General features: G+C 37.4%; 1 protein-coding gene across 1 annotated transcript; it reads left to right on the top strand.

Annotated features, from left to right (window-relative positions):
• Positions 1-7,463: 7,463 nt before the first annotated feature.
• FAM171B (family with sequence similarity 171 member B) lies at positions 7,464-71,607 on the top strand (the record flags this gene model as incomplete). The annotated part of the gene is made up of 8 exons (XM_079709785.1): positions 7,464-7,701; positions 43,952-44,185; positions 49,291-49,383; positions 52,356-52,514; positions 60,857-61,027; positions 64,203-64,319; positions 69,901-70,024; positions 70,263-71,607. 8 exons carry the CDS (start codon positions 7,464-7,466, stop codon positions 71,605-71,607), a joined length of 2,481 nt encoding a protein of 826 aa, XP_079565911.1.
• Between the last annotated feature and the right edge of the window lie 50,289 nt (positions 71,608-121,896).

The following is a 121,896-nucleotide window of genomic DNA, read 5'->3' as shown; positions in this document are numbered from 1 at the left end:
TTATATAGTTAGATTCCCTTTTACACTCAGGTTCACCTTCCTTGTCAACCTCACTTCCTGAAGCATAGCAAATACATAAATTGGTGGTGTTTTAATAGGAGGACTTAGATTTTGAACTTCACACAGTAACTTACCTTCATGTTATTAACCTAATTTTTTTCAAAGTAATTCTCAAAGTTCTTCTACATCATTTCTCAGATATTAGAGTGTTGAAATGGAATCTTTAGGGTTACTTTTTAGTCAATCTTGTAGTCAGAATATTAATTACTCGTTACAAAGTTATTCACAAAAAAGCACTAAGTAATGTACAAATGTAGCAGTATTTAATGTGGAGAATTAGGCTCTCCACTTGAGTAATAGAAGTGATTCTTGATTTTGGATAGGGTCACGGGAAGTTTACCATAGAAAGCAAGAAAGTTCTAGTGGCTTATAAATTTTCTCATCTTTCAACAGTGCAGTTAAAGTTCTTTTTTGAGATTATAAGTGACATAAACCCCTTTAAAATTCAGAAATATCATCACTTGATTGGCAGACAAGTGAATGATTTTGAATTTTTCAGTACACCTTAGTGAGGAAATGAAAGGGAAGAGTTTATTAAAGAATAAGCAAATTTCCTACTTCTTAGTAATGCCAGTTTTGACTTTCTGACCTGAACCTTTACTACTAAACCAGAGCGAAGCACTTCACTATCATGTGGTACTAAATTACTAGCAAAAATTGAACCTGAAGTTTCTTTTCTCAATCACTCCACAGGTATTTAGTGATTACCAAGTAATAGAGATGACAGAACAGAAACTACTTTTACCATATTCCCACTGAACAGCCCTAGCCTCTCAAGGGGACCCTAAAACAGCAGCAGTATAGGAGTGATTTAATGACAGAGCTGAGAATCTGGTTTACACACTGTACAGAAATAGTCCCCTCTTCTCACCTCTAATTCTCCAAATCCAGTTCTTAACATTATCTACTCCATAGCCTTTCCTAGATCCATGCAGGCTTGGTCATTGCATGAGGCTAGTGACCTCATGCCTTGGATAGTGAATTCGTTTTAAATTATTGCAGCCTTTTTGTCGTGATAGGTAACATATTCACAGAATCCGGCATTAGATCATGAACATCTTTTGGAGGGCATTATTACGTCTACCACAGTCCATGGTCTGGCCCTCAAAGATTCACATCAATCCCACACACAAAATACATTCAACCCATTCCTAAAGTCCCCCAAAGTCAAACCACTGCAACATCAACTCAGAGTCCAAAACGACTTCTTAATCTCAGCAGCTTGAATGTCCCAAATCTCATCATCTAAATTATGGGCAAGGCTTGGGTATGATCCCTCCAGGGGTCCAATTTGTCTCTATATGTGAACATGTGAAACTAAAGAAACAAGTTTTCTGCTCCCAACATATCACAGTAAGACAAGCACATGATAACAATTATAGACATTCTGGTTTTAAAAAAGGGAAGAAATAGAAGGAAAATGAAAGAAGTCACTGGTCCCAAGCAATTCCAGAATCCAGCTGAGCAATCTATATTTGATTTCAAAGTCTATGAATTTCTGTGGTTTCAAACTCTGTGGTTCTCAAACTCTGTGGCTCATGGCTTCACCTTATGAGTCATCATTTCTCCCCCCATGAAATGTAGCAAATGTTTACAGCTGTTTACAGCTTATCTTCCTACTGATAAGACTGTGTGGGTTCAGTATGCTTTTTCATTTTGTACACTATCCCTTTAGACTGAGCTGGCAGTGTTTCTGCTGATACAAAATTCGCAGGAACCTTACAGATCGCCTGTGTATGTCAAGGATATTTCACTCCATTAGACTAGAGGCTACTCCACAGAGCTTTCCTAAATAATCTCATCTCTATTTTTGTCTTCTGTTGGGTTGTGTGAGGAGAATCTATGAGTCACACACTTAATCTCTTCAAAGAAAAATTTCTGAGATTTTAGCAAATGTTTGTACAGTCTCTGTGTTCTTTATAGAGCAAACTCTCTTTAAAGTAAATCTCTAAATCTCTTAATTTTAGCATCTTCTGCAATCTGGATATGTTGAAAATTTCCCAAATCATAAAGTCCTGGCTTCCTGGGTTCTCTTTTTTAAGATTCATATCTATTTAATGAATTTAGATAGTTAAGGTCAAGACACACAAGAGTGGGGTCAGAGGGCTTGGCACATCGGCCCTCAACAGTCTTGTCCCTAAAATAATCCAAGCTTTTGAAAATCTAGATCTGGTCTTGGAGTAAACTTTGGCTTGAGCCTTTTAATCTGGATTGAGCTGGCTCCATCACTTCCCACTACACATTGGGCCGTCCTAGCTGGAGTGCCTAATGAACTCTTTTCTACAGAGCCACCATATTTGGAGCAAACTTGTTGGGGGTGAAGGTGGAAGGTACCTGAAATGCCATGGATAAAATTGCACAGCAGGTAATCCATGCATGCTGACCCCAGAGAGTCTTAATGATTTACATGCCTGTACCTGAGAAGGACCTCTAAACCCAGAGTTTAGTGACTATTTGAACCATATGACCCACTTTGGTTAATAATCCCAAACTGTCCCTATCTGTATGGATAACCCTACCTGGATAAATGATTCTTAGTCAAAGAAATACAAATTTGAACTTGTTCAACCCTCTTTAACAGTTAGTCCTTTGGTTTTCAAACTCAAATTAAATGGCTTACTATCAAATGAAGGCAGCAGTGTTGGAGGAAGAGTCATAATTTAAGGAAACGGTCAATTACTAAACCTTGCAAATCATATTTCCAAAAAGGTAAACGTTCTTACCCCTTACATAAATATATATCTAATATATTTAATATGTTATTAAATCTAACTCACTCTGTTCCTCTAGGAACAATGGTTCAGTATTTGCTAATTGAGTGTTTGCAGTGACTATATAAAATATAACAAGAAAAATAAGAATTGATTACATATAAAATAAAATTTTATATACATTGTAAAAATACACAAATGAAGGGACAATACTACATAACATTAACAAAAGAAGTAATGGCTGACATTTTCTGAACAGTTCCTATAGCAAGAAGCTCTAAGTATTTATATCTTATTTTGTTATCTCCTTTAGGCTCTGTTATTTCTCCCACTATACAGCTGAGAAAACTGAGGCCAAGAATCTTCTGTAAATCACGTAGCTGTGAGGGGTGGATTCCAGAGCCATCTGACTCTGGGGTCTTTTCCATTAACTAACAGTTCTGCCTCTTAAAATCGATTTGTTGATTTAATCAACCAAGTAATCAGACAGCCACTGTTGGGCGTTGTGGCAGGAGCTGGAGATACAGCTGTGAACGTGATGGCCCTGACCCTTGTGGAGCCTACACTGGTGAGGATACAAGCAAGAAACTATCCATTTTAAGTAACAGAGTCCTAAGGGGAAATACAAGGGTCATGAAAGTTCATAGCAAGGGCTCCTAATCAAAGCCAAGGGTGTCAGGGAAAGTACCCTAGAGGAAGTAATACCTAAGCTAACCTTGAGGCTCTGTGGGAGCCTGTCAGTTAGAGATGAGGGAGTAGTTCCAGGAGAGGAAATCAGTATGTGCAACCTGAATAAGTCTAGTTCAAGGGAATAAAAGAAATCCTTCCTTTCCCTTCCCTTCCCTCCCCCCACCAACCCCCGTCTCTGTGTTTATGTAGGAAATATTAAAAGATGAGCCTGCATAGTCAGAGGATATATTGTAAAGGGCTTTGTAAATCTGTTGGAGATTTTGGATGTTATGCTAAGAGCAATGAGGAGGTACCAGTAGATCTTAAGCAGGGAAGAATTATTATATATGTATGGTATTACAACCTGCTTTCCGATGGCTCTTGCAGTATATTTATAAAAATGAAGACATTCTAACATTAATGATTACATTATATTAAGCAAGAACAGTATCATGGATTAGGAACCTGAAAATAACTTCCTAGATCAACCGGCATCTTCCATTCCTTTGTAAAACACACTGGCTGACATGTAAAGTACATGAAATTAGCACGATACCCTTTCCTGAACATCTGCTTTGTTTTGCCCCCACCAGTTGGTCTGTGTCTGTGCCGAAAGTCAGTTATGTTTGTTTACACAGTTGTTTTTGGCAGTTCTTTGTGTTATAAGGTATGGAAGAAATATAAATTTAAATGAAGTATATTTTTCTATGAAAACTAAGTTTAATACTAAGTGGGTGAGAAAATGGTAAAATTGGGGAAAAATTGAAAATAGAAGCATTTGGCATTCGAATTGTTTGTCAAGAGTTTTTAAGAACTCCTTCCACTTAATCGAAAACTGCAAATAATAGGGATGCATTGTAATTGTGGTTTACTACTTCAAACCCTAGGATGTGGTTAGATTTAAAAAAAATTATTGGCCCTATGTCAAAAGATTGGTAAATGAATATATATTTGCCTATTTTAAGATAAAATAAGCAGCATAAAATATATTTAAAATATATTGATTTTTTTTGTCTTGACCTACTTTTTTGATTCACCAAATACTAGCCCTGATTGCATCCAATAATATGGCTTTTGTATATTGCACAGAAATTAAGCATAAACTATATGAGTAACGGAGCATTTAAAAACCATCTAAAACCCATCTTGATTAGCAAAGCTTATTTCTTTAAACAGTCTGTAGTTTTGAAGGATTTCACATCTACCCTCCACTGAGGGCTGTGAAATCAGCAACTTTGCCTCTGGAAGGTCAGCTTCTAATATATTAAAGATGACTTGGCCACCATAAGGCAGGATGACAGAAATCCTGGCAGCATTCCTTTCCTTCTGATCTGCCAGTCAGGATTCTGGAGCCATTTCCATTTTCTCCTTTCTTCTCTCCAGGAGCAGAGGTAAATTGGAGGAAAATGCAACAAAAACAGCTTGATGAAACTAATGAAGACTCTCTGCATTCAGCCTCCCCCCAATAATTCCTGCTCACACAGGCGAGGCAAAGCCATGATGGAATAGTGGTGTTTAGTGTGAGGGACCTCACTTTGGCATCTCTCTTCAAAAAATTATGTAACCCACATTATGTAGTTTATTTTCATCTAAAAATCACTAAAAAACAACGCAAGCTCATGGCGAAAGTTTCAAACAGTGCTGAAAGGTAAAGTCACTTCTCATTAGTGTAGCCTTGGGCAAGACAGTTGCCTCTCTGATCTTCAGTGTTTCCATTTGCTAAACAGAATAATGAGAGCTAATTTGTAGGACTGCTTTGAGGATACGAGATAATGTATGTAAAATGCCTATTATTATTATTAGTTATGGTTATATAGGCACTAGTTTCACATCCTTGACCAAAGAATAACTTTCCACTAGTGAGAAATTTGTTCTTTTCCAGCATGTTGGAAACATTGGGACGAACACACAAAAGAGTGGTGAGTGTGGAAAGGGACTGTCCAATCAGCCAAATCCATCTGAATCAACTATGATGGTAAAGGATGTGATGTCACAGATCACATTTACATTATATTATGAGATGTCCCACAGACATTCCAAATACAAAGAGACTACAACGGAACAAGCCATGGCTTATCACCTACTCTGTAGTCAGTAGTACCAGCTAATCTTGATAATGTCATGAGCAGCCACCCAAGATCTCAATCTAGCAATTTGAGTGTCATACTAGACATACCCATCTTTCTCCTTCTCTCTTCCTCACCCAAGCAATCAACCATTTTTGCTGATTCTAGCCCTACCTACCGAACCTCCCACTCCTTTCTTCTCCTTTCTGGTCTCACAAGCCTTTGGTATCTCCTCACTGGCTTTTGCAAACACCACTACACTGGCCTCCTCTCCGCCAATCTATCCCTCTTCCTCTTCCATACCGATAGCAAAGTGATTCTTTGAAAACGCAGACTGGTAGCAAGTCCCTTCCCTGATTAATTTCTTTCACTATTTCATAATCACTTGCAATGTAAATTTCAGTTTCCTTATATAGCATCCAAGGTTATTACAGGAGTTAATGTATATAAAGTGCTTGAACAGTGCCTGGACACAGTAAGTACTATAGAAGTGTCTGCCATTATTTATTTTTTTAAAATTTATTTATTTTTGGCTGCGTTGGGTCTTCGTTGCTGTGCACGGGCTTTCTCTAGTTGCAGAGAGTGGGGGCTTCTCTTGTTGCGGAGCACCGGCTCCAGGTGCGCAGGCTTTAGTAGTTGTGGCCTGCTGGCTCAGTAGTTGTGGCACACGGGCTTATTTGCTCTGCGGCATATGGGATCTTCCCGGACCAGGGCCCGAACCCGTGTCCCCTGCATTGGCAGGGAGATTCTTAACCACTGCAGCACCAGGAAAGTCCCTGCTATTATTTTTTTAATGACCTGATCTCCACTCTCCTTTTCAATCTAAAACACTGTCACTCTGTCACAATCATTGCTAACAATTTTCCAAGCACACTGTGCTGTTACACACCTCTAGGCGCGTGTGCACGGGCATACACACACACATACACACACAGCTACACTTTTTAGATGACCTGGTTACACCCACCTATGTGTGGAACTCTTAGTCTTCTTTAAACCCCACCTTTCCTAGTGTTTCATAGCCCCCTTCCATATACCACATGGTTAACTTCTTCCAATTCAGTGCAATCTCTGCATGCTGTAATGTTTCTCCAGTGGCAGGCACCACCCTGGATTATAATTTGTTTATATGTTCCTCTGTCCTAACAGGTAATGAGCTCCTAGAACGCAGGGATTGTATGTTGCTTATTCCAAGCACCTGACTAAATACTGGCAGGTGGTAAGCATTTAGAAAAATATTTTTTGAGCAAATGAAAAGTATAGACTATAATTAGACAAAACGTAATTAAGAATATCTTACGATATAGAAAGAAATTCCAATTTGGGCAGAAAGAGGAATTTAATCAAAATCTGGAGAGCCGCAGTTTAATTTCTAGCTAACCAGTGATGGCCGTGATGCCCCAAAGCCCACATGGTTAAGAGATCCTGGCTTTTTGATCCGCCGATGCTGCGTTAAGTGCTGTGGGAGCGTAATCAATACACCACCTTCTCTTCTACTTTGCGGACAGGTGGAGGGAATTTTATTCCACTTTCTGCAAAATTTCCCGGTGTCTAGGTAGGGGCTAGAGGATCTGAAGGTCTACCAGCCCCCAGAAAGGCTCTCCTTTTCCGTTTACCCTAGGAAGCCACCACCAGCACTGCGCCCCAGCACCCCGCCGAGCGCGCGCGTCCGGAGCAGCTGAGCCCGGGGTGGTAGCGTAGACGCGGCGCCGGGCGCGGAGCTCGCCCCACCCCGCCCCGCGCGTCACGTGCGCGAGGATGCTAACTTCCCCCTCCTCCTCCCCCGGCGTCTCCTCCGCCGCCCCAGCCTCCTCCTCCTGGTGAGGGTGTGCGAGGCAGACCGAGCGAGGGGGACCGAGCGGGCGGGCGCTGCCAGAGCCCGCAGCCCTGGCGCCCGCCGCCGCCGCCGCCCGGACCTCCGCCGCAATATGCCGCCGCGGCCCTCTGGCTCTCGGCCATGGCGAGGCTCAGCCGGCGCGTCCCTTGCACCCTGCTCCTCGGCCTGGCCGCGGTGCTGCTGAAGGCGAGGCTGGTCCCTGCGGCCGCCAGAGCTGAGCTCAGCCGCTCCGACCTCAGCCTCATCCAGCAGCAGCAGCAGGAGCAGCAGCAGCAACGGCAGCAGCAACGGCAGCGGGAAGAAGCTGAGGAGGAGAGGCCAGAGGTGCCCGGGGCATCCTCTACCGTCACTGCTCCCGGTAGGTCCCGGCAGCCCGGCCCTGCCTTTCCTGCTCTGGTCTTCCTGGCCTCCTCGCCGCTTCCCTAGCCAGATGGTTTCCCATCGCCTGTCTCTACCCCCCCCTACCCCCCAAATGCCTGCCTGCGTGACCAGGATTCGGGCTCTGCTTTGGTTTTGGGAATCTGCCCTTTCGGTGGTGAGCTTTCTGGGAAGCGCAGAGCACTGCAGTGAGGTGGGGAGGGGTCGGGAGGGATGGGAGTGACTGCCTGGATTGATCTTTTTCTTCTCCCTCCCTTCCTGAATTTTCCCCTCCACCCTGGGAATGATTGCACGCACACACACGCACACACTCTTCTCAAATCCTTTTAGCCTTCTGTTCTTTATCCTTTTCTCTCCTAGAGACTGAAACATCTTGCAGTAGACACCCACACACCCCCTTTCACCATCTCGCTCCGTCTATATATTTAAATTTAGCTCTGGAGAAAAGAAATCTTGATTTATTTGATTATTTATTTCTGTCTCTTCTTATCCCGGGAATGGTTGAAGGCGGTTTGCAAGAATGTCTTCAGTATAATAAGATGAAACAAACCAAAAAACGAAATAGGAGTTTGTGGCTGAAGGAAAGGGAAAAGGAGAGGGGGCTGGATGAGGTGAAGGCTGTAGCGGATGTTAGCACAGCAAAGCCTGCCCCCAGAAAGGGGAATCTCTTTACTTGTTAGTAGAAGGTAATGAGGCAGATTCTCCACACTATTCAGCTGAGGGTGAGGAAAGCCCTTTCGGTATACGTGGCTGTAACAGTCCCTCGGTTCCTGCCTGGTTCCCCTCCATTAAAGCTACACCGGTAAGCAAAAAGCTGGATTATCCATTTTAATAGCTTCTCCCTACCCACCAACCCCAGTCCCCTTCCCTACTGTAGAAGCTGCCTGCTCTTTGGAAAGAAAAAAAAGCCATCAGTTTTTTTTTTTTTTTTGGCAAGTGGGCTTAGGTTTCTGCAAAACCAAAGCGAATTATAACATTTGTTTTCGCTTTAGAATCCTGCCTAGAAACGTTATACGAGATGCCGAAAATGAGATTTTAAAGAGTAGGATTCGGAATCTTATTTTGTACTGCTTGCTCCTCATCAAAGAGCCATACATACTCAGGTACACCAGCTGCGATTCCTGACACAGCCAGAATGATTTAATTTATCAGAGTGCTCTGAGCACAGGATGAAATCACCAAAGTGTGCAGGAAAGCATGTGCTTCTGACACCCTCTCAAACCATTTAATAACACGTGAGCGTGGCTGAAAGTCCTGAAAGAGGTGCTGTGTGTGGTGGTTTTCCTACCTGGCTTTTTATAACTGAAAGTGCTAACCACAGGGTACGGGCGAGGCAGCGATTAGATATACTGTTGGGTAAACTGAAGGAGATGAGAGATAGGAGAGTGATGGAGAGCCTGTCTTCGTTATGAGAGGGGTTTCATAAATGATGAAACGGAAGTCAGAGTGGTGATGGATTTTATGATTTGCAGTATATTTTTATTTCGATTTACCGTCTTTCAGGAATATTAGTGAAATGGGTTTTGACTACTACCATATAGATAGGTTGTGATGAAGGTTACGAATAACGGAAATAATATGAGAAACTTCTGTATCCAGCGTACGGGTGAAAATATTTGTTTTCTGATATGTGTGATGTAATATTTTTGAAAAGGGTTATTTTTGGGGAAGCTAGCAGTTTTTGTCTTACTTACCTATTAGATTAATGAAGATAAAGGAACCACTAGCCAACAGATCAAACTAGAGCCTGAAAAGTAACATAAGATGACTCTTGCATTTCCCTCAAAAACTCTAACCCTCCAAGCCAGTGGCAAACAAGGGAGCAATTCAATTGACCGCTGTTGTAGTTACAGGAGTATTTGGGTTGTATAATGAAACATAACCTATAAACAAATGAACTTAAAATGTTCCTCTGAGCACATTGTGATCTCTAGGTTGAACTGGTCTACCTGCTTCAACCTTTGTTCCTCTACTGTCTATTCTCCTCACACAGTTAGTGATTTTTTATTTTTTTATTTTTTTGTGGTACGCGGGCCTCTCACTGTTGTGGTCTCTCCCATTGCGGAGCACAGGCTCCGGACGCGCAGGCTCAGCGGCCATGGCTCACGGGCCCAGCGCTCCACGGGATGTGGGATATGGGATCTTCCCGGACCAGGGCACGAACCCGTGTCCCCTGCATCGGCAGGCAGACTCTCAACCACTGCGTCACGAGGGAAGCCCGTGAGGGTTTTTTTTGTTTTTTTTTTTTTGGTGGTGTTGTTTTTTTGCGGTACGTGGGCCTCTCACTTTTTTTTTTTTTTTTTGCGGTACGTGGGCCTCTCACTGCTGTGGCCTCTCCCGTTGTGGAGCACAGGCTCCGGACGCGCAGGCTCAGCGGCCATGGCTCACGGGCCCAGCCGCTCCGCAGCATGTGGGATCTTCCCGGACCGGGGCACGAACCTGCGTCCCCTGCATCGGCAGGCGGACTCTCAACCACTGCGCCACCAGGGAAGCCCTAGTGATCTTTTTAAAAACATTAAATAGGATCATTTCTGCTCACAGCCCTCCAATGGCTTCCCATCTCCCTCACACTAGATGCCCAGACCCTGAAAATGGCCCACAAAGGCTGAGATCCTCTGCGGCCCTCTCACTCCCATCTCCCTCAGCTCTGAGAGTAACTCAGCGCTGGGGCCACACTGGCTCTTTGTTTCTTCAGTTTGCAAGTGGGCTCTGGTATGGGGCCTTTGCACTTGTCATTTTCTCTGCCTGGAATTCTGGACCTTCGGTTCTTCAGGTTTGCTCCAATCACGCTAACAGAAGCCTTTCCTGACAGCTCTGTTAAATAGCCATCTGCATGCCCTTTCCTACTGATTCTCCTCCATGGCACTTACTAGCCTCAGCCCTTCTTGTAAGCCTGTCTCCCCTTACTAGAATGTAAACTCTCTGAGGGCATGAACTTTGCTTTGGTCATTATTACATTGAATTATTACATATATTTCTAGCACCTAGAAGAGCACTTGCTATTCATAGGCACACATTTTTTTGAATGAATGAATGAACAAAAATGCTGGCACCAAGGATCTCCTTTACTTTATGAGTATTTGTTATTTCACATCTTGTGAAATTCTTCATTGGAATTTAGCAGAGCCATATAAGCATAAAGAAATCTTCGGTAGAAATATTTGTAAGTGGAGGTTATAAAGTATATATATTTTGGACTTTTAATTTTAGCTAATTTCAGTGTTTATGTTCACTACAGAGAACTGCTAGATACAATACTTAAGTCCACTTTTTAGGTTCTGTCAAGAAGATTCTTTACCCAGGTGCACTTATAATCCTCTTATGGGTATTAACATACCTTTAAATAGCTCTAGGAGGGTATTAACATACCTTTAAATAGCTCTGAAGGAGCTTTAATTCATTCTTTGCCTCTGTATGGTGCTTCTGATTCTTTGGACATGTTTTGTGAAAAGCTATAGGACTTTTCTCAGGCAATATTTAGAAAACTAATAAGACTTGTTTAGTGACTGTTACATGATTGAGCCTCCTAAGTCCATAGTAGAGAAACTGACTGCGGACTCTGCTGACTCTGGATTTTATTATTTTGAAAATTTATGTCTCTTCATATTGCTGAGAAATGAGAAAGTAAGGTTCAAAGAAGTTGAATATGAGATTTTAAAAATCCAGGATATAAAAAAAGTAAATTTTCATTTTCACATTAACTTCTAAAACACCATCCTTAGAGAGTACCGAGAATAAAGACTAAGGCTGAGATCTGTTTTCTCCGGTGTCTGCAGCAGCTCTGATGTCTCCATCTGCACCAGTATTTGTTAGAAATAAATATTCGAGGGACGAGGGAAGAATTAATTTGGGGGTTGGTGGTAGCTGAGACAACCATATCATATTCAGTCTGATGGCCCATTAGATGGGAGTCATGCTGGGGATGGGGGCAATGGGAGCTGGAGAAGATAACGAGCTCCATTTCAGATTCTCCATGCGAAGCACAGACACTGGGGATCTCCGTGGATTTTTATAAAAGTCTTCTGCATACAGAGAAAGCCTCTTGAGGGATATATTTTCACAGTATAAACATTTTTGATTGTACGTTTCACTGATCTATATTTTTAAACCTTTTACCTTGGAAAATGTCAAATATATAGAAAGTAAACAGGATAGTATTAAAAAAAAGTCCATACCCATTACCCAGTTTTAACAATGATCAAATTCTGCTGTGACTGTTTCACTCACACCTCCATCCATTTCCATTATGTGGGATTTTTGGGGGGAGCAGGGAGGTAAAAGGTACATACATTAAAATGTACTAAAATGTACATACCTAAACTGTACTCTTTTTTTTTTTTTTTAACAATAAACTATAGTTTATTGGGTGGGGAAAGTGGTGTTTGATTTACAGTGTTGCCACATTATATATATATTTTTTAAATATTAAAAAATATATATATATTTTTAATGTTAAAATTTTATTATCACTCTAGGTTTGCCTTAGAAAAATATTCAAAAGTCATTTTCAATGACTTTTTATGATTATATACATTTTGTAAGTATTGGTTTAAAAATATCAAAACTCATAAAATGAAAGAAAAGCTGTAAAAGCTACTTAATGGATGTCCATACTTCAGATTCTGGTATTAATATAAACTGTATTCTCTTGACAAATGGATATACCTGTGTAACCATTACCCATATCAAGATATAGAACATTTATATCACCTTAGAAAGTTCCCTCATGCCCCCAGGCAATCTTTGCCCCGACCCATTGACAACTGTTCTGATTGTTTTCATCACTGATTAATTTTGTGTTTTCTAGACCTTCATAAAATAGAACCATATAGCATGTACTTTTTTGTGTCTAGCTTCTTCAGCTCAGTCTAATTTCCATAGGTTTCATCCATGTTGTTGCATGGATGTTCAGTAGTTTGTTCCTTTTTACTGCTGAGCAGCTGAGCAGTATTCCATTGTATCAATTACTGCAGTTTGGTTTATCACTTCTGATGGATATTTGGGTTATTTCCAGTTTTAGCTATTGTAAATGAAGCTGCTACATTCTTGTACTTTTTTATTTTATTTTATTTTTTTTTTGCGGTACGCGGGCCTCTCACTGTTGTGGCCTCTCCCGTTGCGGAGCACAGGCTCTGGACGCGCAGGCTCAACGGCCATGGCTCACGGGCCCAGCCGCTCCGCGGCATGTGGGATCTTCCTGGACGGGGGCACGAACCCGTGTCCCCTACATCGGCAGGCGGACTCTCAACCACTGCGCCACCAGGGAAGCCCTCTTGTACTTTTAAAGTTAAAGATTTTTTTCATATTCTATGTAGCTGGGACCTACTTAACAAAATTTAAAAATACTGAAATTCAGTATAGAATATTACTGTATACTTTTTATTAAATTCAAATAACTTGATTTAAACTTTTATTTAAGCTAACCTGATTGAAAACCTCCTATCCATGAAAGCATTTGTTTACTTTTTTTCCGTTCAAGGAATTTGAAAATCAATAGAAGTGGGACTAGACATTGGCTGTTTTATCTAAAGTACTCATGCTTTGAAGGCCATATTCCCAGATGGGGTAATTATGATTTCTTTCCAGGATTTTAATAACCAAAGGGAGCTATTTCTTGGTGTTGATTACAGGTTGAAAAACAAATGCCGTTGTGTTGAATTTCAGTCCAGTTTGTTTTAGTGGTGTTTTTTCAGTGTTCTTAATGTGCCTGAACAGAAACAACCAAATATTTTTCTGAAACAAAACTCTTCCCCCTAAGTATATAAATATTGAACTTAATTTTCTTTCAACGGTTCTGTCTGACTAGGTACTAGCTGCAGTATTGTTGTCATTCATTGACTTAGCTTAGTGTGATGTGTCTTAATTTCCTTTCCTCCAAGTTGCCTTAGCTAGGAAATGGACATAATATTTTCCATCTGCTATTGATAAAAAGTATGCTTTGGAATAGTTACCTGGAAAATTCTAAAACTATGAAAGCTATGCATTGTAGTGAAATACATCATAGGCGTAAGAAAACAGCTTCTGTTTGCTTTGAAGATTCTGTTTGGAGAGGTCTCTTTAATTACCCTTTTGTGTAAGCACAACCCATATGTCCAAGACATATCAGATTCTGTGCCTCTTAAATTTTTTTTTTTTATGACTGTCTATGTTATGAGGACTAGGCAGTATTCTTGACTACTTGTTGATAATGTCTTGGAGTATAATTAGGCCACTTCACTTGGGCCTGAAATGAGGAATGATTTCTGGGTGCCCTTTCATGTCGGGTAGAGGGTGTCAAGGAAATGGCAATTGCTTTCCACGTTAATAACATGTCAAATCTGTGACCTAGTGAGCCTAGACTGTAAAATGTCTCAGCAGTGTCTTGGGCTTCTCTGAAGCCTTGAGTTGGTAATGCCTGTTAATTTCTCCATGTTAAGTTTCTGTGTCTTGCACAAAAACCAAGATTTAAAATTAATTTTATTTATATGTGACAGAGATTTCAATTGTTATTTAATGTTTTTTTTTTCTCAAGTAGGTTTCTATATCATGACATGAGGGTCTAATTTAAAATTAAACATTTGCCAGTATTATCAGTTATTGTACTTAGTTTTGTTCCTATTCACTAGAGAAACAGCACTTAGAAACTATATAGTTTTAGTTCACTTGTTAGCTCTGCTAAAATTTGGAACACATATAGAGCTAAGCCATTAGCAGTTCATATCTGTGGACCTAAATACTAGTTGGGCTTTCAGTGACCACTTGATCAGTTGGAAGCTCGTAGAAATGTCCAGCCTCACCTGGGGCTCATGCTGTAAGACCTTTGGCTTACCTCAGGGGTAAGTGCTCCAGGGCTGTTGTAGAATTCCATATTCATTGTTCTTTCTAAAATAAAATAAGACCAGTGTCCATGGTTTTATTCACACCTACCTGTTCCGCCACTTTTTTGTAATAGGAATGTGACACAAACAGAAACAGGATGGGTAGATGGATTATTTGTTTTTTCTAATGGGTTAGCTATAACCAGGAGTTGAATAGAAGCTGCAAATGTCCTGGATTTTGACCCATTCCACCCTTGCCTGTTTCCCACCCCTGCCCCCGACTGCCAGTGTTTTTGAAAATGATAGAAATTGAGCTGTCAAAATATGGCTCTATATAGTTAAATGGATTATGTTTCTTCAAAACTTTAAACATGCTGCTAATGTTTTCATATTTGTATGAGTAGGATTTGTTTATAAATGTCTGGGTGACTGAGACAGGATTACCAAAAGAATATCCATTTACTGTAAAAATGAAGTAGAGGGAGGCCACACTTTTTGCGTAAGGGGAAAAATGTCACCAAGGATTATGGGTATAGTAGGATTTATTTAACTATTTTACTAAGTAAAATGAACCATGCATGGATCAATAAGTGTGTCATGAAACACAGATTATGATTCAGTTTGTGTACCTGAAGTTAAAAAAAAAAAAATCTGTCTGGTCACTTTTAAATTAATTGGTGTATTCCAAATATTTGCATTTAAAAACAAATAACTTCTCCTCATAAAATAAGTACTTTCCAAAACATATTTTACAATATTTTTGTGCTGTTAGATTCTGGACTTTTAGCAGAAAAGCTATGATTTAATAATTCCCCAAATTCCAGTGTTTCTTTAAAGTAATCAGAATTTGTCTCATTCATAATCATATGCAAGAAAAGTATCTCTGTACTAATGTATGAAACAACTAATCTGATCTCCTAATGCTATTTATAATGAAATGATGTCTAATATCAATTAAAATATGCAGTAATTTAAAAAAACCAAAAGTTTTCACTTCATAGATTAAAATAAGACTTGGAATCATAAGCTCTTGGAATTGGGATAAGGTAGAAATGACCTTCTCCTAAGTGCTTTGCTCTGGCAGTGTTTTAAAAGTATATAACATAAGTTGGAACACATCCACATCATTTTTTTTTTAATCTGGTAATTTGTAAATTTTTTAAGACAGTTATTTTATTTTTTATTGAAGTATCATTGCTTTACAATGTTATATTAATTTCAGGTGTACAACATAATGATTCACAATTCTTAAAGGTTATTATACTCCATTTATAATAATTATTAAGTATTGGCTATCTTCTCTGTGCTGTACAATATATCCTTGAGCTTATTTATCTCATATATAGTAGTTTTTACCTCTTAATCCCCTACCCCTGTCTTCCCCCCACCCCTGTAAACACTAGTTTGTTCTCTATATCTGGAGTACTATTTGTTTTATTTTTATTTAAAAATTTTTATTGAACTATAGTTGCTTTACGATGTTGTGTTTCTCATGTACAGCAAAGTGATTCATTTATACATACATATATATTGAATATATATATATTTTGTTTTTCAGATTTTTTTCCATTATAGTTTCTTAACAAGATATTGAATATAGTTCCAGTGCTATGCAGTAGGTCCTTGTTGTTTATGTGCTACTCCTAAATTTCTATGTATGTTATTCCCAAATTTCTAATTTATCCCTCCCCCCGCCTTTCCCCTTTCGTAACCATGTTTGTTTTCTATGTCTGTGAGTCTATTTCTGTTCTGTAAATAAGTTCATTGTATCATTTTTTTAGATTCCACATATAAGTGATATACGATATTTGTCTTTCTGACTTACTTCACTTAGTATGATAAACTCCAGGTGCCACATTCACATCTTAAAATAAGTTGTGGCACCACCTGGCAGTTACAAATTCTGATAAAACTGTTACTTAAGGATAATTTGATGATTTTCTTCATAGCAAATATAACTAAGATAAGTGAGCTTTTTAATAGTTTTTCCCTACCCATGGATTCAATTTTGTGAATCAGAATAGTCAAAAGAATGTGTCTTTTTAAATTGCTTCTGTGCCATAGTATTTCAAATAGGAAAGAAGTCTTGTGAATCCGTAAAGCTTGGTGAATATAGGGTGTCAAGATGTAGAAGGTGAAGACTTCGGAGGCTCATAAGAAAAGAAGAGAGAGGTAATATAATTCACTGTGACAAGTTTGAGGGGAGGTCAAGTAAGTTCATAGGGAGAGAAAGTACTCACAAATGGTGAATCTTCTTCTCCCCTGTTTGTGTAAGGGACTCACTGTCCCTTATACCCTATATGGCAGAGGTTCTAGGGAACCAGTGGAAGGGTGTAGAGGGTTTATGAGCACCCTGAAATTAATTATACAGTCTCAGTTATCTAGTGTTGAGATCATCTGTAAGATTTTCAAAGGAATCCTTGACCCCCCGAAAGGTTAAGAAAACCTGCCATGGTTGATTAGGCCTTTGTAAGTGGACTCAATAAGAAAAGAACAAAGGTAACGTTCAGACTCAAATAACATTTTTGTGTTTTCCTAACATGTGAGGTTTCTGTTGTTGTGTACATGTGATGGGTAAAATTAGTAAGCGTGACAGCAGCATAACCAGTCCTGCCAGAAGGCCTAACCCTTGAAGAAACTGACTGTGTGGGATGCACGTACTTTGGTCGATTCTTTCAACCTTTGGCTTTTCCTTCAGCCTTTGGCTTTTCCATTCTGTTTGTAGAATGTCTACCAAAATGCAATACTTATCTTTTGATAAACCACATGACTCTGAATTGTTTTATATCCAGGTTTCATTATATAATAACCTAGTGGGATATCTTATACCTGAAAAAACCCTCTGTTCAGAATTTTTTGGCAGTCAACCCAGAAACTCTCTGCATCTTGGCTCCTGGCTCTTGCCCTGAAGGATAGGGTCACTAAGATTAAGTTAATAATCTTAATAAGGGCTCTGATTACTTTGTGAGTCATCCAGTCCCTCAGGCCTGATTATAAACTTCAATGCATTTTAGCAGATGAGGGCTTGCCCTTGTTGTTATTAGCCTTCAGAGAAGGCATTTATAAAAACTTAAGCCATTTCCCACCTGCTGAAACAAGTATTAATCTTTGGTTTTTTAACAGTTTTGGGGTCAAAATAGTAATTTCAGGCCACTGTGATTCACGTCTGTGATCGAACTTGCTCTTTTCAACACCAGCGCTCTTCTCGGCTTTCAGAATTAATATCATCTCTAAACTCATTGAAACTCATGTTTTCCTTATTTACTTTTTTTGATTCACACCTCTCCTGGTTTCACTAATAACTGACTACATTGGAAAAGCTAGATGCTAGGAAGAGTGAATAGCAGAGCGATTCCTTGTTTTGAGGAATGGCTTTATATTGCAAAATGTTTCCTTCATTTGAAAGTCCAAATGGAAAAATTTGTATTTCAACACATTCTGATGTTCCAAAGATAAATAATAGCATGTGTTGAGACTTGGAAAGCTAGAGCTTCAGAGAATGGTATGGGGGCACAGACAGGGAGGTAAAAAAAGACACAAGCTCCCCCTGACAAATCCGTCTTACTGTGGCCTTTGTGTCTCCTGTATGTAAGGACTGGCTCACAGACTGGAACTGTATGCAGGGACTGTATATGGGGCCCTTCATGGATCCAGCAGCTTAGAGATAGATCTGACAAAGGAAGATGAAAATATGGTGACCCAATTTACTCCCCTTTCTTCCCTATCAATATCCTTTGTCAGTAATACAGTCTAAAGTCTGTAACTCTTAAATAATTTGCATGCAATAATTACATTATATTGTAAAATTATACTTAAGTATTATAGGCATAAAATATTTGATACTGTAATAGGTAGGTAATTAAAATATCTTTATATTCTAAAAGTAGAAAAAAAATTTTTCCATTTAATTTTACATTCTCTCTTCTCATTCTCCTCTCTCACAAGGTGATCTCATCCACTCCAGTTGCTTTAAATACCACCTATATGCTAAGACTTCCCAGAGTGCACTCCTGAATATATCCACCGATTATTTTGACATCTTTATGTGGATAGATCACAGGTATTTCAGTTTAAGCATGTCTAAGTCTGGACTCATCATTTCTCACCAGACTATCCAGGATAAAAAAAAAATCCCCTTCTTATTTTTTTTAAACTAGGGTCACCATGCTGTACATTACCTTCCAGAACTTACAGCTGGCAGTTTTCAGCTTTCTACCACCTTCACCATTCACCCTTCCTTATTGTTACTAAAAACCCCACTGTTATTAAAGTGCCCCTCTGGCCAATGAGGAGAGTGGAGGGTGCTGTCCTTGCCGCTTCCTCTACCTCCTCTCCTAGTCCATCACCAAACCCACCAAGTCTGTCTCCTAAATATTCCTCATCTGTTAACTTCTCTTCATCTTCACTGCCTCTGCTCTAGCCCAGGTCACTCTTAACACTCTAGTTCAGGTTAGCATATTAACCTCCTCGTTCCATTCTTGGTGCTCTAAAAATCCACACTCCAGGTATGGGAATCCTCCCCCAACACCCTACACATAGTGTTTATTTTTAAGAACAAATTTTATCAGGCTTCCCATGACATTGAGAACCAGTGACCTATAAGGGCCTGCATGCTTTCCCACCCCAGTCTCAGCTCCAGTTCTCTGTGCCTTGAGTGTGACAGGTTTTGTACCTCAGGGCCTTTGTATAGGTTGTTCCTCTGTATCTCTGCTTGCAGTACTTCCCTGATCCAACACACACACACACACACACACATACACACACACACACACACACATGCACACTCACTCTCTCTCTCTGGCCTGGCTAAATTCATTTAAACTTCAGGTATTAGCTTAAGTGCCACTTTGTTTAAACAGATTTTCTTTAGCTTTCCAGTCTGAGCTAGGTTCCTCTGTTAATGTGCTCTTGTAAGCACCTCCTGATTACTCATGGTCTGTAGTTGATCTGTAGCTAGGCATCTATTCCATAATTCCATATTTGTCTTCACCTCTAGATTGGGAGCAAGATGAAGCCAGGTGCGATAACTGTTTTGGTTGGGACTGTACTCCTGTATAAATAGTTGTTGAGTGAATAAATGAATGACTGCATATAGATAGATATTTGTGCAGTTGATTATCTTCTTTCATCCCCAAGCTTGAGCAGGCTTCTCTAGAGAGTATATATATGAAAAGAATATTATATAGGGAAACGACTGTAAGACATGCAGAATGAAGTGGCCAAAGTATGCAGGTTTTATATCAAGAGCAATTCCATGATTTGAAAAAAAATATACTGAAAGAGGAACTGGTATTTATTTGGATTTAACACATTATATGTTGGTTTATATATGGGGCTACAGATAACATAAAGATTCCTACAGTAAATGATTTCATTCATTAAAAAAAAATTTTTTTTAAACAAATCTCACTAATTGCAGAGAACACTTGGTGGGGACATAGAGAGACCACAAATAAGAGTGTGATAAGTGCTTTATTCGAGGAGTATATAGGAGACTGTGAGAACACAGGTTTGAGGGGAAATAATTTGGCCTGTTTCCTGGAAGAATGCACATTTAAAGTGTGTCCCAAAGTGATATAGAAAAGCAAAAGGAAATCATTTATTATTTTTGATTTAGATCTATTTTTTCCATTTCTTTTGCGATTAACAGTATAATAATTCTGTTCCTTTTATCTTTAGTATCCTCTAGAATTCTTTTTTCTTTAATTTCTCTTTATTTCATACTTTTACTGCTCATCATTCCATGCTGTTAGAAAAAAATAACATAGTTCTTCCACCGTTTCCTCATTTCTTTTTTTTTTTTTTTTTTTTTTTTTGTGGTATGCGGGCCTCTCACTGTTGTGGCCTCTCCCGTTGCGGAGCACAGGCTCCGGATGCGCAGGCTCAGCAGCCATGGCTCACGGGCCCAGCCGCTCCGCGGCATATGGGATCCTCCCAGACCGGGGCACGAACCCGTATCCCCTGCATCGGCAGGCGGACTCTCAACCACTGCGCCACCAGGGAGGCCCCTCATTTCTTGAAGACACCAGATGTGCCCACTCCTTTCTAAACAAAGGAATTGAATTCAGGATTCAAACATAAGCCCCATTTCTATCAATTTAGGTCTGCTTTGAATTAGCAGTGACTGTGTCTTGCCTTTACATTGATATATAGCAGAAATACCTCTCCCCTGCCTTAACAGTGGGGTATCACCACCTTGACCGAATTGTGCTGTTTTCTTACATCTCAGTTCTCGACATGAGCACAGCACAGAAAGCTGTGTCTTGAGGTCCCTGTAACCTCTCTCTCCCATCTGGGCCAGCCTGTTGGCCACTTCCCCGCCCTATCATGGGAACAACTTGGCTTCTCTTCTTTCCTCCTCAGTGACCCCAAATTTCATTTCCACACCCCACCACAAGGCAGTGAGTGACTTAAGATTTATTTTGTTAATGATTGTGTTTGCACCATCCGAATTGAGACTTTAAAAAAATGTAATTGCACATAGCGGTTGCCTGGTTTTCTGCTAAATCAGAAAGTGTATGAAAAATAATAGGAATTTTATATATTCATGAACTTTTTCTCCATTAAGGTTAATCTAGAGGTGTACTCATAGCAAGAGGCCATTTAGCTGAAATTACCAATGCATGAGAAAAGTTCTCACATTTACTTGAAGCTTTATACATTGAGGTATTCTTATGGATACAGTCGAAGTTTTCTCTTACCAGTTTAAAGCACCCTATCATGCAGTTTTTGCATTTTTTAAAAATCCCTGAAATTCTGTAAATCTTCCAGGCTAGGGGAACTGAGACACTGAAACAGGTGGCTTAACAGGGGGAGCATATGGGCTGACTCTGGCTGTTTTCCCCCAGGCTCTAGCCCAGTGTGTCTGCCTCTCGTTCTTAGGGTGCTTGTGTGGTACGTTGTCTTTGGGTTTTCACAGACTATAGGAGGAGATTATACCACATAGTCAGCATATGAACTGTATTTACATGGAGGAGGCAATATATTAACGTATTTAATGAAAGACGTTTTCTTAACCCAACAAATCTGTTCCCTGCTTTAGACCTTATCTATTTCTATCCCTTCCCTAATCATTTGACCTGAGGAACCAGAGACCATCACTGATTCTGTCTTCTCTCTCTCCCACACTCACCTGTCACTCACTGGGTTCTTTTAAGTATTCATCACAGTCTTTAGTATCCATTCCTTCTGTTTCATTTTCACAGCCACTTTCTCAGTCCAGCCCATTGCTGCCCCACCCCCCATCTGTTTGGATTTATACAGTAATCTCTTAGGTCTCTCTATTTTTTACTACCTCTAATTCAAACCATACCCTTTCTACATGTATCATCCTGAAACACTACTTTCATTTTTTATGCTTTCATTATATTGTCATTTAAAATTTGAAGTCTTCTGTCAGGCTTCTACTTCCCTCCAAATTTTTATAATGAATACTTTGAAATACTGTATACTGAAAAATTCAATTAGTGTAATGGGTATCCATATATCCTCCAAGATGCAACAGTTGTTAAAATTAGTCATTTTTGCTTTATCTCTATTATTATGTCTTTACACACACACACACACACACACACACACACACACACACACACACGGTACTGCAGAACCAATTGAAACTTAAATTTATACATCTTGACTTTTCATCCCTAAAAGCTTTAGCATGCTTCTCTTAAGATCTGGGGAACAGTCAGTGGGCAATAACACTTTTTTTGAAATGGTAAAACAATTATTAAAAACTTTTAATTGAACTGTGTAAAAATCAATGAAGAAAAGGTATAGAGCTTCAAGTAAAGAATGAATGAGTAAATGAATCTTATAGATTGCATGTGGAATTTTTAAGAAGGTTTCAGTTTGGCTTGTTATATTTGTGCAAATAACATATTACACATCCACCAGGGTGTGATAAGACTGAGTTTTGTATAAAGGTAGCAATTTAGCTACATTATGCTCCAAAATGGGAGGTTCTGCCAGGCTTTCAAGTTACTTTGTTTTTTGGTCATTTCCCACCAATCTAGGATCAATTCCCATTAATCAAATTTTTACTTGTAACTTTTATGGTGGACGTATATAGGATTGTCTGTCTGGTACCTCTCTTCCCCTTTCTTCTGCTTATGCCGCCCTTATCCATCCACATTTGATGTTGGAAATGGTAAGGCGTAAAACCTGAGAGTTGTCATCAGCCATGCTGCCCACCATGTGGAGAAAGCCTATGAATGGAAATGATGAAGCCAGTATTCAGAAATGGAGTTCCTGGTCCCAGTCATTCTCCAGATCAGCTGGATAGTTGCCATCCCTGTGGTTTTCTTGTACAACCCTTTCTTGTATCCATCAGTTGATAAATTTCCATTTTGCCTCAGGAAACTCTGGTTGGATTTCTGTAACTTTAATCGAAAAAGTCATAACTAGCTTTTTTTTTTTTTTTTTTGCTGTACGCGGGCCTCTCACCGCTGTGGCCTCTCCCGTTGCGGAGCACAGGCCCCGGACGCGCAGGCTCAGCGGCCACGGCTCACGGGCCCAGCCGCTCCGTGGCATGTGGGATTTTCCCGGACCGGGGCACGAACCCGTGTCCCCTGCATCAGCAGGCGGGCTCTCAACCACTGTGCCAACAGGGAAGCCCATAACTAGCTTATTAATATGTTATTTCCCGAGCTAAGTACTAGCTCCAAGGAAATTTTAAATCCTTTGACTCTTTTCCCTCCCCATTGGCACTGCCCTACCTCTTTTTTTTATCTCTAACTCCACCAGAAACCAACTTAGCTCTACTTTTTTCATGAAGCTTTTTCAGTCCACAATTATTTTCTCTTACTACATCAGTCAGTCTCTATTTGGTGATTCAGTACTTGATAATATGGTGTTTAGAATTAGTCCCTAATTGTTTCTGGTGTGTTTATTTTGTCTTTCTTGCGCTTCTGAATTCCTTTAGAGCATAGATATATTCCTTCATTCGTTTTTACATTCCAGAATACCTACCACTCAGTAAGTGCTCAATAAAAGCATGGCATGTTGATGCATAACATGCTATGATAGTATATATTAAGAGAACTATCTAAGAACCAAGGATCTTTTGTTATTCATACTATTCATTTACTCCTCATGCCTATCACGGTGCTAGACACAGGGTAGGTGCTTTAAAATTCATGATAATTAAAAAATATGTGTTTTTAGATTTATGAGTTTGGGGTAAATGCTGATGATATTAAAATGAATTTGAAGATGATTCAAATAATACTTTATGATGCTTTAAGATTGTGAACTGGCAGTCAACCATGTACAGTTCTTAAACCCAGAGTACTTTGTCAGAGCCATTTTCTTTCCCTTTTCTATATTTTTGTTTCCTTTTACTTCTACCTTTATTTTTTATCTCTCATTAGCACTTAGTTTTGTCACTTTCTGGTCCATGATGAAAAAACCTCATGCCTCTCACTCCTGCTTCCCATTTTTTCTCACTTACATTTCCCCCTCACTTCACAGTACTAATTTAGATGTCCTTAGGTTTCCATAAAGGGATCTTTTTTTCTCCGAATATTGCCCTCAGGCCTCTGACTCACAGAAGCAAATTTCTAAATCTACATTGCAAACAAGTACATTTAATTAATCTAGTCCTCAATAATTATCAAATAAAAGGTCTGTGTCACAAAAAGCATAATAAATGAGGGCAGACATTAAAGATTTATTTTTTTGGCACTTTAAAAAACTGGGCGACTAGTTGAATTGCAGTTCATGATTGTAATTTTGGAGGGGAAAGGCCTTGCTGAGTTTGAGCCGTGGACGAAGGCCTGTGTGGCTGCCCTGGGGAGAGTGAGATGAGAGGGTGGGGGGATGGGGTGGTAAAGGGATGCAGGGCTCAGGTATGGTTGGTTATGGCAGCACATCGGCTTCCGTGCACTCCTACTTGCTTCTGTGGTTGATGTCTTTACCAGAAGAGGAATCCTTCTAGGGCGCGTGGTTTGGTGGCTAGACCATGGCCTTTGGAGTTTGAGCATCTGGAGTTCAAAATCTGCTCTGCCTCTTCTTAGGTATGCTCTTGGGCAAACTAATTAAACTTTCTCTGAGACAGAGATAATGATACTTACCTTGCAGCATTGTTAAGTATTAGAGTTGATGTATGTGAAATATCTAGAACTTAACAGATACCTATCAATTACTGCTAATATTAGAGATGATTTTTAGTAAATTAAATATTTCAGAAATATGAATATTCTGTCTTGATTTATATTCTATGGTGGTAAGGATTGAATAAGTAGACAGAAAAGGTAACGTGTCAGTTTTACCACTTTCTAGTAAATGAGGCTGGATTTCTTTTCATTGCTTTATTGCGTTTCCTATAAATTGACTCCAAGAGAATATGTTTATATAGTAAGAAGTATTAAAACATATCGTGGAATAAAATTTCTGTTTTTCCTTTAAAACAACCTAGAAACAACATTGTCTTTGGAACATTACCTCAAGCAAGCAAGCAAAATATATTTGAAAGCCAAAAATCAGAGGGAGGGTATTCATCTGTGAGCTTCATGTTTTCACTACTAGATTGATTCCTTTTGTTTTGCTGAGAAGACAAATTGGCTCTTAAGAAAGGCTGAATTCAAACAGTAGTTTTTATTATTCTTTCTTCTGTCCAGAAAATCTTAACATGAGCTGGAATATTCTCAGCATACAAATAAGCCAACGGATACTGGCTGTGGTCCTTTGGAAAACTTTGTATGGAAAAGATAGTGTTTCTTCTTTATGGAACAAACAGGAATGTTTTGCAGCTCGCCTCCTTTCTCTTTTTGCTAGCCTTGGCATTGTGCTGGGGAGTCACATCTGTCCATTAAAATGGTGTGTCTTGAAACATTCTCTTTAGAAAAGAATTCTGCAAAGCAGATGAAATCTTAATTTATTTTTGAATACGTGTCTCAGAGGAGTAGTATATTATGTTTCTTTGTAGTATTGCGGTTACTACCCCACAGCAGAGAAGGGCATTGACATCCTAGTGGAGCCAGCTGATTGATTAACATATTGATTAGATCTGGAAGATTGTGTTCTGTAAAATTCAAGGCTGACTGAATTCTCGATTGGTATGGCAGTTGCATCTAACCAGTTTAAAATTTTCTAATGTTAACAATGTTCACAAGTAAAACAACATTTTAAGGAGTTTTCATTAAAAGATGGGATGAAAGAATGAAATAGAATTATTATAAACTACACACTAAGAGAAAAGGATTCAGAAATTATTTGCCATTCTTCTCTCTATAAGTAGGAAGCAGGAGACAGTCATGAATTGTAAAGGCCAAATAGGATTCATCAGGAGTTTACTGAAAATTCCTAGTCATGATGATACAGTTGTGTTCAAATTTAAGTAGTAAACCAGATGGAGGTTTACAAAGTTCGTAGGACAAAAATAAATCAGAGCAAGTAGTTTAGGAATTATTTTTAGTCCACTTTGAATGTACATGGAAACAAAGGATTCAGCTATGTCAGACTGATTTTTTTTTTTTTTTCTCTCTGTACTTTCAGAGCCTGGCAAGTGGCAGGAAGGCATTATCAACCCTGGCCTTGTGTTGGGTTCACAGTAATAGCTTCCTGAATGGTTGGATCAGTGGATAAATGTATGCTTCTTGATGGGTTAGGTGGAATTGATTGACCGGTGTGGCAAAGGCTAATAAGGCAGCTGTGTCTAAAGTGATGGCTGGCTAAATATAAGATTTGATCTCTACTGCTCAGTTCTTAACCTAAAGCAGCTTATGCTATCTTCTCAGGCATTGTTATAAGAGAAAGAATTAGAAGCACTTAGTTTAGAAGTGGTAGTTTCTTAATCTATTAAGTCCAACAGTTCAAAATTAAATATGATATACTGACGTTCTAAGATGGAAAATTATTCAAACAGTCAAATAGAGAGATGGGCATATAGTATAACACACAAAGTCAATATAGCAACTGCAGGTGAACATTTACTATGCAGAGTCTCTTTGACTTTTTGAAGGAACTTTGAAAAGTAAGGTTTTTGCTCTCAAGATACTTAACATTTAATCGATAGAGAGGGCATAAACATATGTAAATATAATTTAAAGTAAGATGCCATAATATGCCCCATTAAGAGTTTCAAAGTGCTGTGGGAACCTAAGGGAAGGAGAGACAAACTTTCAATCATTAAAGGACTGATTTCCCAACTGCTTATGGTTTAATTACCTGCTTTTTCATCACCAGTTTTAGAGCCTACATTACAGGGGGTGGCTGGAAAGCAATAAGGAGAATGTTTTTTGTGCTGATTGTCTCTCAGTAGAAGGCCAGATGGTAGAAGGAGGAAATAGAAACTAAGATTTTGGTTTGTGTTTTTATATTTACTCACTTATTCACTGTAGGAATACATTTTCCCACTTCTATTCTGTTTTTATTTTTTAAAATTTCATCTTAATTATAAAAGATTTCAAACATATAGAAATATAGTCTATATAGTTTCATTACTGAAATTAATCAAATATTAGCCTTTTGCTCTGTTTCAGATTTCTCTCTCCATCTTTTTTTAGGAAATAAAAATTAAAGATCAAATCAAGCCCCACTTTCATCCCCTTTCCCTCATTATCCAGAATTCATCACTATCCTGAAACTGGTGTTAATCTTTCTGTTTCAAAAACTGTAACCGATGTGCATACATATTATACATATCCTTTAGCAGTTTGATTGTTTTTACTCAATATCATGTTCATTGTTGATACGTTAACATCTCATTAATTCAGCTTAATTGCTACATAATATTCCATTGTATAAAAAAGCCACACTGATGGGCAGTTAGATTTTTTTTTTTTTTTTTTTTCGGTACGCGGGCCTCTCACTGTTGTGGCCTCTCCCGTTGCGGAGCACAGGCTCCGGACGCGCAGGCTCAGCGGCCATGGCTCACGGGCCCAGCCGCTCCGCGGCACGTGGGATCCTCCCGGGCCGGGGCACGAACCCGCGTCCCCTGAATCGGCAGGCGGACTCCCAACCACTGCGCCACCAGGGAAGCCCGGCAGTTAGATTTTATCTAGTGTTTTTTCAGTTTTCAATAAGCTTCAAGAAATATGAGAAAATTTAAAAAGCACCTATACTTTTTATTCAATATGTACAGTTATTTGTATTTGGTGCATAATAATTATTTAAATATGTATTCTGTTCTCTTTATTTATGAAGTAATACTGCTTTCAAAGCATTCAAAATGAAAGCAATTCATAAGGAAAACGATTCATGTCATACCTAGTAAGGATGCGGTGCTAGGCTTGGAAGGGTGTTAGCAAAATTATTTTTTAATGTGGTAAATATTACTTTCGATGTTTGCTTAGGCCTGACACAGCATGCTTTGTGTCGAAGGATGAGACCACCATTCGATATCTGAGACAAAAGCAAAATGCTGAATTTGTTGCGTGCTTGACAGGGAGAGCTCTGTTGGTCGGGCACAGTTTTTCTCAGTAGAGCAGGAAACTGACCTTACATGGAGGTTTTTGAGGAAGTGTTGAGTTCTGGGATTGGCGGACTTTCAGAGGTGTTGTGGGATGACGTTGGCAGTGGAATCTGGCTTCTCCGGTGAGGCTTTTGCTGTTTGGGTGGCAGGGCAGAGGCACAGTTGTTGGAGTGAGTCTGCTCCCGATTGGCTGATGCTCAGGAGTGTTGGTCACTGAGTGGTTGCCTTACAGAGGCGCGTTCACTGAGGCAACTTGTCAATGTTTGATTGGTTAAAGGAGTTGCAAACCAATTCTGTGAAACTGAAGGCCCCTAGCTTTGGTGCCCTTTCTCATGCTAGTCCTTCTTCCTGATGTGTCCTTGCGTCAAGTCTATTTTAAAATTTAGCTACTCTTTCGAGTTTCTTTCGAGTTTAGCCTCAGTTAATTTCTACTTGAAAATACCTCCATCCTCTCACTTAGAATTTATATTTCCCTTTTCTGCATACCTATAATACTTTGTTCATATCATTTTTTTTTTTTTTTTTTTTTTTTTTTTTTTGCGGTACGTGGGCCTCTCACTGTTGTGGCCTCTCCCGTTGCGGAGCACAGGCTCCGGACGCGCAGGCTCAGCGGCCATGGCTCACGGGCCCAGCCGCTCCGTGGCATGTGGGATTCTCCCGGACCGGGGCACGAACCCGCGTCCCCTGCATCGGCAGGCGGACTCTCAACCACTGCGCCACCAGAGAAGCCCTGTTCATATCATTTTTGTATGCCTTTCCTGCTAGATTTTGAACTGTTTCAGACCTGAAACTAGGTACTATTAAATAGAATAACATAAAAATTTAGCAGAGCATAGTTTCTGATACAAAGATGGTGTTGAATAAATAAAAGTTATGATATGTGCTCCACTGGATCTGGCATTTAACCTGATGCCTGGTCAATATTCAATAACTGTTTACTCAAGTGAATTTCATCTAGAGTTTTGAAAATATTGTGATGCTACCTATGGACCTTTCTTTCATACAAAATGCATACTGCTTTACCTTTTAAGATCTTTTGATTTCATGTTATTTTTTTTCACTGAAAAAAGAAATTAATGAATGATTTGTTTTGCTTGAAATTTCCAGGCCAATACATTGCCTCTCTGCTAATACTGTAAACTGCATCCCATTCAGGCTATAGTAGTCATGCTATGGTCATGCTTTAGGCACTCGTTCTTCAAACACCAGAATTTCTGTTTACTGGTCAGTATTCCTTTCAGATGTCTAATTAAAGGGAAATTGCTACATTTTACTAAGTTGTCAGAGGAGCATTGGAGAAAATTCTGGTATTCATTCTGTTTAAATCTAACCACTCTCCCCACAGGGTGGGTCTCATCTGCTTAAACGAAATGCTGACAGTAAGTTTAAGACCCTTTTAAAAAAGCCATGCTGAAGCATGTATCTGGCAGGTTCTAAATAAGTTTTATTTTTTTCTGTACTGATTTAGACATATTTTGCATGTAGAAAGAACAAGGAGAGAACAAGGGGAATGTCTTCAGAAAAAGGGAAAATGGATGTTTTATTAAGTCCTTTCCACTTTATTTTACTGTGAATAAAGTCTATAAATTCACCAATGCCATCCCAAAACAACAAAATAGGTAGTATATGTTGGGCTCTTTGTCAGGCTGTTTGTCTATTTAGTTTTGTTCATAAGAAAGCTCCCTCAACCTATCAAGAGGGTGTGAAGAAAAAAAACAACAACTAACAATATTAGGAATGAAATTTAAAGTAAAAGGAAAATAGAATAAATGATTTCAAAACTTTACTGAATATTTTTCATGGTAACTCCCTGGGGAGACAGGAGCAGTCATATTGATATATTGACTACAGTGAAATAAAATATGAATACTCTTCTGTTTACACTATAAATTGGTATCATATTCTGGAAAGCAGTTTAATAATACATATCAAGAAGCTTTAAACAGTTTATACATTTTGGCCTATTATTTTTCCTCCCAAGGAAATAATTGAAAATTCAGATGGAGATACATGTACATGGATTTTAATTAAAGCATTGTTTGCATATGCGAAAAATTATAAATGACTAAACATACACTAATGGGAGAATAGGTAAATGAATAACAACCCATAGAATATTCTTCACTAATGAATATGGTAATTTTGAAAAATATTTAATAGCATGGATACATGTTCACAACACAATCTTAACTGGAAAACACAGCATATAACATTCTTTATCTATTTTCTTTTTTCTTCTTACTATAATGCATGCTCACTGTAGTAAGTCACATCACATGTTGTAGTAAGTCAGATAGTATCACCCCATGGCCCAATTAATATAGTCAGTGTTAACAATTTGGTCAGTTTCTTTCACACCTTACTTCATGCTTATATAAACGTATACACAATTATATACATATATACAGTATGTTTTTAATTTTATAAATCTATTTATAGATTTTAAAAGTACTGGGTGGAATCCAGTACTGTATGGAATCCAGTACTTTAAAAATCTATAAGTAACTTGGATGGAATCCAAGTTATTTCTGAGAAATTGGATTAGGAAATTTTTTTTTATTTTTCTGTATTTTCCAAATTATCTATATAGAACATTAAAAAAACACTGAGTGAAGCCATACCTGAGTTAACCAGGTATTTTGAATGTGAGAAGGACACAGAGATAAATGATTAAAAAATAGCAGATATCAGTGAGTGAAAAAATACCCAAAACAACCAACAATAACTATTAGTAGATATAGCCACCAAGGTCAGCTTTCTTTCTTGTCAGTATCCCACGTCTCTGATTCTCTGGGGTGCTCGTGCAAGCCATGGAATAAATGTGCATGCCCGTTTCAAAGACAAGAAGTTTAAATTCTTTTATAGTAAAAGAAACAGAATACTTGAAGAGGATGGCTTTAGGTCATGACCCTATCCCCTTGGGATATACTTATTGTTTAGGTCAGTGGTTCTCAACCTTGGCTGTACATTAGAACCATCTGGGACCTTATGAAAATTTGATTCCCTGGACTGCATCTGCAATGATTCTGACTTAATTGGACTGGGGTGGGGCCTGGGAATATACTAAAGGTTCCCCGGGTAATTTTGATGTCTACACAGGGTTGAGAACCACTGTCCTAGGCCAAGAGAGTTGCACATGCTGGAAAAGGTAACAATAGTAACACATCATGCAAATTGATAATTTTGAGGTTTTGTTAGATTTTCATTTAATATTTCATGTATTTGTTTATTCAAGCAATCAGTCGCACATTCAGAAAATAATTGAGTAGACACATGCGTGTTTACAATCCTAAATGTGTTTTTTTCCAAAGAACAATTGTTTTCTGGAATGTTCTTACTAAGACAAAGTGAACAGGCACTTTTAGAAAGATGGATGCTAAGAGTTCACACGCAACTCATTTCTTGCCTAACATTGTTAACCAGAATAATTTAATCATACAATTCTCTTAACTCAAACATCTTATGTGTACTTTTTTTTGGTACTATCACTCTTTTCATTTGATTCTCTCAGTTACATATTTGAAGGCAACTAATTTCTTTGTATCTCTCACAGTGACTAGTACAGATCATGCATATTGTAGGTGCATGTGTGTGTAGCATAAAATGACTGCTCAAACCCAGACTCTGGAACTTTCTTGGTTCACAGTCCTTTTAGTGCCTCAGTAATTTTTTTTTTGTGGCCGGACAGCAACTTCTAACAACTTAGTAGTCATTTGAAAGAAATAATACATATTTGCTAATTCCTTAATCGGATGTACTTGTCTGTTAGACACTGCACAACTTCTCTGACCCTGGAGTGAGACGGAACACTGCCATCCTCATTTCTGTTCAACGTTGGTTTTCATGCAGTGTTTACTTTTTAGCAGAACAATCACTGAGCACTGAACTTCACAAAGATCTCATGTCATTGATTTGAGTATAGAATGTTGAATTATGGACTCTCAAATTAGTTTGCTTTCATGAAAATTTAAAATATCTTCTGACACCTCTGAGTTTGTTGTGTCACCTTTGGTGGCTTCGAGCATAGTTTAGGTTATTGTGGCCCCAAATCTGGGGCTTTTGATGTTTTTCTGTTATAGGCACGACAGAGAATTTGTCTACTAAGTTTTTGTTGATTATGTTGTTTGCTTTAGATATCCAATTGCTAAGCCTATGCATACATTCTAACAGAAGACTAATCATAGTCTTTCTTTATAGCATTAAGATGTGGAACCACTAAAAATAGATACTTAAAAAAAGCACTTGGATTCAAGGCACTGTACTAATAAGTACTTTATAGTATCATATTCTTTGATTCTATCATGTTTTTGAAATTGAACGATCTCACAAACAATGGTAAAGAAAACTTCCCTGTTGCAGGACAGAAAGGAATAGGCTGTCTGTCCTGTTGCGTCGGGCTTAGAGATGGTGGTCTTTGGGCAGTAGTGCTTGACTGTTCTCTTGGCAGGAGGTGGAGGGTGCTGGCCATTCCAGTTGGGATGGACCGTGATCCTACCTTAAAGCCCGTTCTGGAGAAACGTGCTAACATGGGCTCCAGGAATGAGTTCTCTCTTACGCCAGGTACCCTGGCTTGGAGTTGTGCAGCCCAAAATAATAATCACACTTTACAATTATTTGCTCTTTGGAGTATTACATCCTTTCTGGGAACTTGGTGGGGAATATTCTGGGGGGATAATTTGAGGGAGACATTTTTAGTTTGGTAAGCTAAATCTTTTTCAGGATATTAATTATATAAATAGCAATAGCTTGATTCTCCTTTTGGCCTGGATGACATAGTCCTTTCCAGACTTCATCCATCAATTTTACTAAATTAGGGATACTTAAGGAAATTGAGTCATTAAGTTGCAAAGGAGGCTAGAGTACTCTGTGTTCAGTTCAAAGAGTTCATACTTAATTCATCCCCAAGTGGGTATTGTACACCAGCTAACACATCTAACCCGATTTCCATCATTACATTCATGAGAGGGAGCATTCATTGATTGTTGGTTCTCTAAAGGTCTTCTCTCCTATATACTATCATTAATATATTTGAAATACCTAAGGGAAAAACATTTACCACTCACAGATTCCTAATGGACTGCTCCTTTTAAATAGCGTTTTATTAAGAAACCTAAGTCTGTGTGAAATAGATTTTGTAGCAACTTTATATTTTTAAATTCTTTAATTATTTTCCCAAATGGGTTTTTTTCCCCTTATAGAAGTCTCTTGTTTTCACCCATATTGTTTCCATTTTTATTGTCAACTTCAGTTTTGGCTCCCTGATGATCTGCTACAGAGATTTTTCCAATTAATTATTTAGAATTGGGTAATAATTGGTAGAACTTAATCTTCATTTAATTGCTCTTCTAAGGAAAAGCCACAATGGTTGCCCTAATCTTGTTTTTTTTTTTTTGTTTTTTTTTTTGCGATATGCTGGCCTCTCACTGTTGTGGCCTCTCCCATTGCGGAGCACAGGCTCCGGACACGCAGGCTCAGTGGCCATGGCTCACGGGCCTAGCCGCTCCATGGCATGTGGGATCTTCCCGGACCGGGGCATGAACCCGTGTCCCCTGCATCGGCAGGCGGACTCTCAACCACTGTGCCACCAGGGAAGCCCCCTAATCTTGTTTTTTAAAGTTCTTTCTCAACATCACAAGAGTGAACATATCTGTTGAAGAAGTTATTGAAAGAAGAACTGGTAAAGAATCAAAGAATCTGTACTTTGCTTAAAGTACATAACTTGTGAATGTTCTCTGCACAGAAATGGTTGCTTACACATTATCTCCTTGCCCCTCCCTCCACTGCAAGACTTATCTACCTCATATCACACATTTGCACCCTCCCTTGCAGTTATTAAGTGGACCTCTCTGGGCTTGGCTGATGCGTTTATTTTTCATGTTGTTTTTTACTCTTTATCCTTTTGCTGTTACAAATCTGAGTCGTGAGTATGACCTGCCAGTAAGTGGTACCTTTTGCCTTCTGCCGAATCACTGAATGTGAAAGTGGTCTTGGGACCCCTGAGACATAGAGCAAGAAGGACTGGGAGGGTAGGGCTCATGAGAAGTATAATTTTGACACAGAATTTAAGGAGGTGAGAGTAAGCTGTTTGGATATGTGGGAGGGGGCAGGGGGTGGGACAGAGAACTGTAGGCAGAAGGAACAGCCTATGCAAAGACCCAAAGGTGGGTACTTGCCTGGCTCAAGGAAGTGCAAGGGGCCGATGTGGATCAGAGGAGTGAGGATGGAGTGGGGGGGATTAAGCTCACAGACTCAGTGGGACACGTCATCTCAGGCAAGGACCTTCTTGAGGGAAGGGGATGATGTCAGGCAGCATACGCTTGCTGGGTAAGTCACTAAGTTCCCATCTTTCCTCTAAGGAGGAATGTCTGCCTCTCACGTTTTCTTGGCTCAATCATTTCTGTTTTTGGTGGAGACTTCACATACTCTGTTTAACCTCATTGTTCTTTCCTCAGTCTTTAAAATGTTTTTTGCTGATTTTTCTCAGGAAAAGAAATCTCACTTTTTTTCTCTCAGTCTCTTCATCTGTGATGCCAATGGGCTGTCAGTTCTTCTGTCACTCCATACTTAGCACCTTCGTATATAGTGTACGTAATTAATGCATGTTGGGTGAAATTTGTGAGTGAATGAATAATTGTGATTATTCATGATAATGATGAAAAATTGAGAAGACAAGATGAAAGTTAGGATGAGAAATGCCTGTGGAGTGAGCTTGGGCAATATGTTTTAGGATTTTGATTTGTTTACTTATCAGACTGATTTATTTCTACTGAGGGAAGGGGCCCTTTGGGTAGGCAAGAAGGAACTGAGTCCAAGTACTAATGGTTCACTTCCTCATTTGTTCCCTATTCAGTCATCTGCAATGTGCTTGTTCTTAAGTTATAAGGACTCTTTTTTTTTATGTCATTCATTTCATTAGTTTTGGTGAATCACATTCATTTAAGATTCTGATCCTAATGGAGAAAATGTGCATTTTACTTGGTCTATAACATTTTTCACCTTTGGAGATCCTGTCCTTATTCTATCTCTGTAATTTCTTCTTAGATTGGACATTTTCTCTGTAGTGAATATTAGTGCAATAAATTTGTTTTTGCTTCAAACAGGCACAGATTTTTTTTCTCTTAAACTCCACAGCCAGTAAGAATTTTGGATCCAATCTGATGCTTAAGCAATGAAAAGGAGGCTTTTCTAATTTATTGAACTTTTTCTTTAATTCAGCTCCCTTTTGTTCCTTTAAAAGAAGGAGGCTGTGTGTCCATATTTGAAATTCTGTAAAGATTAAACTGTTGAAGCCCTTTCCGCCCTGCTTTACAGAATGTGGAATAATATGTTCCTTTCTTTAAGCCCCTTTGTCGTCCTCACTCTTTCCTAAACTTTCGGCCCTCCTTCCAATTAAATAGGGAAATTGTGCTGGTACCCGGGAGAAAGAATTTTAAAACTACTTTGTTGGTATTGTTTTGTAATAGTGAAAGTAAAGGTAATCTTTGATGTAATACAATTGCATTATATTTATTTAGCAAGTTTTGCTAATTATGTGTTCTCTAGTCAAAATTTCCAAGTTAAATATTCTTAGAAAGAAGGAAAAGTCGTATTAATTTCCAAAAGGAAAAGGAATCTTAATATTTGTTTTTGTGATTATTGTAATAATGTAAAATATTTCTCGTTGGCAACTGTGGGATTAAGCTCAAAATTTCACCAAATACTGGGGCTGGAAAGCTGGCTGTAATTTCAAGTGGCTTCTGTAGAAATCCTACAGTTATCATTCTTTCCCCGGTTCGTGGTCACTTCTGATCCTCTCTTCCTCTCTTCTTTCATTTCTTCTCTTTTTCCTGCTCCTCTCATCTTCCCTCCCTTCCTCCCCACCCCTGTTGCATTCATCTAGAATCTACATGCTAAACTCTGGCAAAACACAAGGCTGAGTTTGAAACAGTATTGGCTGTCAAGGAGATGGTTCTCACAGAGAAGACAAATGCACAGAAAATAAAACATACACCATAATATACTATGTGCTATCAGACGAGTCAGTACAGAGGAAAAGAGCCCATCTAACTGGGATAAGGCCACATTTATTTGAAGAGTATCGTTTGACCTAAACTTTGAAGGATAGATTAGGATTTTTGATGGGTAGAGATTAAAATTAAGATTTTTTTTCAGATAGAGTAAAGGAATGATATAGCAGGAGAGTGGGTTGGTCTTGGATAGTGACTAGTGACCCATTCATGTGATGATATAGAGCAGATTTCTGCAAACTTTTTCTGTAAAGTGCCAGAGAGCAAATAATTTCTTCGTCGACCATATGGCCTGTGCTGTTGAAGCAAAAGCAGCCATAGGTAATCCATAAATGAGTATATTGGCAGTGTTCCAATAAAACTTTATTTACAAAAACAGGCTGCAGGTCAGAGTTGGCCTGCAGGCTGTAGTTTGCTAATCCCCATAAAAGAGTGGTGAGTGGGAAATAAGGCTGGAATGGAAGGTGGTGGCCAGATGTCAGCTTTTGAATGCTAGGCTAAAGACTTGGGAATTAATTGAAGCTCTCTTTAGTGAAACCATGATGATGTCTCTACTAAAGGCTTTAAATACCTTAACATTTAAATGTGGAACCAGATTTTTTCTATTTACATCCGAAGATATCTGTATAGCTAGCTCATACCAAGATTTCTCTGACTGAATATTTTGTATGAAAATGTGGGTGGAGAACAAACTCTAGGCCTCTGAATGCCCCCAGTTAAGTTTGATTTGAGTCATAACATCTTTTGGGTTCTCACCATAAAGTCTCCACTGGAATGGACCAAAAAGTCAGATCATGGAAAACAGGAGAGAATGAATGGGCAGGCCCTTTGGAGATCTGAGCTCAAAATGTCCACAGTTTTCCTGTTCAAAAAATGATAATGTGAACTGATTCCAAAATAGATAATGAGATCCACATTTTTTAAAAACCATTTTATTGAGGCATGATTGACATGTAAAGGCTGTAGATATTTAATGTATGTAACTTAATGAGTTTGGGGATAACTATACACCTGTGAAAACATATCTACCATCAAAACCATAGACATATCCATCACCTCCCAAAGTTTCTTCCCGCCCCTATTATTATTATTATTTTGTGGTAAGAACACTTAAAGTAAGATCAATCCTCTTAGGAAATGTTAAATATATAGTACAGTACTGTTAGCAATAGGCACTGTGCTGTATACTAAATCTCTAGTATTATTTATCTTGCATAACTGAGACTTCACACCCTTTGACCATCACCTCCCCATTTCCCTCTCCTCTCAGCCCCTGGCAATTATGAGTTTGACTATTTAGTTTCCACATATAAGTGAGATCATACATTATCTTCTTCCTGTGTCTGGCTTATTCCACTTAGCATAATGTCCTCCAGCTCCATCCATGTGGTTGCAAGTGGTAGGATTTCCTTAAAGGCTGAATAATATCTCATTGCATGTATATACCAGTTTTCTTTATCTGTTCATCTGCTGATGGACATTTAGGTTGTTTCCATATCTTGGCTGTTGGGAATAATGCTGCAGTGAACATGGGAGTGCAGGCATTTCTCTTTGAGACTGATACTTATAGGAATAGTTACACATGTTGATTCTGAATTTCTACATAATTTCATAGAAGATTGTATTAGGTACTGTAGAAAGTTGTTCTTGGTTTCAATATTGCCTTTTTAAAACTTCCTCTATAGTAATATCAGATAATTCTGCAGTACTGTTTTTTCACGTTTCCTTAGAATCTTCCTCAAGGTAAGAATGGATCCTATTAATGTTTGCAGCCCCATTACCTAGCTAGTGCTGATCTGGCCAAAGTCAGGCAGTCAATAAATATTTGTTGAATGAATCAATGTAGGTAAACATTTCTAATTGTTCCCAACCAATTATTTAATTTCACTATATACTTTTGTGTTCTTTATTTTTTATAGCTCTCATTTAGAATGCATAAACCTCAAAGTTTTAAAATTTTCATTGTTAAAATATTTTATTAAATTTTATCTGTGATCTGTTTATAAAAACTTTATCTACCTAGTATATTTTTAGCACTATATTCCTAGAGAGGAAGAAAGTTTTATATTAAATTATTATAGACGCTTGAAACATAATTGAAAAGTAGGCTAGTTTTTGTACTGGAGAAATCTGAAAAAGTTTCTCCATGGGTATAGTTGTAGCCTACATAATAGTGACACATAATAAGATGATGTCAGATTCTCTTGAAAAGAAGTGGGATTGTAATTTCTCAGCCCACCCCACTCCAGATGTCGTCAAATAAATAGCTATTCTGGACTTTGATTTACCTATCTATATCCTGTAGCAAAGCCGTAATACAGTGTGGATTCTAATATGCTTTTTCAAGAACATTTCTTTATACCTATTCGGTTGTCTTTTGACTTTAGTGATTCTCATTACTTAATGCTTCTAATCATGTGCTAAATAGTTAAATCTTTGCCAGCAACCTCAGACCTTGCTCATGGGTGTGTATTTTATTTTTCCTTGTTTCTCTCAACATTTAGATTATGTGTTTTCTTAGGGTGCAGTTGAAATCATTTGATATTGAACCATTTTTAAACCAATGGTGACATACTGAAAAGAAAATTATGTGGGCAAGACATAATGATTATAATTATATGACAGAGAAAATAATATGGGCATGGAAAGCTGAAAAATACAATGGAGAAGAGTAGGTAGATTATGGAGACGAAAGCACCTCCCCCAACCTGTGGTTGAAAATCATATATTTAATCACACAATCTGCCCAGTCTAAATGCCAGAGTATTTTTGTTGGAGAAGAGAGCTAGTGAGGGGGATTATTATGGATATATATTATTTCTGGCTGCCAGTGCTGTTTGCCTGGTCAAACTTGACATCACAGAAGTCAGAGGCATCCTGTTTAAGTCAATGGCAGGTAATTTTTATAACTTTTTATTTGAAGGAAAAAGAGTTGTTTGTGCCTCTTTAATTGCTGTACCAGGCTTTCAGCCAAGATTTTGTTTTTCGGGTTTTTTTTTTTTTTTTTTTTTTAATGCTATTTTTGCTGCTGCTTATGTCGAGGCCAGAAAAACCAGGCTGAGAGAGGGGATGAGCAGCTCAGAGAATCAGCAAATGAGCACTTCCTTCTCTGCATTGGTTGGGAGGAAATAAGTGAGCTAGTGAATATGATGGAAACCAAATTCCTAAGGCTTTTCAATGAGAAAGAATGTGGAGTAAAACACATGGAACTTGGAGTAAAATGAACCTGTTAATCCTGCCTGTAATTTATTAGCTGCTCAACTTTAACCTCGATTTCCTTGCCTTAAAAGGGGGAAATCTTGCAGGTTTGTATTAGGATGTAATTGGACAACATGTGTAAAGTTTCTAGAACTGGGCCTGAGGGAGCAGGGTGTGTGTGTGAATGTGTGTGTATTAAATAAATAACTAGTTTTTCCCATTAGAGCTAGAGAGGACAGTGCTGGTCAGGCCTACAGTATGTCTTAAGTCTGTTAGGCAATCTAAGGTACAGATATAGGGGATCTCCACAGAGAGGCTATGAGTTTGATAGCCAAGATTTGACCTTTGCAAATTGTTTTTTCTGAATTTGATACTCATTTTCTCATCAAATTTATTACATTAACATTATTAGTACATGTGGAAAAAAATGGTCCATTCTGGATTAGAAAACATTTTATGAATCAAACTCAGCTTCAGAATGCCAGGAGGTTTTAGGGTGTTTTATTTTGGCAACTGTACTTTTACAAAGATGAAACATATGGAATATGCAGGGGGTTTTGGGGTTTTTTTTTTTTTTTTAAATTATTTTTCTGATACGCGGGCCTCTCACTGTTGTGGCCTCTCCCGTTGCGGAGCACAGGCTCCGGACGCGCAGGCTCAGCGGCCATGGCTCACGGGCCCAGCCGCTCCGTGGCATGTGGGATCCTCCCGGACCGGGGCATGAACCCGTGTCCCCTGCATCAGCAGGCGGACTCTCAACCACTGCGCCACCAGGGAAGCCCTGCAGTTCTTTTTTTAAATGAGTTTAGCTTAAGATCTTACTACACATTGGACTTTGTCTATAAATCCAAAGGCTCTGAGAATTTCTGAAATCTTTGGAGCAAACAAATTAATAAAAATTCCCTGTTGAGTCCCATTCCTGAAAATGCTGTTGAAGGAACCATTGTAGGTACACTTGATTTGAATAAGACCCATTACCAAATTTTAATAGGGAATGTTAATTCTCTTATCTTCTAGTTATGTGCAGCCTCCCTCTTATGTGGTTTCTCATATTTTTGGTACATTAGCCTTCCCTCCTTTGCCTTCTCTTATAAAAGATAGGGTAGCCTATTAAATAAAATATCATGTATTTACAGTTGTATCCCGTGTCATTTAAGGTACTTGCTTTGGAAGCAAGCAACAGAACCCAACTCTGGCTACAAGATTCGGGGGAGGGATTTTGATATAGCTCACAGATCAGCAAGAGGGACAGTACAACCCAGTTTCTGGAAGGAGAGGGACATGAAAACACTGGAAATCACAGAGAGTAGGAGTTCATAGACTCTCTCAGATGATTCAGCTCCAGCAACTGTCAGCCTCTGTGTATCTTTATTCACATTTTGAGGGCCTGACAGACTGTCTGGCCTGCATTAGTTCGATGCTTTATGCCAGTGGCTCAATACATTTTGTCTAGGGGATTAAGGGGCAAGTGACTGGGGGAATTATTTTGAATTGAGCAGCAGCTACTTGTCCTTTACACATAACTAGTGTTTTGTACTAGGTGGATCTATTCAAGGACATTGGTTTAGAAGCCCATCATGCTCTATTTACATATGGCAACCTTTTACTTTTTTGCCTAAGAGTTGTATTTCCCATTTGAATTTGAAGCCATGGTTTGGCATCAGCATGTATGTATGATTACTTTTTTTTCTTTCTAATTGATGTTGTATAAGAATTTAAGTTCTCAGTGATGATTGCAATCATACATTTCTTGAATTAACTTGAGTAATGTGACCCCAGGACTCACTATAACATGATGTAAAGATGGCTTTGGAGTCATTCATGTGGGGGACACTTGAAGGCTGACACAGCTTCTTTTTATTTTTTTCTTTTAACATCTTTATTGGAGTATAATTGCTTTACAATATTGTGTTAGTTTCTGCTGTATTGACACAGCTTCTTAATGACTGTGAGATTTGGGGCAGTTAGCATAGCTGCCTGAATGTCTGAAATCTCACTTCATCAGTAAAATGAACTTGATGTTATATTTTACAAAGGTATATTGAGATTTTTTTGATAATATACACACAAGGCTTGGCAACAGGAACATGTATTTATTCCTATCCCTTTTTCATATTTTGATTTTAAATTGTTAGCAACATGATTTATCTTAATGTGAATTTATATGATGGGGAGGTAGTTAAATAATTTGAGGAAAGCTTGGAGTTACGGCCCAAGGCTTAGTTGACCTTTTAGTACCAGATGCTCCTGAATTTTTCTATTAAAAGTAATGATAGTAATGACTGCTCACAAATAATTTAACCCCCCACAAAGGCTTTTTATTATTAAAAATGCCGAGAAAGTAGAGGTGTGGATGAACATCAGTTATCTATATTTTGCCTATTCATCTATTCTCCATATTTACATTTGAATATATACAAAGTTGTTTTGGAAATTAACCATTTTTCAGATATACTAATGGAACCTCATTTTAAGGTGTGACTCTACAGGAGTCATTTTTCCCCCCAGTTCTTCCCATTTCCATGCTCTAAAGTGGGACTACAGTAGCTTTTAAGGGTATAATCAGGCAGTTGTAATGCAATAAGAGCACAAGCTTTGAGGAGAGACTGTGGCAAGTTTGTGTCTGGTTTCCTCCATGGCCGACTTACAAACCGTGCTAACCTGCAGTTACCAATATATGAAATGAAGACAATCGTATCTATCTAATGGGGGTGTTTTGAAGAGAAAATGGAATGATGAACTTAAAAATTAACACAATGCCTGGTTCATTAACCGCCAACACATTTTAGTTCTTATTAGAGTTAATTATTATCATGTATGAGGAAATATACAAAAAATATGTTTGTGTCTGAATATGTAAAGAATTGTGTTTGGATAACATTTAACCTCATTTTTAGATTCTTAAAAGGATCAGGACTATTTTATAACTTGCTGAATGGTACCTTTCCTAGGACTAGGCAGTTACAGTGGTTCTATTTGTATTTAAAATGTCTTTGGGGCTTCCCTGGTGGCGCAGTGGTTGGGAGTCTGCCTGCCGATGCGGGGGACGCGGGTTCGTGCCCCGGTCCGGGAGGATCCCACATGCTGCGGAGTGGCTGGGCCCGTGAGCCGTGGCCGCTGGGCCTGCGCGTCCGGAGCCTGTGCTCCGCAACGGGAGAGGCCACAACAGTGAGAGGCCCGCGTACCGAAAAAATAAAAAAAATAAAATGTCTTTGTATGGTCAAAAGCAATTTAAAGTCCTGCTTATCTTAACAAAAAATAGATAAGGTGTGACAACAGTTTTGTAGCAATATTGCAACTCAATCATAGTTGACTAGGATTTTTTACCTGACGTGATGTTCTTGCTAAAAATTCTTTTAAAAAAATGGGTTTGTTTACACAAATGCATAACAGCATAATTAATCCTTATGAGATGTTTCTTATTGATGTACTCATGTTTATGAAGTGGTCTCCAGTTGTGAAGTAATAATTTTTGTTATAAATAACGATACTAACATTAGATTTGACAACCAAACACTGTACTGAGCACATTATTTGCATTACTTTATTTTATTAGCTCAAAATAGTTGCTATCTCCTGATTTTACAGATGAGCAAATGGACCGAGAGGTAAGTAACTCACCCAAAGTCACATGTCTAGGGAATGGCAGAGATGGACCTTGACTGGCTGCAGAGCGCATTTATGGTAGAAGAGAAGACATCTTTAGCAAAAGTGTTATGATACAGGCTTTGCAAAGGCATTTCCATGATGGTAAAAGTTCTTTTGTAGCCAGACATTATCATTGGTAAATGCATGAACACATTGTCAAGATCTATAAGGCTGGAGGTTTAAGTAGAAAAAGCTTTAGTTCTTATTTTCTTGACTTTATTATTTTCACATGTTGTGTCTGTATATTTAATGGATAATGTTTTTTTATATTTTAGAAAAAGTTTTTTTTTTTAACTTAAGTATAGTTGATCTACAATATTAGTTTCAGGTATACAGCATAGTGATTCAGTATTTTTGCAGATTATGTTCCATTATAGGTTATTACAAAGTAACAGCTATAATTCCTTATGCTATACAATACCTTCTTGTTGCTTATCTATTTTATAGATAGTAGTTTGTATCTGTTAATCCTATACCCCTAATTTGTCCCTCCCCCTTCCCTCTCCCTTTTGATTACCTTAAGTTTATTTTCTGTGTCTGTGAATGTGTTTGTTTTGCATATACATTAGTGTTTTTAGATTCCACATATAAGTGACATCGTAGTATTTATCTTTCTGACTTATTTCACTAAGCATAATATTCTCTAGGTCCATCTGAGATTTTGTTTTGATATTTTGTAATTTGGAACTAAAACACATCCCCTGCTTTCCAGACAACAGAACAAAATAAAGGAGCTAGCCGTGCACTAATGGGTTTGGTGAGATGGCATTTTATTCTAAGACCTTTGACTGCATTTTAAATTAGTATTAAATCTATATAACTTGATAATATTAGAAATTAGTAACATAAAGTAAAAATTATTTTCCTAAAGCCAGAAACTCTTTCCATTATTCACTGTTCTCCCTTCTTCTCCTTCTAAATGGCAGAGAAAATGGAGTGATAATACTGTGCCGTATTAATAATAAATTCAAATTTATTCAGTTTTAGGAAGAATAATGAATTTGTTGGAATGTTTAACACCTCTTTCTATCCATCCATGTGTATGTATTTCCTAAATTTTTCAACAGTTTTGTACTGTTGGTTCAGGTGTCTTAAATGACATTTTAAAGTATAGTGACATATGTTTTCTAGGATATAACGTGCTGTGATTTTCTTTTTCTCTTCCAGTGTCTGTATTTATGCTGAAAGTCCAGGTGAATGACATCATCAGTCGTCAGTACCTGAGTCAAGCAGTTGTAGAAGTGTTTGTAAACTACACGAAGACAAATTCCACAGTAACTAGAAACAATGGAGCAGTGTTGATAAGAGTACCCTACAAGTTAGGACTCAGCCTAACCATTATTGCTTACAAAGATGGCTATGTGTTGACACCTCTGCCTTGGAAGACTGGAAGAATGCCAAGTAAGCAGTTAAACAATGTTTTGCCTTCACTAAATGCAAATGATTTTTTTTCTCTTGTTCTGATAAACCGAAAATGAGACTATGTGAAGCCAATATAAGGAGGTTAGAAAGGCGTGCCAGTTTGAAGAAAACATGAAGGTCTTTTTCCTTCTACAGAAGCTTGAAGGAATCCCGAGCTACAGCTCTGCTCTGGCACAAAGCTTGTCTGCAGGTGGCAGAGAGGGGTGTGGCATGCCCAAAGAATTAGTTAGAAGCAGGATAGGCCAAAGTAAAGTAAAGGGCCAGATAATTAAAGGACAGTCTCAAAAGATAAGATGAACAGTTTAGGTTTATGTGACGAATAATAAAGCAGTTCTTGTAGATTCTTGAGCTCATGAAAGTAAGTTGTTTAGAAACTGAATTTACAGTGTATAAAGAACAGGGCAACAGCAGGGATAAAATGGATTCAGGGAGCCTGGCTATGAAGCTGTGGTTGTGCTGGTGGACAGTAGCCTGATGTAAGAAAGGAAATGGAAAGGAGAGATGAGAGTACAAGAGGCATACTGGAGAAACAATTATTAATTATTGTGGCAATCATTTCACAATATAAACATATCAGATCATCACATTGTACACCTTAAACTTACATGATGTTAGATGTCAATTATATCTCAATAAAGCTGGAAAAAAATTGGTAGGAGTTATTATAACTAATTGAATACTGGGAAAATTGGCCATACAAGGTATCAGAATACAAGTCTGATTGACTAGAAGGCTGATACATTAGGTAATCAATCTTTCTAAAAATTTTATTTTTTATTGTGGTGGTTCTTGTTAGGTTTTAGATATTTTATTTAGTTTCGTATTGGAAACATTTGAATTCTTGAACTATTTAGATTTAGAATGAGAAGGAAAATGAAAAATGAATTAGATAATTTAATAAGACTCATGTGAATAAAACTGTAATAAAATGACTGGAAAATCCAGATAAGGATGTATTTGAGGTGAATTCATGGTCTCAAATGCTTTAAATTTTTTAAAGACAGAAATTAAGTGCAGCTATTCATTCAACAAAAGTGAGAAAAAAAATGAAAGAAGAAACCAACTAAAATGGAAAAAAGGAAATAAAAAGATTGAAGTAGATTGGCATATATTAGAAAAATATAAAGAAATAATTGACAAAGTGTTAGTTCTTTGAAGTAAATTATACACACATCTAGCTAATTTAAACAAAAATGAGGGAAATAAAAGATAAAAATACATAAAAGCTTTAAAAATCATAAAAATTATCAAAAAATTTGGCAATAATCTTAAAAATCCAATAAAACAAACAATTTTGTGATAATATAAATGGTATATTGATTTTAGATGAGGTAGATTAATAACCATGGGTAAAATGTTCTGGGTAAAAATAACTTCAAAGGCTATAAGGAAAAGTGCCCCAGATCATTTTACCAAATCAGTACAGCCTTGATTCTGAGACCTAACAAAGGTAATACAAAATTAAATGCCCTCATGTGTGCATACTCTCTCTCATATACACACACCTCTTTATTGACCAGTCATACTTATAACTCTAAATGCAAAATTCCTAAACAATACAGAAAAGAATTTCACCATTATTTAAATATAGGATACTGTCAAGACCAAGTAGGATTTTTCTTCTTTGTAGGACTATAAGGATGTCAAACTTCATTAATTTTATGTATCATATTAGTAGAACAAATTAGAACTAATATGTGATAATATCAACAATTGCCTGAAATGCATTTTATAAGTTCACCATTCATTCCTAACCAAGAACACACTCTTTAAAAACTAGGACCACAAAGATATCCTTAGGTATCTCAAAATCATACTTAACTGTAAAATGTTAGAGGTGATCCTACTAAAATAAGAAACTAAACACAGATGTCTATATTATTTTACACTGTAGTAGAAGTTATTATCAGAGCAAAAATATTAACAGATTAAAAAAGGGGATAACTATTAGGAAGGAAGAATCAAAACCATTTTTTCTGGTTATGATCATATCCCTGGAAAACTACAAATTAGTATTGCTACAAATCAATACATGCTTTTATATACCAGAAGTAATAACCAATTAGGAAAAATAATGAAAAGAAATCCCTCTCAGAACAACAAGAACAAACAAAATATGCAGGGAAACCTACAAAAAAAAAGTGAAGTAACTGTGGGGAGGGAAAATAAAACTACCAAATGTTACTGATAGACCTAAAAAAAAACCAAATCAACTAAAACACCAGAAACTGGAAAAATATTTTTTCTTAGCTTGAATATTGTAAAGATTTGAATTCTTCCCAGATTAATTTATAGATTTAATGCATTAACAAAACACTTGGCAAAATAACCCTTAAAGAACAGATGTGTCAAAATACCTGAAATCTTGTTTTAAAAGACGATTTACTAGAGGCAATTTGCCATTCCAGATAACTAAAATATATAGCTACAGAATTAAGTGATATTGTACTATGATTTTGGTACAAATCAGATTGTGGTACAAATCAGATACTAGTAGGCATAAAAATATAATCTATGATAGGAATCATAAATCTTTGAGGAAAAAGCTGAATATTCAATAAGTAATATTGGGATACTTTGGTTAACTATTTGGAGTAAATTTGAATCCATATTCCAAAATATATTGCTCAAAAAGTTAAAATACGGAAACTTAAATTATATTAAATTTAATAAACTATCTTATTTTTTTAGGATGGTTTTTTAATTTATTTTATTTTTATTTTTTGCGGTACATGGGCCTCTCATTGTTGTGACCTCTCCCGTTGCGGAGCACAGGCTCCAGAGGCGCAGGCTCAGCGGCCATGGCTCACGGGCCCAGCCGCTCCGCGGCATGTGGGATCTTCCCGGACCGGGGCACGAACCCGCATTCCCTGCATCGGCAGGCGGACTCTCAACCACTGCGCCACCAGGGAAGCCCTTGGATGGTCTTTTTAAACTGAAAAGCAATGAAAGATGTCATAAAAGGTAGATTTCCCCATAATTTTAAAAAGTAGTAAAAAAAAATATGAAATAATAAGGAATGATATCCTTAATGTGTTAAGAATTCATACACATCAGTAAAAAAACCAAGGCCCTGCCTAAATAAGGTAAATGGATAAAATCATGATTTAGTTTTCAAAACAGGAAATACAAATGATTAGTAAATATGGTAAAATATTTTACCTTCCTAATAATCTAAGTGTGCCCCCAAAATACACATTTCTTAGACTTTTTCACTTTAGAAACATTTTAAAAAAGTGAACATACTCAATATTGACAAGCTGGGCAAGATGGCCATCCTCAAACACTGCTGGTGGGAGAAGTCGGCAGTGTTATCTGGATAACAACTTTGAAATGTGTGTGTCAGTGTCTTCGAAGTCTTCATCATCATTGACTGGTGGGAATCTATCCTAAAAACAAATATACAAATAAAGTGGACAGATATCTGTGCACAAGGATGTTGAGTCAAATATTATTTTGTAATAGTGAAAATGGAGACAATCTAAATATACAGTATTGTACAGTGTAGTGGTTAAGTGAATCTTGATACTTTAAGAAATATGTGACCTTGAAAATGTTATGAAAGTTTCTATTGAGGGACAGAAATGCTTACAATATTATTTTAAGTGAAAAAGCAGGGTGAAAATGTTCTGTATACAATATCATACTCCCTCTTTTAAAAAAAAAATCACAGGAAAAATCCAGGAAGAGCTATACTGAAATACTAATAGTGGTTGTCTCTGTGGTGGTATTGTGATGACCATCATTTTCTTCTTTCCTTTTCTGTATTTCTCAACTTTTCCAGAGTGGATATATATCCCGTTTATAATCAGAAACATTTTTTAAAGTCAAAGGAAATCTGAATCCAAGTTTAAGTGACTTTCTGAAAGATTCTCCTCAGGTTTAATAGAAAAAGCTGTCAGGGTAGTCCTTTTTAACCTACCTGGGACTAAGAAAGTATCCAAATATGGGATACAATCATCTCGGGGTCCAAGCTACTCCCCTAACCACCTCCTCTCCAACCTAATACGTCTAACAATCCATCTAAATGTTAGTGTACTCTGAATTAAAATCACTTTCATTTGGTAGTCCTCTATTCCTACTTAAGAAAAAAGTATATTATTTTACATCCACCCATACATCATTGTATACTTTTAATATTTTATCCTGTCTTTTCCGTATTTCCTTTACAGCTCTTTGAAATATCTCCAAATTTTGAAAGTATTCTCGTGCAAGTGTGTTTTATCCTTTCTTAAGTGATTTAGGGATATTGTATCATTTCTGTTGATATTTACTTGCATTGCATGGAGGAGAGAGATCAGTGAGAAATTGTACTTTAGGTGATGCCTCAGGACTTATTTTTCTTTTGCAGGATTGGTCAGGTTGTTTGATTTGGTCTTGCTTATAAAACGATGGTCTTTTGTCCCTGCATCTTGTTCCTGATCTTGGAAGAATTTAGTTATCTTTCAGGGGATCTGCACTTACTCATCCCACCAGGCATTTCAGGTGCCTACTCTGGTAGGCGGGTCCAGCCCCATCCTCCCTACTACTAAAGGTTGCCTCTGGATCATTTTATGTGTTAAACTGTTTCTTCCTTTGGCAAAGCACAGTCTGTTTGGCGAACCACACTGTGAAGAAGAGCACTGCACCTGTGTATGGGAAGTTAAAAAAGAATAGTGGATGTACTCCCCATCTGAGAGAACCTTGAATCATGGGGCCAGGAAAAAATGGCTTAAAAATTATTCAGTATAAGAAGGAAATAAGTAACGATTATATAGAGAAAATAGCAGAGGGTTGTTTAAGCATTTAACTTGACCAAATATATCTGGGGTTAGTTAGAGAACGTTATTAGTCACCTTGGTACAAACTACTGTATAAACTTTTAAAAAATTAGTAAAATAGTGATGCCGAATCGTCTCACTTTATTATGTTCCTTTTTTTCCTCCATCATATTATACACGCATTCTTCCTTTGTTTTGAATTGCTTTTCCCATCACAGAATTTCTTTTTCCCCACATTTTTAGGACCTGCTGGAGCAGAACTATATTTGTCCCAGTTTTCCCCCCATGTCTAATAAAATATCCTAATTATGCTATATTTCACAGTATATTCATCAGTTACACTTTCACTGTTCCCGCAAAGCCAAGCAAATATATGGCTATTTGAAGACACTGTTTTAATTACTGGAAAATTAGCTGGTAAGTACACCACTTCTTACTTAGCTAGTAAGTAAAGAGACTATATTGTGACTATATTGTATAACTGTACTTCTTCACTAGTGGATCAGTGTTGATTATAAGGTGGGAAAAATCTAAATTGATCAGGGATGATTAGTACTAACTATAAGTTGATCTGAACTGATTCTTATTTCACTACCAAACTATAGCATTTGTGTGTGTGTGTGTGTGTGTGTGTGTGTGTGTGTGTGTGTGTAGTGTGAATCATTCTCTCTTTTACCATTTTAGCCACCCCCAGTAGAACATCTGACTTGCAGAAATACTGGAAAGAGTCCCTGAACTGCTTTCCAAATCACGTCTCTCACTGAGCTTTAGTGGTTGGTGAAATTGGGAAAAGGACTCAGACCTCTGGGGCTTTCTAGTTTGCAGGTCACCTTCATTCCTGCCTCTGACATTAATCTTGCTGCCTGTGTGGGAAGGGTCTGAGGCTGGGGAGTTAAGTATATGCTTGGCAGACATGATTTGCCCCACTCACATATCCCAAGGGCAGGAATACAGGAAGCGTGACTTGGGGTCTGATTCAAGCTGTGTCCTCCAGCTCTGCTCTACCAACCACGAAGATGATAGTTTTATCCTTACCTCACCTCCTCACCCCCTTAACTAGTCCCAGCATTTTGTGACTCTTACTGCATATTATGTAAAACCTCTATAAATGACAATAATTGGCTTTTTTGTTTCTTTTGGGAAATTAATGCTTAGAACTAAAGCATAATAAGAATGGCTGGTAAAGGCAGAAAACCTCAAAGTCCAATACAAGAGTCATGGTAAAAAGAACTGTTTTTGAAGTTCTCTTCATCTTCAGAAGCTTATCTTACTTAGTCCTAATGTATTAAAAAAGAAAGCCTAACGCTATCATTTGGAAAAAACTAACTAGGGCTTGATTAATCTTAGAGTAATTTACTGAGCAAGGCCGTAGAAGCTCTTACTCTTGCACTGAGTTTGCCGGTGCATGGCAGGATGGGTGGATGTAGCGCTGCGTATGAAGGGTGGAAAGTAAATAGGAACTGCATGTTTGCAGAGAGAGGCCACGTTTTATGCTGCTGGGGCCTTAGTGAAATCAGGTCTCCATAGTCCTGCTTCATTTGTTTGTTTTGGTTTTATCTTGACACATCCTACTCCTTCCTGGATTCTTCAAACCACATTACAAATTGTAATTTCTGCTGGGTTATATGAAAAGGATCAGCGTGAGCATGTCCATGTACCACTCCTTTGCCACTGTACCAAGCAGTGGTGAGCTCTCTGTCTGGGTGGCACTGCCCATGCCACGTGCCCATCTCTGTAAGAACACTGTGAGCCCTCTGGAATTCCTTTTACTGCCTCATTTCCCTAAGAGTTGACCTATTGGTGAGGCCAACCGAGAAAGGATGGATGTTTCTGATGATGTTAAATCTTTCCTTAGAAAGTACACGTCCTCACTTCTTAACTTCCAAAAAACGTTTATATTTTTCCTTCTAAGATTTTATCAGGAAGTTGTTCATTTTGTATAGTGAAAAAGTGTGTTAGGCCTGTGTGTAAATATATTTGTAGTAAAAGGAGCAGGAAAAATTGGGAACTTCAGGAATGTGTAAAACCTTAGAGAAGTTCAGTTAGACATGTCCTTTAGTGTACATGTTTTCAGTTGTAAAGAAGTTTGGATTTTCATCATAATTAAGCCACACATTTTAAAAGAGTAAGTAAGTTGTAGATAGTACCTGTAAGGGATCAAAAGGTATTGTGCCCTCAAAGCAATTTAACAAGGATAATATAGATGTGTTGTTTTTCTTTATATCCCTTAACTGTTTACTTTCCAGGTACTATTTTTCTAGCTTCATACATAAATGATAAATAAAACAATGTAAGATAATTCTCAGTCAGTGTATAGTTTATTTTTTATTGTCATGTAACTCTTTAAAAATGGATACTTTTTTCGTCCTAAGAACTTAACTCATTGTTACTGATAATTTTTAGTTTTAATGATATAAGTTGATCCTTGAATTGTTAAAGATCTGCTGATTACAGAAAAAAATCAATATTGTCCCTGGGTTCTCCATAAATTAGAGGATAGTCAATTCAAAGTTATTTACATGAGATAATATTTATAAATTGAATGCCTGGCATTTGAAAAACTTTTAATGCATGTTTAATTGCCTGATGCAGAAACCTACCCACTTAAGTATATGGCTTATCATCAAAGATACTTTCTGTTGCAAGTTGCTGAAAACCCAACCCGAAACTAGTTTAAGCTCAAAGGAAGCACCTATTTCTTGCTCGAATGATTGATAAGTGTAGGGATGGGACCAACTTTAGAGATGGCTTGATCAGGGCTTCAGCTGAAATAACTGAGAACTAGTTTTACTATTTCCATTTCTCAACTCTCCAGTCCTTAAATATTGTCTCATTTTCAAACGAGCTCTCATTTTTGGTCACAAGATGGCTTTTGCAACTCCCAGACATATATCTACCCACATAAAATCTAGTGGGAAATAGCAGGTCTTTTCCCCTAGAAGTCCAAGCAGAACTCACGTTGCATCTCATTAACTGTGGTTGTCACAAGTCCCATAGTTCAACAAATCACTGTGGCCAACAGGATAATGAGATGCTTTTGATGGGTTTCAGCCCATTCCGGCATGCACCATTACCTCTTGTGACAGAAATGAAACCCCAAGTGGACCACATGGGTCAATGTGTGGTTCCCTAGAGTGAAACTCAAAGGGTGAAGAAATTCTGGGCAAGCGAATCAAGCACTCTCTAGGCTAAAGGTGCCTTGTATGATCTAAAGAAAGGGGCATTTCTTATTTATTCAGATCTGAATATAAAATAATAATTATAATTAGGAGATGTCAGTAATGTTTTAGAAATAACTGGTTCACTTAGAGTAAAATGTCCTGACCAGTAATGCTGTGCTTAATATGCATTTGTTTTGTCTATTTGCTAATGAGGTTTCCTTTTTCCAGATGCCAAATCTCAACCAAGTGTTCAGTTTTCAAAAGCCTTAATTAGACTACCCAACAGCCATCACATTAGCAACGTTACAGGCTACCTTACAGTCCTACAACAGTTTTTGAAAGTGGATAATTTTCTGTATACGCCTGGAATTACTCTCAATAAGTCAGGTATTTTCTAATTTTTTATAATCTAATCTATTTATAAAAACAGTACTTAAATCTCATCAAGTACTATTTATTTCGATGTCTGAAATTCATTTAAGCTTTAGAGGAGACGTCACTTTTGAAACATAAATATAGTTATTAAAGTGTTTATAGGCAGTCCCTTTGATCCAGTGAAAGAAAGATTATACTAGTCTTCTGCATACATTGTTTCAAATTAATAGAGAGTTTAATTTACAGCGTATTTTTATCCAAAGGAGGTAAACAAGGTATAGAAAATAGTAATGATTATTGTATAATTTTGCAAATTAAAATATACATTTGAAAGTGGAAATTTGATTAAGAAGTTTACACATATATTATAATTTGACCTATTCATTCTTATCAAATTGATCAGAAGTGTCAATAATTGTTAGATATAAAAAAGTTTATAGATTAGAGTAAGCAACTGGAAATTTTTCAAATATATTTGATATCCTCTGAGTAAAACGGTAATATTAAAAAGTATTTTTTATATTCAGCAGCACTAGTACACTTACATAAGGCTGTCATGACCTACATTACGAAGATGACGGAATCTTACACTTTATTTAACAATTAACTTATGAATGACACCTATAAAAACTGTATCTTCCCTCTGTACATCCACACTTGTTCTACCATTTCTATCAGTTGTTGCAATTAACAAACTCCACTGTTTTTATTTTTTTATTATTATTTTTTCACTTTGAGTTACAGTGTATTTTGCTAAAACTTTAAAAACTTTACAAGTTTTTTTTTTTAAACATCTTTATTGGAGTATAATTGCTTCACAATGGTTTGCTAGTTTCTGCTGCACAACAAAGTGAATCAGTTATACATATACATATATCCCCATACCCCCTCCCTATCCCACCTCTCTAGGTGGACACAAAGCACTGAGCTGATCTCCCTGTGCTATGTGGCTACTTCCCACTAGCTATCTATTTTACCTTTGGTAGTGTATATACGTCCATGCCACTCTCTCACTTTGCCCTTCCCCCTCCCCATGTCCTCAGTCCATTCTCTATGTCTGCATCTTTATTCCTGTCCTGCCCCTAGGTTCTTCAGAACCTTTTTTTTTTTAGATTCCATATATATGTGTTGGCATACGGTATTTGTTTTACTCTTTCTGACTTACTTCACTCTGTATGACAGTCTCTAGGTCCATCCACCTCACTATAAATAACTCAATTTCATTTCTTGCTATGGCTGAGTAATATTCCATTGTATATGTGCACCACATCTTCTTTATCCATTCATCTGTCAATGAACACTTAGGTTGCTTCCATGTCCTGGCTGTTGTAAATAGTGCTGCAATGAACATTGTGGTACGTGACTCTTTTTGAATTATGGTTTGCTCAGGGTATATGCCCAGTAGTGGGATTGCTGGGTCGTATGGTAGTTCTATTTTTAGTTTTTTAAGGAACCTCCACACTGTTCTCCATAGTGGCTGTATCAATTTACATTCCCACCAACAGTTCAAGAGGGTTACTTTTTCTCCACACCCTCTCCAGCATTTATCATTTGTAGATTTTTTGATGATGGGCATTCTGACCGGTGTGAGCTGAAACTTCATTGTAGTTCTGATTTGCATTTCTCTCATGATTAGTGATGTTGAGCATCCTTTCATGTGTTTGTTGGCAATCTGTATATCTTCTTTGGAGAAATGTTGATTTAGGTCTTCAGCCCATTTTTGGATTGGGTTGTTTGTTCTTTTGATATTGAGCTGCATGAGCTGCTTGTAAATTTGGGGGATTAATCCTTTGTCAGTTGCTTCATTTGCAAATATTTTCTCCCATTCTGAGGGTTGTCTTTTGGTCTTGTTTATGGTTTCCTTTGCTGTGCAAAAGCTTTTAAGTTTCGTGAGGTCCCATTTGTTTATTTTTGTTTTTAGTTCCATTTCTCTAGGAGGTGGGTCTAAAAGGATCTTGCTGTGATTTATGTCATGGAGTGTTCTGCCTGTGTTTTCCTCTTAAGAGTTTGATAGTTTCTGGCCTTACATTTAGGTCTTTAATCCATTTTGAGTTTATTTTTGTATATGGTGTTAGGGAGTGTTCTAATTTCATTCTTTTACATGTAGCTGTTCAGTTTTCCCAGCACCACTTATTGAAGAGGCTGTCTTTTCTCCTGGGCTTTCTATCCTGTTCTATTAATTTATATTTCTGTTTTTGTACCAGTACCATACTGTCCTGATTACTGTAGCTGTGTAGTATAGTCTGAAGTCAGGGAGCCTGAATCCTCCAGCTCCGACATTCTTTCTCAAGATTGCTTTGGCTATTGGAGGTCTTTTGTGTTTCTATACAAATGTGAAATTTTTTGTTCTAGTTCTGTGAAACATGCCATTGGTAGTTTGATAGGGATTGCATTGAATCTGTAGATTGCTTTGGGTAGTAGAGTCATTTTCACAATGTTGACTCTTCCAATCCAAAAACATGGTATATCTCTCCATCTGTTGGTATCATCTTTAATTTCTTTCATCAGTGTCTTATAGTTTTCTGCATACAGGTCTTTTGTCTACTTAGGTAAGTTTATTCCTAGGTATTTTGTTCTTTTTGTTGCAGTGGTAAATGGGACTGTTTCCTTAATTTCTCTTTCAGATGTTTCATCATTAGTGTATAGGAATGCAGGAGATTTCTGTGCATTAATTTTGTATCCTGCTACTGTCCTGAATTCATTGATTAGCTCTAGTAGTTTTTTGGTAGCATCTTTAGGATTCTCTGTGTATAGTATCATGTCATCTGCAAACAGTGACAGTTTTACTTCTTCCTTTCCGATTTGTATTCCTTTCATTTCTTTTTCTTCTCTGATTGCTGTGGCTTAAACTTCCAAAACTATGTTGAATAATAGTAGTGAGAGTGGGCAACCTTGTCTTGTTTCTGATCTTAGTGGAAATGGTTTCAGTTTTTCACCATTGAGAACGATGTTGTCTGTGGGTTTGTCATATATGGCCTTTATTATGTTGAGGTAAGTTCCCTCTGTGCCTACTTTCTGGAGGGTTTTTATCATAAATGTGTGTTGAATTGTGTTGAAAGCTTTCTCTGCATCTCTTGAGATGATCATATGGTTTTTCTCCTTCAATTTGTTAATATGGTTTATCACATTGATTGATTTGCGTATATTGAAGAATCCTTGCATTCCTGGGATGAACCCCACTTGATCATGGTGTATGATCCGTTTAATGTGCTGTTGGATTCTGTTTGCTAGTATTTTGTTGAGGATTTTTGCATCTATGTTTATCAGTGATATTGGCCTGTAGTTTTCTTTCTTTGTGACATCTTTGTCTGGTTTTGGTATCAGGGCGATGGTGGCCTCACAGAATAAGTTTGGGAGTGTTCCTCCCTCTGCTATATTTTGGAAGAGTTTGAGAAGGACAGGTGTTAACTCTTCTATAATGTTTGATAGAATTCGCCTGTGAAGCCATCTTGTCCTGGGCTTTTGTTTGTTGGAAGATTTTTAATCACAGTTTCTGTTTCAGTGCTTGTGATTGGTCTGTTTATATTTTCTATTTCATCCTGGTTCAGTCTCGGAGGGTTGTGCTTTTCTAAGAATTTGTCCATTTCTTCCAGGTTGTCCATTTTATTGGCATATAATTAGTTGTATGCATTAATCTCTCATGATCCTTTGTATTTCTGCAGTGTCAGTTGTTACTTCTCCTTTTCATTTCTAATTCTGTTGATTTGAGTCCTCTCCCTTTTTTCCTTAATGAGTCTGGCTAATGGTTTATCAATTTTGTTTATCTTCTCAAAGAACCAGCTTTTAGTTTTATTGATCTTTGCTATCGTTTCCTTCATTTCTTTTTCATTTATTTCTGATCTGATCCTTATGATTTCTTTTGTTCTGCTAACTTTGGGGATTTTTTGTTCTTCTTTCTCTACTTTCTTTAGGTGTAACGTTAGGTTGTTTGTTTGAGATTTTTCTTGTTTCTTGAGGTAGGATTGTATTGCTGTAAACTTCCCTCTTAGAACTGCTTTTGCTCCATCCCATAGGTTTTGGGTCATCATGTTTTTACTGTCATTTGTTTCTAGGTATTTTTTTATTTCTTCTTTGATTTCTTCCATGATCTCTTGGTTTTTTAATAACGTTTAGCCTCCATGTGTTTGTATATTTTACAATTTTTTTCCTGTAATTGATATCTAGTCTCATAGCATTGTGGTCAGAAAAGATACTTGATACAATTTCAATTTTCTTAAATTTACCAAGGCTTGATTTGTGACCCAAGATATGATCTACCCTGGAGAATGTCCCATGAGCACTTGAGAAGAAAGTGTATTCTGTTGTTTTTGGATGGAATGTCCTATAAATATCAATTAAGTCCATCTTGTTTAATATATCATTTAAAGCTTGTGTTTCCTTATTTATTTTCATTTTGGCTGATCTGTCCATTGGTGAAACTGGGGGTGTTAAAGTCCCTTACTATGATTGTGTTACTGTCAATTTCCCCTTTTATGGCTGTTAGCATATGCCTTATGTATTGAGGTGCTCCTATGTTGGGTACATAAATATTTACAATTGTTATATCTTCTTCTTGGATGGATCCCTTGATCATTATGTTGTGTCCTTCTTTGTCTCTTGTAATAGTCTTTATTTTAAAGTCTATTTTGTCTAATATGAGAATTGCTACTCCAGCTTTCTTTTGATTTCCATTTGCATGGAATATCTTTTTCCATCCCCTTACTTTCAGTCTGTATGTGTCCCTAGGTCTGAAGTGGGTCTCTTGTAGACAGCATATATATGGGTCTTGTTTTTGTATCCATTCAGCCAGTCTATGTCTTTTGGTTGGAGCATTTAATCCATTTACATTTAAGGTAATTATTGATGTGTATGTTCCTATTACCATTTTCTTAATTGTTTTAGGTTTGTTATTGTAGGTCTTTTCCTTCTCTTGTGTTTCCTGCCTAGAGAAGTTCCTTTAGCATTTGTTGTAAAGCTGGTTTGTTAGTGGTGAATTCTCTTAGGTTTTAATTTCTCTGTCAAATCTGAATGAGATCCTTGCTGGTTAGAGTAATCTTGGTTGTAGGTTTTTCCCTTTCATCACTTTAAATATGTCCTGCCACTCCCTTCTGGCTTGCAGAGTTTCTGCTGAAAGATCAGCTGTTAACCTTATGGGATTCCCTTGTATGTTATTTGTTGTTTTTCCCTTGCTGCTTTTAGTATTTTTTCTTTGTATTAATTTTTTGAAGGTTGATTCATATGTCTCTTGGCGTATTTCTCCTTGGATTTATCCTGTCTGGGACTCGCTGTGCTTCCTGGACTTGGTTGACTATTTCCTTTCCTATATTAGGGGAGTTTAACTGTAATCTCTGCAAATATTTTCTCAGTCCCTTTCTTTTTCTCTTCTTCTTCTGGGACCCCTATAATTCGAATGTTGGTGCACTTAATGTTGTCCCAGAGGTCTCTGATCCTGTCCTCAATTCTTTTCATTCTTTTTTCTTTATTCTGCTCTGCGGTAGTTATTTCCACTATTTTATCTTCCAGGTCTCTTATCCATTCTTCTGCCTCAGTTATTCTGCTATTGATTCCTTCTAGAGAATTTTTAATTTCATTTATTGTGTTGTTCATCACTGTTTGTTTGCTCTTTAGTTCTTCTAGGTCCTTGTTAAACGTTTCTTGTATTTTCTCCATTCTACTTCCAAGATTTTGGATCCTCTTTACTATCATTACTCTGTATTCTTTTTCAGGTAGACTGCCTATTTCCTCTTCATTTGTTTGGTCTGGTGTGTTTTTACCTTGCTCCTTCATCTGCTGTGTATTTCTCTGTCTTCTCATTTTGCTTAACTTACTGTGTTTGGGGTCTCCTTTTCACAGGCTGCAGGTTTGTAGTTCCCATTGTTTTTGGTGTCTGCCCCCCATGGGTAATGTTGGTTCAGTGGGTTGTGTAGGCTTCCTGGTGGAGGGGACTGGTGCCTGTGTTCTGGTGGATGAGGCTGGATCTTGTCTTTCTGGTGGGCAGGACAGCATCTGGTGGTGTGTTTTGGGGTGTCTGTGACCTTATGATTTTAGGCAGCATCTCTGCTAATTGATGGGGTTGTGTTCCTTTCTGGCTAGTTGTTTGGTATGGGGAGTCCAGCAGTGGAGCTTGCTGGTTGTTGAGTGGAGCTGGGTCTTAGAGTTGAGATGGAGATCTCTGGGAGAGTGCTTTCTGATTGATATTACTTGAAGCTGGGAGGTCTCTGGTGGACCAATGTCCTGAGCTTGGCTCTCCCACCTCAGAGGCCCAGGCCTGACACCCAGACAGAGCACCAAGACCCTGTCAGACACACGGCCCAGTACGTGAGGAGTTTCTTGCCTTTTGGGAAGTCTGAGGTCTTCTGCCAGCATTCAGTAGGTGTTCTGTAGGAGTTGTTCCACATGTAGATATATTTTTGATGTAGTTGTGGGGAGGAAGGTGATCTCCACATCTTAACTCCTCCGCCATCTTGAATGTCCCCTGGCAATTATTTTTTTTAAACTTCTATTTATTTCACTGTTTTTAAAATCACCTCAGACAATATGTAATTTTTTTGGTTTCCCTTGAGTCAAATTTTTGGTCCATATCGTTTGGGAAGTAATCAGAAATTAGAGTAATAAGCATATAGATGTTATGGTTAGATAGGCTTTTTTTTTTTTTTCCCTAACTTGCTGTAGCTGATGCTGTTGATACCCCAGCCAGATGACCCTGTCTTCTGTTACAAGCCTATGTTTCCTACTGCACACATCTGTGACTCTGCCTAAGGGCATTCCCCGGTCCAGGATGCAGACTTTGCCCTCACAAGGGGCAAGCTCTCAACCAATGACAGATAAAGAGCACATAACGCATACACACCTGTTCATTAACACATCCTGTGTTGGCTTCCTTCTTCTGTGTTACTCCTCCATTCCCTCAGTGGTGGGTGCTTCCTCCATATTGTTATTTCAGGGTTTGCTTCTTGAGGAAGCCAATCTAAGATACCTGCCAAAGTTTTCCAGTTGTAAGTTACAGGATGCTCAATATAAAAGCATCACAAGAATGGTACCAGTATATACAGTATTGGAAATGAAGCTCATGGTGCATTGGAGGGTTTTTATGAACAACACTCATTAGATTCAGTGGGAAGGAGTCATAATGTGCTCTGCCCTTCAGCATTCCTCTACCACCTGCTTTTGAGATTATTCATTAAACATTTCAATTGTCCTGAGAATGTTGCTAACATTTTCAAAGTTCTAGAGCTGTGCTGACAAATGAGAATGTTCTGCTCTACCCAGTCTGGTAGCTGCTGAGCCACATGTGGCTGTTGAGCTCTTGACACATAACCAGTGCACTGAGAAACTATATTGCTCATTTCATTTAAATTTAAATTGCTGCATGCTGCTTCTGGCTACTCTACTGGATTGTACAGTTCTAGAGCTCTACGAGTATGAAAATTCTTTGTGAAAGTTTCCTCCTCATTGTTTTTCAGACTCTTTTTTCCTTCTTCTTTGAGTTGGCCTTATCCCAAATGGTGGGATGCTGATTTCATCAGTTTCAGCTGCATTCACTATGTGAAGCCACCGACTGTATAGAACTGAGGGGTGGAGTTAAGAAAGCCAGCTGGCTTTATAAATAGTTTGATATAAGAGATTATAATTACTTACAGATTACATAGTACTTTTTACGGTGCATTACTGACCAGTGCAACTAGTCTACAGAATATCTATGGCATTACTTTGCTTACCTTATGGTTAGAGTTTCAGGAAGTTTACAAAGGTTAATTCTCTTACATTTAACAGAAAATTTCCAATAAGCCAATGGTCGCCCTGTCTGATAACTGAAGACATATACCAGATTCGGTGGCAGCGATAATAAGGATTCCTTTCCATGGCCTCCAAGGCGCTATGCTATTTCCATCTCTCTCTGACCTCCAGTCTTCTTTCTTTCTTACACATGCCAAGATCACTTCTGATTTGGGAGCTTTGTGCTGGTTTCTTCTGCCTGGGAGGCTCTTCTCTGAGGTCTCTGCATGGATGGCACCTTCTCATTTGGCCACTGCTCAAATGTCTCGCCCTCAGAGAGGCAGCCTTCCTGTTGGTTTTGTAGGTTTTTAAAAACATTGAATTAGATTCCAGTGACCTTAAATCAGAGGACTCAGAGAGAATTTGATCTTTAGGCTCATACTGATTTGTCAATGTTACATAAGTATAGCATTTATTTATGATATATTTTATAGTTTAAAAATCCTTAAGTAGAATCCAGTATCTATTTGATACTAAAATGGATAACCCTGGGTGAAATAGAGGAACTAGATATTTTAGGCCCATATTAGTCTGTTGTTAATACACAACTACACTTTGTGTTTTACATATGATTTTAATGAACTCTCTTCTGTTTTTAGGTTTTGAAGGCAATGAACTGACTCCTCTTGCTGCAATATGTGTGAAAATATATTCTGGAGGAAAAGAATTAAAGGTGGATGGCTCTATTCAAATTTCTCTCCCACTTCTACGTACAAATGGTGTACGTGCAGGGGATCACATACCTGCCTGGACGTTTGATATGGACACAGGTATGTGAGCTAGGCGAAAAGGTTCTGAATATTTTGAATATTTGAATATTTTAGATATATGTTTCTATATTTTTATTAAAAATTTTCAGCTTTATTAAGGTATAATTGACAAAAAAATTTCTATATTTTATATACAGTATTAAATTTTAATATGCCTTATTATTTAAAACATTAAAATATTTATATTTGAATGTTTTATCTTTAGTAGAGTACTAAATCAGTAATATTATAGTTTTAAGCACTTTTTTCATGACCAAAAGTCACCCTACTTTGATTAATATCATACAATTGTGGGGAAAAGGATATCACTGTTACATTTTAAGATAGCATTATTTACTCACATTCCCATGTTTTTATATTTTGAGCAGAAATAAAATTTTTAAAATTATTTCTGCTCTTATGAGTTTATTTTTGTTTTGATAGGCAATATGAAGTTATATCTAAAAGCTTGGCTAAAGCAATTGATAAATGTATGCTAATTTCATGAAAATAAATAACACAGTTTTATATGTATGTGTGTGTATATATGTATGTATATTTTATTTATAGAGAGTAGAGAGATTATTTTCCAAAAAAAACTCTTTCGTACCAATTTTGTTCCCTGAGTTTAGCCTCCTAAATAGCAGCTGGATGCACTTTTTTTCCCTTCTGCTTTTCTTGGTTTTCTTGTGTTTCCATGTAAATAAGGTGGGAATCTTTACCAAAAAACAAAAACAAGAAAAGATGATCAGTCCAAAACTGGGTCCAGGGGTAGAACTGTCTTGGGTTAAGTCATGATACACAGCCTAGACAGTTTTGCAGGACTTGATTTCTTTCTCATCTGTTTCCTGTGTTAATACCTTTCTGGAATAGGACTTCCCTTCTGAGTGTCAACAAGGCTGTAGGTGCTTACTTTATACTACCCAGGTTAAAGTCCAACGGAAAGAGAAATTCTTTTCCTAGTAGCTATTACATAAGCCCCTGGATTCACTGCATTTGTAGAATGGGGTTTGCCTGCCCATCTTGGAACCAATCTTTGTGACCTGCAAATAGATTGCACAAATGTATTTAGGCTTAAGTCATGTGTTGGAACTGGGATTGGAGCCCTAAACTAGTCATGTGGACTGAGAATAGGGAGCAGTAGATCCTCAAAGGAGATTTGGAATGAGGTTTCACTGTAACTGGAAGGGTAGGTAGTGAGACACAAACATGCACATGTTCACTATAGAAGATAAAAACACACAAACACACACATGTTCACTATAGAAGATAAAAACATGGATATATTATTGTTTAAGAAAGACTGGAAACTATATAAGTAACAATGGTAGTTGTAAGGGACAAACTCTTCTTCTCTCAACTCTATTCTACACTCAAAACTTCACTTCTGGTCACCAAATGTGAGAGTGTTTTTTCTGTACCAAGCAGGACTCTTAACACGAGCTAATAAGTGTCCTAAAATTTCATTCAATTTAGACACTCTCTACCTGGAGTTAGTGTCAGATCCTACAGGTTAAGGGCTCGGTCCTGCAGCCTCCAACTCAAGAGGCCAGTTGCAAGTCCAGCTTGTCACCCATGCTTCTGCCCAGCTGGCTATAAATTGGAGGTTCCCATGACTCTCTCCTCGAGTTTGATAACTTGCTAGAACAGCTCACAGGAAGACAGTTTACTAACTAGATTATCGGTTTGTTATAGAAGGGTATGACTTGGTAATAGCCAGATGGAGGAGATGCATAGGGCAAGGTATGGGAGAAAGGGCCTGGAGCTTCAGTGCTCTCTCCTCTGGGTGCTTCACCCTCCCAGCACCTCCACATGTTCACCAACTCTGCTCTCTAAACCCTGGAGTTCAGGGATTTTTATGGAGGCCTTATTATGTAGGCATGCTTGATTAAATCATTGAACACTGGTGATTGAGTTCGAGCTCCAGCCCCTCTTCCTCCTCTACAGGGGTGCGTGGGGGTGGGGATGAAAGGTCCAACCCTCTGATCACGTGGTTGGCTCCCCTGGCAACCAGCCTCCTATCCACAGGGACTTTCCAAAATTCACCTCATTAACATAAACTCAGGTGTCATTGAAAGCGGCTTGTTATGAACAACAAAAGACACTCTCCACCTTTTTTCACATAGGAAATTCCGAGGTTTTAGGAGCTCTGTGCCAGGACTGGGGATTAAGACCACATATATCTTTCTTATTATAAATCACAATGTCACAGTGGTATACTACTGTTAAACACTGGATTAAGAGCTCTAAGACCTGGATTCTGGTCCATTTACCAGCAGTGTGATTTTGAACAAATCAATTTATTCTGGCCTCAATTTCCTAATTTGTTGAATGAGAGAATTGTTTTAAGACACTTTAAAGAAGAATATCTGCTTTGAGTTCTGCTTTCTGATTGTTTCTCCTGAAAAAGCCCTTTGTCTCTAATGTACCTTCCAGTGGCAGAATTTTTGAATTAATTTGTCACATATGTAATGCTTAGTTTTAATGTGACTATTTAAAAAGCAGTAGGTTGACTTATTCTGATAATTTAAAGTTTGTCTACCTTATTAAAAACTGTTTTACATGTTATAGATATACATCGTTACAAGGAATCAATAAACCAAATACAACTATACACCAAACTTATAAATAGCTTTGTTATGCTGGACTTCATAAAAGATACAGGCTTTACTGAATGCTTTTTTCTGTGGATAACATTTAATTGAATCCAAATAGCATTTTTTTAAAAGTTTTAAAAAATTGAGTTCTAAAAGGGCTATGCCAGCAGTACTAGAACAAAACAGTATTTAATAAATAATAAGGCCATAAAACAGAGACTATAAGTGTTTAATCAGAATCCCAGAATAGGTAACAACCACCTGTTGATAAATTTGGATTTAACTACATTCTTATTAAGACATATCTCAATATGCACAATGTAGACATTATTTGGAGTCATGACTTCCCTAAATAGATCTATATCCTTAGTTTATTAGTATTGATTTTATTTCCTTTAGTCATAACAAATCATTCTATTTAATATATTATAATATGTACTGTATTATGATGTAATATATATATTATCCCATGATAATATATTGCCACAGTTTTCATAATCTTTGCAAAGTATTCTATACATGACTATCAGCAAACTCCTGTCAGCATTAAAGATATATAAACTAATTGATTAGTATTTTTTACTTGCCTTCCTTTTTAGGTGCTTGGGTAAATCATGGCCGGGGAATGGTCAAGGAATATAACAATCATTTAATTTGGTCATACGAGGCACCTCATTTGGGCTACTGGGTAGCAGCTCCACTTCCAGGAACTAGAGGTATGGTAAAAATGAAACAAAGAGTAAAATTTAAAAAGTCCAAATAGTCCTGCTGAAATTGATATGAGGAGATTCCTATTTTATTCTGAGCATTGCCACTTACTGTATGACACTGGAAAAAGCTTTTAGTCTCTTGATCTCAGCTTTATTTTATTTTTTCCATGTGTATCAGGAAAGATTAAATTCCATGAACTTAAAGGTCCATTACAGCTGTAATATCTGATGAATCAGAAGTATGAAGTGTATTCAAATCAAGAATTTCCTTAGTTTACTTTTTATGAATAAATTCTACCCAGATCAGTTAAGAGTTTTTGGTTGCAAAAAACAGGAATAGATTTTAGATAATTAAAAAAATGTGTTAGGATATAAGGAGTTTGAAGGATCCTAGGGAAAGCTGAAGAAGCAGATTATTAAAGGTAGGAATCCTAGAGGGCCCAGTTAGCAGACCTACTTGACTGTCTTTGGAAGACTGCTGCTTCATAACAGCTGATACTAACCCTTTGCAGTCCTTTCCTCACACTGTTCCTGATCTTTCTAGGGATGTGGAATTTAGATGGGCCCAGACTTAGGTCGTGAGCATTCTTCTTGGTGGGGCTGTGGTGGGGAGGAGGAGGGGCTGTTGAATAATAGTGTCCCCAGACTGTTTCCGAGATAAGACATGTGATAGCTCAAATGGAGATTGGCCTGACATATGAACAGAAGGTGGACAAAAACCAAGAGCTGTCTGCTAGGAATGGCCTATTCATATTCTAGGAGAAATAAGTATTTCATTTTTCCTAGATTTAACATGGTATCAAATTATCTATTTACTTTGTACTTAAACACAACTCAAGATGTAGGATTTCTCTCTCAAAATACTCAAACATTGCATGTTTCATCCATTAACTCATCTTAAAAAAAGAAATACTCTAACCTACTGTAGTGTAGACTGGTTGCATCATGGACCTTCTACCACTTTCTAGGGCATCTGGGTGTTCGCTGGTATAAATTCTTGGCTTTCCCTGCTGCCAGCTCTGCTAAGTCAGCTTTCCAGCAGTCAGCATCTTCTTGCTCTTGTCTCTTATCTCAGTCTGCTTTAACCTATGGGTTTTTGTCTATTTATAAAAACAAAACATCATCAAAAAATCTACAAACAATAAATGCTAGAGAGGGTGTGGAGAAAAGGGAACCCTCTTGCACTGTTGGTGGGAATGTAAATTGATACAGCCACTATGGAGAACAGTATGGAGGTTCCTTAAAAAACTAAAAATAGAACTACCATACGACCCAGCAATCCCACTACTGGGCATATACCCTGAGAAAACCATAATTCAATAAGAGTCATGTACCACAATGTTCATTGCAGCACTATTTACAGTAGCCAGGACATGGAAGCAACCTAAGTGTCCATCAACAGACAAATGGATAAAGAAGATGTGGCACATATATACAATGGAATATTACTCAGCCATAAAAAGAAACGAAATTGAGATTTGTAGCGAGGTGGATGGACCTAGAGTCTGTCATACAGAGTGAAGTAAGTCAGAAAGAGAAAAACAAATACCGTATGCTAACACACATATATGGAATCTAAAAAAAAAAAAAAAAAAAGGTTCTGATGAACCTAGGAGCAGAACAGGAATAAAGACACAGACATAGAGAATGGACTGAGTACATGGGGAGGGGGAAGGGCAAAGTGAGAGAGTGGCATGGACATATATACAGTACCAAATGTAAAATAGATAGCTAGTGGGAAGCAGCTGCATAGCACAGGGAGATCAGCTCGGTGCTTTGTGACCACGTAGAGGGGTGGGATAGGGAGGGTGGGAGGGAGGGTCAAGAGGGAGGGGATATGGGGATATATGGATACACATAGCTGATTCACTTTGTTATACAGCAGAAACTAACACAGCATTGTAAAGCAAGTGTACTCCAATCAAGATAAAAAAACATCATATAAAAAAACAAAACAAAGCTTTCAGTGTCATTTTAGTAAAGTTTAGGGAAAGTGTGAAAGCCGAATGTATATGTCATTCCTTCATCTTTAATCATGTGTCAGAGAAAATTCTTTTGGTTTATCTAGTGTCTTGGTTCCCAGCTGAAAGGCAGCTGCAACCTGGCTATTTCATGCTGTTCAGGAATAGTCCCAGTGCACACCCTGATCCAGGATGTGGATGACATTTTACATACATTTCTCTGTTGCAATTTATCTGCTAACTTTGTTATGGCTGCCTATTAATAATTCGAAGGCTTTGATTTTTTCTGCAATTTTAAAAATAGTTTGATATTTTCATTTTATATTTGACAACCTTTGAATTTTAAACCATGCAAGGGGGCTTCCCTGGTGGCGCAGTGGTTGAGGGTCCGCCTGCCGGTGCAGGGGACATGGGTTCGTGCCCCGGTCCGGGAGGATCCCACATGCCGTGGAGCAGCTGGGCCCGTGGGCCATGGCCGCTGAGCCTGCGCGTCCGGAGCCTGTGCTCCGCAACAGGAGAGGCCACAACAGTGAGAGGCCCGCGTATCGGAAAAAAAAAAAAAAAAAAAAAAAAAAGGCATGAGTCTATAAACCATGCAAGGTAACAAGACTTTTTTTCAATGAAGCTAAAATTTAGTATTTCAGTAGAAGAAATATGAGCTATTAATATTAACCATTATGATCAAGAGGATGTTCTGTTTTTGTTTGAACTTAGTGCTTATGAGATTTATTCAGAAACCAGAGGGTGATTACTTTTGTTTTTCATGGTGCAAAATATCATACAGTCTTGCCAGCTATCTGACTATATCCCATTCTAGATTTGCAACTATAAAATGATGAAAAGATGAAAAAGAACAATTAATATTTAATACTTCAACTAAATCCAAGTTATTTCATTTCTAATAAAAATGACCTAAGGGGCACTTAAGTTTTATAGAGAAGTGTGCTTTCCACTGAAAATATACCTGAAGCAACCAATTTATACAAGATGACTATGAATTATAAAAGCTGAAATAATTTTCTAAAATAGGTGGAAGTTTTGTTTTAGCTTATATGTCAGGAATGATTTTGTGTGTACTAACATAGAAGTGTGGGATTCCCGTTCAGTTTGAATTAGATATCTTCTAGTGATGGTTTTGAAAAATCCATACGAGAAATATGGATAACTTGATAACTTGACTGTAGTTCTGGCTGTGACAGTAATTAACAGGGTGAGCTTGAAATAGGTACTTACCCATCTGAGTATTAGTTTTCTTTTTTCAAAATTGCGGGAGTTGGATATGAGGATCACTAATGTCCCTAAACATTTTAGGATGCGAGTGTTACCGTAAACTCAAAATTGGTCCTATGATGGGCTAGTTAGCATCTGGTATGCTAGAGCTACTTTAGTTATAATTTGGTTAATAAAATAATATACTAAATCTGTTTTTAAAGTAAATCTTAATATTTTTTCAAGGAATTCTAGAAATCTGTTTAAGTGCAAGAAATTAAAATCAATTGGTTTTTCACAGATTGCTATAGGTAAGTAGGTGGCTGAGTATAGAATTTATTAAACAGGTACCATTACTTTTTTAAATATGCATTTTCAAGTATATTTGAATGAAAATATATTGTAATTTTCTACCTTTCTAACCCCTTTTGGGCATGAGCATATACACCCAGTGCACCCACACACACATGCAGATGTATGCTTTTTTGCTATTGTCATACATATAAGATTTGGGACAAATGCGACAATGTCAGCCTCTTAATTCCAAAAGTGAGTTCTGTTGGAATTCTGTGGAGTGAAAATTGTTAGCATTACTGTATTGTGGAAATATATATCCAATATTCTTTTGGAGAAGAAGTTGAATTTCACCCAGTTAATAGCCGAACTTTACTCTGTTGCAGCTCTGGATCCTGAATAAGAATCTGTAGGTAGAATTGTTACTCTTATCTCTTTTTTGTTTGAAGAAATTTCATATTATGTGATGCTGTGCTTGGTTGCCTATTCAGTATGATAAACATTTATCAGTTACCATATAGGAAAGCGTGGTCAATACTGAAGTGCCTGTTCTTCTATAACCTTGATGTTTCATTTAACAACAGTGGTATAACATAGCTAACGCTTACTGAGTGCTTATCATGTGCTAAGCACTGTTCTAAATATTTATACGTATTGACCCATTTAATCCTCGTAACAACCCACATGGGTGAGGTATGACAGTTATGGACTGAGACACAAGTAAATGAAGCCTGCCCAATACCTCACAGGAAGAAAGGGTGAGGCCAGGATTCCAGTTCAGGCATTCTGGCTCTAAAGCCTAAATGCATAACCACAACACTGCTTCTCCAAATGCTTTAATATTACTATTACTTTAATCAACTTAGATGATGCAAAAGTTAAAGGATCTAAAGGCCTCATGATCCTTAGTCTTTCCAGTGTCCTTGGTGAAGCTGAAAGCTTCATGCTGGACATCTTCTCGTGGTCAAGATGACCAGAAACTCGGGCGTCTCATCACGTTGAATACATACTAAAATCCAGTTGATACTGATCAGTAGAGTTGTTGTTATATACATTTTTGAGCAAAATTAGGTCTTAGTGACGTTGAAACATTACCTCAAGATAAGTTGCATTTATTTTCATGCAGAATATTCATAGCCTGCGCTGATCATCCCAGTGCTTAGTCTGCTTTAACTGCAGTTAAGCTAATTACAACAGCATTGTATATATATGCTCATTGTATATATGTGCTCATGAAGAAGAATAATGGCTCACCTGTGCCGCTGCTGGGCTTAGCTTGTTGGAATCATAGTGTCATCTTGTTCTGGAGTCCAGCCTGCAATTAAAAGTTGCAACTTTTAATTCTTCAGGTCCCCCAATTTTTGCATTCTCTTTGGTCCTTTCATCCCTGCTTATTTTGGCAAATTCTTTTTGAATTTATCTTTAAAATTTCTTTTTTAATCAAATGCAGCTAGTCAACACTCACTACATTCTATCTCAAAACCTCTTTGCACAAAGCTCTCGTTAGAAATATTGTCTCCCAGTTTATTCCAGCAAATATTTTGCTACCACATGTCTTGGGCCACCATTTTTATTGCCTCCTGCAACCGTTTCCTCACTGCCTGGCTTGGAAGCCAGTGTCACACATTTTAGGTTTCGTTATAGCAGCACTTCAGCATCTCGCTGCCACTTTCTGCAATACTCAGCCATCAGTAACAAATAAACCTGTTATCTCAGCAGCTAATGATAGCAAACACTTGTTTGTTGCTTTCACTTCATGACTGTTGGGCTTGGCTTGGTTCAGTTCAACATTTTTTCTCGTTCCAGAACCTAGGTTGAAGGAATAGCAAAACTTTGGGATATACTATTCACATAATAGAGGGCCTTAGCAAGAGGACAGGCCATCATTTAAGGTGGCCTCATTTAAGATGCTCACATTTCACTGGGCAGAGCAAGTCAATTGATTAAGCCCAAAGGGGGTAGAGAAAGCAGTCTCCACACACAGGGAAGCCTGCCATGGGAGGGGAGCAAATAAATACAACTGTGTATACACATATTTAATCTGCCTTGCCCAGGATAGGACATTGAAAATTTGACCTAAAATAATATATTTTCTCTTTATTTGTTTATTTTGAACCATTTAGGGTCAGGTATAAATGGAGATTCAAAGGACATAACTGCCTACCACACAGTGTTTCTTTCAGCCATATTAGGAGGAACAATAGTCATTGTCATTGGATTTTTTGCTGTACTTCTTTGTTATTGCAGGTAAGAACAATGTTAATGTGTATGAACACAGAAACTATCAGATTATAGTATCATGTCAGTTCTGTGTATTACAATGTTAGTAGAAATCAATGGTTTGATCTTTAAAACATGTAGATTAATATAAAAATGGATATATTCTTAGGGTAGCATTTCATATATAATAAACATGAGATGATTTTTTTAAATGAAACCTTCTAGATAAGTTTTAAACATTTGTTTGCCTTCTCTTCTACTCTAGGGATAAGTGTGGTACTCCACAGAAAAGAGAAAGAAATATCACTAAACTTGAGGTCCTCAAGAGAGACCAGACAACTTCAACAACTCACATAAATCGCATCAGTTCAGTCAAAGTTGCATTAAAAACCGAGGACAAGTCACAGTTATTCAGTGCCAAAAGCTCCTCGTACAACCCTCAGAAAAAGGAACCATCAAAGGTAGAAGCAGAAGAAAGAGTTTCCATGGTAAAAACTCGGGACAGTTTAAAAATCTACAATGAAGATGTTTCATTTCTGTCAGTCAATCAAAATAATTACTCAAGAAACCCAGCTCAGTCTTTGGAGCCCAATGTAGGGTCCAAACAACCTAAACATATTAACAACAATATATCTTCATCTCTGGGTGATGCCCAAGAGGAAAAGAGGTATCTCACAGGTAGTGAAGATGTGTTTGGGCATTCTCACATTCCAGAGCAGCTTATGCATATCTACAGCCAGCCCATCGCCATCCTGCAAACATCTGACCTCTTCTCCACTCCAGAGCAGTTACATACTGCCAAGTCAGCTACTTTGCCAAGAAAGGGACAGTTAGTCTATGGCCAATTGATGGAACCAGTAAATAGAGAGAACTTTACACAGACATTGCCCAAAATGCCAATGCATTCTCATGTACAGCCTCCAGATGCCAGGGAGGAGAATATCCCACTCGAAGGTCAACAGAGCTTGCCATCCCAAACTTCAGATTGGAGCCGGTACTCAAACAGCCTACTAGAATCTGTTTCTGTTCCTGGAACACTAAATGAAGCTGTTGTAATGACTCCCTTTTCATCAGAGCTTCAAGGAATTTCAGAACAGACCCTCCTAGAACTGTCCAAAGGAAAGCCCTCCCCCCATCCCAGAGCCTGGTTTGTGTCTCTTGATGGAAAGCCAGTTGCACAAGTGAGGCACTCCTTCATAGACCTGAAAAAGGGCAAGAGAGCCCAGAGCAATGACACGAGTCTAGACTCTGGGGTGGACATGAATGAGCACCACTCAAGCAGAAAACTGGAGAGGGAAAAAACGTTCATCAAAAGTATGCATCAGCCTAAGATCCTTTACTTAGAAGATTTAGACCTGAGCAGTAGTGAGAGTGGAACCACTGTCTGCTCCCCCGAGGACCCAGCTTTAAGGCACTTCCTAGATGGAGGGAGTGGAGCCATCATGGAGCACCCTGGGGAAGAGTCCCCAGGAAGAAAAAGCACCGTGGAAGATTTTGAAGCCAATATATCCCCCACTAAAAAAAGGGGAAGACCACCACTAGTCAAAAAAGATAGCAAGACTAATATCTGGAAGAAGCGAGAGGAACGCCCACTGCTTCCCATCAATTAACACCAAGAGTGGTTGTGTCTCTGCTGTCTCGTGCTGTTTATTCTTGCTTCTTGTTGTAAACTGCCGTATGAACTTCTGCAGAAGTTGAGACTGAGCAATCTCATGGTCCCTGGACATGTCTCAAGCAGAGTAAATAGTAAAATGGTAATTCAGTAGTGAGAGAAAGATACCAAGGAATGCTTTTACTGGCCTATTCTTTTCATTTATTTTTGGGTGATGAATTTGAAGTATCCAAGCGTTCAAAATGTAAAATAGCTTCAAGATGTTAGTTATCCAAAAATGTTGCTCAGTCAGCAATTTGAGTCCTGACTCTGAAGAATAACAGTGAAAAGTGTACTCCTAAAGTTGCTTCCAAAAATGTTGCTTCTGCTTTGATGACTACCCCTGTGAAATGTTTAGAAATGAAACTGTATTCTTCAGGCATCATATTCTTGTGAAATGTTACTATTATGTTCTCTACTGCTTATACTTGAAAATAACTTGATAAATATTCTGGATTGATGTTATTCTAGAGTTCAAAGGCCAAACCTCATTTTCTTTCTTTTTTAAACAGCATGTAAGATGGGCAAGAAGCTACTTGGTTGTTAGAGAGGGAAATGCCAGCTCTTTGGTTGTTTTTGGATACACTGTCACAGAATAAAAAGGTGTTCGTTTATTTAGAAATCTGAGAAATGAATGCCCTGATACTGAATTTTTATTTAAAAATTTCTTAACCCCTTCCCCATCACCAGAAGTGAAGTGAGCTTAGCTGTCAAGGAAAACTTTTTACCAATCTAAAAAAAAAAAAAAACCCAAACATTCCTCCCCCTCCCCAATTTTTAGTTTAAGACTCACTGATACATGTAGGCTAAAATCAGTTTTAAGATATTTCTTCTATTTAAAAAAATTTAGTCACTTAAACACTATTAAACTTGATTTAAAAAATCAATGAATTGAAAGTTTCTTATGAACAGGCAAAATTAAAATATGTGGAGCTAAAGGAAGTAAATATTTCAATATTTTCTGAAATGTCAAGCAGAAAAAAAAAATGCCATTTCCCTGAGACTCAAAAATACCTTCATGATACTAGGTGTATATCCAGATCTCTTTTTTCGGTTGACATTCATAAAAAATGTTTGGGAAAAACAGTTTCAATTTCATGGGAAAAGTAAAAGATTTTTCTTAAATCACTTAAATGCTTTAAGTTATATAAATGTAACATTTTTTTCCAAGTTTGGAAATCATATATTCATATTCTTTTCATCATAGCAAAGAATTCAGTGTGAACACATTCAACATCTGTTTTTAATTATGTGTTTTCAACTCCGAATTATCATTCATATGTCCTAAAAATGAAGCTCTTTGTTAATTAAAATCAGCTCATCCCATTTTTCTTAATTTCCATAAAGACAGATGTCTGAAGCTGCTTCCCCTTTCCCCTGGGGAAAAAAATGAAACTAAATTGCTTTATTTCTCATGCCCTACTAATTAACTTGGAAGCAACATAGAGACCCAAGGCACATAAACAAGTTGAAAGAACTAAAAGTAGCCACATTAGCTTCAGTCAAATTATATAGATATACAACAAAAGACAACAGCTTTTTCCCCAAGACAGTAGACTTCAGCCAGTTTTTTCCTGCAACCGTTTCTGAAGCATCTAACCTGTCAGATAACACTCCTACCTTTCTGTATTAACCCAAAGTATTTAAGACCTAGGCAAAAGTTTGCTATATTCTACCCCAATCCATGAAAGATATAAATGTTTTGGATAATACCTAGATTTACTTTTTTTGGGGGGGGGAGTGATAAGGTCCAAAATTAGAAGCAGCTTCTTATTGGTTTACACAGAAAGATGTAGTAAAAGCGGCATAAATGAAAATGATTTGGAAAAGGTTAAGGAGTTAGTGCTCTGCTGAAGTGCCTTTGATATAGACTTGCTTTATTAGAAGGATATGATAACATCTTTCTTAAATGTGCATTTTCTTTCTGTTAGCCAAATTAAACAGATGTGCAGTTTTTATTAATTAAAAATATAGACCTCGAGTTTCACGTTGGAACAATGAATTTTGCATGCCAGTGACATCTCTTTGTGTGTTTAATTCTTTTTTGAAGCCAGTTTATATTGATACATTGTTTATGTTGGAATGAAGTTAGAAACTATATAGTAATATATTGCACTTCAATATTTTAAGTGTATATTTTCCCCACCCTTAAAAATGTTTAATCTCTTATCTTGGTAATGGAATACACACACTGATATAAGGGTGTACCATTCAGGTATGCCACTTACTATTCTTGTGTAAAGGAAATGAGAAGATGTATCCCCAAGGGCTTTTCTAGAAATACTTTTTTTGGTTTCAGAATAAAATCTTATTTTTTTATACACTGCACATTCTGTTCTCAATTGGGAAGTATAGGCAATTTATCTTTTCTAATGATCCAAAATGTGTAACTTCTCATTTGTGAGTAGTTCACAAATTTCCTGTTAAAAAGCTGAAGCCATCTACTTTTTCTTAACCCAAGTGATAATAAACCTGCAATATTCACAACTTTCTTAAAATTTTTAAATTGAAAACCAACAGTTTTTTGCAAATGAAAACCTTGAGAATTTTGGTCACAAATTGTTAACATCTGTGGATCCTTTATATATACTTTGGATATATCTTAAAGGCAAAATTATCCCTTAATTAGCTGATGGGTTCATTTACTAAAGCACAGCTATATGTATTTTTGAATACATATTATGACCTTGAATTTATAAAATCCATTTTTATGACATTTATGCAGTTGTATAGGGATTACCCCCTTTTATAATACACAGTATACCACGAAGGTCACAAATACTGAGGAATAAAAGCACTTACTTGCTTTGGCAGTCATTTTCAGATCACTTTCTATGTGTTTGAATCCTCTGGTATCAATACATAGTATAGAGTTTTAGGGATCTGTGGGTCAAATTGTGTCCCTCAAAACTTCCCAGGAAGGTGAAGCTCAAAGTTACGTATTCATTTATAGGGAATGAAGTACTCATTTCTCCATGTACTAGAGTTGTAAAGAATTTGACTATGTTAATATCCATCTCAGACCTGGAGTTGACATTTTGCTCTCTTGTTTCCAAGTGTTTCTATCTTTTGTATTCTTTCATCAGAGGAATCTCACATTTCAGTGTACTTAGTGCCATTACTAAGATATTTACTGCTTAAAACTTAACAATCTGAAGATTTGAAAAATGTTAAACATAGTTCAGTAAAGATAATAAAATAAATCTAAAAATGTACTTGATGCATTGTTTTATTTTGGGTAAACTGTGAAACATTCCTCCCTAAACTGTTGTTTATTCTAGTGGATATTCAATTATTTTTTCTTTATTACACTCCCTATAATAAAATAAACATTTGAATACCCTTTGTTTATATAATGAACTTGATTTCTCTTTGTATTTCACGTTCTCCAAGGTTCACATTTTTACTACTAAAGCTGAGTATAGACATTATTTTTCCATTCAATGAGAATACTTTTCAAGATAATCTGATAGGTATTTAGGTAGTTGCAGTTTTATATTCTAAGGAGAAATGATACAATACACCCTCCCACAGCCCCTGCAAAAAAATTTCTTTTGACTTTAAACCAAAGACTAAATGATGACACAACGGCTGTTTACGCTTAGAGAGTTAGATCTTCAGGAGCCCTTCTGCTCAGTTAATTGAACGATGCCCAAGTTCATGCAGTCTGTATTTTGGGGCTTTAGAATATATTTCAAAATGATTATCTTGACTTCCATGTTTTTAGATATTTTGTACAACTTATATAAATAAATACAGTACTAGAAATACCTGTGGTCAGTTCTAATGGGAATTGGGCTCTGAATCCACTCACAAACACAGTGGAGATTATGACCCTCAACACTGGTGTTGAAATAGACACTTTCGTTTGGATCCCTAAGTGCAAGCCAGGCTATGGCCGCCTTTGTCAGGGCCTGGTCTCCATCTAGGAGAGTCTGGAGTCTTAATAGAAATGATGCAGCCCCTGGAAGAGTCATGCAGGACCCAAACTCACATGGAATTGGTTGTAACAGAAAAGAGATTTCATAAATCACAATCAGAAATTTAGCTTCCAAACAGATTGAAGTTGATGAACTGTTCATCACATTCTCAGGGGAAATTAATATGGGGAGATGGATATGTAGGAACTACAGGAAAAAAAGTGAATAGAGTTAGTAGGTATTTTAAAAAGTTTATCAAAAGTCTTCACTCATCAGTTCTTGATAATTGTGACAGCTAATCAGGGACCCTTCCTTTGCTGGAAAAATGTTAAAACTATATAGTAGTGTTGCTTTATCTAGACTTCATAAAATCATCTTTTGGCCTTTTTATAGGTGGATTTCTTTATCATAAGCTACAGTGAGATAGCTTAATTCCAACGGTAAGCTCTCTCTAAATAAATTGTTAATTTCTTTTGCAAAATCAGCTCTATTGTCTTAGATTTGGATATGTTTTCTCCATCAAAATAAATATTTTGGGGGCTTCCCTGATGGTGCAGTGGTTAAGTATCCGCCTGCCAATGCAGGGGACACAGGTTCGAGCCCTGGTCTGGGAAGATCCCACATGCCGCGGAGCAACTAAGCCCATGTGCCACAACTACTGAGCCTGCACTCTAGAGCCCGCGAGCCACAACTACTGAAGCCCATGTGCCTAGAGCCCGTGCTCCGCTACAAGAGAAGCCACTGCAAGCCCGCACACCGCAACAAAGAGTAGTCCCCGCTCACTGCAACTAGAGCAAGCCCACACGCAGCAACGAAGACCCAACGCAGCCAAAAATAAATAAAATAAATTTATATAAATAAATAAATAAATAAATATTTTTCCTTTGACTTGTTTTCTTATCTTTTTCCTTTATTTTGGGCCTCTAATTTGGGACTGTGCACTTCTCACCATTGACTTAGTATTTTTTCATTATAAAAACATTTTCAGTTTGACTAGATAAAAATTGATTTCTAGGACTTCCCTCGTGGTGCAGTGGTTAAGAATCCACCTGCCAATGCAGGGGACACGAGTTCCATCCCTGGTCCGGGAAGATCCCACATGCCACGGAGCAACTAAGCCCGTGCACCACAACTACTGAGGCGGAGCTCTAGAGCCCATGAGCCACAACTACTGAGCCTGTGAGCCACAACTACTGAGTCCATGTGCTGCAACTACTGAAGCCCATGTGCCTAGAGCCCATGCTCTGCAACAAGAGAAGCCACCACAATGAGAAGCCCACATCGCAACGAAGAGTAGCCCCTGCTTGCTGCAACTAGAGAAAGCCCACGTGCAGCAATGAAGACCCAATGCAGCCAAAAATAAATAAAATTTAAAAAAAAAGAAAAATTGATTTCTAGACAATCACAATTTATAATGTTAAATACCAAAAGTTAACTCAATTACAAATGATGGAGAAACATTTTCATTAGATATATATGAAAAATGTTTTAAGGGAAAAATAACTATTTTTCTTGATAAGTACTTCTTCCTAAGATAGCTAAGCTTAAAGATCACATTTTAAAATTACCTGTGGTGTTTGTCAAAACACTGCAGTAAAACTTTTCTCCACTTTGTGTTTGCTATAGTAGATGAATATCTGCCTGTTTCTGTTGGGAAAGTTCACATGTTGAGAAGAAGCATATGGTATTTTTTTTAACCTTTGGTGGCAAAACTCTTCTTGGTTGAACCCTATATTTCCTGGTTTTCAAACCTACACTTGTTACAATTGTAAATAATATTCCACAGTCTGGTAGGGATACTCCAGTTTTCCAAATGATTTAGTCTTTTTTTTTCTACTTATATTCTTCAGGTTGACTAGAAGTTTCATAATTCATATGTTGACTGGTTCTAATCCCTATAGACCTTATTAAAACACTAGGCTAACTGCAGACATTCTAATTCAAAACAAACCAGATCATTACATTCCCAGGAGTCTCTGGCCTTATTACACTTGAACATCTTGTTAAGAACATTTCCTAAATACTGTATTGAAAAGTAGAATTGTAGCTATTAAGGAATGTGCAGTAGATATCTCAAAATAATTTTTATTTTATATATCCCCATATTTCAGTCTGGAAAATAAAGTTTTTTTTTGTTTTATGTAGAAAATATTTTAAGGTAAATTTATTCAGCTTAAATTTATCTCTAATATCCAGCATTCTGAAATAAATACTACCTTAAAACCCTGAGTTCTAACCTAGATAACTTCTGAAGACTTGTGTCCATTAAATACAGAAATGTTTAATTATTAACATGTACTTTTACATATATTGTATTCTCATTATTAACTTTTTAATTTGGTGTTTATTACTGATTATTTGGGTAACTAGGTGACTGGAGGAAGGCTTGAGAGGAGATCTGTCATTTTCTTTTGTATATTCCAAGTTAAAAGGATCAGTGTGGTATCTAGGAGATTTCCTGTGCACCTTTGAATCCATCTTGGGTTAGCTATTAGGGTCACATCAGATGTTAGATATGCAGGCAGTAGAGATTTGGAGGATTTCAGATGGTTGTTTGAAGTTACAGGCAAAGGTGAGATGGTCAAGAAAGAGTGCGTATGGTGAGAAAAGACTCCCATTGACGTCATTAAATTATTTATGTAAAAAATAACTTAAAAATATAAGGAAAATATCAATTCTATTTAAGAATATTGGGTTTTACAAACAAACTGGTGTGTATATATTTAAGTTGAAAGTAAAAAAGACAATGACTTCAGCATCTCCTTTTATATTTCATAGATACGACTTTCACTTTACATCTCAAGTTGAATATAATTTTAATTTTTGTAAGTAGAATCTTATTTTCAAATAAGTGGCAAATAAGTCAATTTCTTCATTACTAAAGTTGTTCTTTTTTTCTATCTTGCATTTTCACAATGTAGATTTTCAATAAATATTTTACAAGTAAGGGAGCAAAAGTTAGGAGATCTGGGTTCAAGCCATGACACTTCACATTTCTAGTAAACTTCAGTTTCCTCATGTTACATGGCTCTGACAATGTTCAGAACAGTAATATTGTAAGACTGAAGGTGGTACAAAGGAAAAGCACAGACCTGGCAAATATTAATTATTGACCTATGGCACTACGTTTGATGAATTTACAAATTACAAGGGGTCACTTTTGTGATTCAATCCTGTTTAACCAATAGGATTATCTCCAATTAAGAGCTGATTATCACTGCACACTAATACCTATATCACTGATAGCTAATTATCAGAGTGTAGCCTCCAGATGCCAGAGTTCTCCTTACAGCCACTATTCTGCTTTTTCACCTAGGACCATTAGGAATTGGGGAAAGAAGAGAACCACTCAAATTATTTAGGGAATGTGATAAATTGGGGTATGGCTCTCATGCATAGCCTGCCTCCCATACTTCATATTGTCTCATATAACTCAATAACTGCTCAGCTATCTAGAATGATTTAGCAACAACCATCAAAGAGGCATAAAAAAGAGGGTTTTTATGGACCCATTATTCAGAGATTCATGAATCAAAGGAACCTGGGTTATTTCTAAACATCCTCACCCTAGTAGTTTTCTCCTACATTTTTATTAATCTGAAATATGTTATACAAACTAGAAGTATTTAATTACACAATTTCCTTCAGAAACAGATTGTTTCTAGAAAACTTTTTCTTGATCTCTTCACTGATATTTTTAATGTATTCTAAAACTTGTAAAAAATGGACCAAAACATTGAGTAAGAGCTTTCCTGGTAGCCTGAAGAATAAAGTCCATAGAAGAAGAAAAAATCACGTGTGTTGGGCTTTCCTGGTGGCACAGTGTTTGAGAATCTGCCTGCTAATGCAGGGGACACGGGTTTGAGCTCTGGTCTGGGAGGATCCCACATGCCGTGGAGCAACTAGGCCCGTGAGCCACAACTACTGACCCTGCGTGTCTGGAGCCTGTGCTCCACAACAAGAGAGGCTGCCATAGTGAGAGGCCCGCGAACCGCGATGAAGAGTGGCCCCCGCTTGCCACATCTAGAGAAAGCCCTCACACAGAAACGAAGATGCAATGCAGGAAAAATAAATAAATTAATAAACTCCTACCCCCAATATCTTAAAAAAAAAAGTGTGTTTTCAGTCCAGGGAACCCTCAGTTATCAGGTCAACCATCTCTTCAAAGAGTCTGTTGAGAGCAGCTTTTTTGCAGAATTGATGCGAACTTCAGCCCCCCCGCCTCCATTTCATTAATGTAAGAGGAAGATGGGGAAGCAGAGAAGTGCCCTTTCTGGGGAGAGGTTGTCATTGAAGGGAGCTACCCCTCACCTCACCCCCTGTGGTGGTGAAAGGAGCACTTTACTGATACTCCTCCCAGAAGTTTCAGTGGGGGGACAAGAGGATCACCAGTGAAGTTTGGGGGTACCTACAATAAGGGGACATAGACATCTCTTTCTATGATTGGATTGCTGTCCTGTCCTAGTGCAAGTGGGGGGAAAGCACCATGGGAGATGGCATTGTGATGCCACCAGATGAGGTGGGAATAAGAATCCTTTTTTGGATCAGGTCAAGATGGCAGAGGAGTGGGACATGGAGCTCACCTTCTCCCACAAATACATAAAAAATACATCTACAGGGGCTTCCCTGGTGGTGCAGTGGTTGAGAGTCCATCTGCTGATGCAGGGGACGTGGGTTTGTGCCCCGGTCTGGGAATATCCCACATGCCGTGGAGCGGCTGGGCCCGTGAGCCATGGCCGCTCAGCCTGCGTGTCCGGAGCCTGTGCTCCTCAACGGGAGAGGCCACAACTGTGAGAGGCCCATATACTGCAAAAAACAAAACAAAACAAAAACAAAAAAATCTACACGTGGAACGATTCTCAAAGAACATCTACTGAATACTGGCAAAAGACCTCAGACTTCCAAAAGGGCAAGAAAATCTCCATGAAACTGGGTAGGACAAAAGAAAAAAGAAAAAAGAAAAAAAAGGAATCGTGATGGGACCTGCACCCCTGGAAGGGAGCTGTGAAAGAGGAAAGGTTTCTGCACACTGAGAGGTTGCCTCACTGGTGGGGATATCAGCCAGGACAGAGGGGGAGCTTTGGAGTTTCGGAGGAGGGTGCAGCAACCAGTTTGCAGAAGGCAAAGGGGAAAGAGACTTGCAGAGACAGTCTGTGCCACTGCCTGGTACTCCCTGGCCTGAGATGCTTGCTCATCTACTGGGGTGGGTGGGGGCTGGGGGTTGAAGCTCGGGCTGTGGAGGTCAGACCAGGGGAGAGGACTGGGGTTGGCTGTGTGGAGACAGCCTGAGGGGCCTGGGGTATGGTGAACCCCAACCAAGAGAGTATGGGAAGAAGCCTGGGCCCACCAGAGAGGCAAGGAGAGGAGGGTGTGCAAGGAGAGGGGTGGGACGACCATAAGAGTTTCTTTCTCTGTGTGTGTGCACTCTCGGGCAGGAAGACACTGCCTACACAAGCTCCAGGGGTGAGTGCAAGACACCGCTGCCATCTAGGACTCCAGGGGTGGGTGCAGACTGCTGCCACTGCCAAGGGTCCTGCGAGTAGGTGTCACTTGCTGCCCCCACCTTCCCGGGGGCAGGCACAGGCCACTCACCTGCACAGTCCCTATCAAGGGAATAATGGCCAGCACATGCTAAGGAAAGAGACAGCCAGCACCCAAACCAAAAACAGCCCTCATGCGAAAAAAATATTAAACCCACACAAGTTAGGCAGGGACGCTCCCATATATAAATAGCCCATAAGACTACAGTAGATAATTGTTTCTCCTAAGCTCACAGAGTAAAAGAAATATAAGCAAAATGAAGAAGCAGAGGAAGCACTCCCAGATGAAAGACCAAGAAAATTCCCCTGAAGGAACAAACAGTGAAACAGATCTCTTCAATCTAATAGACACCGATTTCAAAAAGCAGGTAATGAAAATACTGAAGAAATTAAGAAAGGCTATCAACAGAAATGTAAAAAGGAACTAGAAACTAAAAGGAGGAGCCAAGAAAAATTAGAAAATTCATTTGCTGAGATGAAAGCTGAGCTAAAGGCAATGAATAGCAGAATGAATAATGCAGAAGAAATAAGTGATCCATAAGATAGAATAATGGAAATTACCCAATCAAAACAGCAGATAGAAAGCCAAATGAAAAAAATGAAAACCATATAAGAGACCTATGGGATAACATAAAGTATGCCAATCTAAGCATAACAGGGATTTCAGAAGGAGGAGAAAGAGAAAAGGGGATTTAAAATGTATTTGAAGAAATTTTGGCTGAAAACTACCCAAACCTAAAGAAGGAAACAGATATCCAGATACAGGAAGCACAGAGAGTCCCAATCAAGATGAATCCAAACAGACCTACACCTAGACATATAATAAAAATGGTGAAATTTAAGGATAGATGACTCTAAAGGCAGCAAGAGAAAAACAAAGAGTTAATTACAAGGGAACCCCCATAAAGTTATCAGCTGATTTATCTACAGAAACACTGCAGGCCAGAAGGGAATGGCAAAATATATTCAAAGTCTTGAAAGGGAAAAATCTTCAACTTAGAATACTCTACCCAGCAAGATTATCATTTAGAATATAATAGGAGGAGAAATAAAGAATTTCTCAGGCAAGCAAAAACTAAAAAACATACAACAATACTAAACCTATCTTAATAGGTTTAGTGTTGAAATATTGAAATGTCTTCTCTAAATAGAAAAGAAGCAAGAAGATATAGGAAGGAGGAAATCACAGTTGGAAAGTAAATCATTTGAATAAGCCCGTATACAGATCAGAAAAACAAAACAAAACAAAATCATTTGTGAAAGTGATGATAAACACAAGGAACAGCAAAAGAAGTAATATAAAGAAGTAAAAAAATGACATCAAAATCAAAGTGTGGGGAAGGAGAGTATGAAAATGTAGATTCTTTTTTTTAGAATGTGTTTGAGCCTATATGACTATCAGTCTAAAGCAAGGAGATATAGGAAGGGGTTAACATACTTGAAAAACAGGGCAACCACAAATCAAAAACATGCAATAGATTCCCGAAAACCAAAAATAAGAGAACACAAGCATAAAATAAAAGGAAATCATCAAACCACAAAAAAAAAAACAAAGAATAAACATAGAATCAACTGGAAAACAAGGTTTGAAATACCAATAAATACATATGTATCAATAATTACCTTAAATGTCAATGGACTGAATGCTTCAATCAAAAGACATAGAGTGGGGAACTCCCTGACAGTCCAGTGGTTAGGACTCTGTGCTTCCACTGCAGTGGGCATGGGTTGACTCCCTGATCAGGGAACTAAGATACCACAAGCCACGTGGCACAGCCAAAAAAAAAAAAAAAAAAAAAAAGACAGACTGGCTGATAATAAAAAAAGAGGCTGCAACATCGTCCTCAATGGTGAAAAACTGAAAGCATTTCCACTAAGATCAGGAACAAGACAAGGTTGCCCACTCTCACCACTCTTATTCAAAATAGTTTTGCAAGGTTTAGCCAAAGCAATCAGAGAAGAAAAAGAAATAAAAGGAATCCAAATTGGAAAAGAAGAAGTAAAGCTGTCACTGTTTGCAGATGACATGATACTATACATAGAAAATCCTAAAGATGCTACCAGAAAACTACTAGAGCTAAACAATGAATTTGGTAAAGTAGCAGGATACAAAATTAATGCACAGAAACCTCTGGCATTTTTATACACTAATGATGAAAAATCTGAAAGTGAAATTAAGAAAACACTCCCATTTACCACTGCAACAAAAAGAATAAAATATCTAGGAATAAACCTACCTAAGGAGACAAAAGACCTGTATGCAGAAAATTATAAGACACTGATGAAAGAAATTAAAGATGATACAAATAGATGGAGAGATATACCATGTTCTTGGATTGGAAGAATCAACATTGCAAAAATGACTCTACTACTCAAAGCAATCTACAGATTTAATGCAATCCCTATCAAACTACCACTGGCATTTTTCACAGAACTAGAACAAAAAATTTCACAATTTGTATGGAAACACAAAAGACCCCAAACAGCCAAAGCAATCTTGAGAACGAAAAACAGAGCTGGAGAAATCAGGCTCCCTGACTTCAGACTATACTACAAAGCTACAGTAATCAAGACAGTGTGGTACTGGCACAAAAACAGAAATATAGATCAATGGAACAGGATAAAAATCCCAGAGATAAACCCACGCACATATGGTCAGCTTATCTTTGATAAAGGAGTCAAGAATATACAGTGGAGAAAAGACAGCCTTTTCAATAAGTGGTGCTAGGAAAACTGGACAGGTACATGTAAAAGTACGAGATTAGATCACTCCCTAATACCATACACAAAAATAAGCTCAAAATGGATTAAAGACCTAAATGTAAGGCCAGAAACTATCAAACTCTTAGAGGAAAACATAGGCAGAACACTCTATGACATAAATCACAGCAAGATCCTTTTTGACCCACCTCCTAGAGAAATGGAAATAAAAACAAAAATAAACAAATTGGACCTAATGAAATGTAAAAGCTTTTGTACAGGAAAGGAAACCATAAACAAAACCAAAAGACAACCTTCAGAATGGGAGAAAATATTTGCAAATGAAGCAACTGACAAAGGATTAATCTCCAAAATTTACAAGCAGCACATGCAGCTCAATAACAAAAAAACAAAAAACCCAATCCAAAAATGGGCAGAAGACCTAAATAGACATTTCTCCAGAGAAGATATACAGATTGCCAACAAACACATGAAAGAATGCTCAACATCATTAATCATTAGAGAAATGCAAATCAAAAGTACAATGAGATATCATCTCACACCGGTCAGAATGCCCATCATCAAAAAATCCACAAACAATAAATGCTAGAGAGGTGTGGAGAAAAGGGAACACTCTTGCACTGTTGTTGGGAATGTAAATTGATACAGCCACTATGGAGAACAGTATGGAGGTTCCTTAAAAAACTAAAAATAGAACTACCATATGACCCAACAATCCCACTACTGGGCATATACCCTGAGAAAACCATAATTCAAAAAGAGTCATGTACCAAAATGTTCATTGCAGCTCTATTTAGAATAGCCAGGACATGGAAGCAACCTAAGTGTCCATCAACAGATGAATGGATAAAGAAGATGTGGCACATATATACAATGGAATATTACTCGCCATAAAAAGAAACAAAACTGAGATATTTGTAGTGATGTGGATGGACCTAGAGTCTGTCATACAGAGTGAAGTAAGTCAGAAAGAGAAAAACAAATACCGTATGCTAACACATATATATGGAATCTAAGAAAAAAAAAAGTCATGAAGTACCTAGGGGTAAGACGGGAATAAAGACACAGACCTACTAGAGCATGGACGTGAGGATATGGAGAGGGGGAAGGGTAAGCTTTGACAAAGTGAAAGAGTGGCATGGACATATATACACTACCAAAGGTAAAATAAATAGCTAGTGGGAAGCAGCCGCATAGCACAGGGAGATCAGCTAGGTGGTTTGTGACCACCTAGAGGGGTGGGATAGGGAGGGTGGATGGGAGGGAGATGCAAGAGAGAAGAGATATGGGAACATATGTATACGTATAACTGATTCACTTTGTTATAAAGCAGAAACTAACACACCATTGTAAAGCAATTATACTCCAATAAAGATGTTAAAAAAAAAAAAGTGACTGCAATATGCTGCCCACAAGAGACCCACCTTAGGGCAAAGGACACACATAGATTGGACGTGAAGGGATGGAAAAAGATATTTCATGCAAATGGAAATCACAATAAAGTGGGAGTTGCAATACCCATAACAGACAAAATAGACTTTAAAGCAAAGGCCATAAAGAAAAATAAAGAAAGACACTATATAATGACAAAAGGATCAATAAAAGAAGAGGATATTACATTCGTCAACATATATGAACCTAATAGAGGAGCACCCAAATACATAAAAAAAATAGTAACAGACAAAAAGGGAGAAATTGATGGGAATACAATAACAGTAGGGGACTAACATCCCACTCACATCAATGGACAGATCTTCTAGATGGAAAATCAATAAGGCAACAGAGATCCTAAATGATACAATAGAACAGTTATACTTAATTAATATTTTCTCAACATTTCATTGAAAAAACCCCAGAATACTTTTCAAGTGCACAAGGAACATTCTCTAGGATTGACCACATACTAGGGCACAGAACTAACCTCAACAAATTTAAGAGTATATAATGATTTTAAGCATCTTCTCTGACCACAACAGCATGAAACTAGAAATCAACCACAGGAAGAAAAATAAGAAAAAACGATTACATGGAGGCTAAACAACATGCTACTAAAAAACCAATGGGTCAAGGAGGAAATCAAAAAGGAAATTAAATAATACCTTGAGACAAATGACAATGAAAACACAACCATACAAAATCTATGGGATGTAGCAAAAGCAGTTTGTACAGGGAAGTTAATAGTGATAGAGGCCTTCCTCAAAAAGAAGAAAAATCTCAAATAAACAACCTAACCCACCACCTTAAAGAATTAGAAGAAGAAGAACAAATAAAACCTAAATTCAGAAGGAAGGAAATAATAAGATCAGAGAGGAAATAAATAAAATAGAGAGTAAAAAAAAATAGAAAAAAATCAAAAAAACAAAGAGCTGGTTCTTTGAAAGGCTAAACAAAGTTGACAAAACTCTGGCCAGGCTCATCAAGGAGAAAAGCGAGAGAATCCAAATAAACAAAATAAATGAAAATGAATAAATGAAATGAAAAAGGAAAAATCTCAACTGATACCACAGAAATACAAAAACCATAAGAGAATAATATGAACAATTATATGCCAACAAATTTGACAACCTAGAAGAAATGGACAACTTCCTAGAAACATACAGCCCACCAAAATGGAATAAAAAAGAAATAGATAATTTGGACAGACCAATCACTAGAAGTGAAACAGAATCTGTAATGAACAAACAAACAAAAAAACTCCTTATAAACAAAAGTCCAGGACAAGATGGCTTCACAGTCGAATTCTACAAAACATACAAAGAAGAATTTATACCAATCCTTCTGAAACTCTTCCAAAAGGCTGAAGAGGAGGGAACACACCCAGACATTTTATGAAGTCAGCATCACCCTGATACGAAAACCAGACAAAGATACCACTAAAAAAGGAAATTACAGGCCAATATCTTTTATGAATATAGATGCAAAAATTCTCAACAAAATATTAGCAAACTGAATCCAATGGCACATAAAAAGGATCATACACCACGGCCAAGTGGGATTCATCCTAAGTTCACAAGGATGGTTCAAAATATGCAAATCAATCATTGTAATACACCACATTAAAAAAGAAAAGTCAAAAACCATATGATCACCTCAATAGATGCAGAAAAAAGCATTTGACAACATTCAACATCCATTTATGATAAAAACTCTTAACCATAGTGGGTATAGAGGGAACATATCTCAACATAATAAAAGCCATTTATGACAAACCCACAGCCAGTATAATACCCAATGGTGAAAGGCTGAAAGCCTTCCCACTAAAATCTGGAACAGGACAAGGATGCCCACACTCACCATTTCTATTTAACATAGTATTGGAAGTCCTAGCCACAGCAATCAGACAAGAAAAAGAAATAAAAGATATCCAAATTAGAAGAGAATAGGTAAAATTTTCACTATATGCTGATGACATGATATTATATATAGAAAAACCTAAGGATTCCACACAAAAACTACTAGAGCTGATAAATGAATTCAGCAAAGTAGCAGGATAGAAGATTAACATTCAGAAATCAGTTGCATTTCTTTACACTAACAATGAAATATCAGAAAGGCAATGTAAAAAAAACAACACCTTTTAAAACTGCACCAAAACAAAACAAAACAAAACAAAAAACTAGGACTAAACCTGATCAAGGTGGTAAGACTTATATGCTGAGAACTATAAAATATTAATGAAGGAAATTAAAGAGGGTGCAAAGAAATGGAAAGATATCCCACACTCTTGGGACTAGAAGAATTAATATTGTTAAAATGGCAATATTATCCAAAGCAATCTGTAGAGTTAATGTGATCCCTATCAAATTAGGGATCATGACATTTTTCACAGAACTAAAACAAATAATCCCCCAATTTTTATGGAACCATAAAAGACCCAGAATTGCTAAAACAATCCTGAGAGAAAAACAACAACAAAGCAGGAGGCATATCTCTCCCAGACTTCAGACAATACTGCAAAGCTACAATAATCAAAAGAGTGTAGTATTGGTACAAAAACAGACATAGGATCAATGGAACACAATAGAGAACCCAGAAATAAACCCACACACTTACAGTAAATTAATCTTTGACAAAGGAGGCAAAAATATAAAATGGAAAAAAGACATTATCTTTAGCAAGTGGTGCTGGGAAAGTTGGACAGCTGCATGTAAATCAATGAAGTTAGAACACACCCTCACACCATGCACAAAAATAAATTCAAAATGGTTTAAAGACTTAAACGTAGGACATGACACCATAAAACTCCTAGAAGAGAGCATAGGCAAAATATTCTCTGACATAAATTGTATGAATGTTTTCTTAGGAATTGCTCCCAAATCAATATAAATAAAACCAAAACAAACAAATGGGACCTAATAAAACGTACAAGTTTTGCACAGCAAAAGAAACAATAAAAAAAAACCCTATGGGATGGGAGAAAATATTTGCAAATGATGCAACCAATGAGGCTTAATCTCCAAAATATACAAACAGCTCATACAACTCAACAAAAAAACAAAAACCCAATCAAAAAATGGGCAGAAGACCTAAAGACACATTTCCCCAAAGAAGACATACAGAGGGCCAGTAGGTACATGAAAATATGCTCAACATCACTAATTATTAGAGAAATGCAATCAGAACTACAATGAGATACCACCTCACACTGTTCAGAATGGCCATCATTAAGAGTCTGCAAATAACAAATGCTGGAGAGGGTGTGGAGAATGTAAGTTGGTACAGCCACTATGGAAAACAGTTTGGATGTTCTTCAGAAAACTAAAAATAGAGCTACCATACGATCCAGCAATCCCACTCACGGGCATAGACCTGGACAAAACTGTAATTCAAAAAGATACATGCACCCCTATGTTCATAGAAGCACTATTCACAATAGCCAAGACATGGAAACAACCTAAATATACATCAACACATAATGGATAAAGAAGATGTGCTACACTGGCCGGCATGATGGTGGAGTAGAAGGATGTGAGATCATCCCTTCTTACAAAAATACTAAGATCACAACTAACTGCTGAACAACCATCAATGACAACAACAAAACGCTGGAACCCACCAAAAAAGATACCCTACATGCAAAGACAAAGAAGAAGCCATATTGAGATGGTATGAGGGGCACAACCATGATAAAATCAAATACTATACCTGCTGGGTGGGCAACCCACAAACTGGAAAATATTTATACCACAGAAGTTCTCCCATAGGAGTGAAAGTCTTAAGCCTCACATCAGGCTTCCCAGCCTGGGGTTCTGGCAACAGGAGTAAGAGACCTCAGAGAAGCTGGTTTTGAAGGCCAGCTGGGTTTGACTGCAAGAATTCCATAGGACTGGGGGAAACAGAAACTCCACTCTTGGAGGGTGCACACCAGGACCCAGGGAAAAAAAGCAGTGACCTCATAAAAGACTGAGCCAGACCTACCTGCTAGTACTGGAGGGTGTTCTGTGGAGGTGGGGGGTGACTGTGGCTCATTGTGGGGACAAAGATACTGGCAGTGGCAGTTCTGGTGAGTACTCATTGGCATGAGCCCTCCGGAGGCTGCCATTTCCTTCCCAAGACCTAGCTCCACCCAACAGCCTGTAGGCTCCAGTGCTGGGGTTCCTCAAGCAAAACAACCAACAGGGTAAGAACACAGCCCCACCCATCATCAGACAGGCTCCTTAAAGTCTTCCTGAGCATGGCCCTGCCCACCAAAGGGACAAGACCCAGCCATACCCACCAGTGGGGAGGAACTCTACAACCAGGAAGCCTACACAAGCCTGTTAGACAGCCTCATCCACCAGAGGGCAGACAGCAGAAGCAAGAAGAATACAATCCTGCAGTCTACTGAATGCAAGCTGCAATCACAGAAAGTTAGACAAAATGAGATGGCAGAGGAATAGGTCCCAGATGAAGAAACAAGATAAAACCTTAGAAGAACAACTAAATGAAGTGGAGATAGGCAATCTATCAGAAAAATAATTCAGAGTAATGATAGTGAAGATGATGCAAGATCTTGGAAAAAGAATGGAGGCACAGATTGAGAAGATGCAAGAAATATTTAACAAAGACCTAGAAGAACTAAAGAACAAACTAACAGAGATGAACAATACAATAACTGAAATGAAGAATACACTAGAAGGAATCAATAGCAGAGTAACTGAGGCAGAAGAATGGATAAATGAGCTGAAAGACAGAATTGTGGAAGTCACTGTCATGGAACAGAATAAAGAAAAAAGAATGAAAAGAAATGAAGACAGTCTAAGGTAGGGGTCCCCAACCCCTGGGCCATGGACAAGTACCAGTCCATGGCCTGTTTGGAGCCAGGCTGCAAAACAGGAGGTGAGCAGCGGGCGAGTGAAGTTTCATCTGTATTTACAGCCGCTCCCCATCGCTTGTGTTACCGCCTGAGCTCCACCTCCTGTCAGATCAGTGGTGGCATTAGATTATCATAGAAGCACAAACCTTACTGTAAACAGTGCATGTGAGGGATCTAGTTTGCATGCTCCTTATGAGAATCTAATGCCTGATGATCACAGGTGGAGCTGAGGCAGTGGTGCTGGTGCTGGGGAGTGGCTGCACATACAGATTATCATTAGCAGAGAGGTTTGACTGCATAGTGACCATAATAAGTCAATTGCTTGCAGACTCACATAAAAACCCTATCAGTGAGTGGCAAGTGAAAACATGCTCAGGGCTCCCACTGATTCTGCATTATGGTGAGCTGTATAATTATTTCATTATATGTTACAATGTAGTAATAATAGAAATAAAGTGCACAATAAGTGTAATGCACTTGAATCATCTCAAAACCATTCCCCCTGCCCCAGTCCATGGAAAAATTGTCTTCCACGAATCCAGTCCCTGGTGCCAAAAAGGTTAGGGGCTGCTGGTCTAAGGGACCTTTGGGACAACATTAAATGCACAAATATTCACATTATAGGGGTTCTGGAAGGACAAGAGAGAGAGAAAGGACCTGAGAAAATATTTGAAGAGATAATAGCTGAAAAATTCTCTAACATGGGAAAGGAAACAATCACTGAAGTCCAGGAAGAGCAGAGTCCCATACAGGATAACCCATAGAGGAACATAGCAAGATACATAGTAAACAAACTGACAAAAATTAAAGACAAAGAAAAAATATTAAAAGCAACAAAGGAAAAGTAACACACAAGGGAACTCACATAACTATCAGCTGATTTCTCAGCAGAAAGTCTGCAGGCCAGAAGGGAGTGACACAATATATTTAAAGTGATGAAAGGGAAAAACCTACAACCAAGAATACTCTACCCAGCAAGACTCTCATTCAGATTCAGCAGAGAAATCAAAAGCATTACAGACAAGCAAAAGCCAAGAGAATTGAGCACCACCAGACCAGCTTTGCAACAAATGCTAAACCAACTTCTTTAAGTGGAAAAGGAAAGGCCAGAACTAGAAACAAGAAAATTATGAATGGAAAAGCTCACTGGTAAAGGCAAACATAAAGTAAAGGTAGGGGGCTTTGCTGGTGGCGCAGTGGTTGAGAGTCCACCTGCCGATGCAGGGGACATCGGTTCGTGCCCCCATCCAGGAAGATCCCACATGCCGTGGAGCAGCTGGGCCTGTGAGCCATGGCCGCTGAGCCTGCGTGTCTGGAGCCTGTGCTCTGCAACGGGAGAAGTCACAACAGTGAGAGGCCCGCGTACCGCAAAAAAAAAAAAAAAAAAAGTAAAAGTAGGAAATCATCTTCACAAAAATAAATCAAAATCAGCAACTGTGAGGAGAGCACAAATTCAGGATATTGGAAATTCATTTGAAATTAAAAGACCAGCAACTTTAAATAATCTTGTTTATATACAGACTGCTATATCAAAACCTCATGGTAACCACAAACTGAAAATCTACAATAAATATTCACACACAAAAAGAAAAAGGAATCCAAACACAACACTAATGTTAGTCACCAAGTCACAAGAGAAGAGAACAAAAGAGGAAAGGAAGAAAAAAGACCTACAAAAAAACAAAACAATTTAGAAAATGGCAATAGGAACATATATATCAATAATTATGTTAAATGTAAATGGATTAAATGCTCCAACCAAAAGACATAGACTGGCTGAATGGATACAAAAACAAGGCCCATATATATGCTGTCTACAAGAGACCCACTTCAGATCTAGGGACACATCCAGACTGAAAGTGAGGGGATGGAAAAAGGTATCCTATGCAAATGGAAATCAAAAGAAAGCTGGAGTAGTAATACTCATATCAGACAAAGTAGACTTTAAAATAAAGACTGTTATAAGAGACAAAGAAGAACACAACATAATGATCAAGGAATCAATCCAAGAAGATATAACAAGTGTAAATATATATGCACCCAACATAGGAGCACCCCAATATATAAGGCAAATACTAACAGCCATAAAAGGAGACATCGACCGTAACACAATAATAATGGGGGACTTTAACACCACACTTTAATCAATGGACAGATGAACCAGGTAGAAGGTCACTAAGGAAACACAGGCCTTAAATAACAAATTGGACCAGATCAACTTAATTGATATTTATAGAGTATTCCATCCAAAAAAATATTCTTCTCAAGTGCACATGGAACATTCTCCACTATTGAGCACTTGCCAGGCCTCAAAGCGAGCCTTGGTACATTTAAGAAAACTGAAATATCAAGCATGTTTTCCTACTACAACACTATGATATTAGAAATCAACTACAAGAAAAAAACTGTAAAAAACACAAACATGTGGAAACTAAACAATATGCTACTAAAAAACCAATGGATCACTGAAGAAGTCAAAGAGGATATCAAAAAATAGAGACAAATGAAAACAAAAGCATGACAATCTGAAACCTATGGGACATGGCAAAAACAGTTTGAAGAGGAAAGTTTATAGGAATACAATCTTATCTCAAGAAACAAGAAAAATCACATACAAACAACCTAACCTTACACCTAAAGCAACTAGGGGAAGAACAAACAAAACCCAAAGTTAGTATTATAGAAGGAAAGAAGTCATAAAGATCAGAGAAGAAATAAATGAAATAGAGACAAATAAAACAGTAGCAAAGATCAATGAAACTAAACACTGGTTCCTTGAAAAGATAAACAAAATTGATAAACCTTTAGCCAGACTCATCAAGAAAAAAAACAAGAGAGCTCAAATCAATAAGATTAGAAATGAAAAAGAAGTTACAACTGACACCACAGAAATACAAAGGATCATAAGAGAATACTACATGTAACTACATGCCAATAAAATGGACAATCTGGAAGAAGTGGACAAATTCTTAGAAAGGTATAACCTTCCAAGGCTGAACCAGGAAGAAATAGAAAATATGAACAGACCAATAATAAGTACTGAAACTGAAACTGTGATAAAAAACTCCAAACAGACAAAAGTCCAGGACCAGATGGCTTCATAGGTGAATTCTATCAAACATTTAGAGAAGAGTTAACACCTCTCTTTCTGAAATTATTCCAAAAAATTTCAGAGGAAGGAATACTCCCAAACTCATTCTATGAGGCCACCGTCATCTTGATACCAAAACCAGACAAAGATACCACAAAAAAAAGAAAATTATAGGCCAATATCACTGATAAATGTAGATGTAAAAATCCTCAACAAAATACTAGCAATCCAAATCCAACAATATGTTAAAAGGATTATACTCCATGACCAAGTGGGATTTATCTCAGGGATGCAAGGATTTTGCAGTATCTGCAAAGCAATCAGTGTGATACACCACATCAATAAATTGAAGAATAAAAACCATATGATCATCTCAATAGATGCAGAAAAAGCTTCTGACAAAGTTCAACACCATCTATGGTAAAAATTCTCCAGAATTTGGGCATAGAGGGAACATATCTCAACATAATAAAGGCCATATATGACAAACCCACAGCTAACATCATACTCAGCAGTGAAAAGCTGAAAGCATTTCCTCTAAGATCAGGAACAAGATAAGGATGTCCACTCTTGCCACTTTTATTCAACATAGTTTTGGAAGTCTAGTCATGGCAATCAGAGAAGAAAAAGAAATAAAAGTCATCTAAATTGGAAAGAAAGAATTAAAACTGTCACTGTTTGCAGATGACATGATACTATACATAGAAAATCCTAAAGATGCTACCAGAAAACTACTAGAGCTCATCAATGAATTCAGCAAAGTTGCATGATACAAAATTAGTACACAGAAATCTGTTGCATTTCTACACACTAACAATGAAAGATCAGAAAGAGGAATTAAAGAAAATAAAATCCTATTTACCATCACATAAAAAAGAATAAAATACCTAGGAATAAACCTACCTAAGGAGACAAAAGACCTGTACTCTGAAAACTATAGGATGTTGATAAAAGAAATCCAAGATGCTGCAAACAGATGGAAAGATATACCATGTTCTTGTATTGGATGACTCAATATTGTGAAAATGACTATACTACCCAAGGCAATCTAGAGATTCAATGCAGTCCCTATCAAATTACCAATGGCATTTTTCACACTAGAACAAAAATCTTAAACTTTGTATGGAGGCACAAAAGATCCCAAATAGCCAAATCAATCTTGAGAAAGAAAGACAGAGCTGGAGGAATCAGGTTCCCTGACTTGAGACTATACTACAAAGCTACAGTCATCAAAACAGTATGGTACTGGCACAAAAACAGAAATACAGATCAATGGAACAGGATAGAATGCCCAGAAATAAATCCAATCATCTATGGTCAATTAATCTATGACAAAGGAGGCAAGATTATACAATGGAGGAAAGATAGTCTCTTTAATAAACGGTGCTGGGAAAACTGGACAGCTACATGTAAAAAAACAAATAGAACATTCTTTAACACCATACACAAAAATAAACTCAAAATGGATTAAAGACCTAGGTGTAAGACTGGATACTATAAAACTCTTAGAGGAAAACATAGGCAGAACACTCTTTGACGTAAATCACATCAATATCTTTTCTGAGCCATCTCCGAGATTAATCGAAATAAAAATATACAAATGGGACCTAATTAAACTTAAAAGCTTTTGCACATCAAAAGAAAGCACAAACAAAACAAAAAGACAACCCACAGAATGGGAGAAAATATTTGCAAATGATGAGAGTGACAAGGATTAGTCTCCAAAATTTAAAAACAGCTCTTGTGGCTCAATATTAAAAAAACAAACAACCCAATCAGAAAATGGGTGGAAGATCTAAATAGACATTTCTCCACAGAAGACATACAGATGGCCAATAGACATAAAAAGATGTTCAACATTACTAATTATTAGAGAAAGGCAAATCAAAACTACAATGAAGTATCACCTCATTCTGGTCAGAATGGCCAACAACAAAAAGTCTACAAATGATAAATGCTGGAGAGGGTGTGGAGAAAAAGGAACCCTCTTACACTGTTGGTGGGAATGTAAATTAGTACAGCCACTATGGAAAACAGTATGGGTGTTCCTTAAGAAACTAAAAACAGAGATATCGTCTAATCCAGCAATCCCACTCCCGGACATATATCCAGAGGAGAACATGGTTTGAAAGGATACATGTGGGTCTTCCCTTGTGGTCCAGTGGTTAGGACTTCGTGCTCCCAATGCAGGGGGCCCAGGTTTGATCTGTGGTCAGGGAACTAGATCCCGCATGTCACAACTAAAAGAGCCCACACACCACAACTAAAGATCCTGCATGCCGCAACTAAGACCCAGCACAGCCAAATAAATAAATATTTTTTTAAAAAAGAAAGGAAACATACACCCTACTGTTCACTGCAGCACTATTTATAATAGCCAAGACATGGGAGCAACCTAAATGTCCATCAACAGAGGAATGGATAAAGATGTGGTGTGTATACACACACACACACACACACACACACACACACACACACACACACACACACTGGAATATTACTCAGCCATTAAAAAAGAATGAAATAATGCCATTAGCAGCAATATGGATGGACCTAGAGATGATCATACTAAGTGAAGTAAGTCAGACAGAGAAAGACAAAAATCATATGATATTTTGTATCATATATATGTGGTATCTAAAACAAATGATGCAAACGAACTTAATTACAAAACAGAAACAGACTCATAGACATAGAAAAACACCAAGAGGAAGGAATACTCCAAAACTGATTTTACAAGGCAAGCTGATACCAAAACTAGACAAAGACACTACCAGAAAAGAAAACTACAGGCCAGTATCCCTGATGGATATAGATGCGAAATTGTCAATAAAATACTAGCAAGCCAAATTTAGCAACACATTTAAAAGATCATTCACCATGATCAAGTGGGATTTATCCCTGGAATGTAAGGATTATTCAACATTCACAAAATCAATGTGTATCATATTAATAAAATAAATGAAAAAATTATATTATCATCTCAATAGATGCAGAAGAAAAATTTGACAAAATTCAAGATTGGTTAATGTAAAAACTCTTAAAAATTATTTATAGAAGAAATGTACCTCAACATAACAAAAGTCACATGCGACAAGCCAACAGCTAACATATTTAGTGGTGAAAGTAGGAAAGCCTTTCTGCAAAGATCAGGAACAAGACATGGGTGCCTACCTCTAATCAGGTAAGAAATAAAAAAAGGTCAGAATTTGAAAGAAAAAAGTAAAATTGTGTCTATGTGCAGACAACATGATTTTTATTAGAGAAAATTCTAAGGACTCCACAGAAAAAGTGTTATATCTACCCAGTGATTTCAGTAAAGTTGTTGGATACAATATTAGCAAAAAAAATCATTAGCATTTCTATATAATAACAATACATAATCTGATAAAAAATAAAGAAAATGACCCCATTTAAAAGAGCATCAAAAATAATAAAATACTTAGGAATAAATTTAACCAAGAATGTGAAAACTTTACACTGAGAACTACAAGACATTGATGAAAGAAATCAAAGAAGAAAAAAATTAACGAAAATTTACCCCATGTTCATGGATTGGAAGAATTAATATTGTTAAAATGTTCATACTACACAAAGCCATCTATATATTCAATACAATCCCTGTGAAGATTCCAATATTTTTTTCATAGAAATAGAACAAACAATTCTAATACTTGTATGGAATCACAAAAGTCCCTGAATAGCCAAAGCAATACTAAGAAAAGACAAAGCTGGAGGCATCATGCTTCCTTATTTCAAACTATATTATAAAACTACAGTTATCAAAACAGTATGGTAATGGTACAAAACCAGATACATAGACCAATTAAATAGAATTAAGAGCACAGAAATAATATTAGTCAATATTAGTTGACCATGTATATATGGTCAACTAATATTTGACAGGGGAACCAAGAATACTCAGTAGAAGTCTCTTCAATAGATGGTGCTGGGAAATCTGGATATTCACATGAAAGAAACAGAATAGACCCTTATTGTACACCATTTACAAAAATTAACTCAAAATGGATTAAAGTCTTAAATGTTAGATGAAAAACCATGAAGGTCCTAGAAAAAAATGTAGAAAAGAAGAAAAAAGGAAAAAAAAAAGAAAAAAAAAAGAAGAAAATCTCCTTGACATTAGTTTTGGCAATGATAATTTAGACATAACATATAAAGCACAAGTAACAAAATAAAAAATAAAGAACTGGAAATACATCAAACAGCCTCTTCACTGCAAAAGAAACAATCAGCAAAATGAAAAGACATCCTATGGAATGCAAGAAAATATTTGCAACCCATGTACATACATATCTTATTGTATTGCACTCCACTTTGTTATGCTTAAGAGATATGGATTTTTTTTTTACAAATTGAAGGTTTGTGGCAACCCTGTATTCTAACATGATGATTAGTATTTTTTAGCAAGATATCTTTAAATTAAGGTATATACTTTTTTTAGACATGATGGTATTATACACTTAATAGACTACAATATATTGGACTATAGTTGATCTACAATGTTGTGTTAATTTTAGGTGTACAGCAAAGTGATTCAATTATACATATACATATATCCATTCTTTTTCAGATTCTTTTCTCATATAGGTTGTCACAGAATATTGAGTAGACTTCCCTGTGGTGTACAGTAGATCCTTGTTTGTTATTTATCATATACATAGTAGTGTGAGTATGTTCATCCTAAGCTCCTGAGTCACACTTACCCCACACATTTCCCTTTTGGTAACCATAAATTTGTTTTCGATATCTGTAAGTCTGTTTCCTCTTTTGTAAATAAGTTCATGTGTATCATTTTAAAAAAATTAGATTCCTCATAGGAGTGATATCATATGATATTTGTCTTTTTCTGTCTGACTCACTTCACTTAGTATGATAATTCCATTCATGCTGCTGTAAATGGCATTATTTCATTCTTTTTTATGGCTGAGTAATATTCCATTGTATATATGTACCACATCTTCTTTATTTATTCCTTTGTCAATGGACATTTAGGTTGCTTCTGTGTTTTGGCTATTGTAAATAGCGCTGCAGTGAATACTGGGGGACATGTATCCTTTTGAACCATGTTCTTCTCCAGGTATATGCCCAGGAGTGGGATTACTGGATCATAATCATAACTTTTATATGTATTGGGAAACCAAAAAATTTGTGTGATTTGCTTTATTGTGATATTTGCCTTATTGCAGTGGTCTGGAACCAAATCTGCAATATCTCTGGGGTATGCCTATATCTGATAAGGGCTTAATATCTAAAATATAAAAAGAACTTATATAACTCAACAGCAAAACCCCCTCAAATAATCCAAATTTAAAATGAGCAAAGGAGATGAATTGATATTTTTCCAAATAAGATATATGAATGGCCCACAGGTACATGAAAAGATGCTCAACATTACTGAAAATTAGGGAAATGCAAATGAAAACCACAGTGAGATATCACCTCATACCTGCTAGAATGGATAACATAAAAAAAAAAAGAGAGATAACATGGTTGGTGGGGATGGGGAAGAAGGGGAACCCTTATGCTTGTTGGAGGGATTGTAAAGTGGCCAATCCCAGCCAATATAGAAAACAACATGGAAGTTCCTTAAAAAACTAAAAATAGAACTACCATATGATCGAGCAATTCTATTTCTGCAAATATACTTAAAGGAAAGAAAAACACTATCTTGAAGAGATATACGCACCTCCATGTTTATAGGAAAATTCTTTCCAATTTTCAAGACATGAAACCATCCTAAGTGTTTTGACAAATGAATGGATAAAGAGATTGTGATATATATATATATATATATATATATATATATATATATATATATATATATGACAGAATATTAATCCAACATGAATAAAAGAGAAAATCCTGCAATTTGTGACAGCATGGATGGACATAGAGGGCATTATGACAAATGAAACAAGTCTAAAAGAGAAAGACAAATACTGTGCCATCTCACTTATGTGTATAATCAAAAGAAAACAAAAACAAAGCTCATAAAAAGAGATCAGACTTGTGGTTACCAGAGGTGAGAGGAGGGGAAACTGGATGAAAGGAGTCAAAAGGTACAAATTTCCAGTTATAAGGTTAAAAAGTACTAGAGATATAATGTACAACATGATGACTAAAGTTAACCGTTGTATGGTATATATGAAAAATGTTAAGGGAGTAAATTCTGAGTTGTCATCACAAGGCACAAAATAGTTTTTCTTTTTCTTTCCTTTATTGTATCTGAGATGATGAATGTTATCAAAATTTATTGTGGTAATCATTTCACCACGTACGTAAGTCAAATCATTATGCTGTACACCTTAAACTTATACAGTGTTGTATGTCAATTATATCTCAATAAAACTGGACAAAAGACATATAAATTCCTCAACCAAATATTAAGAAACTGAATTCAACAATACATTAGAAGGATGATATACCATGATCAAGTGGGTTTATTCCAGGGCTGAAAGATTGGTTCAACATCCACAAAATCAATGTGATACATCACATTAATAACATGAAGGATAAAAATCATATGAGCATCTCAATAGATACAGAAAAACCTTTTGATCAGATTCAACATTCTTTATGATTAAAACTCTCAACAAAGTGGATACATAGGCAACATACCTCAACATAAAGTCCATATATGACAAGCCCACAACTACCATCGTACTTGTTGATGCAAAGCTGGAAGTTTTTCCTCCAAGATCAGGAACAAGACAAGGATGCCCACTCTCAACACTTTTATTCAATACAGTATTATAAGTTCTAGCCAGAGCAATTAAACAAGAAATAAAAGGCATCAAAATCAGAGAGGAAGCAACAAAACTGTCATAATTTGCAAATGAAATGATATTATGTATAAACACTCTAAGGACTCCACCAGAAAATTGTTAGAACTAATAACCAAATTGAGTAAAGTTGTAGGATACAAAATCAATATACAAAAATCAGTTGCATTTCTATACACTAATAACAATCTGTCAGAAGAAATTAAGAAAACAATCCCATTTACAATTGCATCAAAATGAATAAAATACCTAGGAATGAATTTAACCAAGGAGGTGAAAGGCCTGTATGTTGAAAACTATAAGATACTGATGAAAGAAACTGAAGATAAGGCAAATGGATCGGAAGGATATTGTTAAAATGTTCGTACTACCCAAAATATTCTACAGAATCAATGCAATCCCTATAAAAATTAAACGGCATTGTTTTTCACAGAAATAAAACTAATAACTGTAAAACTTGTATAAAACCAGTAAAGACCCTGAAGAGCCAAAGCAATATTGAGAAAGAACAACAAATCTGGAGTATCACACTTCCTTATTTCAAAGTATATTACAAAGCTATAGTAATCAAAACAGTTTGCTATTGGCATAAAAAGAGACACATAGATAAGTGGAACGGAACAGAGAGCCCAGAAATAAACTTATGCATATATTGTCAATTAATTTATGACAAAGGCAGCAAGGATACACAATGGGGAAATAACAGTGTCTCCAATCAGTGGTGTTGGGAAAAAGAATGAAACTCGACCACTATGTTACACCATATTTCACCATACACAAAAATCAACTCAAAAATGGATTAAAGTCCTGAATGTAAGACCTGAATCCATAAAATGTCTAGAAGAAACCATAGGTGGCAAGCTCCTTGACATTGATCTTGGCAATGATTTTTTTTTGCATTTGCTACCAAAGACAAGGCAACAAAAGCAAAAATAAAAAGGTGGGTTTACATCAAAGTAAATGCTTCTGCACACCAAAGGAAACCAGCAATAAAATGAAAAGGCAACCTGTTAAAGGGTAGAAAATATTTGCAAATCATATATCTGATAAGAGGTTAATATCCAAAATATATAAAGAACTAACAAAACTCAAGAGCAAAACAAAAAATATGATTTAAAAATGGGCAGAGGATCTGAATAGACATTTTTCCAAAGAATACATACAGATGGCCAATAGGTACATGAAAAGGGACTCAACATCAATAATCATCAGGGAAAATGCAAATCAATGTCATATTGAGAGATCACCTCACACCTATTAGAATGGCTATCACCAAAAAGAGAACAAGTGTTAGCAGGGGTGTGGCAGAAAGGGAACCCCTGTGCACTGTTTTTGGATTAAATGGGTGCAGTCCCTATGGAAAACAGTTTGGAGGTTCCTCAAAAATAACATGTTATGGTGACTATAGATGATAACTCTATCATATAATTGAAATTTGCTAAGAGAGTAGGACTTAAATGTTTATATATATATGTATGTGTATAGGTAAATACACATAAGTGTATATATATATGTACACATACATATATAAGTATGTATTACTAGATGGGAGGAATCCTTTCACAATGTATATGTCAACACATACACATTGACAAACATATTATGTACACTTTAAATATCTTACAATTTTACTTGCTAATTATATCTCAATAAAGCTGAAAAAATAAGAAAGTTTATCTTTAGTGATTATGTGGAGAACTACTAGGAATTGTATAGCTAAATTCTCATACAGAATATTAAAGATATGTTCTTGCATATTCCTTTGGTTATATTTTTCTCTAGACAACATTCTTTCCCATTAAATTATGTAATACTCTCTCATTAAAGTCCAGGACTCCCTGGCTTCTAGGAAATCAGGTATTGTCATTTTTATACCATCCTTTAAAAATACTGAAGGCATTTGGATAGTTAGAGAATACATGCAGATATGATGCATTTCAGATTTAAGTTTTTAAAACTGCTTTAAACATCAGATAAAATACTAATTGTCTAGAGGTAATATGAGTGAATTTACACTGGCTACAGCATAAAGTTAATATATTTTAGGGGAGGAGATTAAGATGGCAGAGTAGGAGGATGCTGAGCTTACCTTCCCCCATGACCACATCAAAAATATATCTACATATGTAGCAATTCTTACTGAAAGCAAACTGGAAACTGGGAGAAAGACTCTTATACAAAGAAAGCTGTAAAGAAATATCCACTTGGAGTCAGGTAGGAAGAGAAGAGAAGTGATCATGTAGGGACATGCACCTCTAGGAGGGGACACAGAAAGGGGGGATTACACAGGCTCAGATATCCTTCCTGGGGAGTGAGCAGTTTGAAACACATATGGGGTACCCAGGCCCTGGGGTTCAACACTAGGAAACTAGTCCCCTTGGCTTGTTTGCCAACTAGTGGGATTGTCAGGGGTGCTTGAGCAACATGAGCTTCATTCATAAAGAGCATACACATGGTTGCTTGTTCCCAAAACAAGGTGGAGGAAGCAGGTTTAGAGTGCCTGGGACTCTGGCCAGTTTCCTGTGATAGCCCCAGTGCATGCTCTTGCCCATGTCAAGTGCTCAGTCTTGCCCCTCCTGCTCCATGATGCAGCTCCCCACTAGGGTGAAGTTTGTCACTGCTGATGAGAGTGCTCAGTTGTGAGGGACAGTACTGTCTAGGACCTGGCAGTACATCTGAAGGGGGCAGGGGTGGCCACTGCTGGCATGCTAGGAGGCAGCAGATCAGGAGCAGTCTGGAAGTCTGACTGGTGTGCTGGGACCACCCCAGCATGTGCAGTAGCATGCGCTTGGTGCCCAATCCAGCCCTTTTCTCCAGATGTTGCTCTCTTCTGGGGCAAAGTTGCCAATGCTGGGATGGGGGAGAGCACACAACTAGAGGGAACAGAGCCAGCCCCTGACCCTCAGGGCTTCTGCTTCACCACCTTGGGACCTGACCTTGTCCCCAGTAGGATGGTGTCAGCCACTAAGCATAGGAGAAGTCCTGACTCACACCTGGTTCTAGCTCTAGCCCCTCCATCTCCAACCCAACTTCCCAACAAGGTGATAGCCACTAGCACACCCTGGGGGAAGACATGTCTCTTGCTCACTTCAGATCCAGCTCTCCCATTAAAGACACTGGGCACTTTCAGACTGTATAGGGATGTACCCACACAAGGACATCCTTTTGAGACTGGGATAGGTAACTGTTTCACCTAATCTCATGGAGAGAGAGAAGGTGGAACAAAATGAGAAGACAAAGGAGTTTGTTTCAAATAAAAGAAAAAGAAAAAAAAACCCCTGAAAAACAACTAATGAAACAGAGATAATTTACCAGATAAAGAGTTCAAAGCATTAGTAATAAGAATGCTAACTGAACCAGGGAAAAGAATAAATACAGTGAGAATTTTAATAAGGAACTAGAAAATATGAAAAAGAATCAGTCAGAGCTGAAGAATACAATGACCAAAATGAAAAACACACCAGAAGGAATAAACAGCAGACTAGGTGATACAAAAAAGCACATAAGTGATCTGGAAGATAGAATAGTGGAAATCACCCAATCAGAATAGCAAAAAGTAAAACATATTTAAAAAAATGAGAACAGTTCAAGGGATATCTGAGACAATATCAAGCATACCAACACTTGCATTACAAGGGTTCCAGGAGAAGAGAGAGAGAGAAAGGGGTTGAAAATATATATGATAAAATTATGATTGAAACGTTCCTGAACCTGAAGAAGGAAACAGATATCCAGGTACAGGAAGCAGAGAGAGACCCAAACAAGATGAACCCAAAGAAACCCATACCAAGACCGTTCATAATTGAAATGGCTAAGTTAAAGAGAGAATTGCAAAGGCAGCAAGAGAAATACGAGTCACATACAAGGAAACCCCAAGAAGGTATCGGCTGATTTTTCTGCAGAAATTTTGAAGGCCAGAAGGGAGTGGTATGATATATTTAAAGTGAAAAAGGGAAAATATTACAACCTAGAATACTCACCTGGCAAGATTATCATTCAGAATTGAAGGAGAGATAAAAAACTTCTCAGACAAGAGAAAACTAAGTGTTCATCAATAGAAAACAGACCCTAAAAGAAAGGTTAAAGGGTTTTATCTAAGTGGAAAAGAAAAGGCTACAACAAGAAGTAAGAATCTATATAAGGGGTAAAAATCCCTCTAGAAAAGGCAAATATACAGTAAAGTCTGTGATCAACTACTTAAATAAGCTAATATAAGGATTAAAAGACAAAAAAATTGAAAATTAACTATAACTACAATAAACAGTGAAGGGACAAAGATGAAGATGTAAAATATGACATAAAAACCACAAAACGTGGGGGAAGGGAGTAAAAACATGTAGATCTTTTAGAATATGCTTGAAGTTAAATGACTAACAGTTTAAAACAAATATAGTTTTATGTCAAAATATATAAACCCCATGTTAACCACATCAAAAACTTAAAATAGCTATACAAAAACCAGAGAGAAAGGAACAGAAGCATACCACTAAAGAAAATAATCAAACCACAAGAGAAGAAACTAAAAGAAGAAGAACAGAGAAGAATTACAAAAACAAGAGAACGAGTAACAAAATGGCAATAAGTATAAAGCTATCAGTAATTACTTTAAATGTCAATGGACTAAATGCTCCAATCAAAAGACATAGGGTGGTTGATTAGATTAAAAAAAAAACAAGACCCTATATGCTGCTTACAAGAGATTCACTTCAGAGAGAAAGACACATGAAAGTGAGGGGACGGAAAAATATTTTATGCAAATGAAAACAACAAGAAAGCAGGGATAGCAATATTCATATTAGACAAAACATACTTTAAAACAAAGGCTATACAAAAAGACAAAGAAGGGCACTCTATAATGATAAAGTGATCAAAACAAGAAAAGGATATAACACTCATTAATATATATGCACCTAATATAGGAGCACTTAAATATATAAAGCAAATATTAACAGACATAAAGGGAGAAACTGACAATAATATAACAATATAGGAAACTTTAACATCCCACTGAGGTCAATGGACAGATCATCCAGCCAGAAAATCAACAAGGAAACAGTAGTCTTTTTTTAAAATTAAATTTAATTTTTTTATACAGCAGGTTCTTATTAGTTATCTATTTTATACTTATTAGTGTATATATGTCAATCCCAATCTCCCAATTCATCCCACCACACCGCCCCCCTGCTTTCCCCTCTTAGTGTCCATATGTTTGTTCTCTACATTTGTGTCTCTATTTCTGCCTTGCAAACCAGTTCATCTGTACCATTTTTCTAGATTCCACATATATGCATTAATATATGATATTCATTTTTCTCTTTCTGACTTACTTCACTCTGTATGACAGTCTCTAGGTCCATCCATGTCTCTACAAATGACCCAGTTTTGTTCCTTTTTATGGCTGAGTAATATTCCATTGTATATATGTACCACATCTTCTTTATCCATTCCTCTGTCAATGGGCACTTAGATGGTTTCCATGACCTGGCTATTGTAAATAGTGCTGCAATGAATATTGGGGTGCATGTGTCTTTTTGAATTATGGTTTTCTCTGTATATATGGCCAATAGTGGGATTGCTGGGTCATATGGTAATTCTACTTTTAGTTTTTTAAGGAACCTCCACACTGTTCTCCATAGTGGCTGCATCAATTTACATTCAAGGAAACAGTAGTCTTAAATGATACATTAAACCAGTTGGACTTAAAGATATCTACATGACAGTCCACCCCAAAACAACAGAATACACACTCTTTTCAAGTGCACATGGAACATTCTGCAGGATAGATCACATGCTAGGCCACAAAACAAGTCTCAACAAATTTAAGAGGATAGAAATTATATCAAGCGTCTTTTTTCACCCACAATGGTATGAAACTAGAAATCAATTACAGAAAAAAAAGGGAAAAACATAAACATGTTGAGACTAAACAATATGCCACTAAAAAACTGATGGGTTAATAAAGAAATCAAAAAATAACTTGAGACAATGAAAATAAAAACACAACTTTCCAAAATCTATGGTATGTGAAAAAAATCCGTTCTAAGAGGGAAGTTTACAATGATACAGGCCTTTCTCAAGAAACAAGAAAAATGTCAAATAAACAACCTAACATATAATCTAAAGGAATTAGAAAAAGAATAAATAAAGCCCAAATTCAGCAGAAGGAAGGAAATAATAAAGATTAAAGAGGAAATGAACAAAATAGAGACCCCCCCAAAAAAACCCAACAATAGAAAAGATCAATGAAACCAAGAGCTGATTTTTGAAAAGATAAACAAAACTGATAAGCCTTTAACCAGGATCATCAAGAAGAATAGAGAGGCCCAAAATAAACAAAATAAGAAATGAAAGAGGAGAAATAACAACTTATACCACAGAGATACAAAAAATCATAAGAGAATAAAACAAACAGTTATATGCTAACAAACTGGACAGACTAGAAGACATGGGAAAATTTCTAGAATATACAACCTTTCATGAATGAATCAGGAAGAAACAGATAATATGAACAGACCAATCACTAGTAGTGAAATTGAATTAGTAATAAAAAATTTCCCAGTAAACAAAAGGCCTGGACTGGATGGATTCACAGGTGAATTCTACAAAACATATAGAGAAGAGATTATACTTACTCTTCTCATACTATTCTAAAAAATTGAAGAGGAGGGAAGACTCCCAAATTCATTCTATGAGGCCACAATTACCCTGTTACCAAAACTAGACAAAGACACTACAAAAAAAGAATTATAGGGGCTTCCCTGGTGGCGCAGTGGTTGAGAGTCCGCCTGCCGATGCAGCGGACACGGGTTCGTGCCCCGGTCTGGGAAGATTCCACATGCCGCAGAGCGGCTGGTCCCGTGAGCCATGGCTGCTGAGCCTGCGCATTCGGAGCCTGTGCTGCGCAACGGGAGAGGCCACAACAGTGCGAGGCCCGCGTACCACAAAAAAAAAAAAAAAAAGAATTATAGGCCAATATCTCCGATGAATTTAGATGCAAAAAATCCTGAACAAAATATTAGTAAGCCAAATTCAACAATATATAAAAAGGATCATACACTATATTCAAGTGGGATTTATCTCAGGGACACAAAGATAGTTCAGTACATTTAAATCAATCAATGTGATACACTGCATTAACAAAAGGAATGATGAAGATCACATGATCCCCTCAATAGATTAAGAAAAAGCTTTTGACAAAATTCAACATCCATTCATGATAAAAACTCTCATCAAAATGGGTATAGAGGGAACATATCTCAACATGATAAAGGCCATGTATGGCTAACTCACAGCTAACATCATACTCAATGGTAAAAAGCTGAAAGCTTTTCCTCTTAAATTAGGAAAAAGCAAGGATGCCCACTCTCACCACTTCTATTTAACACAGTATTGGAAGTCCTAGTCACAGCAGACAAGAAAAAGAAATAAAAGGCATCTAAAGGAAGGGAAGAAGTAAAATTGTCACTATTTGCAGATGACATGATACTATATATAGAAAACTCTAAAGTCTCCACCCCAAAACTATTAGAATTAATAAAAGAACTCAGTAAAGTCTCAGGATACAAAATTAATATACAGAAATGTGTTGCTTTTCTATACACTAATAATGAAATATCAGAAAGAGAAAACAAGAAAACAATCCTGTTTAAAATTGCATCAAAATGAATAAAATATCTGGTAATAAACTTAATCAAGGAGGTGAACTGCTTATACTCTGAAAACTATAAAACACTGGTGAAGGAAATTGAAGATGATACAAAGAAATGAAAAGATATCCTGTGTTTATGGATTTGAAGAATTAATATTCTAAAATGTCCATACTACCCAAAGCAATCTATAGATGTAATGCAATCCCTATCAAAATACCCAAGACATTTTTAACAGAACTAGAACAAACAATTCTAAAATTTATGTGAAATCACAAAATACCTCAAATTGCCAAAGCAATCTTGAGAAAAAAGAACAAAGCTGGAGGTATCATGCTCCCTGACTTCAGACTATACTACAAAGCTACAGTAATCAAATCAGCATGGTACTGGCAAAAAAAACAGACACATAGATCAGTGGACCAGAAAATACCTCTCAGAAATAACCCCAGGTACTTATGGCCAATTAATCTATGAAAAAGGAGTCAAGAATATACAATGGAGCGAAATACAGAGGAGGAGGGGAAGATGGTGGAAGAGTAAGATGCAGAGATCACCTTCCTCCCAACAGATACACTAGAAATACATCTATACGTGGAACAACTCCTACAGAACACCTACTGAATGCTGGCAGAAAACCTCAGACCTCCCAAAAAGCAAGAAATTCCCCACATACCTGGGTAGGGCAAAAGAAAAAAGAATAAACGGAGACAAAAGGATAGGGATGGGACATGCACCAGTGGGAGGGAGCCGTGAAGGAGGAAAGGAAGCCCCTTCACGGGTGGGGACTGCGGGTGGCGGAGGGGGAAGCTTCGGAGCCGCGGAGGAGAGCGCAGCAACAGGGTTGCGGAGGGCAAAGCGGAGAGATTCCCGCACAGAGGATCGGTGCTGACCGGCACTCACCAGGCCGAGAGGCTTGTCTGCTCACCAGCTGGGGCGGGCGGGGCTGGGAGCTGAGGCTCGGGCTTTGGTCAGAGTGCAGGGAGAGGACTGGGGTTGTCGGCGAGAACATAGCCTGCAGGGCGTTAGTGAGCCACGGCTGGCCGGGAGAAGGTCCGGGAAAAGTCTGGAACTGCCAAAGAGACAAGAGACTTTTTCTTCCCTCTTTCTTTCTTGGTGTGTGAGGAGAGGGGATTAAGAGCGCTGCTTAAAGGAGCTCCAGAGACGGGCGCGAGCCGTGGCTAACAGCGCGGACCCCAGAGACGGGCGTGGGACGCTGGGGTTGCTGCTGCTGCCAAGAGGCCTGTGTGCGAGCGCAGGTCACTGTCCATGCCCCCCTTCTGGAGAGCCTGTGCAGCACGCCAGTGCCAGGGTCCCGGGATCCAGGGACAGCTTCCCCGGGAGAGCGCACAGCACGCTTCGGGCTGGTGCAACATCATGCCAGCCTCTGCCGCCGCAGGCTTGCCCTCATTCCATACCCCTCCCTCCCCCTGACCTGAGTGAGCCAGAGTCCCCAAAGCAGCTGCTCCTTTAACCCCATTCTGTCTGAGCGAAGAACGGACACCCTCCGGAGACCTACACGCAGAGGTGGGGCCAAATCCAAAGCTGAGCACAGGGAGCTGTGCGAACAAAGAAGAGAAAGGGAAATCTCTCCCAGCAGCCTCAGAAGGGGTGGATAAAAGCTCCACAATCAACTTGATGTACCTTGCATCTGTGGAATACATGAATAGACAACAAATCATCCCAAATTGAGGAGGTGGACTTTGAGAGCAAGATTTATGATTTTTTTCCCCTTTTCCCCGTTTTGTGAGTGTGTATGTGTATGCTTCTGTGTGAGATTTTGTCTGTATAGCTTTGCTTCCACCATTTGTCCTAGGGTTCTATCCGTCCGTTTTTAAAAAATTTTTTTTCTTAATAATTATTTTTTATTTAAATAACTTTATTTTTTTAATCTTACTTTACTTTATTTTACTTTATATTCTTCCTTTCTTTCTTTCCTTCCTTCCCTCCTTTAGACAATGAATCATCCTAAATTGAGGAGGTGGACTTTGAGAGCAAGATTTATGATTTTTTTCCCTTTTCCTTTTCTTGTGAGTGTGTATGTGTATGCTTCTGTGTGAGATTCTGTCTGCATAGCTTTGCTTCCACCATTTGTCCTAGGGTTCTATCCGTCGGATTTTCTTTTTAATAATTATTATTTATTTTAATAAATTTATTATGTATTTATTTATCTTACTTTATCTTCTTTCTTTCTGTTTTTCCTTCCTTCCCTCCTTCCTTCTCTCCTTCCTCCCTCCCTCCCCCCTCCTTTCTTTCCTTCTTTCCTTCTTTCTTTCCTTCCTTCTTTCCTTCCTTTTTTCCTACCTTCTTTCCTCCTTTCTTTCTACTAATGTTTACTTTCCATTTTTTCTCCTTTTTATTCTGAGCCGTGTGGATGAAAGGCTTTGTGCTTCAGCCAGGAGTCAGTGCTGTGCCTCTGAAGTGGGAGAGCCAACTTCAGGACACTGGTCCACAATAGACCTCCCAGCTCCACGTAATACCAAGCAGCAAAAATCTCCCAGAGATCTCCATCTCAACAGCAGCACCCAGCTTCAGTCAACGACCAGCAAGCTACAGTGCTGGCCACACTATGCCAAACAACTAGCAAGACAAGAACACAACTCCACCCATTAGTAGAGAGGCTGCCTAAAATCATAATAAGTCCAATGACACCCCACAGCACACCACCAGACGTGGACCTGTCCACCAGAAAGACAAGATCCAGCCTCACCCACATGAACACAGGCACTAGTCCCCTCCAACAGAAAGCCTACACAACCCACTGAACCAAACTTAGCCACTGGGGACAGACACCAAAAACAACGGGAACTACAAACCTGCAGCCTGCAAAAAGGAGACCCCAAACACAGTAAGATAAGCAAAATGAGAATATGACATAAAAACACACAGTAGATGAAGGAGCAAGATAAAAACCCACCAGACCTAGCAAATGAAGAGGAAATAGGCAGTCTACCTGAAAAAGAATTCAGAATAATGATAGTAAAGATGATCCAAAAATCTTGGAAATAGAATAGACAAAATGCAAGAAACATTTAACAAGGACCTAGAAAAACTAAAGATGAAACAAGCAATGATGAACAACATGATAAATGAAATTAAAAATACTCTAGATGGGATCAATAGCAGAATAACAGATGCAGAAGAACGGATAAGTGACCAGGAAGATAAAATAGTGGAAATGACTACTGCAGAGCAGAATAAAGAAAAAAGAAAGAAAAGAACTGAGGACAGCCTCAGAGACCTCTGGGACAACATTAAACACACCAACATTCGAATTATAGGGGTTCCAGAAGAAGAAGAGAAAAAGAAAGGGACTGAGAAAATATTTGAAGAGATTATAGTTGAAAACTTCCCTAATATGGGAAAGGAAATAGTTAATCAAGTCCAGGAGGCACAGAGAGTCCCATACAGAATAAATCCAAGGAGAAATATGCTAAGACACATACTAATCAAACTGTCAAAAATTAAATACAAAGAAAACATTAAAAGCAGCAAGGGAAAAACAACAAATAACACACAAGGGAATCCCCATAAGGTTAACAGCTGATCTTTCAGCAGAAACTCTACAAGCCAGAAGGGACTGGCAGGACATATTTAAAGTGATGAAGGAGAAAAACCTGCAACTAAGATTACTCTACCCAGCAAGGATCTCATTCAGATTAGATGGAGAAATTAAAACATTTACAGGCAAGCAAAAGATGAGAGAGTTCAGCATCACCAAACCAGCTTTACAACAAATGCTAAAGGAACTTCTCTAGGCAAGAAATACAAGAGAAGGAAAAGACCTACAATAACGAACCCAAAACAATTAAGAAAATGGGAATAGGAACATACATATCAATAATTACTTTAAATGTAAATGGACTAAATGCTCCCACCAAAAGAAACATATTGGCTGAATGGATACAAAAACAAGACCCATATATATGCTGTCGACAAGAGACCCACTTGAGACCTAGAGACACATACAGACTGAAAGTAAGGAGATGGAAAATGATACTCCATGCAAATGGAAACCAAAAGAAAGCTGGACTAGCAATTCTCATATCAGACAAAATAGACTTCAAAATAAAGACTATTAGAAGAGACAAAGTAGGACACTACATAATGATCAAGGGATCGATCCAAGAAGATATAACAATTGTAAATATTTATGCACCCAACATAGGAGCACCTCAATACATAAGGCAAATACAAACAGCCATAAAAGGGGAAATCAGCAGTAACACATTCATAGTAGGGCACTTTAACACCCCACTTTCACCAATGGACAGATCATCCAAAATGAAAATAAATAAGGAAACACAAGCTTTGAATGATACATTAAACAAGATGGACTTAATTGATATTTATAGGACATTCCATCCAAAAACAACAGAATACACATTTTTCTCAAATGCTTATGGAACATTCTCCAGGATAGATCATATCTTGGGTCACAAATCAGGCCTTGGTAAATTTAAGAAAATTGAAATTGTATCAAGTATCTTTTCTGACCACAATGCAATGAGACTAGATATCAATTACAGGAAAAGATCTGTAAAAAATACAAACACATGTAGGCTAAATAATACACTACTTAATAGCGAAGTGATCACTGAAGAAATCAAAGAGGAATTCAAAAAATACGTAGAAACAAATGACAATGGAGACACGACGACCCAAAACCTATGGGAGGCAGCAAAAGCAGTTCTAAGAGGGAAGTTTGCAGCAATACAATCCTACCTTAAGAAACAGGAAACATCTCGAATAAACAACCTAACCTTGCACCTAAAGCAATTAGAGAAAGAAGAACAAAAACCCCCCAACGTTAGCAGAAGGAAAGAAATCATAACGAACAGATCAGAAATAAATGAAAAAGAAATGAAGGAAATGATAATAAAGATCAATAAAACTAAAAGCTGGTTCTTTGAGAAGATAAACAAAATTGATAAACCATTAGCCAAACTCATCAAGAACAAAAGGGAGAAGACTCAAATCAATAGAATTAGAAATGAAAAAGGAGAAGTAACAACTGACACTGCAGAAATACAAAAGATCATGAGAGATTACTATAAGCAACTCTATGCCAATAAAATGGACAACCTGGAAGAAATGGACAAATTCTTAGAAATGCACAACCTGCCAAGACTGAATCAGGAAGAAATAGAAAATATGAACAGACTAATCACAAGCACTGAAATTGAAACTGTGATTAAAAATCTTCTAACAAACAAAAGCCCAGGACCAGATGGCTTCAGAGGCAAATTCTATCAAACATTTAGAGAAGAGCTAACACCCATCCTTCTCAAACTCTTCCAAAATATAGCAGAGGGAGGAACACTCCCATACTCATTCTACGAGGCCACCATCACCTTGATACCAAAACCAGACAAGGATGTCACTAAGAAAGAAAACTACAGGCCAATATCACTGATAAACATAGAAGCAAAAATCCTCAACAAAACACTAGCAAACAGAATCCAACAGCACATTAAAAGGATCATACATCATGATCAAGTGGGGTTTATTCCAGGAATGCAAGGATTCTTCAATATACACAAATCAATCAACGTGATACACCATATTAACAAATTGAAGGAGAAAAACCATATAATCATCTCAATAAAGGCAGAGAAAGCTTTCGACAAAATTCACACCCATTTATGATAAAAACCCTCAAGAAAGTAGGCATAAAGGGAACTCTCCTCAATATAATAAAGGTCATATATGGCAAAGCCACAGCCAACATCGTTCTCAATAGTGAAAAATTGAAAGCATTTCCACTAAGATCAGGAACCAGATAAGGTTGACCACTCTCACTACTCTTATTCAACATAGTTTTGGAAGTTTTAGCCACAGCAATCAGAGAAGAAAAGGAAACAAAAGGAATCCAAATTGGAAAAGAAGAAGTAAAGCTGTCACTGTTTGCAGATGACATGATACTATACATAGAGAATCCTAGAGATGCTACCAGAAAACTACTAGAGCTAATCAATGAATTTGGTAAAGTAGCAGGATACAAAATTAATGCACAGAAATCTCTGGCATTCCTATACATGAATGATGAAAAATCTGAAAATGAAATAAAGAAAACACTCCCATTTACCATTGCAACAAAAAGAATAAAATATCTAGGAATAAACCTACCTAAGGAGACAAAAGACCTGTATGCAGAAAATTGTAAGACACTGATGAAAGAAATTAAAGATGATAGAAATAGATGGAGAGATATACCATGTTCTTGGATTGGAAGAATCGACATTGTGAAAATGACTGTACTACCCAAAGCTATCTACAGAATCAATGCAATCCCTATCAAACTACCACTGGCATTTTTCACAGAACTAGAACAAAAATTTCACAATTTGTATGGAAACACAAAAGACCCTGAATAGCAAAAGCAATCTTGAGAACGAAAAATGGAGCAGGAGGAATCAGGCTCCCTGACTTCAGACTATACTACAAAGCTACAGTAATCAAGACAGTATGGTACTGGCACAAAATCAGAAAGATAGATCAATGGAACAGGATAGAAAGCCCAGAGATAAACCCATGCACATATGGTCACCTTATCTTTGATAAAGGAGGCAGGAATGTACAGTGGAGAAAGGACAGCTTCTTCAATATGTAGTGCTGGGAAAACTGGACAGGTACATAGAAAAGCATGAGATTAGATCACTCTCTAACACCATACACAAAAATAAGCTCAAAATGCCTTAAAGATCTAAATATAAGGCCAGAAATTATCAAACTCTTAGAGAAAAACATTGGCAGAACACTCTGTGAGATAAATCACAGCAAGCTCCATTTTGACCCACATCCTAGAGAAATGGAAATAAAAACAAAAGTAAACAAATGGGACCTAATGAAACTTCAAAGCTTTTGCACAGCAAAGGAAACCATAAACAAGACCAAAAGACAACCCTCAGAATGGAAGAAAATATTTGCAAATGAAGCAACTGACAAAGGATTAATCTCCAAAATTTATAAGCAGCTCATGCAACTCAATAACAAAAAAAAACAAACAACCCAATCTAAAAATGGGCAGAAGACATAAATAGACATTTCTCCAAAGAAGATATGCAGACTGCTAACAAACACATGAAAGAATGCTCAACATCATTAATCATTAGAGAAAGGCAGATCAAATCTACAATGAGATAGCATCTCACACCAGTCAGAAGGCCCATCATCAAAAAATCTAGAAACAATAAATCCTGGAGAGGGTGTGGAGAAAAGGGAACACTCTTGCACTGCCTGTGGGAATGTGAATTGGTACAGCCACTATGGAGAACAGTATGCAGGTTCCCTAAAAAACTAAAAATAGAACTACCATATGACCCAGCAATCCCACTACTGGGCATATACTCTGAGAAAACCATCATTCAAAAAAGTTATGTATGAAAATGTTCATTGCAGCTCTATTTACAATAGCTCAGAGATGGAAACAACCTAAGTGTCCATCATCGGATGAATGGATAAAGAAGATGTGGCACATATATACAATGGAATATTACTCTGCCATAAAAAGAAACGAAATTGAGCTATTTGTAATGAGGTGGATAGACCTAGAGTCTGTCATACAGAGTGCTGTAAGTCAGAAAGAGAAAGACAAATACCATATGCTAACACATATATATGGAATTTAAGAAAAGATATTATCATGAAGAACCCAGGGGTAAGACAGGAATAAAGACACAGGCCTACTTGAGAATGGACTTGAGGATATGAGGAAGGGGAAGCATAAGCTGTGACAAAGCAAGAGAGAGGCATGGACATATATACACTACCAAACGTAAGGTAGATAGCTAGTGGGAAGCAGCCGCATAGCACAGGGAGATCAGCTCTGTGCTTTGTGACTGCCTGGATAGGTGGGATAAGGAGGATGGGAGGGAGGGAGATGCAAGAGGGAAGAGATATGGGAACATATGTATATGTATAATTGATTCACTTTGTTATAAAGCAGAAACTAACACAACATTGTTAAGCAATTGTACTCCAATAAAGATGTAAAATATATACATATATATATATATATATATATATATATATATATATACACACATACATACAATGGAGCAAAGACAGTCTCTTCAAGAAGTGGTGCTGGGAAAACTGGAAAGCTGCATGTAAAAGAATGAAGTTAGAATATTTGCTCAATCATATACAAAAATAAACTCAAAATGGATTAAATGCCTAAACATAAGATCGGAAACCATAAAACTCCTAGAAGAAAACATAGGCAGAACACTCTGACATAAATTGCAGCAATTTTTTTTTGGACCTGTGTCCTAAGGCAAAGGAAACAAAAGCAAAAATAAACAAATGGGACCTAATTAAACTTAAAAGCTTTTGCACAGCAAAGGGAACCATAAACAAAAAGACAACCTACAGAATGGGAGAAAATATTTGCAAACAATGTATCTAACAAGGGATTGATCTCCAAAATATGCAAACATCTCATACAGCTCAATATAAAAAAGAAAAAAAGAACCCAGTGAAAAAATGGGGAGAAGATCTAAAAAGACATTTCTCCAAAGAAGACATACTGATGGCCAAAGGCACATGAAAATATGCTCATCGTCATTAATTATTAGAGAAATGCAAGTCAAAACTATAATGAGGGGCTTCTCTGGTGGCACAGTGGATAGGCTCTGCCTGCCAAGGCAGGGAACATGGGTTTGATCCTCGGTCTGGGAAGATCCCACATGTTGCGGAGCAACTAAGCCTGTGCACCACAAATACTGAGCCTGTGCTCTAGAGCCCACGAGCCACAACTACTGAAGCCTGCATGCCTAGAGCCCATGCTCCGCAACAAGAGAAGCCACTGCAATGAGAAGCCTGCACGCAGCAATGAAGAGTAGCCCTTGCTTGCTGCAACTAGAGAGAGCCTGCGTGCAACAATGGAGACCCAACACAGACAAAAATAAATAAAAATTAAAACGAAACAAAACAAAAAACTATAATGAGGTATCACCTTACACCAGTCAGGATGGCCACCATCAAAAAGTCTACAAAAAGGAAGTGCTGGAGAGGGTGCAGAGAAAAAGGAGCCCTCCTACACTGCCGGTGGGAATGTACATTAGTGCAGCCACTATGGAGAACCGTATGGATGTTCCTTAAAAAAGTCAAAATAGAGCTACCATATGATCCAGCAATCCCACTCCTGGGCATATATCAGGAGGAAACCATAATTTGAAAATATACATGCACCCCAATGTTCATAGCAACACTATTTACAATAGCCAAGACACAGAAGCAACATAAGTGTTCATCGGCAGATGAATGGATAAAGAAGATGTGGTATATATATACAGTGGAATATTACTCAGCCATAAAAAAGAATGAAATTATGCCATTTGCAGCAACACGGATGGACCTAGAGATTATCATACTAAGTGAAGTAAGCCAGACAAAGACAAATATCATATGATATCACTTTTATGTGGAATCTAAAAAAAGGATACCAATGAACTTATTTACAAAACAGAAATAGACTCACAGACATAGAAACAAACTGTGGTTACCAAAGGGGAAGTAGAAAGTGTTAAATTAGGAGTTTGGGATTAAAATATACACACAAAACAAAAGGGGCAGTGAAAACCCTGGAGAGTAGCACATGCTAAAACATGAACAATGAATATTTGAAAATATTAAGATGTTAAACAAGAGTGGAATAAAGGCTGATTGAGAAAATGAGTGATGGGAATGTAGGCAGAACAAATAGCTTAAGGTCAGATTATAAACTGATAGATTATAAATCATATAGTTATGAAGAACTCACAGACATAGAAAACAAACTTATGGTTACCAAAATGGGGTGTTAAATTAGGAGTTTGGGATTAAAATATACACACTATCGATAAAATAGATAATCAACAAAGGACCTACTGTATAGCACAGGGAACTATACTCAATATCTTGTAACAAACTATAATGAAAGAGAATGTAAAAAAGTATATATTAATATATATTTGTATAACTGGATCACTTTACTGTACACTTGAAACTAACACAACATTGTAAATCAACTATATTTCAATAAAAAATTTGAAAAAAGCTTGCATGGCAAAGGGAACCATCGATAAAATGAAAAGACAACCTTCTGAATGGGAGAAAAGATTTGCAAATGATATAACTAATATAGTGTTAATATCCTTGATATATAAACAACTCACACAACTCAATATTAAAAAAACAAACAATCAAAAAATGGGCAGAAGACCTGACTAGACATTTTTCCAAAGAAGACATATAGATGGCTAAAAGGCACATGAAAAATGCTCAACACCGCTAATCATCAGAGAAATGCAAATCAAACCACAATGAGATATCACTTCACACTTATCAGAATGGCTATCATCAAGAGGAACACAAATAATGAACGCTGGTGAGGATGTGGAGAAAAGGGAATCCTAGTACACTGTTGGTGGGAATATAAATTGGTACAGTCAGTGTGGAAGACATTATGGATATTCCTCAGAAACCTAAAAATAAGACTACAGTATGATCCAGAAATTTCACTCCTGGATATATACCTGAATAAAATGAAAACACTAATTTGAAAAGATACATACATCTCGATGTTCATAGCAGCATTATTTACAATAGCCAAGCTAAGATATGGAAACAACCTCAGTGTCCAACAGATGAATGGATAAAGATACACATACCACATGGCACATAACACATGTACACAATGGAATACAACTCAGCCATAAAAAAGAATGAAATTTTGCCATTTGCAGCAATGTGGTTATCCACATAATACCTGGAGGGTATTACACTTAGTGAAATATGTCAGACAGAGAAAGACAAAATAAGTACTGTATGTTATCACTTATATGTGGAATCTAAAAAACAAAACGAATGAATGAATCTAACAAAACAGAAAAAACCTCACAGATATAGAGAATAAACTAGTAGTTACTAGTGGGGAGAGGAAACCAGGGGACAGGCATGATAAGGGCAGAGGATTAAGAAGTACAAATTACTATGTATAAAATAAATAAGCTACAAGGATATATTGTATACCACAGGAAACATAGCCAATATTTTATAATAACTTTAAAAGGTTTATAATCTATAAAAATATTGAATCACTGTTGTACATCTGAAACTGATATAATGTTGTAAATCAATCGACTGTATTTCAAAAAAATACATTTTAAAACTCTCTATTGCCAAAATAATCAATGGAAGGTTAAAAATATTACATTTGAGAATTATCATGATCATATTCTTGTTTTTTTCTTTTACACATGATCCCTTAGCAGTCTACAGTGTACAGTAAAATCAGGAACTGGGATTTTTTAAATTACATTTTTTTGAAAGTTTTCTTATAAACAAAAGTATACAAATTAGTGCTGTTTCCATATTTTATTTTCAAAATCTGTGTCACATTTATAATGGTTTTATTATTTTATTTTAAAGTAATATATAATTAGTACTACAAATTGAAATAATCAGCATCTAGTCATTTTAATAATTTTCTTTTGTTCAAAATAACTGATTTTTGAAATTTTGTGTTTGAAAACTATTAGATTCTTATTCTATTTTTCTTCTGTAATGAACATTTAGAATTTTATCATTTTAAAGTTATTAATTATTCATAATAATGAGAAAAAACTAATAAGCAAATTATTTCTGTTTTAATTAACCAGTGACAGGCATGTAAATTTTTGGAAAATTAACTATTATAGTCTAGTGTTTTTATAAGGTATAAAAGGAACATATGTTATTATTTCTAGCTTGAACATGTTTCTCCTAAATTTATAACTCATATGGTAGTATTTTTTTGGAGAGAGGAATTTTTGTTAGTATACTTTGATTGTTTTACTCAGATATTACTATCGTTGAAACATACCTCCAGTCCATGGTTGGCATTTTTCAAATAAAAGCAACTACTTAAAAAAATTTACATTTTCTTTCTTATCTTTCCTTTATAAGAATAATATACTAGTACATAACTACTAAATTAAAGTTGTATCTGAAGCACAATTTGATCCTTAGTATTACATCTTCTAGTCCTTATTCTCAGGATTTTAATGTTTGAACAAGCATACATTTTGGAAATGTATTTTAATTATGAAACAGATGGCCGCAAAAAAGTACAATTTATTTAGAAACTGAAATCCAACTTTTAAACATGAGAGCCTTTTCAGTGATTTAAACCTCTGTGGTATGCCAAATTGTCTTTTAGATGAATCAGTGTTTTCTATTCAAATTTGAAAATGCTTCCTCTACTCCAGGGAGATCAGTCATTCACCCAATAATAATGACATTTTAACTTAAAAGAAATTGGTCATCTTCTTTAAAGAACACATTAAAAGTAGAACTTGTTTCACAGTAGTCATCACTTAGAAAAAAGCATTTCCCTCAGTTTTGAATCCTCTAATTGCTTTTTTGAAATGTTCCTGCAATCATGTCACTGAATATTTCATTATAATGGCTTATTTGAATAAAATATTTATTACCATATGTACAAGCATCTATATATATATAATGTAATTACTAATCATGATAATACTCATGAAGGTATTTATTCACTATAATACTGACTCTATAAAAGTTAAATACACCCCACTGTTAAGAGCAAAATTTTGCCTTTACAAACTCCAGAAAACATTCTCTAGCCATAATAAGAAAGATTAGTTTAAAATGGGATAACACAACACTCCCTCAATTTAAAGCTGAGAGAGATTGAAACAGGGAGAAGGAAAAAGTTGAGAGAGAGAGAACGTCAAACTAGGAGCAAGGAAATGTGGATTTTTTGGGTATAGTTTTGGCTCCTTATCTTGGGTAAAATATTAAAGCCCTTTAAACTTCATTTTCCTCGTAAAGAAAACAGGATTTCCAAAAATTCTTTCAGCTCTTAAACTTTGTGACTCTGGCCAAAGGCTAAGGGAAATCAGGAGACCACAGAAAAGGGTTTGAGCCAGCCGCTGGCCTCCAGTCTTCTTTCACCCAAGTCTCCTACTGTGATCCCCTCTTGGACCTTTTCACCGTTGCTCAGCCCCGCTGACCACCAGCCTCCTGTTCACTTAGGCTCCTGCTGCCTCTCTATATGTTTTTCGGCCGTAACACTTGGCAACACGATTTGCTGCCGACAGACTGAGGGTCAGGAGCATACAGTGCCAAAGCTCACACCCACCTGTGGATCTCTCCACCTAGCCACAACCCAGCAGGGACTAAAACTCTTAATAATCTTTGAAATGACCTGTTCTCTCTGCCTCAAATTCCCATTTCTCCGTCACTTCTCAAGTTAAGTCCCACCTTCTTTCCTCTTATTTCAGATCACAGCTCCAGACATTCTTATAAAAATGCCAGTTCCGGGCTTCCCTGGTGGCGCAGTGGTTGAGAGTCCGCCAATGCAGGGAACACGGGTTCGTGCCCCGGTCCGGGAAGATCCCACATGCCGCGGAGCAGCTGGTCCCGTGAGCCATGGCCGCTGAGCCTGCGCGTCCGGAGCCTGTGCTCCACAACGGGAGAGGCCACAACAGTGAGAGGCCCGCGTACCGCAAAAAAAAAAAAAAAAAAAAAAAAAAGCCAGTTCCTTTTAGGGGTTTACCATTTTTTATGTCTCTCCGTTTATATCCCCTCATCTGTAGACATTATAGACATTCCATCACTGAGGATTTTTGGCAACGTGTTTACAAACTTTCTTTCCTCCCCTACCTCCTGTTATCAGGAAGGACGTGATGTCCAAGAGGCTGACCCAGTTAGCGCCATTGCTGCTCAGCTTCCTTTGTGTTTTCACCCTGCAGCCCTCTCTCTGTTACCTCCCCCAACCCATGGCCACACCTGGGACCTCCCCCAAACCTGCCCCACCTCTGAAACCTCTTCTTCAGGCATTACCCTCTCTGATCCAAACTTCCTATTTTTGCAGCTTGCCTGCCTAAGTACTCTTTTTTGACCAATCTTTGTCCTTGGATTCATTTACTCATTTATTTTACCTATGGGTCAGCCTTCTTCTGGGTTCTCTTCTAATCCAGTTTAGATTTCGAGTGTCTCTCTTCAATCACTCTCTTGTTGAGGCCCCAAACTTTCTTGTCCATTTTCCTTTAATTCCAACTGCCTACCAAAACTGCAACTGTGAGTGACTCCAACTCTTCAACTTCTCTGTGCTTGCACAAAGATTGTTTGGCAGCTAAAAATCTTCCAAGGAAGTCAGGTTGGTAACTATATAAATTCATAGCCAACAAACTTAAAAGGACTTTAAAATCGCGTGAATTTCTGTCATGTGTCAGT

Source organism: Hyperoodon ampullatus (assembly GCF_949752795.1).
Source record: "Hyperoodon ampullatus genome assembly, chromosome: 8".
NCBI lineage: Eukaryota > Metazoa > Chordata > Mammalia > Artiodactyla > Ziphiidae > Hyperoodon > Hyperoodon ampullatus.
This window is presented reverse-complemented; position numbering and strand designations above follow the sequence as displayed.